General features: G+C 35.8%; 3 protein-coding genes across 3 annotated transcripts in view; all 3 read left to right on the top strand.

Moving 5' to 3' along the window:
* Window positions 1-36,837: 36,837 nt before the first annotated feature.
* LOC120244962 (sulfotransferase 1E1-like) lies at window positions 36,838-60,128 on the top strand. The gene is made up of 8 exons (XM_039251782.1): window positions 36,838-36,939; window positions 43,823-43,984; window positions 47,273-47,398; window positions 48,546-48,643; window positions 52,200-52,326; window positions 54,492-54,586; window positions 57,732-57,912; window positions 59,811-60,128. The coding sequence occupies exons 2-8, from the start codon at window positions 43,837-43,839 to the stop codon at window positions 59,921-59,923; spliced, it is 888 nt and encodes a 295-aa protein (XP_039107713.1). The 5' UTR covers window positions 36,838-36,939; window positions 43,823-43,836; the 3' UTR covers window positions 59,924-60,128.
* An 8,478-nt stretch (window positions 60,129-68,606) lies between these two features.
* Window positions 68,607-106,691, top strand: LOC120244963 (sulfotransferase 1 family member D1-like). Its single transcript, XM_039251783.1, is given in 8 exon segments — window positions 68,607-68,628; window positions 84,613-84,777; window positions 93,092-93,217; window positions 94,032-94,129; window positions 99,899-100,025; window positions 100,909-101,003; window positions 102,569-102,749; window positions 106,579-106,691. Coding segments are annotated over 7 exon segments (888 nt in total). The 5' UTR covers window positions 68,607-68,628; window positions 84,613-84,629.
* Window positions 106,692-129,337: 22,646 nt separating this feature from the next.
* SULT1B1 (sulfotransferase family 1B member 1) overlaps window positions 129,338-144,179 on the top strand; it is a 23,813-nt gene continuing 8,971 nt past the window's right edge. The window contains exons 1-6 of the mRNA XM_039251765.1: window positions 129,338-129,550; window positions 136,273-136,472; window positions 137,194-137,322; window positions 140,762-140,859; window positions 142,782-142,908; window positions 143,507-143,601. Of these exons, the coding sequence (XP_039107696.1) occupies window positions 136,325-136,472; window positions 137,194-137,322; window positions 140,762-140,859; window positions 142,782-142,908; window positions 143,507-143,601 (597 nt within the window). The 5' untranslated portion in view covers window positions 129,338-129,550; window positions 136,273-136,324. The remainder of the gene's footprint in view (window positions 129,551-136,272; window positions 136,473-137,193; window positions 137,323-140,761; window positions 140,860-142,781; window positions 142,909-143,506; window positions 143,602-144,179) is intronic.

Here is a 144,179-nt window from a genome sequence, read left to right as displayed (position 1 = left end):
CTTTGCCAGTGCTGCTCAGTAATGTATCCCAAGTTCTAAAAAAAGTGCCTGACCTACAGTATATAGCCAATAAATAGAATATCAATAGCTATAAGAAGTAAAATATGGTGACCAAATGGTAAGTTAGAGATTCTTAAATAATATACAGGTTATTTTGCATTATAGTGATACATCATACCTTTCAAACCTATTCTTACTCTAAGAAATCAAATTTAGTTTTCTCTTTCTGATTCCTGCTACTGATTTAAGTAGTGTTTAGCATTAGGTGATGTATGGATGTGTTGAATCGCTATATTTTACACCTGAAACTAATATTATACTGTATGTTAACTAAGTGGAATTTAAATGGAAACTTAAAAAATTAAAGTTACTTGTTTAATATGTAAAGTTTCAGGAGTACATGAATTACTTTATGGTCTCAAAATATGCTGTTCATGGATATTTCTTTATAAAATTATATGTTTTATTTTTAAAAGCATTAAAATATAGATAAGTGGTGATGAAAAGAATTTATCATTTATGACTTTGGAATAATAAAAAAATAAAATGAGGCATTAGGAAATGTAGATGTCACAGATAAAGTTCCTAGCAAATAAACAGTGCGTTTCCTAGAAATTGAACTAATCGGTAATTATTTAAATAAAGGTAGGCTTAGAGCCAGGAAATTCTTTGCCAAGCATGACCTGAGGTCTACAGTGTCAGTATCTTTTTTCAGCCAAGATTAATGTGTAAATGTGAATAAGAACACGTTACTCTTTCAAACTATAACATAGACTAAACTGTAATCTAAAGGCAGAATAATCACTTCACATGTGCTCTTTAAATTTGGAATCTGAAAATATTGGAGAGGAAAGGACTAGAAAATTATCTAATAGAATTATATAGTGCAACAGAATTCAATTTTGATACTCATCTGCTAACACAGATATATAGGTTCTGACAGTGAAAAATATAATTTGGCAAACTTTATTTGGCAAATTCAGGATGCTAAGGCAAATTAAGCTCAGAAAAAATTTTTATGTTTAATTCCTTAATATTTGAAAAAGAAATAGAGACACAGAAAAATGTTGATCATAATAGATAACTGATAATACTATTATGTCTCATGATATGAATATGGGCACTGATCAATCGCTTAGGTAATAAGAAAAAAATTTTCCATTTTTAAAATAAAATTCTAAAAGCGATATTTATATTTAATATTCATTAAACAAATCGGGTTGTTAAATATGGTTGAAATTTCTAATTAGCAACCATAGATCATACCTTACCAGTAAATATCTAACAAGTAAATGGCTAGCAAGGAACCAGAGAGCAGCTACGGTGGTCCCTGGCGATCTCAATCAGATATCAAGTTCACTCTGGGTGCCTGGGTGGCTCAGTTGGTTAGGTGTCCCACTTCAGCTAAGGTTATGATCTCACAGTTTGTGAGTTCAAGCCCCGCGTGGGACTCTGTGCTAACAGCTCAGAGCCTGGAAGCTGCTTTGGATTCTGCGTCCCCCTCTCTCTCTCTGCCCCTCCCCAACTCACACTCTGTCTCTCTGTCTCTCTCTCAAAAATAAATAAACATTAAAAAAACTAGAAGAAAAAGAAATCAGTTTCACCAAGCTTTTGCTTTTGGACTCAGTTCTTCTATCTTAAAATGTATTTTTTCCTGATCCCATAGTCCCATGGGGTTAAACCTGTCCTTCCCCCTTTGTACTATGCTTCATCCCCCCAATTCAGCCCCAATTCAGTTGATGATCCCAAATCTTCTTGATCTTTTGAGACTTCATTCTCAAATTCCCTTTTTGTAACCACTTGTTTAAAGATTAGGTATTTGATTTTGTGAATAGTTAAATGGTAATGACATTCCATATGGGTTTACAATGCCTTTGGGCTCAAACTCACAAATCTCACAGAGGGGGAATAGAGGGAAATTTAGTATGGGAGAGGATGTGGGAATTTAGAAGAAAAGAACAGCAGAGATAAGATTTATGAGAGGAAAAGCAGGAGAGGAAATAAGAAAGATAATTTTTGAGACTGGCTTACTTGGCACACTTTACAGTATCTGAGATGTCCAGCTAGTATCCCAAAGGCAGAATATTTTATTTTGCTTGACAGATTTAAATGTTTGCAACATTAAAAAGCTTTTATACATTATTCAGTAATTGTAGCCTCTCCTTGTTATATCAGATTACTTGACAAAACTGGGTCTGCATTCCTACTGGGCTATATTGACAGAGATTGGATTGTATGTGCTTTATACAGGATATGCACTTTGACTTAACACACTTACCATTATCCCCTTTTAACTTATACGTAGCTTGCTTCATTCATTTCCTTTTGCTGCCTAACACCATAGAAATTTGAGTCTGCACAAAGCCCATCCACTAAACTGTTATTTACTCATATATCTATATATTAAAAAATAATTGTTAATGATCCAGAGTGTGCAAAATATTGTACCAGCTAATACATATTATACAAAGACACTTTATGAGTTTTATCTTTATAAATACCAGATTGTAGGAAGGGAGGTAGAAGGGTGTAACATCAGCTGAAATAAAAGTAGAAAAAGATAAGCATTCCAAGAGATGTTATCACTACATAGAAGAGAGAGAGTATATTTCCAGTTAGAATATCCAGGAAATCTTGATGAGCAGAGTAGAATCAGAATAGACACTTGATTGACAGATGGGTAGATAGATATTTATATTATGTTAAGAAGGTAAATCTAACTATCTTTCTGTAAGACTATTAGTGTTAGGCATTAGATTAAACTAATTTAGGCTTATTTATATGTGTATGTGTATGTATATGGATATGCATATAATTTGTATTTCTATGTTGTGTTTATAAAACATATTTGTATGGTCTATTTAGATACAGAGATTATACTGATATTAATCACTTGTGCTTGTGTGTGTGTATATCAGAAATTTTATTAGAAAAATATCTGAGATTTTTATTTTTATTTATTTTTGTTGTTGTTTTTCTTATTTCAATTCTAGTTAGTTAACATATAGTGTAATATTGGTTTAGGAGTAGAATTTAGTGGTTCATGACTTACAACATCCAGTGCTCATCACAAGTGTCCTCAATACCTGTCACTGTTGTAGTCCATTCCCCACCCATATCCTCATCAACCCTCACTTTTTTCCTCTATAATTAAGATTTCTTATACTTTGCCTCCTTCCCTTATTTGCATCTGTTTTGTTCCTTAAATTCCACATATGAGTGAAATCATAGGGTATTTGTCTTTCTCTGATTGACTTATTTCATTTAACATAATATACTCTAGCTCCATCCACATCAATGCAATAGCAAGATTTCATTCTTTTTGATGGCTGAATAATACTCAATTATATATATATATACACACACACACAACACATATATATGTGTATATATAATTGATGATTGTATATAATTATATATTTATATATAATTATACACACACATACACACTATACAATACATCTTATATATCCATTCATCAGTCAATGAAAGTTTGGGATATTTCTTCAATTTAGCTCTTGTTGATAATGCTGTTATAAACACTGGGGTGCATGTGCTCCTTCAAATCTGTATTTTTTTATCCTTTGCTTAAATACCTAGTTGTGCAATTGCTGGGTAGTAGAGTAGTTCTCTTTTTAAGTTTTAGAGGAACCTCCATACTGTTCTCTGGAGTGGCTGTACCAGTTTGCATTTCCACCAACAGTGCAAAATGAATCCCCTTCTCCTCATCCTCATCAACATTTCTTGTTCTCTCTGTTGTTAATTTTAGCTATTCTGACAGGTATGAGGAAGTAGTTCATTGTGGTTTTGATTTGTATTTCCCTGATGATGAATGATGTTGAGCATTTTTTCACATGTCTGTTAGCCATCTGGATGTCCTCTTTGGAAAAAGGTCTATTCATGTCTTCTGCCCATTTCTTCACTGAATTATTTGTTTTGGGATGTTCAGTTTGATAAATTCTGTACAGATTTTGGATACTAATCCTTGATCAGACATGTTATTTGCAAATATCTCCTCCCATTCCAAAGTTTTCGTTTTCGTTTTGTTGACTGTATTCTTCTCTGTGCAGAAGCTTTTTCTCTTGATGAAGTCCCAATAGTTCATTTTTGCTTTTGTCTTCGTTGCCTCCAACAATGTGTCTAGTCAAGTTGCTACACTCTAGTGTCTATTCAGTTGCTCTAGCCAAGGTCTAAAGGTTGCTGCCTGTGTTCTCCTGTAGGATTCTGATGGTTTTCTTTCTTTCTTCTTTTTTTTTAAAAAACAAAAAAAATAATCTTTTTTATTTGGGATTTAATTGGACATCCAAGGCTGTACACCATTATTGGTATTAAAAGTCCACTATTAAAAAACAAGGAATGCACTTCAAATGTCAATCCACTGCCTACCAAATTCTTCCAGGAAAAGGTTGATTGATACTTGTCTATGGTTCCACATCTCAAGTAATAAGGAAGTCATTTCTACAAAGGCACAAATATTAGCATACTTGAGAACCCAAGGATTCTGATGGTTTTCTATCTCACATTTAAGTCTTTCATCCATTTTTGATTTAGTTTTGTATATTTTGTAAGAAAGTGTTCCAATTTCATTCTTCTACATGTTGCTGTCCTATTTTCCCATCACCATTTGTTGAAGAGACTGTCTTTTTTCCATTGGATATTCTTTCCAGCTTTGTCAAAGATTAGTTGACCAAAGAATTCTGGGTCGATTTCTAGCTTCTCTATTCTGCAGCAAAAAGTCCAGGTAGCTATCCTCAGCAGTTTCCTCTGCTCCTATGTTAATGAATGGGGCAGCTCAATGGCACCCACCATCTCCTTTGTCCCTTTCCCAAATGCACTCCAAAAAGGGGAGCAGTCTCTCCCAGTGTGATCCAGGAAACTCTCAGACCATGCTGTATGCTCCCAGGCCTCTGCCCTCCTTCTCCCAAGAAGCACTTCTATGACTGCCAGTCTCCACACCAGCAATTGTGCAGACCTCAACAATTTTAGACTTTGAGCTCTGCTGCTTGTATAACTTGTGATAATCAGCCTCTGTCATTTTCTCCATCAGTGGTTTTGGGGAAATGCTTTTCTTGTGCAATGCCCTGCACCTTGCTTTCTCTCTCTCTCCCTTTCTCTCTGACTCTGTCTCTCTTCTCTCTGCTTAATCAGGGCTCCCTCCCCTCTGCAACAGTGGCAATTCTTTTCTCCCCCAAAGCACATTTCTGCACCTCATACCTTCCACCATGTGGCCACTTTTCTCCTACTAGTTGAACAGTTTGTTCTCTTAGTCTTCAGATCGATTTCCTGGGTGTTCACAGTGATTTTATATTTATCTAGTTGTGTTCAAGGGACAAGACAAGCATAACCCCTCCTACTACTCCAGCATCTTAACTTCCAGAAAGATCTCCAAGATTTGTAATAATTATATTATACTCTCTTCTATGCACCTAAAAAATACCTATTTGATTGCTTATTATAATAATTATACATATTTGTTGAATAATTAATGTTCCAAGTACTGTTCCTAAATTATGCCTTTTAATCCTTAGAACACTTAATGAAATTATGTCTAGGTTATAGATGTGGAGTTTGAGTGTGAGAGAGGTTAAACAACTTGCCCACGACAAGATAGAAAGTGGCAGAGCTAGGATTTGAACCCAGGTACACAGTCTTAGAGCTAACATTACCATGATATATAATAACTGTATGTGCAGTAGCAATTTTTTTTCATCAGTAGAAAGAGAAAATATTCAAACACAAAGCCATTACAACTCACCTACTCAAGAATACATACTTTTCTTATCTGGTTTGTTAATAGACCTTAACCCTTCTTCTTAGAAATGAATAGAACCCCCTCCCAACTCCCCTGAATTATCAGATGACTGTGCTAAAAAGCACACAAGACGTTGAAACATTCTGGGATCTATTTTGCCAAACATAAAACTATTCACTTGAAATAAAAGGAATTACATCTTAATACAACTAATATGGAGTGTTAAAGAAATGGAAATTTAAGGAAGAAATCATGTACTATATTTATCTGTGGGGTTAGCAAAGCTTTATCTTTTATGATACTATTCTTTTATTAAAAATATTATTTATTTTAAGTAATCTCTACACCCAGTGTTGGGTTTGAGTTCATGTCCCTTAGATCAAGAGTTACATGCTACTCCAGCTGAGCCAGTCAGGTTCTCCATTCATGATACTCTTCTTAACAATGAGTGTCCCCAGGTGTCTAGGCCAAAGTGTCTTTGATTCATCACTTTTCAGTATCCCCTACATTCAATTAAATACAAGTTACATCAGAGCTACTCTTTTAGTCTTGCAAATCAGTGTCCTCTCCATTCTCTTCAATGTAATCTTCACACTGGCTCCTTCTCTCTCCATTTACTGTACTAACCTCCTGTTTGGACTTGACTTTTTCATACTGTAGGTATAGTGATGTTTCTAAATCTTAAATATGAAACGTCACTCTCCTGCCTAAACTCCTAAACCATCCATAATCCTTAAGGCTATTTCGGTGCCTGTATTTTGTATTCTTAACCTCTCATGGCTATCTTTATCACAACACTTATCTCACTATATTGGCCATTTACTTATTTTTTCCAGGACTGTAAATTTCTTTGAGAGAAACAACAACAAAGGTTTCTTTATTCCATACTCTACTGCTAGGTCTTCAATGGTTTCTTGAAATAACGTCCTGCACTTACTTGTGTTTACATTCTTACCTCCCACTCGGTTCTTTATGTACTATAATTTGTACTTTGCCTCATTATCCCCAGAAACTGTCTCCTCCAGGGTCACTAAGAAACTCCTTCTGGCTGATTCCCAGTGGATACTCTTAGTCTATCCTATTAATTTTCTGCACAGGATTTAATGTTACTGATTCTCTACTTTTCAAAGAACACTCTCTTCCTATGTTATCCTTAAGAAAACTCCTTTTGGTTTTCCTCTTCTCTCTTTCCTCTTCTCTGGTTTTTTTTTGTTGTTGTTGTTGTTGTTGTTGTTTTTAACTAGGTCCATTTCCTTAACCATCTCTTATATATTGATATTTTCAAGGTCTTTTTCTAAACCATCATAGTAGATATTTCTTGTGTGAGAGTGGTACTCAACTTCTTTGGAATACTACCTCTATATTTTGCTAATTTCTCATATTATGACTCCTCATCTTCTCAAGGTAGAAACCCAAAAATTTACTCTGTGAGCCTCCCTTACTACTACAGTGAGGCATGTGACCTAGGTTCAGCCCATCACATCCACTCTCAAGGTACTACAATTGGAAATCCAGCAAACATGAAGAATAGGTATCTGTGGGGATTAACTTCTTAATATGATGGCTGAGGGCTCTAGCTCTTGGCTGGCTGGAGTGGCAGACCTTCTGGTGTTCATTCTCCAGCATCACGTATATGAACTACTAGTCCTCAGGGGACTGGCGTGATCTGTGTGAGCTTCAGTATTTCCCTAGAAATAGCTCGATTGTAGGTTTTAGCACTGCTCCTGTCTAGTGCTGGCCTGGATATCTAAACCAAATTCTGTATATTACTAAAAATCTTTTGAGGTGCCCGGGTGGCTCAGTCGGTTAAGTGTTGGACTTCAATGCTGTTAATTAATACTCTATTAATCCAAATGAAAGTAGAGAGGAAGAGGGGGGCCTGGGTGTCTCAGTTGGTTAAGTGACTTTGCCTCAGGTCATGATCACACAATTTGTGGGTTCGAGCCCTGCATTGGGCTCTGTGCTGACAGCTCAGAGCCTGGAGGCTGCTTCAGATTCTGTGTCTCCCACTCTCTCTGCACCTCCCCCACTCACACTCTCTCTTAAAAATAAATAAACATTTAAAAAATTAACAAATATCTTTCAATGTATCCCTTTCCTGCTTACACACAGAATAGGTTTTTATGTCAGTAACTGAGAATAGTGATCAATACAACCTTGATTTTCTTTCTTCCTTCTTCCCTCCGTATCTTGCTTTCTTTCTTTTCCACTCTGCATGCATTTCTTAAGTGATTCCGTAACTGCAATTATTATTTTTATGTTAAAGACACCTGAATCATATGACCCATGCAAATTTGTTTCTTAAGCTTGATATCCATAACTAAATTATGTTCTGTACCTTTCTGCTTCATTTGTTCATTAAACAAGTAAGAAGTATGTGTTCACCACATGCCAACATCCTACTAGGTTCTGGAAACCCAAAGTTAAAGTCAGACTCTGTCTTTTCCTCATGAAACCTGACACTTAGTGGGTCAGGAGACATGGTCAGTGTATACATGCAAAAGTGCAATTTTGACAAGTGCTGCAAAGGAGAAGTGCATGGTGCTCTAGGTGCTGTGAAAGAGGTGCTTGATCTAGACAGGCCAGTAAAGGCATCTTTCCTTGAGACACTCGCTTTTAAAGCTGCACTTGATAGAATGGGAGAGTTGAAATGAGTATTGAAGAGCATTTCTGGCAAAAACAGAGCATGACATGCAGAGCCTGTTGAGGAAAGACTACGATGCAGTTGAGGACTGAAATAACCCACTGTTTGTTGAAGTGGCGCAGAAGCAGGGATAAGAAACAGGAAGGTGGTATATGATATCAGAACTTGGCCATTTGGGGATTTGTAGGCCCATTTAAAGATCTGTAGTTAATCCCAGGAACAGCAGGATTATTGAAAGATTTTAAGTAGGATTATGGTGGGAGGTGACAAGATCAGATGTATATACTAAAAAGCTCAGTCTGGCTTCAGAGAAGAAGAAAGAATGCAGTAGCAAAAGAGTGAAAGCAAGTGGATCAGTTTGGAGCCTCTAAAGTTACCCAAACAAGAGATGGTAAGGTTAAATAAGAGGGCTGGTTGGGATGTAAGGAATTGGACAGATTAAAGAGAGCTCATTATGTGTATTGAACTTTGCAGCAAGGATATAGAAAGTAAAGAAAATAACACATGCATGGATGTTAATGCCGTTCACTGACAGCGAACTCTGTAGAAAAGATCAGGAAAGCCTTACAGTTATCTCAAACTCAAAAAGTCTAAAAGGAACATATCGCTTTCCACTTGATACTAGCTCTTGTTTCTCTAGATCATTCCCTCAACTGCTCAGTTCAGACAGCTCTCTTTTCTAACCACCAGTCTAACATTAAATGGTTTCGAGTCTATCTACCAAATGTCTCATTTCTAGGTGAATTGCGATCATCTCACCAGAACGTCATCTCTTCTCTCTTGTCACTGCCTCTAATATTGTTTCTATCTTCTCTGTGTTCCACACTTTAGCCCAACAAGTCTCTCAAAAATGCAAAACTGACCATGGTGTCTGTCTTATTAAAACCCCTTTTTCCAATGGCTCCCCATTGTTTATAGAAAAATCATTAATCATCTAAACTCACCTATAAATCCCTGCACGGTATGAACGTTGTTAACTTCTTTAGCCCCACCTCTCGCCAACCAGCACACTTTGAAGTGTACACTTCTGAAGAATACAACCACTGCAAATTTCTTTTGTTTTCAAGACTGGTTCATGCATCCCTTCCATCCCTATGTATGTTATTTCCTTCACCTGGAATATTTCCATGGTATACTCTTTCAATACATCCCTGCTCTTCCTGGCCTACCCCTGCTTTGTCACCACTTCCCCTCTACTGTTTAAGTGACTCTTCTTTGAGGTCTTTAGAATAGTGTTTAATTTCCACATAATCAGCACTGTATTATATTGGCACCATGTTTTAAATGCCTACTTACATATTTGTCTTCTTTTTTCGATTATGAATTATTGGAGGGCAAGGACAGACATTACTGTTTCATCAGCAACTTACAGCACTTAAAATGTAAACCGAATTGAAATTGAATTAGCTATTCATCCTTAACCCCATAGCTTTGACATAAACTCAAGGAAACAAATAAGGACATGTATGCAGGTAACAAATTTATGTGTGCCTTTTGAGGTCTAGTACCTAATGATTTTAAATATCTACAATCTGATCCATTGATGATAGAAATATCTAGACAAATAAAATTAGTATTGCTTACTTTTCAGCAAAGATAAAATAATTCATATGATGAAGTCATATATTTGATTTTATGTATTCATGTATTTGATTATATGTATTACAATATTTTGTTATGATCTTTATTGTTTGACAGGTTACTTTTCAGAAAGTTTGAACAAGTCTGTTTAATATTATTTCAGTCCAGATACAGAGTCCTTGCTTGCCTAATTAAAGGTAATTTATCGCAGGAAAAAAAACTTTTTAGTTTTTCCTTTTGCATTTATTTAAGCATATTATGTTGCTCTTTGGTGCCACCTAATGATCAAAGGTGATACTTCCTCCTGAAAAGAAAGGAATCAAAATCAAAATAGATCTATTGTCTCTTCTCAAATCTATAGGGTAAAGGGGGATTTAGTCTCCCTTGGTTGTGTGTGTATGTGTGTGTGTACGCGTGTGCGCACGTGCACGCACGTGTGTGACAGAGAGAAAAAGAAGAGAAGGAAGTGGAAGGGAGAAGTGGTAGTACTTTGTAGTTTCCCTGGCCTATTCTTTTTTTTTTTTATTTACTTATTTATTTTGAGAGAGAGAGAGAGTGAGCATGAGCAGAGGAGAGGCAGAGAGAGTAGAGAGACAGAGAGAATCCCCAGCAGGCTCTTCACTGTCAGCACAGAGCCCCATGTGGGGCTCAAACTCACAAACCCTGAGATCATGACCTGAGCCAAAACCAAGAGTCAGATACTTAACCAACTGAGCCACCCGGGTGCCCCAATCCATTCATTTAACTTTGCTTTGCCACCACAACTCTTTCCCAGACACAAAATTCAAGTATTTTCATTTAGAATGGATGGAAGACACCTAACCTAAAAAGCAAAACTTGAAACTTTCTCAAGACTTGGAACATCTTTTTCCACAAAAGTGTGTGGAATTAAAATAAATCATGAAGTCTGGATCTCCTCTTAGCTTTCAATGTTTCTTCTCTGATGCTTCCATTAAGAATCCTTAAGTTTTACCTCTTCCTACTGGAACTAAAGAGAATATCAGTTGTATCATCATCAGAAATCAAAACATCAGGGCACCTGAGTGGCCCAGTCCGTTAAGCCTTGGACTCTTAGTTTTGGCTCAGGTCATGACCTTAGGGTCATTGGATTGAGTCCTGCATCAGGCTCTGTAGAGCCTGCTTGGGATTCTTTCTCACTCTCTCTCTTTCTGTGCCCCTCCTCCACTCTCTCTCTCTCTCTCTCTCTCTATCTCAAAATAAATAGATAAACTGAAAAAAATTAAAACATCAACAATTATTTTTTCTTTGAATATTTAATACACGTCTCCTGTGAAACTGTCAAATCTGATACTTATTTTCTCTAAAGTACTAAATAGCTTATTAAGTTTCTTTAAAGAGTATAGTATAATTTAATTGCTTATTAAATTATTGCATTTCTTAATGTTATAATATAGCATTCAATAATCATTAATGAAACACAATCAAAATCATGTTATTGATGTTTTCTTTTTATTTTTTTATTAGAACCATATTTGTCAGGGGTATCTTCATTTCATGTAGTTTTTAATTTACTGGCAAAAACAAAGGTGTTCATAGATGTCTTCATCACTTTTGTTTTATAAATCAGTTGTTCTCATTTGCAATATTGTTTATACATGTGATATTTTTAGCTTAGTCCATTTTCCTTTGATTTCTTCAATTCTAATCTTAATTTCAAATGAAAAAGTTGCTTGCTTTTGTTTTTCTACCCTGACTACTCTGTCATTTTCTGCTGTTATTTGTAATTGAGTTCTGCATACATGGCGTTTATTCTGATATATTATTCTTTTTCTAACTTCTTTTAAGTTGAATTATTATCTCATTAATTGTTTAAGAGCCTTTTAATCTTAGAACAGAAAATTCATATTTATAGAAAAATTGTGACCATGGATATCTCATATATCCCACACCCAATTTTCTCTTCTATTAACATCTTGTGTTAGAATCATGTGTTTGGTACAGTGAATCAACTAGTATTGATACATTATTATTAACTGAAGTCCATATTTGATTCAGATTTTCTTAGTTTTTACTTAGTGTCTTTTTTTCTATTCCAGGATTCTAAGATATCAGATTATATTTAGTTCTTAAGTCTTATGAAGAGCTATTCTTACAGTTGTAACACTTTTTTTTTTCTTTTTTGATGACCTCGATAATTTTGAGGAGTAACTCTCAGGTATTTTGTAGAATGTCTCTGTTGGCATTTATATGATGTTTCCTCATCATTGGAGTGGAGTCATGAGTTTTGGGGGGGAACAGTACACAGGTCAAGTGCTATTTTCACTTCAGCATATCAAGGATATATACTACTAACATGATTTGTCACTGTCGATGTTACAAATATGACAACCTGCCTTGGATCTCATCCCCTCCTGAGTTTCTGATTCAGAAAAACTAAAGTAGACCAACAAGTTCCCAGGTGACACTGACACTGCTAGTCCAGGGAACCCACTTTGAGAACTTTGTAAAGGAAAAGAATGAATTAAGGGCAGTGACTGACCCATAGAAGATAGTGAATTTTACTCTCTATACATTATCCTCAATCAGCCTGATTTAAACACACAAAATGAAAAAGAACTTTGAAATACTATTTAGAAAGACGACTAGTATGAATTCTGGGACAATCATCATGGCTCTCTTACCTTTTAGGTGAAAGGTGTGTGCATTTCTTATCATTTTTGTGATAAGACTTCCTTATATACCAAATATAGATGATAATTCCATTGACTTTATAGAGTTTTCCAAGCGTTGAGATAGTACTTGGCACATGGTAGCATCCAATCCATGTTAGCTAGTAATATAAGACAGTGGTAATGTCTCATAAAAATGAGAGGGAAAACTACTAAGTGAGTATATTTTCCTAGTAAACCCTAGAAAAAGAATAAATCTGATTTCTTTATATTTTTCAAAGACAACCAGGGCTAGTAAAATGAAAGACTAGATTATTAACAATGGTTCCATTCTTAATAAAATGAGAGGTGAAAAAAATATAAATAAGATTTCTATTTATAACCAAGTTGTATTTATGGAATTGATTATGCCTGAAATTGCAAATGGCTTGTTTTACTTAAGCTTGTCCTTACAGAGCTGCATAACGTCTTACAATCTGACCTAATGTGTGATATGCACATTCACAAATAACTCCAATTGTGACATTACTGAAAACATAGTATAATACTTTGAGTGGATTGATACTAGTCCTTAATTCGTTCCTCTGCTTAACTTGTCTGTTGATGTGATCTTTGGAATGAGTTAGACCCATGGTTTTGAAATTTAACATACTTCAGAAACACCTAGAAGGCTAACTAAAATGCAAGTGCTCCACTTTAGAGTTTTTGATTCATTGAGTTGGTGGTGGGGTCCAAGAATTTGCATTTCTCAAATCTGTAGATGATATCGATGCTGCTGGTCCAGGGATATCAAATTCAGACAACTGTCTGGTTAAAACTGTGTGGAAAGACTATTCAAAACCTATAGTATCTTATAATTGTTTAACAATTTATGATGCCCTTTGAGATATGGGGTCTTCCATTGTCTGAGACTTGTAAGGACTCATCTTCCCAATCACCTACTTCCATTACCCTCTGGGAGAAAAACTGCAAGGTAACCATCCTTATGGGTGCGGCTAGAAGCTTCACGAAGTTAAAAGCTAACCACTTCTATTTTCTTACTTATTCTTCAAGCTTTGTTCTCATCATTGCTCCAAGGAAAGCCCTCTCACAAAAGCAGCCAGTGACCTCATCTCTCTTTCCCTGAGCCCGTAGTTTCATCACAAATTTGTAAAAGTCAGGCCTTTTGCCTCCTTCCTCAAACTTGTCTATTCTATCCTGAAATCGGTGCTAAATAAACAAATAAAAATGTCATTTTTTTAATCTATTTTTTAAAATTTATTTGTTTGTGAGGAGAGAGAGAGAGCATGAGCAGGGGAGAGGCAGAGAGATAAGGAGAGAGAGAATCCCAAGCTGGCTTCATGCTAACAGAATGGCTCAAACCCACAAACCATGAGATCATGACCTGAGCCAAAATCAGGAGCCAGGTGCTTAACTGCTGAGCCACCCAGGTGCCCCTGAATCTATTTTTCAAATCAGTATTTGAATAAGTTCCATTTTTAGTATTTCAATGTCTTTTTTCCTTGAGTCTTTTTTTTTTCTAGAACAGTATCAACTACCTTTGTCATTGTTGTTGAAACATGGAAAAATTATTTTTAATTATTCTAATATTTTTTAAAAATTTTAAATGTTTATTTATTTTTGAGAGAGAGAGAGGGAGAGACACAGAGAAAGGCAGAGAGGAAGCAGGGGAAGAACAGAGAGAGAGGGAGACACAGAATCTGCAGCAGGCTCCAGGCTACATGCTGACAGTAGAGAGCCCGATGCAGGGCTCAAACCCACCAACCCTGAGATCATGACCTGAAGTGAAGTGGGATGCTTAACCGACTGAGCCCTCCCAGAACCCCTATTCTTCATATTTTATTATATAGACATTTTATTATAGAGTACAAATATTTCCTTAAAAATACTCTGAGTTCTCTTTGATAATATGATTGAAATATTTATTTTTTATATTCAATCTTCTTATGATCTGATAATCTTTTGTTATAGTGTTACCTAGAAATTAAAATAAACAAGCCATTTTAGGAAACATGTATTTCCACCCACTAATATAGCACTAATATATTTATACATCATACAAAATACATATCCTCAATGAAACCAATTATACACATTTTTGTTAAGGTAATCCAAGAAATATTTTATGGAAAAATAAAAATTGAAGGGGAAAATTACTTGTAACTTAGATTTCTAATGTCTTCTAAATAACATAAACTCTACAAATCATACTGTTGCCTTTCCAATCAGTCATGCTAATAATAAAACTTAGAACTGGCTCTGAACATGATATTGATTTATTACATTTTAAACCATTTTCTTAAAATAAAGGCTAATTTAAATCCTATTTTACATCTATGGGGCGCCTGGGTGGCTTAGTCGGTTAAGCGTCCGACTTTCGCTTAGGTCATGATCTCGCAGTTCGTGGGTTCGAGCCCCGCGTCGGGCTCTGTGCTGACTGCCAGCTCAGAGCCTGGAGCCTGTTTCAGTCTGTGACTCCCTCTCTCTCTGACCCTCCCCTGCTCATGCTGTCTCTCTCTCTCTCCTAGAAATAAATAAAAATTAAAAAAATTTAAAAAAAATAAATCCTATTTTACATCTTTACATAAGATTATATTGCATTAACGTTGTGGGAAATAAGTTTAGGAATTCCCTGAGCTTGCACTGATTAGACTACCGATGGGCATGGGCTAGGTTGCCCCGTGGAGCTAATTAGCAAAAGAAAGGTGCCTTGTTGACCCTGAGGTGGCATGCTCTGTCTGTCTTTCTTGTCTCCTAGGCCAGTTTATGGAAACAGAGGTGATGCCTAAAGTCTGCTGTAAACAACCTTCCACAGGCCAGATTATGTTTTGTATTAACCCAAACCTCTAACACTCCATATTTTCAAAATCTTCTTTCCCTCACGCTCATGAGTTAATGTTCACAGTTTCATTGTCTCTTTGTGCACATCCACCTGTTACGGAATCTGGTCTGCATCACTGGCAAAATAACCACGTGGCACTTGGAGATCTTGGAAGGGAGGAGATTTATTTTACACCGTGAGCTCAGAGGAGATCATTCTCCAGAGATCTGAGCCCAGAGCATCAGCAGAGGGAATAATTTATAGCCTGCTACTTCTGCATTTCTTACTAATGCATGACAAGCAGAGTGGGAAGGGGAATCCGGAAAGGGGAGTCTTTGATCAGGAACAGGAATTTCCTTATCAGTCCTGTAGGCCATCTTATAACAGATTTTTCCCTATCACATCAAGCTTGGAAGCCTTCTGATCCTAATAAAAATGAAGCAAGGACCCTTAATCAGGGCTCTTGTCTTTTTCTGTACATCAGGCTTTTTAATCCTGCATCCCACTTTCTTGCTGGACAAGAAAGAACTCCAGACCCAGAGTCTATGACATAAAATGACTTTACGTGAAAGGTTTGTTATATCATGGCAGAAAGTCTAAGAAACATTCTTTAACATTCATGTAATATGTTATGGATAGTTCAAAATTCAGTTATGTCTTCTAGTATATACCAAATATCCCAATAACAAGCACAAAATTTTGCAATGTTAATCTCTATTTTGACAGCAAAGATATTTAATATTTGTTGTTATTGCCTTTGGAAAATACATTGACTTTCAAAAACATGTAAATTACTCATAGTAACTGGGGATAAATTTAAGTAGTACAAAAAATTTATCACTTGTGATTGAATCTCTACAAGCTAGTTTTTGTTTGTTTAATAGACAATTTTTTATTTTTTACTTTTTAAATGGTTTTTTAAATTTATTTCTAAGAGAGAGAGAGAGAACGTGAGCAGGGGAGGGTCAGAGAAAGAGAGATACAGAATCTGAAACAGGCTCCAGCCTCTGAGCTGGCTGTTAGCACAGAGCCCAACACGGGGCTTGAACCCACAAACCGTGAGATCATGATCTGAGCTGAAGTTGGACGCTTAACCAACTGAGCCATAGACAATTTTTTAAAGATAATTCCTACGTTTACAGAAAAATTTCACAGAAAGGCACCTGAGTTGCTCAGTTGGTTAAGTCTCCGACTTCAGCTCAGGTCATGATCTCACGGTTCATGGGTTTGAGCCCCATGTCTGGCTCTGTGCTGACAGCTCAGAGCCTGGAGCCTGCTTTGGATTCTGTGTCTCCCTCTCTGCCCTTCCCCTGTTCATGCTCTCTGTCTGTCTCTCAAAAATAAATAAACATTAAAAAGTTAAAAAAAAAAAAGAAAAATTGCACAGAAATTACATAGAGTTCCAAAAAATCCTCATGGAGTTGGAATCACAAGCTTCACTTATTTTAGACTGGTTTCAATTACCAATATGAATTGAAAGTTCCTCCATGTCTTTTCATGGTTTGATAGTGTGTTTCTTCCTACTACTGAATAATGTTTAATGGTATGACTGGGCTGCAGTTTGTTTTTCTGGTCACCTATCGATGGACATCTCGGCTGCTTCCAACTTCTGGCAATTATTAATATAGCTGCTATACATATTCATGTACAAATTTTTGTATAGACCTAAATTTTTAAACTCATTTGGGTAAATACCTAGCATGATTGTTGGCTCAGATGGTAAGATATATATTTTTTATATAGTTTTGTGTGTATATATGTATATTTTTTTTGTAACCTCTCTTCCAAAAGGACCACATTATTTTGCATTCTCATCAGCAATGAATAAGAGTTCCTTATGCTCCACGTCCTCACCAGCATTGGGTGTTTTCAGTGTTTTGGATTTTTGTTACTCTAATAGATGTGTAGTAATATATCTCACAATTGTTGTAATTTGCAATTTACTGTTATGTAACACTGTTTTATGTACATGTTATATAATACTGAACATCTTTTCATAAATTTATTTGCCATCTACATGTCTTGCTTTTTGAGGTGTCTGTTCAAATCTTTTGTCCATTTTTTTAAGGAGGTCATTTTTTAATTTTGAGTTTTGAGAACTTTTTGTACATTTTGAATAAAAATTATTTATATGGCTACTTTTTAAAGCAGTATTTACTTTTGTTAAAAATGTTGAAAGTATATATATTTTTAAAAAGGTGTTCTTTTACCTAGTGGAGTACAATTATGAGAACTTAGAACAGTACTTTATTATTAAACATTAAAATATTAAACATATAAAACATTAAGCTATGTTTTACTGAACTTTGAACTTCAGCTCTCATATTTCTGCTGCAACGTCACCAAGCCTATTTATTTTTTATTAATACACAACATTAGAATATTTTAAAAATCGAAACTGTAGTGGAAATCTTGGAATAACATTATTTGCTAATGGTAACATCTTAAAAATAGTTCTACTTCCAAATACCACTTTAAAACTATTTCTTTCTTTCTTTTTTATTTTAGGGGTGCTGGGTGGCTCAGTCAGTTAAGCATCCAACTCTTGACTTCAACTCAGGTCATGAGCTCATAGTTCATGAGTTCGAATCCTGTATCAGGCTCAGCTCTGTCAATGCAGAGACTGCTTGGAATTCACTCTCTCTCCCTCTCTCTGCCCCTCCCCTTCATGCTCTCTCTCTTTCTCCCTCTGCCTCAAAATAATTAAATAAACTTAAAAACAAAAAAAAATTCTTAAAAAAAAAACCTTAATTATCTGGTACCAGCTTAAGGATTTTTCAATATTCTAACCTTCAACTCTTGGAATCAAAAAGGCATAGGAAGTATTTTTGATTTGTGAGAAACAAAGAAAGGAAGAAAAAAAGAACCAAAATAGCAGTGGTTCCTGAAACCTGGTAAACATGCAACCAAATGTTCATCCGAATATTAAAGCAACATCTTATTTCTCTCTCTGACAGTTTATTAAAAAGGGTGTGGGGTGGGAGCAGGATTTTGTTTTTAGTTTTAGGTGAAAAAAAAACTACTTCATAAGTTCGTATGTTGTAAAAGCTAAGCTTAGGAGGGAACACTATGAATGCAATTAAGAAATAAACCAGGATATCATCTTTCTGGAGTCGCATGGTCTCTGTAAACATAGTTCGTTTGTTTCCCTCATGGTAAAGCACTTGAGATTCTGCCAAGCACTTCCTAACTGCATTCACCCACGTTTATAAATGCATAAAATACTGTCTGCACCATTATTGCTCCAACAAAACCACAGCAAATAATTCCTACTTAGGGGTGTTCTCCTTTCCCCTGGACTACTAGGTACCCCAACCATGGCAAGAAGATAACTGTCATATCTAGGGTGGATCCGGTTATTAATCTGTGCACGTGGTCAGAAACCACCAGCGTTCTAGTAGTTAACATCTTCTAATGATCGACACCATAAACTAATTGAACTATAAGGAAAGATTAGAATCACAATTGCATCATTCCCTTTATAGGATCCCAGGTCCTGGCCTTTGGGGAACCCCACAAAGTGCAGGTAGCATGAGAAATGGCATCGTGGGAGGGGTCAACCATTTCCTAGGCTGCTTCCAACAAGGATCTACAGCTGCCAAGGCACAATACAAGCCTATGGTTGTAGGATGCCTACTGCCTGATCCTCTGTGGCATGGTGTCAACTCACTTACCATTCCAAAATCCCATTTGCCCTTTGGCCACTTCTTGGCAAATCTATCGCTTTAGTTTTTGTCCCAGTAAATGGGCCATTGCCTGGATAGTTGCAAAACATCCAATTATTCTTTCTGCTCTTCTCTCATCCTACCACCAAAGTCACCAGGGTAAGTGTTTTAAAATAGAATTCAGAGGGTTGCCTGGGTGGCTCAGTCAGTTAGATGTCCGACTTCAGCTCAGGTCATGATCTCATGGTTTGTGAGTTCAAGCCCCGCATCAAGCTCTGTGCTAATGTCTCAGAGCCTGGAGCACACCTTGGATTTTGTGTCTCCCTCTCTCTCTCTGCCCCACCCCTGCTCACAATCTGTCTCTCTCTGTGTCTCAAAAATGAATAAATGTTAAAAACAATTTTTTACAAAAAATCGTAAAAAAAAATTAATAAAATAAAACAAAATAAAATGGAATTTGGATCTCTCAGTCCTCTGTTCAGATCCCTGTGATGAGTTCTTTCAGAATAGCCCAAGACGTTGCAGCGGGCTGCAAAACCTTCCATCTGGCTCCCCATCTCTCTTAACTCACCTTCTCCTTGTCCCTTTGTCTCCTGCATCCATACTAACCTCACTGTTCCCTAAAACATACTGGACACATCTTTGACTTGGCACATTTATACTAACTGTGACCTCTTTCCTGGACCGCTATTCTCCAAAATACCTTTAGGGTTCACTCAGCTTACTCAGATCTCCGTTCAAATGCTGCCTCCTCCAAAAGGACCTGGCCACCGTGTTGAAAAGAAACTCCTCACCCTACCTCCTACTATCCTTTTTTAGTTTAAAATTTAATGTTAATTGCTATTTGACTTTCTAAATACTTTCTGGTTTATCTGTCTATTGTCTGCCTCATCCCAACAGATTGTGGGGATTAGGCCTGTTTTTCGGTGCCAACTATGTCCTTAATAGGCACATGTGAAATGAAGCAAGTGAAAATAATGTCTTTCAATCTGTGTACTAAAAATGATAGGATTTTAAAGACCAGCAGGGAGACAGCCACTTTCGACCTTGTCACAGAAGTTATACTCTCAATGGAATGAATATTGGTGCTGTGATAAGCTTTTAATACCTATATTTGTTCGTATTATCTGAAAGTAAATGTGAAATTCCTGTAGCAGAGATCAGGGGTACTATTACTGGTGATAATCTTCCCATTCCCCCTTCTCTCTGTCTTTCTCCTGAAGCAATGTGATACGAGCAAGACAGACTGCAAATGCAAAGGCAGTTTTTGCACTACAGGAGAGGAACCTACAAAAAGTATGCATTTGGGAGTTTATATTCATGTCAACCTTCTCTGGTCTTGAGAGATGAAAAGAAAACTTAATCTCCCCAGTCTAAACAAATTACAACTGGGAAAGGAAGAGGAGGGTTTCAAGGTATTTATCCTTTGGAATGTAAAGGAAAAAGTCCTAGAGCTTTGCAAAAACAGGAAAGTTTCCAGATTCCAGGTTTTGATTCTACTCCCCTTTAAAATGTAAACACATATATCCAAGAGAGAGTTAATCTCAGTTCTCACTATCTATTCAGCCATCGTTTAACTCCCAACCCTTGTTTGTTGACCTACATCCCAGATTTCTTTGTTCAGAAAGCCTTAACCATAGAAAAAAATAAAAATATTTTCTCTAGTGTCCTGCCATCCAGTCATTTTTTTGTCTATTCTGTTTACTTCTACTGAGTATTTTTACTCCTTCTTTTCTACAAGTTCTTTTTAATTTCCCAGGGAATTCACTAATATACACCCACATACACAGATCTATACCATCATATAATATAAATCCAAAGAATTAGATAAAGCAAAGCCACTATTTGATGCCACACAATTTCACATATTTTTTCAGAGGTCCTTGGAGATCAATTCGCAAATATTTGCTTGTATGTGTATATATACTAAGACACATACATATATTAAGAAATATATAATGTTTTTGTTTATTTTCCAGTAAGGAGAACACATTGTTTCCCCCAGTTTTTTCATTTTTGTAACTCAAGAATATCTTGAAGAAAATTTATTTCTATATATATATATATATCATTATTTTTTTAAGTACTAAGTCTTGTATCTGTTCTTCTCCCTCTTTTTTTTAAAGGTGGAAAAGGAGCAGAAAAGGGGAAACTATTTGCAAATAATGTATTGTTTCAGGCAAAGTTGCCTTCCTAAAAGGAAGGGAGGGCCTATGGAGTGGGTAACCGCACTAGTGCTATGAAGGTAATTCCAGGTTGACTGGTTAGTGTTACATTCTGGGGAGGGGTGGAGGTTGAAAGTGCAATTACCTTAGGTAGTAAGTCTTAGTTTGCTGAGGTGGTGTTTAGTACCAGTGACTCCATTCTGAGCCTGATATCTCCTTTTTGACATGAGGAATAACCTGAAATGAGAAAAATAATCAAAACCCTCTTATCCTCTACCAAGTTCTAGCAAGGTTGGCTCAAACACTAGGCGTTGCTGATGGAAATCTTTTATCTGTAAGTGATCAAGGATGAGGAGAGTGAAGATATTTACTACTCTTCTCTGTACTCCCTTGTACTTTGCCATTATGATAAATGACACTTTCTGGTACCGTTATCATAGGGTGGGCTTCTTAAAGGTAACATCTACCTTTGATTACACTATGTGTGTCCAGTGACTAACATGATGTCTGACACTTAGTTGATGCTCAGAAATTGTTTCTTGAATCAATTTTTTAATGTTTTATTTATTTCTGAGAGAGAGAAAGACAGCATGAGCAGGGAAGGGTCAGAGAGAGAGGGAGGTACAGAATCTGAAACAGGATCCAGGCTCTGAGCTAGCTGTCAGCACAGAGCCTGACGCGAGGCTCGAACCCACAAACCATGAGGTCATGACCTGAGCCGAAGTCGGATGCTCAACCGACTGAGCCACCCAGGAACCTCTCTTGAATGAATTTTTAAATAATTGTTTGAACTGCAGCAACAAATGAATCTTAGATTCATATCCTCTCAACAGAACTTTAAATAACTATGGAAATTAATAGAATTGACTACCTTTAATCTTTCTGATCATTTTTGGTTTTTATTGTGCTACAAGTCAGAAATTCAAAAATAAAATGTTGTCTTGTCGATCTAGTAGCAGATACTAATATGTGAGAGCAGCATAATCCTGTACTGCTTGTACCAAAGACTCTCCTTGACCAACTTTAGTCAGGCTCCTCTGAGCCCTCTACTCAACAAGGCCTGGTCTTGGGCTTCATCTCAGTGCTAGTGGCATCTCGTTTTGACAGGAATCCCTCTAAGTCAACTTAGTAAGAAACCCCCATACTTAATATCTAATTACTCTCAATATCTGACCAATCCATCCCCTTCTATCTGCCAGGGTAATATCTGATCACCCTGTTTACCTTCAGCCAGAGCTTTCTTTGGTCAGTTTGGTGAAGAATTGCATTCTACCATCTTAGTAATTTGTCATCCATTGACCCCTTCCCATAGTGCTCCTTATAAATCCTCATCTTTCCTTGCTGTATCAGGAGGAGGGCCCAATCTCTCTCCCCTACTGCAACATCCTAGTGCAATAATCCCTATACCCATTGCAATAGTCCTGAATAAAGACTGTGTCTGCCTTACAGTCTTTAACAAGTTTCATGAATAATTTATTCTTTAAAACTAGCATAGCCTAAAGGCTCAGAAAATTCTGGATTTGATCAGGTAGCACAAAGTTTTCAACAGTAAATTCTTCTTCCTCCCTCCTTCCCTCCCTCCGTTCCTTCCTTCCTTCCTTCCTTCCTTCCTTCCTTCTTTCCTTCCTTCCTTCCTTCCTGGCCCTACACCAAATATGGGGCTTGAACTCATGGCTCTGACATCAAGAGTCACATGCTTTACTGACTGAGCCAGCCAGTCACTCCCTCTACTTCTACATATAGAAATGTACTACATGGATAAGAAAATAATTCAAATAATGAAAAGTTACAGTTTTTACATTCAAAGAGCTGGTATTTACATAACTAATTAACCAGGGACTTTTCTTTTTATAGTGACACTGTATCAATTTTTTCAAAAAGTTCTCAGATAGTAAGGCTTAAGTAAGATCCTAAATACTCAAAGTTTAGGGGCACCTGGGTGGTTAACCGTCTGACTCTTGATTTCAGCTCAGGTTATGATCTCATGGTCATGAGATTGAGCCCCACATCAGGCTCTGTGCTGGGCATGGAGCCTGCTTACTATTCTCTTTCTGCCTCTCCCTCTGTCCCTCTCCTGCTCTCTTTCTCTCTCTCAAAAAAAAAAAAAATCTCAAAGTTTAAAATTTTTATATTTATTCATATGCCTTCTTTTTCTATAATATATCACAAAAGAATAAAATTTAAGAAATAAGAGATTATTTCTAAGATTATTTCTAGATTATTTCATTTCATCTATTAAAATACTTTTGTTTCTATTTTTTATACAACGATTATGTAGGTCTTTTTGAATTAAAATGTAAATGTGGGGAAAATGCTTACAACATTTGGTGCCAACTTGCTTGTTTAAGATTGGCCAACAGTGATAGTGAAGAAGTAAATAGAAGGGCAAGATGAATACTGTTGATGGCTTAGTAGCCACCATCAATGTTCTGCCTTCCAAGATTAAATGCCAGCTTTGAAATGCAACTATCAGTGCAAGAATGCAAATAATTATGGAACCACCTGTTAGAAGAGATAAGGAATTAAAGCAGCTATTCACAAAAGAACAATAATGACAAGAACAACAAAGATGAAATACCCTACCCATACTGCTGGAATCATGTAAGACTTTGTGAAAAAGAAAATCATGAAGCCCACAAAAGGATGCAAATTAAGACTTCAGTAATTGAAAGATTCTATGATTTTACAAAGGAAGACTCAAACTGAGACACGTGACAATTTTTCCTAAGTTAGCTAAAGTTAGCTAATAAGCATTCGGTCTAAAATAATTTAGTCTAAGTGCATAGCTCTTTGATGGCCTGGCTTAATCCAGGGGTAACGTTTTAAATATCCAAAGGAACAGATAGAATCCACTCCCTTCAAACGACTTTCCATAAATATTTCTTTTCATAACCAAGCTTTTGATAAATACTGGGCAGCAGAGAATTCAAAGTTACTATCTTTGACAAGTTAAATTTAATTTATTTTCTACATGAGCAAGATGTGGAGGCAAGCATGGGGCAGAGGAAGCTGTATGTTCTAACTAGAAAAGAGAGAACACGGAGATCTTCCTGTCCCCTTAAGCCCTCACACTCACTTGTTCAGCAAATGTTGTTACTCATATTAAAGTAACCTGTGATGCTTTTCAACTTACAAAAATTTTAATAATAATTGTCCCTTTCCACTTAGTAGGGGAGGTAAATGTTATTGTCTTTTATACCATGAAATACTAGTGAAGATAATTACCTTGCCGCTGAGTTCATAGTAACCAGAGTGGCAGCCTCAGAATCTGGCCTGTTCTCATTCACTGTCCTGTGTTGTACAGTATTCTATGGAGCTCTCTGGACTTTTGAACAGATAACTACATTTCATTCCTTATCTCAGTGTACTTGCAATTTTGTGACATTGCTGACAATATTGAACTTTACCTAAACTCCATGTTCCTGGAAAAGAGGAGAGGTTGAAGGAATTCCTTCACCATGTTGTGTCCTGGAGAAGGGCTTATTGCAAAGAAACACTCTTCCCCATAGGGCTAATTTAAAATGCAAAGATGCCCTCTTGTTTAAGGACAAAGCCAGGCACAAACCCTCCAGTTTCCTGTTCTTTGCCAGGTAAATGATTAAGCTGAACTGGTTGTCCAGCTCATCAGTAGGAACAAAATACTTGTTAACTAAACTTTGGTTAGGATTCCCTCCTTCCTGCAAGACTCTGAACTGCTACCTTTAACCTGAATTGATTAACAACAGCTCACTCTGAGAATAGGCAGGCTGACCTCAGGGTAAACATTCTCTGATCTTTTATTCCCACCCTCTTACCCCACTTCTCCATGCAAGGCTCTTTGCAGCCTCCTTGACTTCTTTGTGTGAAAGAAAAACCCTGTTGTGTGACTTCTCTCCCCATTCTCAGCTTTACTGAGGCATGACTGACAAGTACAAATTTTATATATTTAAGGAGTGCAATGTGATGATTCGATATAGATATACACTGTGAAATAACTAACCACAATCTGACACTTCTATCATCTCACATAATCATCCCTCCTTTTGTGTGTGTGTGGTGAGAACACTGAAGATCTCTTTCAGCAAATTTAAGTATACAATACAGTACTATTTACATTACTATTTACTATTACTATTTATTTACTATTATACATTAGATACCCAGAATTCATTCATTTTATAAACCGGAAGTTTGTATCCTTTGACCAACATCTCCCCATTGGCCCCTACTTTCCAGCCCCCAGTGTAACCACTATTCTATTTTCTGCTTCTATGAGTTCGACTTTTCAATTCCACATGTAAGTGACATCATACAGTATTTACCTTACTTAACTCTTAAATGCTTACTAATCTCATGGTCAGTATGTTCTTCCTATTGCAAAAGTCCCCCCGACCAGATCTCCTAGCACCTTGCAATAATTCTTTCAAATAAATTCCCTTCTTACTAAGTCCAGATTTGTTTTTGGTTTGGGGAATTCTTTTTGACATTATATGATTTCAATTGTGAAAGAACACTCTCCCTGCAACCACCTGACTGAATGCTTTTTTAAAAAATATATTAATATGACCTTAATATTCCCATGCTCTTAGCTTTAAGTATTGGATTAATTGCTATTGCCCAGTCCTCAAAATATCAGCCCTGAACTTTCACAGCCTTTTATAGTTCCCACTTCTAAGGACATATAGAAGTCTTTACAGTTCTTAGGACTGAAAGAAGAAACTTCAATGTATTATAGAAGTACATTTTCTTTCTTAAATCTGCAAAGACAGATAACTACTAGATTATTTTAGTACCTTCTATACTTTACTAAAGTACAATGTTCTTCCCTTAATCTATATCATATACATCATAACCTATGTTGTTGTGACTATTATTTATTTAGCAGATAGGATCATTTGGAAAAATTTTACTTTATTTTTCAAAACTCCTTTTTTAGTTGGCATTTTTTGAACGAATAGACAACTGCAAAACATCAATGACTTATAATGAGAAAAATTAATTTCTTACTCCTGCTGCTTGAGGGCTGCAACTCAATTATGGCATAGCTGTGCTCTGCTGAATTTCACATGTCTTATTAATTGGAGGACTGAAGGTGAAGGAAGAAGGGTTATCCAGGACATTCTGTTCTTATGGTAAGGGATTAGAGCAAGAGTGACAGCCAAAACACATAAAGGTATTCCAAGCTTTTGTTCAGACATAGCCTATGTCATGTCTACTCATATTCACGTGGAATTCAAAGCAAGTTACATGGTCAATTCTAAGATAATTGGAGTAGAGAACAATATTCTACCTGCAAGTAGCAAGGGCAGTACATTAGTTTCCTCGGCTGCCATAGCAAAAGACCAAAAATTGAAAGGGAAATTTATTTTCTCCCAGTTCTGGAGGCTAGAAGTCCAAAATCAAGATGTCAATAGGGCCATGCTTCCTTTGAAACTGTGGGCAGAATCCTTGCTTGCTTCTTCCTACCTTCTGGTGATGTCCATCAAGACTTGGTATTCCTTGGCTTTGAAGTCCATAATTCCAGTCTCTACCTTTGTCTTCACATGGAGTCTTTCCCTCTTTTCTTTATCATTGTATTCTTATAAGGACATTTTCATATTGGATTGAGGGCCCCCTCCCCACTACAATAAAATATTATCTTGACTAGTTGCATTTGTAATGACCCTAAGGTCACATTTTGAGGTACTAGGGTTAGAACTTTAGTGTCTATTTCGGGAGACACAACTGAACCTATAACAAGTAGAGAGGGGAATACTTTCTTATAAACAAATTATAAATCTACCACCATTTTTCTTCCTTCTGCCCTGTCCCTGACCTTTCAAGGGACTTATCAGAAATTGAGAAAGTAGAGAATGGGTTGAGATTCAAGATGGAATCCTTTCCTAAGAAGTGGCTGATGTAGTAGAAAGTGGGCTGACTACAGAGTGCAGAGCAGAGCAGAAACCCACAGTTGCATGAACAAGCATACGTCTAGGATATTTCTATGACTTTAGATTTTCAGGACTTGTCCCTGGAGTGCCAGTCCCCTGATATGGTTGGCTCTAAGAAAGACTCCTAGGGAACAATTCAAACATAGGAATTATACCTAAGTCTCTACACATGGAAGCAAAACCCCCTGGGTAGGTAAGAATGATTCTGATGCTATATCTTGCCCCTCTCAGAACTGACTAATGTCTAACTAAGTGATTCATCAGAGAGAACTAGTGAAGATAAAGAGAGAGGACATGATGCCATAACTCAATTTTTTAAATGTCACCAGGTTGCCACCAGGTTTGAGAATTATTGGACTAGAAAGCAATTGGTAAAAGTCTAAAAAGCAATATCCTCCCACCCCCAAAAGGATTTCTTATGTATGAGCACAGAAATCCCCCCAACAAGAATCTGATACAAGTCCTATAAGGATACAGCTAAATCCCAGCCCAAGTTTTTTTTTTTTAATTTAATATTTTGTTTATTTTTGAGAGATAGGGACAGAGACAGAGTGTGAGCAGGGGAGGGGCAGAGAGAGAGAGAGAGAGAGGCACAATCGGATTGACTAACCTCACTGGGTTTCTTTCTTTCTTTCTTTCTTTCTTTCTTTCTTTCTTTCTTTCTTTCTTTCTTTCTTTCTGCCTTAAAATGAGGAAAATAGTAAGGTTAATGTAAGGATGAAAAGAGAGATTACTTATGTAAAGTTCTTAGCATAGTTTTGAGATGCATTAAGTCTTGTGAAACATTAGATATTATTATCATTAGTTATGATTTACCAGTTAAACAAATCAAGTAAGGGACTTTTTTGCTTATAACCAAAATCCTGCCTTATGACCCAGATTTCTCATGTTTTTCACATATCTGAATCTTCATCTAATTTCCTCTCATATAGAAATTAGACTTGCTTTTTTTTCCTGTCATTCTGGGAATTAGTCCTGCTTCTGAGCTCCAGATGGTAACACCTAACCAACCCCCTTAGATCTTTCTTAACCTGTCTGGTGGCTGTCTATGTACTTACTGCCTGACTCTTAGAATATCCCATTCTCCAATTCCTGACTCCTGACACCCACATATCTATTACTTCTTACACTATGCTCTCCCAATTCCACTGTTCTAGCACCTTCTGCCTATCTCAGGTGTCATTATTATTATTTTATCAAGATTTCAAATTCAAATCTAAATCACTTTAAAACGAGGACTATGCCATCTTAAAAGGGTTCGTGATTAGCCCATATTATCTCTCTCTTTACCCTAAAGCTTCTTCTTATAGCTAGAATCCAGTATCACGGTATCATCATTCTAGTATCCACCTGCTGACTGAGTCTCGGGATGTAGTTCTACACATCCCTCCATATGCTAAATGTGATGAACACAGATAACTCTACATAAACTGAGTGGCATATAGTAGGTATTCAGCAAATTTCACGATTTCTTCTTCTTCTTGTCATTGTTGCTGCCACAGACGCATCAGTAAAGAGCCCAATTACTAGACATAGGTTAACATGGTACTAGTAACAAAGTTGACTTACTACAAAATACATATAACTATTAATAGTTTTTTAAAATATTTTGTAACCTGTCAAGAATTTGGAGTAGAAAGTTCAGCAAGGGTTAAAATGAAAAAGTTTAAACCTACATGTTGGTATCATCTTTGAGAATTAAACCCATTGAGGAGGAAAGGAATCAAAACAATAAAAAAAACAACAATTGTGATTTCACAATCTTTCCACCAGCTGATACTTGCTTGAATTCAAGAGAGAGAAATTCTCACAAAAATAAATGGATCCACAAAAAATTAGGTCATAATATGAGGATTTTCAAAAGTCTTTACAAAATTTTAAGTGCCATTTTTTAAGATATAACTATATTACACTATTTATGTGATGATGACAAAGGAAGTAAAAGAATATGAATTATAGTCTATTTTACACGTGATTTATTATTTTTTAAATGAACAAGATTGTTGGGGCTCCTGGGTGGCTCAGTTAGTTGGGAAGCCAATTCTTGATTTCAGCTCAGGTCATGGTCTCATGGTTTTGAGATCAAACCCTTTGGCAGGGTCCGCACTGAATGTGGAGCCTGTTTGGGAGCCTCTTTACCTCCCCCATGCTCATGTTCTCTCTCTTTCTCTCTCTCAAAATAAATAAATAAATATATATTTTTTTAAATGTCAAAGGTTGTTAATTAACAATGGAATTTATAAACCAAGAACTTTTATTTTTAGCTTTAAAGCTAACTCTAATAATTGGATAGTAAGAATATATCTAATGGGAATGACAATGAAAGGATAAACTAATAAATTTGACATTGACAAAACATAAATTCAAGATTTTCTTTTACCAAAATTAAACAAAGATGTAAATTATTTAAAAATTCCTGACATTCAAGTATCCAGCATTTCAAAGTACCCATATGCTCAAATAAATGCTTCTAAGAAGTTAGTGCTTATGTCTTTCTTTTGTGATAAGATTCGCCAGGACTTTTCATGAGTGAGAGATTATTGTAGTCACTTTTTTAGGCTTGTGGAATATGAAAAAGGGGGTTATATCAATGCATTAAAATAATCATACCCCTGGTTTCAGCTTTGACATAGATGCAGTATCAGTCACACCATTCTTGCAATAATGACAAAAACTGAACTGGAAATCAACAATTCTTCTTAGATTTATTATAGAAAGGAAGTCACAGGGCAGATTGCAGCCCCCAAAACTGAAGAGACAGAATGCATAGAATGAGAGCCAATGAGAGTAGAAACCACTGGAACTCATAACTGAGAGGAACAATCTCATGGTAACTGATGAAATGCTGGAGACTGAGTGTGGATTAATTTAAGAGTTAAAAGCTCTTAGGAGCTCCATCTTAGAATGCCTATATGCCTTTTGGGAGTTTTACTTCTGGGTGTCTCACTAGCTTATTGTGACAAGTGAATGGAGAAAAATCCCCTTGAGCTTCAGGCAGAGGGAGGGGGAAAAATAACCATTTAAAGATAAACCTAGAGTGTTCTCCACCACAAAGTCTTACTCACTATGGAAAATGATACTATCAGAGACTTTTCGAACCTGGAAGAAGAGAAATATTCAACTACAGCTCCTCTGGCCTTCCTGTCTCATAAATGAGGTAAGGGGAAGACAACAGTGGAGATAAAATAAGGATTTTAGAGATAATTGAAGTCTGTGACACTATAGCACACAATATCCAAAACTGAGAACACTGAATGTTGGTGACAATGTGAATCAATGGTAATTTTCGTTCATTGGTGGTGGGAATACAAAATAGTACAGCTATATTGGCAGTTTCTTACAAAGCTAAACCTGATCTCACTATATGATCCACCAACTGAACTCCTAAGTATTTAACCACATGAGGTAAAGACTTACAGCCACACAAATCCTGCACATGAATGTTAATAGCAGCTTTGTTCATAATAGCAAAGTTGGAAGCAGCCAAGATGTCCTTCAATAGGTCGGGAGATAAATAAACTATGGTAACATTCAGACAACTGGGTAATACTGAGCAATAAAGGAAAATTAGCTTTTAAGTCACCAAAAGACATGAAAGAACCTTGAAAGTGTGTTGCTGAATAAGAGAAGCCAGCCTGAAAAGGCTACATAACTGTTTGACTCCAACTACATGGCATTCTGGAAAAGGCAATTATTACAGAGACAGTGAAAAGATCAACGTTGTCAGAAGTTCAGGGGAGGGAACACAGAATTGATAAGTAGAGCACAAGAGTTTTTAGGGGGTTGAAACTATTCCAAATGATACCATAATGGTAGGCACATGACATTATGCATTTGTCAACACCCATGGAAATCTACAATACAAAAAGTAAACCTTAATGTATAACTATGGACTTTATTTACTACTAATGTATCAATATTGGTTAATAAATTCTAATAAACATAGCACACTAATGCAAGATATTAATAATTAGGGGAAACTATACAGGGAAGAAGAGTTATGTCAGATCTCTCTGTACTATCTGCTCAATTTTTTTGTAAAAGCAAAACTTTTCTAAAAAGTAAAGTCTATTAACTATAATACTTTAAAAAACAGTCACACTACCACCTATTTTCTCACAATTAATATTGAAATCTTGTCATTTATGAAACAGACCCTCAAACTCGACCCAGAAGAAATAAATGTGTGATTCAGAAGGAAAACAAAAAGCTCAGTGGTCACAAATAAGGTCACAAACAACTGTTTGGAAACATTTTGTCACACAGATATGCCAACCTCATATTTGTTTTCAGGATTTTGGAGGCGCCAGTGGTATAATATCAATTCTGCCCGAATTCTAGAGGTCGAGATAAACATTAAAAAAATAGATGTTTATCTAGGATTTTTTTTTTCTAGAATGAGTATACAAAGGGGGAAAGCTTAGACCAAGGACTCAATCATTTTGTAACTTTTGTATTCATTGCTCATAGAGAAAGATGAAGGTTAATTAAGGTGGCCATTTTGCCTGTTTTAGTTTGATCAGCAAGTAAATCCTCACCATTTACAAGATTTTCTTTCCCAATTTTTATATAAATTCTATTTAGTTAAGGGGGGGACCCTGGGTTGCTCAGTTGGTTAACCATCTGTCTTTGGCTCAAGTCATGATCTTGCGGTTCATGGGTTTGAGCTCCCCGTCGGACTCTGTTGACAGCTCGGTACCTGGAGCTTGTTTCAGACTCTGTGTGTGTCTCTCTCTCTGCCTCTCCTCCACTCATGCTCTGCCTATCGCTGTCTTTCGAAAATGAATAAATGTTAAAAATTTTAATTCTATTTAGTTAAAAATACAAGGCTATATTGGTTTTAGGAGTAGAATTAGTGATTCATCACTTACATACAACACCCAGTACTCATCACAAGTGCCCTCCTTATTATCCATCACCCTTCTAGCCCATCTTCCACCCACCTCCCTCCATCAACCCTCAGTTTGTTTTCTATCTTTATGAGTCTCTTATGGTTTGTTTCTCTCTCTCTCTCTCTCTCTTTTTGCCTTTACCATATATTCACATGTTTTATTTCTTAAATGCCACATACGATTGAAATCATATGGTATTTGTCTCTCTCCGACTGACTTATTTCACTTAGCACAATACATTCTAGTATCATCCATGTCTATGCAAATGCAAGATTTCACTCTTTTTGTTGGCTGAGTAATATTCCTTTGTGTGTGTGTGTGTGTGTGTGTATCACATAGTCTTTATCCATCCATCAGTCTGTGAACATTTGTGCTCTTTGCATAGTTTGGTTATTGATGATACGCTGCTATAAACGTCGAGGTGTATGTACTCCTTGAAATCTGTATTTTTCGACCCTTTGGGTAAATATCCAGTAGTGCAATTGCTGGATTATAGGTTATCTCTGTTTCAAACCTTTTGAGGAAGCTCCATACTGTTTCCAGAGTGGTGCACCAGTTTACATTCCCAACAATAGTGTAAGAGGATTCCCCTTTCTACACATTCTCACCAACCCCTGCTATTTCCTGAGTTATTTTAGCCATTCTGACAGGTGTGAGGTGATATCTCATTGTAATTTTAATGTGTATTTCCCTGATGATGAGTGATGTTGAGCATCTTTTCAAGTGGCTGTTAGCCATCTGTATACCTTCTTTGAAAAAGTGTCTACTCATGTCTTCTGCACATTTCTTCACAGGATTATTTGTTTTGGGGTGTTGAGTTTGACATATTCTTTATCAATTTTAGACACTAACCCTTTATCAGATATGTCATTTAAAAATATCATCTCTTATTCTATAGGGTGTCTCTTGGCTTTGTCGATTGTTTTGTTCACTGTGCGGAAACATTTTATCTTGAGGAGGTCCCTATAGTTCATTTTTGCTTTTGTCTCCCTTGCCTCTGGCAACGTGTCTAGTAAGAATTGGCTCTGGCTGAGGTCAAAGAGGTTTCTACCTGTTTTCTCTTCTAGGATTTTGATGATTTCCTATCTCACATTTGTGTCTTTCATCCATTTTCAATTAAGTTTTGTGTATGGTTTAAGAAAGTAGTCCAGTTTCATTCTTCTGCGTGTCACTGTTCAGTTTCCCTAACACCATTTGTTGAAAAGACTGTTGTTTTTCCATTGGATATTTTTTCATGCTTTGTCAAAGATTCGTTGACCATTGAGTTTTGAGTCCATTTCTGGGTTTTCTATTTTGTTCCCATGATTATATATCTTTTTTTTGTGCTAGTACCATAGTGTCTTGATCACTATCACTTTGTACTATAGCTTGAAGTCTGGAATTGTGATGTCTCCAGCTTTGCTTTTCTTTTTCAGGATTGCATTGGCTATTCAGGGTCTTTTGTGGTTTCATACAAATTTTTTAAGATTATTTGTTCTAGCTCTGTGAAAAATGCTGGTGTTATTTTGGTAGGGACTGCATTGAATGTGTAGACTGCTTTGGGTAGTACAGACACTTTAACAATGTTCTTTCAATCCATGAGTATGGACTGTTTTTCTATTTCTTTGTATCATCCTCAAATTCTTTTGAAAGTGTTCTATAGTTTTCAGAGTACAGAGTACATATTTTCCTTCTTGGTTAGGTTTATTCCTAAGCATCTTATGGTTTTTAGCGCAATTGTAAATGGGATTGGTTCCTTGATTTCTCTTTCTGCTCCTTCTTTATTGTACAAAAATGCAGCAGATTTCTGTACACTGATGTTATAACCTGCGACTACTGAATTCGTATGTTAGTTCCAGCAATTTTTTGGTGGAGTCTTTTGGGTTTTCTACAAAGAATATCCTGTTGTCAGCAAGTACTGAATGTTTGACCTCTCCCTTGTCGACTTGGATGTCTTTTATTTCTTTTTATTGTCTCATTGCTGAGGCTAGGACTTCCAGTACTATATTAAATAACAGTGGTGAGAGTGGACATCCTTGTCATGTTCCTGATCATAGAAGAAAAGCTCTCAGTTTTTCCCCATTGAGGATGACATTAGCTGTGGATCTTTTATATATGACCATTGTGCTGCTGAGGTATGTTCCCTCTATCCCTATTTTGTTGAAGGGTTTTATCAGGAATCAAAAAGTGTTTTGTCTGATGCTTTTTCTGCATCTATTGAGAGGATCCTATGGTTCTTATATTTTCTTTTATTAATGTGGAATGACATTGATTGATTTGCAAATACTGAACCACTCTTGAAACGCAAGAATAAATCCCACTTGATTGTGGTGAACAATTCTATTACTGTACTGTTGGATTCGATTTGCTAGTACCTTGTTGAAAATTTTTGCATCCATGTTCAGCACAGAGATAGGGCTATAATTCTCCGTTTCTAGTAGGGTCTGTGTCTGGTTTTGGAATCAGATAATGGCCTTGTGGAATGAGTTTGGAAGTTTTCTTTCCATTTCTGTTTTTTGGAAAATTTTCAGAATAATAGGTGTTAACTCTTTTAAATGTTTGGTCGATTTCCCCTGGAAAGTCATCTGGCCTTGGACTTTTGTTTGCTGGGAGATTTTTGATTACTGATTCAATTTCTTTGCTAGTTATGGATCTGCTTAAATGTTCTATTTCTTCCTGTTTTAATTTTAGTAGTTTGCATGTTTCTAGGAATTTGTCCATTTCTTCCAGATTTCCCAATTGGTTGGCATATAATTTTTCATAATATTCTCTTATAATTTTTTATATTTTGTGGTGTTGGTTGTGATCTCTCCTCTTTAATTTGTGATTTTATTTATTTAAGTCCTTTCTGTTCTCTTTTTATTTACAAGATTTTCTAAGACTTCAATCTATTTTGGCCTTTCAAAGTTACCAGCATCACATGAGGAGAAGCATTTGAACATCTTTGCAACCAGCTGTTTACAAGTGAAAGATAAGAGAGATGACCTGAAGGCTAAACCTGTTCTGGTTAGCTTGTACTTGTATCTTGACTTTTTGGGTAAAAGATTATTTTTGGTAAAGAATAATGGAAGTCTCACAGATCCATATCATTAAAAAATAATAGGGGCACCTGGGTGGCTCAGTCGGTTTAGTGTCCAACTCTTTATCTCGATTCAGGTCATGATCTCATGGTTTGTGAGATCAAGCCCTGTGTCAGTCTCTGTGCCGACAACACAGAGCCTGCTTGGGATTCTCTCTCTCCTTCTCTCTCTCTGCCCTTCTGATGTTCATGTGCTCTCTCTCTCTCTCTCTCAAAATAAATAAGTAAACTTAAATAATAGCAATAAAAAATTAACTTAAACTATGCCACAGGGTAAAAAATTATAGTCCAGATTAAATTTGTATATTTAATAATTAAGTGTTCTAACACATGCATTTTGTCTGATTCAAAAAATATAAAAATAAAATGATCAGCTACATAAAGCCAAATAGTATAAAATCTAAATTTGAGTCTGATTACTCCTGTTGTACCTTGATTTTTTTTTTTATCATGAAAAGCCCCGTTTCTCAGAAATCACTCAATTGTTCTTTTTTTGTTTTGGTAGGCCTAGGTATGAGTGCCTTCTATAACCAAGGATTATGATTTTCTTAGCTTTTTACATCCCTTGCACACATTAGCCACTTTTATTCAGTTAATGTGTATTCAATGCATAGCCTGCTGGATGCCAGAAAGAATGTGATTACTGAGTGAAAACATTGTGTCTAAATTTGTTATGTAAGAATAAGGACGTGAGACATCTAAAGTTTAATTTCAGCACGGTGGAGTACGTGTTAAGGAGGATAGTGTAGGGTTTGAAGGTGACTCCAAAAGATACTCAGTTCTGTGAGTCATGGAAGTCCTTTCAGAGGAAATGCCATCTCATTAAAATCAAGAGACAAATGAGAAGTAATCGTGTTCAAAACTAATTGGCTTGTGTATTGATGAGAGTAGAGCAGTAGGAGCATGGAAGAATTTCCTCATCTGAAGACACAGCAGGTGCAGAGAGCTGCAAAGAAGAAAGGTGAAGGTTCTGGGGCTACACAAACTTTGACCTTTTATTTTCCACATTCCCTTATCTAAATTCCATTGGTGTTAATGGTTAACTTTACGTTAAGCATGTGTTTGGGTGCAGAGAAAAGAAATTTTTTAAATAATAATTCAAATGTGAGTAACGTCTACATTCTTTCTTTAGCCGTCATCTGTTTTCAGGGCTGCTTCAGAGTTCAACACAAAGATCTTAAGCAGGAGGTGTTTTCCAATTGACCTTTTAGGACACAACCAGGTACTACAAAGCCTTCCTTGACAGGTCTCAGTAAACTGAGCTAGGTCTCCTGATCCAGGGTCCTCACTGCCCTCCTGTTTTCCCCTCTTTTTCTTCTCTCACTCGTCCAGGAAGTTTATTGTTTTGAAGATCAACCTCATTTTATTATTTGTCAGTGAGTAAATAAAGGACTCCCCCTTCCAAGTTCTCTTATATTTTTCTCCAAACCCCTTCTCTCTCATTTTCGCTGTCACTTCCTCTCCCTCCCCCCCACCCCCCACTGATTGCTATTGGCAAATTTAGGACTTTGATTGTGAGCCAAGAATGAAAAATAACAGCAGAGGCTTTTTAACATCTCTGAATGGGCATGACTCTGGCTAAGTGCATCAGCTGGTATATATATATACATACTTGTGATGCTCCAGTGAATCACAGACTCCAGAAGGCCAAGCCCCTCAAACTAATCTCCGCCTCCTTCTCTGGCACAGAAAATAAAAGCTCCCCAGAAACATTCGAAATGCATAAGTGGTTTTCATCTTTTTTGGCAGCCCAAAACCTGAGTGGAGATTGAATAAAACTAAATTGGACCATCCAGTTTCTTTCCCAGGATCATCTAGACCGGTTTGTATTTTTATTACTATTACTGATATTCGTATTTAAATTTTAGATGAAAGAAGTTTAGGTGCAAATTATATATAACAAAACTGTTGAGAAAGGAAACATAGAGAGAATGAAGTCTATACTAATACTTTAGTTACTTAATAATGTAAATCATTTTAAAGTCTTCTTAAAACATTTGCTTGTCATTAAAAATAAATCTTGCCTTATGTAATGCTTTTCTGTTTAAATAATTTTAACATAAAACTACAGTATCATAGTTACTTTGTAAGTCTTGAATGCTGGGTATGTTCATTTCCTAATGAGGAAACAGAGCAAGCAGAGTAGAAATAGTTAAAATGAAGAGTGACTTCTTGTCTGGTGATCACTTCTGTAAAATACGTCAGAAGCAGTCTCATATTGCCATGGGCCTTGTAGATATTACCATTACATTTAAGTGAGAGCTATCAGAAAAATACAGCAGATATCCAAGTCCTTGGTAAATAATTGACAGGTAGATTTTCAGCAGCATAGTATCTATTTTGTCTAAGAGTCCTTAGCTGAAATCGAAGATCCCAGAGAGATTTGATCTAGCAATTAAATTTAACAAGTGTTTTTGAGTATCTGCTTTGTGACACAGTGCTGGGGCTGGGGTAGATTGATGAAGAAAGGATATTGTGTGCTTTCAGCCATTTTACCCAAATCCAAGTAAGTAGGAGATGATAAAGATTAAGTGAGCCCTATACATCTGCACTCCCTATGGTTTGCTCAACACTTAACACTGTGTCTGGGAATGAGGTAGATACTCACAGAGAGTATTTGCTGAATAAGAGGCAGATTAAGGGATGAAAGAGGGGAGGTTAGAGAAAGGAAGAAATAAAACAGGAAGAAAGGAAGAAAAGGAAGAAAAAAGAAAAATTCTTTCTAAATTCAATTGAATTTTTAAATCACAGTTTTAAGAACTTTTTTTTGTTGGTGTTTCTAAACCACAATAACCTTTATACTGAGTTAGAAAATAAAATTGAGGGTCACCTGGGTGGCTGAGTTGGTTAAGCAGCTGACTTCAGCTCAGGTCATGATCTCTCAGTTCCTGAGTTCGAGTCCCGTGTTAGGCTCTGTGCTGACAGCTCAGAGCCTGGAGCCTGCTTTTGGATTCTGTGTTTCCCTCCCTCTCTGCGCCCCCCATGCTCTGTCTTTCTCTCTCAAAATCAATAAATACTTTTTTTAAAAAAGAAAAGAAAACTGACAATTTCTAACTGAAATAAATCTTTTGAGAAAGAAGAGAGCAGCGAGAGTGTGAATCCATACATTGTGATATGAGATAATTTACCAAGTTAACAAGGAAAGAGATATGATTATATGCTTCTTAGTTGAATGCCGAGACCAAAATTGACAAAGAAGGGGCAGCCAGAAGTCTGCCATGGGCCGCATGATAAATCAGCCACTCGCAATCGACTGTGAGCCAGTTTCTGCAACTTGGCAGAACACCAAGAAAGTTGTTCACCTTAATAAACAAATCAATAGGTTGGGTAAGCAACACCTTTATACACATTTCTTCTGGTGAAAGATTTCTATATTCTGACAGCAAAGAAGGTTTAAGGAACAAGCTGATTTATTAACAAGATTGATTTTTCATCAAATTCTCGCAACCTTGGTGAGATTACATCTATCATACTTGAGACAGAGATCTTAAAAAGAGTTGGGTTTGCCAACAGGGACCGGGATTTTTTTTTTTTCCTCTTTAAGTAAAAACATGCAGGACCAGTGTTATTCTGTGGTTTCCAAAACATACGTTAAGCCATTCTTGAGTCAAAAACAAAGGAAAAACTTTTTTTCCGTGCCTCTCTTCTGCTGTGAAATCTGAGGCCAAAATGAAATAAATACTATATGGGGCTGTCTGAAAGAACTTCAGTGGAGTGAACACAGAGAAGTCACATTGTGTAAAAGTCATATTGGACATTTACAGATTTTACTCTCTCCAATGAGAAAATAGATTACTGATGATCAGTTTTGCCAGATAATTTTATATTTATGAAATATATTCTTGGAGATTTTGACAACACATATTTCTCCTGCTTTGTAAAGATATAACCACGTAATGTGTACTGTTTCTAATTTAGAAGGTCATAAGTGTCTGGCTCCTTGTCATGAGCAGGCTATTAAGGCACACTCGCAAATTATGTCTTTCCACAATGTCAGCTTTATTGAATCCTAAAGCGAGATTAATCTTGATCATAAAGCAAACTCGATGACATTGCACCATGTGATTAAATTTGGCTTCTTACACAGCAGAGAGACGACTGTAGGATACACCACACAGCAAACAAGGTAACAGAAGGGTGTAGGAAGTCAGTTAATGAACCTAATGCGAAGTCAGTCTGTGGGTGTGTAGTTGAGACAAAGCTTCAGGTCCGGGTCAGCTCCCAGCAGTTACCGCTTACTATATTCAAGCAGTAAAGGACCTCAGTTCTCTTCAGAGATCCACTGGGCAGAGCCCATAGTGACAGCTGCCTTTTTTTAAGTGGTCAGAGAAGGAAGGTCATGTCTAAAGAGTCTGACAGTTTGCTGCAAAAATCTTTCCCTTCTGAAAGGGATTTAATCGGTCTTGGGACCCCTGCAGACAGACCTCCTCTGCTTATGCTTGTTATTTGTTCTGGGTGTTCACTGATGCTGGTCCCAGTGATACTTGGTTGCAGTACCCTAAACGCTCCTGCCATCGCAGACACAGGCTCCTATGTGACATGAGAGACTCCATTTTGCTTTCTACAGTCCTCTATTATCATATGGATTTGACATAATAACAATATGGGCTTGTGCTTATTACTTATAATGGGAATTTGTACTTCAGTTGAGATTAAATAATTTGCCAAGATCATACAATTTCATATAGCAAACTAGGACTTAAACAAGGTGGTCTAAGGGCACGTACGTGGCTCAGTCCCTTAAGCATCTGACTCTTGATTTTGGCTCAGGTCATGATCTCACAGTTAGTGAGTTTGAACCCCACATTGGGCTCTCCTCTGACAGCACAGAACCTGCTTGGGATTGTCTCTCTCTCTCCCTCTCTTTCTACTCTTCCCCCCCTCACACTCTCACTCTCTTGCTTAAAAAAAAAGAAGTTTAAAAAAGCAATTAAAAAATAAGGTGGCCTACACTGTTAAAACTATATTCTATTCTCTGTATGTACACATTAATCATCTAAATTAAAATGAACATATAAACTTTTAAAACATGTATTTTTAATTATATGAGCACATGTAAATATTTAGGCAACCATACCAAACATAAGGCAAAATTGGACACATTTGATTTTATGAACAATAAACTTCTATACAATACTATTAAAAGAGTTTAAAGATTACTGGCATAAAATAGAAAAACATGGGGCACCTGGGTGATTCAATTGGTTAAGTGTCCAATCATGATGTCGTGTTCGTGAGCTCGAGCCCACATCGGGCTCTATGTTGACAGCGCAGAGCCTGGAGCCTGCTTCAGATTCTGTGTCTCCCTCTCTCTCTGCTCCTCCACCACTCACACTCTGTCTCTCTCTCTCTCTTTCAAAAATAAATAAATATTTTAAAAATGTTAAAACAGAAAAACAACCCATATTTTCAATATAAAATCAACAATCAATTATGAGCTAAAAAATCAGTTAGTTAGGAAAAAGCAACACCCCTGATAGACAAAATGGATCAAAATAATCAATAAATTCATAAAGGTTGAAAACAAAAAGATGTTTTAAAATACCTCTGAAACTTCTAAAAACATGTATTTTCAATTATGAAAGATTACAACAAATAATTTCCAGTACTGGTGAGGATATGAGAATATAGACAATTTCATAGAGTGTGTAAATTGGTATAATTTTAGCAATTAAAAAATATTTAACAATATTTACTAGATCATACCTTTTATTTTAGCAATATCATTGTCACTGTGAAGATCAGTGTGAGAGACATATACTCAGATACATTCATTACAGTGCCACTTATATATTTAAAAAGTTAGGAAAAACAAGAATTTCCATCATTAAAGAATTATTTTCTATATTACTGCTATGTGTCATTTATAAGAATAAAAACAGAATTTATATATTAACACCAAAATGCTCACATTATATACTGAAAAAATAGAGTACAAAATGAACATAAAATGTAATACAAATTAAATTAGATAAATAAGTGTATAGGTTTTATATATATTTAAATATTTGGAAGCATAAATATAGTGCTATTAAGAGTGATTATGTCTTTGGATAAAGAAGTCACTTTCATTTCCTTTATGTTGTTTAACTTTTTTTCACCAATCGTGTCAAAATAAGGATATTTTTGGCACCTGAGTGGCTCAATCAGTTAAGCATATGACTCTCGATTTTGGCTCAAGTCATGATCTCATGATTCATGGGATAGAGAGCCATGTGGGGCTTCATGTTCACGGTGTGGAGCCTGCTTGGGATTCTCTCTCTCCTCTCTCTGTTTCTCCCCGAGTTTGCTTACTCACTCTCTCTCTCTGACACAAAAGAAAGAAAAAGAAAGAAAGAAAGAAAGAAAGGGAGGGAGGGAGGGAGGGAGGGAGGGAGGGAGGGAGGAAGGAAGGACGAACCTATACATACGCATATTTACATACATATATAAATATGTGCAGACTTGCCCTTCCTTGAGTAAGACAAATATGGTTTCTGTCTTCAAGAAGTCTGATGCAGGACAGGCTTAACCTAATTAATGACATCTGCTTTTTGATGTAATTTTATGACATATAAATAGGATTTTAAAATAAAACTTTTCAAATCTGGCACAAAGAAAGTGCCTAGGAAAGAACATCCATTTCCTTTTTCTGGTGGTTGTAGAAAGAAGAGATTTGCACTTTTTATAGAAAGCCAATTGGAAAGCTACTTTCATATTCAACCAATAGTTGGATAGGTTCTGAAGGAGGGCAGTGAGCACAAAATTTGAAAAATAAGGGAAATGACAGGGACAGAGTCCATGGGATTAGTGCCAGGTGCTAGTGTTGGGGAGTAAGGAGGCAACATTTGAAAGTCTCCATCTGTAAAGTGCAGGCTACAAATATAGTGGGGAAAACATGACTGGAAATAGCCTTTAGAAGTTAATGGTCTATTCACTTGGTTTGGTTTGTAAGATTTCTCTTCCTAAACTTTACCATCAGGTATTTCTTATTTTAGGTTAATCTGTTTGTCATGGTAATTGCAATTTCATTTTCTCTTTGTTTTTTTTAAAGTGTATTTATTTATTTTGAAAGAGACAGAAAAAGAGCAATGGGGGGAACAGAGGGTGCAGAGAGAGAGAATCCCAAGCAGAGTCCGCACTGTCAGCATAGAGACAGATGCAGATGCAGGGCTCGAACTCAGAAATCGTATCATGGACTGCGCCGAAATCAAGAGTCAGACACTTAACAGACTGAGCCACCCAGGTGCACCTCATTTTCTTTTTGTAATGCATTTCTCATGAATTGGGATTCTCTATATTGAAGGAAACACAATGAATGACTAAAATAACTCCTACCTCCAGAAGGTTACTGTTATACCACAAGCTCTCTGAAAAAGACAGTAAAAGCCATAGCAGTTACAAATGTATAAATGTATCAGGCAGCTTTTTAGGCAAGGGTGATTCATCAGAGGGAGGTATATGCAAAATGACCTCCAAAAATCAAAGGAACTATGAAACCAAAGAAAAAGGCCAAGTCCAGCTTGAAAAGAAATGGTTTATTAAAAGGACTTATGGACAGAAGAGTATCTTGGGCCACACAAGATAAGGAGATCTCTTTAACCCCACCTTCCTTAATATTTGCTTTTGTAACCCTAGAGGCTAGGAGCACTGCTAGAGGACCATCCAAAAGGAGGATGTTTAAGAATAGATGTGTGTCATAGTCATGTCTCCAGAGCAGATCAAGGACATTTTGCCCCAAGGGTATACTTTAGGGTGGAGGGTGATGTGCTCAAGAAGGCTTCAGGTCATATTATGGTGGATTTGCATTAGTCTGGTTCACACCAATGAATAAAAAGGAAATCTAGGGAGGCTAATATCAAAGAAGCACAAATTTGTTGAGATAGTGTATCACACACTCAGAATGAAGAAGAAAAGATAGCAGAAGAAGTTGAGTCAATGAAAGAAAGTTTGCTTAATTAAAAATCCTATGACCAACCCTGAACACAAAATGTATTGTCATGGAATCAGGAAGTGAATTATCTGTGATAACCATCTTGTTTACCCTTATAAGTTTCAGACAGGTCATTCAATGGGAATTGACAAATTAGGAATGTGAGAGATATCAGAGGAATCTTCTATTCCCTCAGGAATCCATGTCTTCTGAATATCCATTACAGTTTCATTAACTTTATCTTCTTTTAAAGCATTTGAATTTTTTCATTAAATGAAACATATTCAGGAACTAATGTGGCTATCTGGCAATAGCTATTGAATGCGGCCATCAATCTTTACTGTTATTTAATGTATGCATAATTGAGAGTGAATATCTACCAAAATATCGTTGTATTTTTGAGCATCTTCATCTTTTTACACACCCCATCAATTTGTACAGAGAAACAGAATGCTCTTGTGTTATCATTCATCATGGAATTTTTTATGTCCAACATTATGTGTAAATAGAATATAAATGCATAACATTACTTTTTATGTAGTTTTGAATACTTTATAGTTCCTTGTATTTTCTTACTCTTTTATATATTAGACTTACTTTCTTAATAGGATTAGAGATTCTTAAAGCACCAAGACTATATTATATATTTCTTCAATACGCCTTTTACCTTATATGCTCAATAGCTAAGAAATAGCTAGACGCCCAATAGAACCTCAATGTACAGAGCTATTATTATGTTAAAGTATTTTAAAATACATATAAAGTGGAAAACATACAAATTTTTTTCTTTTAGTGTACCACTCTAAGATGGATTCTTCCAAATCTGAGGACTGTGAGTACTTTGGCAAAATCCATGGAATTCCATTGTATAAAGAGTTTATAAAATATTGGAATGATGTGGAGACATTCCAGGCAAGACCAGATGACATTGTCATTGCCACTTATCCCAGATCTGGTAAGTTTCCTTATATCAATGTCATTCTCTTTTCAACTAAAAATGACAAACCCACCTAGAATAGTAAATATTAACCTGTTCACTTCTTCCACACTCACTTTTCATATTAAAGATACCATAGTTTTGGGGAGCCTGGGTGGCCCAGTCAGTTAAGCGTCCGACTTCAGCTCAGGTCATGATCTCATGGTTGGTGGGTTCCAGCCCCACGCCGGGCTCTGTGCTGACAGCTAGTTCAGAGCCTGGAGCCTGCTTCAGATTCTGTATCTCCCTCACTTCTCTGACCCTCCCCTTCTCATGCTCTCTCTCTCTTTCTCAGAAATAAGTAAAACATTAAAAAAAATAATAAAGATACAGTAGTTTACACATAGAAAAAGTGGAATATCTTAGTTGTATTCTAAGAGGACACCCTGTGCCTATAACCTGAGTAGCACATTGACAGATGAGTATTGTTGGCCACTTTAGAAAATTATGTCATATACTAATGGGCCAAGAAAATGTGGTTTACCTATACAATGGAATACTACCTGGCAGTGAGAAAGAATGAAATCTGTGTAACAGCGTGGATGGAACTTGAGGGTGTTATGCTGAGTGAAATAAGTCAGGCAGAGGACAGATACCATATGTTTGCACGTATAGGAGGATTAGGAAGAACTTAATGGAGGACCATGGGGGAGAAGAAGGGGGGAAATAGTGGAGGAGAGGGAGGGAGGCAAACCATGAGAGTCTTTCGAATGCCAAGAACAAACTGAGGGCTGATGTGGGTGGGGGGGAAGGGAGGTGGGTGATGGGCATGGAGGAGGACACTTGTGGGGATGAGCACTGGATGTTATATGAAAATCAACTTGACAATAAACAATTTTAAAAAAAAGAAAATTATGTCATATACATGGATGAATATAGAATCATAGCTAAAAAGTTAAACTACCAACTGAGTTTATCTAATACCATTACTGTCATTGTATAAATGAAATATAAGGAATTTTTGCAAACTTTTAAAAAATTCTTTTTCAGCTAAATAGCTCTTTTTTTAAGGCTATCCCCCAAACTCTTTTTTTAAGCAACATCTTTTTTTTTTTTTTCTGAAATTAGTTCACAGTTCTGGAGTTTTACAGTCATAAATCTTTAGAAATTTGGAAGATCTGATCCAGATGTCTCTGGTTGTTACATTTAAACATTTACATATGTTAAGCACCAAATATGTCTCACTCCATTGTTATCTTACCCTTCCGCTAGAAGAATTCTTCCAGAACACAATCCTGATAATCTTGCTCTCTTGCACAGTGTACATCATTGCCTTTCCAAAAGTTTTCAAAAGCTCAGACTTTTTAGTATGAACTACAAGGGATTTTATGCTTGCTGTCTGCTTGCCTCGGCAGCCTCCTCCCCACCCCTCTCTTTTCCAATTTAGGCTTTGTAATCTATTTCCAATTCTTTTCCTCACCACCTTACTATGCTTAAGTATCTGACTTTGGATTGGAAAAAGAAAAAAAGACACTTTGGCCTGGTAGAGCCCTTCTCTGCGTCACAAAACTGGTGAACTAATGCCAATAATGTGTTAAGGCTAAATTCAATTCTCATGTTGTCTTGAAGGCATTTCTTATTGGAACTCGCAGCAGCAGCAGCACACTGAGCACAGAACACTGCATTAAATGTTCCTCCTTTGTAGTCCTTTGAATTCCTGTACCCATCTGTATTATAGCATCTTAAGAAAAAAGAAGTGTTGTAATTATAAAGCATTTTTTCCAACCCTCAAAAGCACCTCTGAGCACTAGAAGGCAAGGATTAGATCTAGTCTTCTCTGTATACTCTGAACGGGGATTCAAGTTGAGGCATAAGAAGCTATCAGTAAAGTTTGTGACTAACCCGTGCTTGAGTATATCTTCTGTTAGTCAAGTCTCTCTACTTTTTTTACCTTTTTTTCAAAATTAACATTTTTTTATTTTGGCACAGTATTTACAGATATCTGTTAGACAGAAAAGGTAGTCTAAATCCTCATGAAACACTAGCATAATGACCATATCTTACTTACGTATGTATTCTTGGCATTTAGCATAGTGACAAGCTTATACTCAATATATATGTTGAAAACAAGGAATGAATGAATGAATGAATGAATGAATGAATTACACCTCCTTCCTCACATTATCCCAAAAAATGTAGGGACTATTTATTCTCACAGGGTTGCCTCTTCACTCTTTCTCCGCATGATTCTTCCTTTTCTGTTTTCTCATTTATTCAGTCAGCAAATATTTATCAAGTTCCTGCTATGTGTCAAGTGTAATATTAGCTACTGGGGATATAATGGTGAATGAAACACCTCTAATCTCTACCCTCTTGGGGTTTATAATCCAGTGGGAGATATAAATAAAGTGGCAGATACAATACAGTATGAAACCGCTTTGGGTGAAAGAAGTCCAATAGGCTATTGCAACAACATACAAAATGAGCACCTCACTTGGGGCTCCTAAGAGGTTTCTTAGAGTATACAAAGCAAAGCCATGAGAAGTTTAGCTCATAGAAGAGTGTTCCAGGCTGAAGGAATAGTACATACATGGATGTGGGAGACTCTGAGAGTATGCTTTCTCTCTGACTGCTTCAGCTTTTTCGGTTCTTCCTTCAGCCCATCTGCATGTAGTCCATTTTTCAAGACATACCTGAAAGACATATGAAAGGTTTCCTCCTCCATACTCCAATAGTCATCTTTTCTTTCTTTGAATTAAGCTCAACATTCAATTGTTTATTATCTTCACTTGTATGACTTTAGTTACCTTAAACACATTTATTGTTTACTTGTCCTAGAGGTCAGGAACTATGTCCTATTCTTTGTTTTTCCTGATAATGTTTAAATACAATGCTTTCCCTGCAGGAAGTTACCATAGAGGTACCATTTATTGAGACTATTTTTGGGTCTTATAAGATTAAGTGTTAGAAGAAATATTTCTTCAGTTCTGTGACTATTCTTTTCTTTTAAAGTTTCTTTTTTTAAAATTTTATTATTTTGAGGAGGAGGCAGGGGAGGGGCAGGGAGAGGGAGAGAGAGAATCCCAAGTGCAGAGCCAGACATGGGGCTCAATCTCACAAACCATGAGACCATGACCTGAGCTGAAATCAAGAGTCAGATGCTTAACAGACTGAGCCACCCAGGTTCTCCAAGTTCTGTGGCTGTTCTGACATTTTTCAAATAATATTGCACTGGTACCTTCCTACGTTATCCAGCTATAAATCCACTACTTGCGTCAGCACCCCTGCATTGTCAGTGGGACACTAAGGTTTGTCTAATTTTTACAGGTACAACCTGGGTTAGTGAAATTATATACATGATCTACAAAGATGGTGATGTGGAAAAATGCAAACAAGATGTCATTTTTAACCGGATACCTTTTTTGGAATGCAGAACAGAAGAGTTGATGAATGGTAATACTTAAGTAGATTTTAGAAACTGTGTACATATATTTTAAAGTGTGGATCAAAAAAAGAGAGTGTAAGTAAGAGTGGCAACTAGTATTATGTCTTCTACATGGAGAGTACATAAATTTAAATTTAAATCTTGATAGAGTTTATGATGTAACAGTTGTCTGAAATAGAGTGGATAAGGATAGATATTTTTATGCCTTCACTAGAGCCTAGTAATATGTAAGCATTTGTCCCTATACGGCTGAATGTGATAATACTTTAAACCCTAAAAAAAATATGTAAATATTTCAAGGATATAACCAAAAGGATATTCATCACAGGTTCTTCTCATATTGTGAGAAATTAGAAAAACTTAAGTGTTAATGAAAAAAGGAATAGCTTATTGTGATATAATAACACTGTGAAATCATTAAAAAATTAGGATGACTTATGTTTCTTGTAGTTTCAGTATAATATACTGAGGAAAAAGTCAATTAGAAGATACTGAAAATTCCATCTGTATGTGTGGTATTTAGATGGCTCTGAGTCTGGGCATATAGATATACAGTTGACCCTTGTACAATGCTGGGGTTAGGGATGGTCACCCCTCACACAATAAAAAATCTGCATGTAACTTTTGACTCCCTCCAAATTTAACTACTAATAGCCTATTAGAAGCTTAAATCAGAAGTCTTGCCAATTATATAAACAGTCATTTAACACATATTTGTATGTTATACATGTATTATATACTGTATTTTTACAACATAGTAAGTTAGAGAAAAGCAAATGTTATTAATAAAATCCTAAGAGAAACCACATTTGTAGTACTATACTATAAAAAAATCCATCTATAAATCGACCTAGGCAATTCGAACACACGTAGTTCAAAGGCCAACTGCATTTACATGGAAGGCTGCTCACCAAAATATTAATACTTATTTTTCCAATATGGTGAAATTTTATGTTATCTTGCTTTTTTTCTCTATGATTTCCTCTTTGTGAACTTCTGTCATAGTGGGTATGTATTATTATTACTATGAATGCAATATAGAATCTTAAAGTTACTTCTATTTTAATATCAATAAAAATAAAAATATCGATAAAATCCACATAAATATTTGTAATTTTGGAAGTTGTATATAACCTTTCACTTTTTAAAAATCAGGAGTAAAACAACTAAAAGAGATGGCATCTCCTAGAATCGTGAAGACTCATCTGCCAGCTGACATTCTTCCAGCCTCATTTTGGGAAAATAACTGTAAGGTAACCAGAGTCTAGTATTCTTAAAACTTCATCCACATCTGGGAACCTGGGCAGCTCAAGTTGGTCAAACATCTGACTTTGGCTCAGACCAGGATCTCACAGTTCATGAGTTTGAGTCCCGCACCAGGCTTTCTGTTGTCAGTGCAGAGGCTGCTTCAGATCCTCAGATTACCTCTCTCTGCTCTTCCTCTGCCTTACGCTGGCTTTCTTTGTCTCAAAAATAAACCAGCATTTAAAAAAAGTTATCCACCTCAAAATAATTTTAGAATGATCAAGCCAGGTAACATCTTGTGTCTTGTATACATTTGTTTATTTGTTCTTTCATGGAACCTACAGATATTTAATAAATATGGATTAAGGTCAGTATAGTTAGAGTCTAGATTTCAACTCCAACTCTAGAGGTGATTTGGAAAAAAATAGGTAAACTCCAAGTCACAGTTTCCTTATCTGCAAGAGGATAAAAATAACATCTTCCTCGTGAAGCTATTCTAAGGATTAAATGAAATAATGCTTGTTAAGTGCTTAACACAGTCTCTAGTATATTATAAAAATTTGATAAATGGTAACCACTTTTGTATTTGTTACTACTGATTGTATTGAATGTATTTCTTTTTGCAAACTATTGTACTTGGCATGTTGAGGCATTCAAGTGAACTAGAAAAAGATAAACCAGACAAGTATTATATAATGATTATTTACTGAATGCCTGTTGTGTGCCAGCAATATAACGATTAATAAGACATGTGCAAGCTTTGTCCTCATGATCACATGGTCCACTTGGGGGAAAGGAACAAATAAACAGATAATGCAGGAGGTGTCATCGGTCAAGTAAGAGAATTCTAGCCCAGATATTACAGTAAGAAGGATATTCAAGAGCATCTCAGCTGATGTTGAAAAGATGTATAGGAGTTAGTTGCCCACAGGCAACTCCTGTGGTGATCTGAAACAAGGTCATTTTAGTTGCTAGGTTGACTATACACATTGGCTGGGTAAATGAAGGGAGATAAGCTAGGGCTTGATCACAACAGACACTGAAGTTAAGTCAGGAATCTTGGGCTCTTTCATGGTAACAAGGAGTTACAGACATTTTGAGTGGATGACTGACATGATCAGTTTTGTTTTTTACAAAGAATGATACATGTAACCCTAAAACATTACATCTTGGATCATTGATGTTTCTCAAGACCATTCTAGCTTTCTTTAGGATGTACTACAACCCTGTTTGCTACACATAGGAAATACCAAAGCACTATATGCAGCTGTAATAACAAAATAGGGGGTTTATCACAATCAGGAAACATTTCTATTTTGTACTCTAACATTAGCTGCTGTATTTGACATTTCTCTAGAGATCCATGGTCCAAAATTCCAAAGATTCTAATGTTTATTTGTTCTTTTAATCTTTATCAAAAGCAATTCTAGATGGAGCACGTACATCCTGCTGACATCATTCATTACATAAAGTTTCCCTCATTAGACTGTGTATATATTTTCCAGAGATATGCAATCACCATTTTTTTCCCAAGAGATTTGACTAAGTTACTTCTTTTTCCTTTGGAGAACGGGTTGTAGCCCCTTCAATTCTCAAATGAAAATAGATACAATACATTTACAACAGTCTTAGTCTTCACCAAACTGCTTAGCATTCACAAAACTGACTATCATCTCAGACATCAACCAAACAGTTAGAAGAAATCATGCCCTGAGTATTTCTAGGGTAATTCACTGGGGGACAAGCAGATAGATGGATTGGGACTCTTAGTAAAAGTGTAATTGGAGTGATAAACCAGAAGCTAAAACAGAATTTTAAAAAGTGAGGGGAAAGGGGGTCAAACTAATAGATAAGAGAAACATTGAGGACAGTAAATTTAAGAACTTGGAATTGTTGCAGGACAGGTATATTGAGAAAAACTGATAAAGAAGAAGGAAGGAGTAGGCCTTTCTTGGAAGAAAACATGATACCCCATAATAAAGCTTCAGCAGTGAAACCTTTAGGGTGCTGACAAGATTCAGCATAAAGTGCTCAGCCGTGGTAAACTAAAAGTAATGATCAATGAATACAAGAACCTAGTGAATTAGATGCTTCGTGCATACAGATACTAAAGTTACACTGGATGATGACAAGATTAGGAGTGGAGAATAGTACAATGAGGCAGATGTTCACATTTTCAGTTAAAGTGAGGAAATGAACCTAAACTTTAGCTGAGAGAGGTATGAACTGAGTATCACAGGAACAGGAGTTGTTCAAGGATAGGATTTTAAAATGGATTATCATCCCAAGAGAATTGTGGGTAAACTAGCAACTTTGACTTGACAGTGAGGCAGGCAAAGTTCTATCTTCAAGAAAGCCTAGATTTCCCTCCAAGACAGGAATAGCATGTGTGGCAAAAACTTTGGGGGTATAGAATAGTATCTGTTAACATGAAGATAAGACAAACTACAGAAATTTAGGGGAAGAGGGATTGCTATTGTTACCCCTGTTCCCTACCTGGGAAAATAAAAAGCCTCATGGAGACCTGGAACCAAGCTTCAAATATGGGTAGTATTTTGAAATTTAGAGAATACTCAAGACAGAGAGAACAGCCTGAAGAAATGCAAGGGGTAAAAATGTGAAGTAAATTCATGGATATAGTGGCAATGAGTTCCATTCAACTAATATGCAAAAAGCAAGGAGAGTATTAAATTAGATTGGAAAAGGTCAATATGGCTAATGATAGCTTTCGTAAGAAAAGAAAATTCATTTTTTTTGGTAGTAATTGGATATTTTTTCTAGCAGGGTCTTAAAAACAGGAGCCATATTTCTTAGAATATACTGCAAGAATTCTTTAAAAATTGTTTGCAAATGTAGAAACTTGAAGTTAAGTCAAGTTATTGAGCCCAGTCAAATCCAGTAAACAGTGGAGAGTCATGAACAGCCTTTCCTGATGGCAATGTTCAGGTGCCTGAGGGCAGAAGTGGAGACCAAAGGGATGCTGGAGTTTACTTTTGCAGATCTTTTCCTGCAGCACTGAGTACTGGATCTAGAAGAGACCATAAAAATTGAACACAACTCGCTTGCTTACTGGATAGAAAATTTAGATCCAAAACTGGTGCTTTGCACAAGATGATAGAACTTTTTAGTGCCAGATTGGCAACTAAAACCAAGTCTTCCTGGCTGCTCTTTCCAATTGGTGTTTCTTCTACATGTAATAGAGAAATTCAACATGATGTTGGTGAAGATTACATTTTCACCGAGATCAATGTGCATTTGATCAATTTGATCAATGTATACCCCCATTAAACATGTTTGTTCCCTCCAAGACTGCATGAAAAACTGCATCTGTGACATTAAAATGAGTTATTATATGAGACATTGGCATACAAAATAAAAAGTGAGAAAAGGCATTTAACAACTGTGCAAAAGATGCTTTCACTTCAGGCTATTGAAGAATTTTTCTTCTTTATAATTTTATATACTTTATGATGGTTATGTTCATAGTTGAAAGCGTAAATTCTTCTTGACGAGACTATGTTTGAAAAAATTCAAGTGACTTAATATACAATGTCATCTTTTTAGATGGTCTACGTTTGCCGGAATGCCAAAGATGTGGCTGTTTCTTTTTATTATTTCTTTCAAATGGTAACTTCTCATCCAGATCCTGGATCTTTTGGAGAGTTTGTGGAGAAATTCATGGATGGACAAGGTAAGACACCTCTTTACTTGGAATTCTTTCAAGGTAAATGATACAAGACAAATGACATCTCTGAGAAAACATTTTTGTTGTCTGTTGTGGTCTGCTATCTTCTCTGATCCTTAATTAAAACACAGAAATTCTAGAAGGCTTTGAACTCCAGAGCAAGCATAGGGTTTCCAGATGCGGATGGAAAATTGTAGAATCTGGACACTCCAGTTCAGTGCCTAAAAATAAATATATAAAAGTGTGTTTGGATGGAGGTAGCCATTTTCCTCTCTAAGACTGAGGTTCAGTGCCCAATTCTCTCTCATATCTTTTTATTAGAAAAGTATTTCATAGCATTACAACTCTATTCAATAAGGGGGCAAAGAAATAGAAAAGAGAGAATGCCCATTTGTTTCTAAGGAAAATTTCAAGTGCTTTGTGGGGTGAGAATTTACAAAGAAGTCTAAATATCTACAAAGTTCTTTTTCTTTTCACCCAGGGTATAGTTTGAATGTTTCAACTAGATTTCTCAAGAGTCATTCAGCAGAAATTCTGGGAAATTTTACCTTTTTATTAAATTCCAGACTATGGTAACTATTTAAATTTGATGAATAAAGGATTCAGGAGAGCCTAGTACTATTCAAAGAAGGCCATTCTGATCCTTTAGTAATAATTGCAAAAAAATGATAATAATGTCTTTGTACCCATAGAAGATAATACTGACTCAATAAAACTAGAACATATGTACTTTATGTTTGTTGCTGTATTTTGGAAAAAAGCTAAACCATCACAAATTAAACATATGTCTCAATATGGTCAAAACCCACATTCTAAGTCAGAGAAAAATAATGTTGTACCTCTGCAAATTGGATGAATAAGATCATCCAATATTCCAATTATATTATATATATATATATATATCACATATATATAATTATACAATATTTTCTGTTAAGAACAATTGTCAGTAGAATCAAAGGACAGAAATGGTAGACAATGGCAATGCAAAGCAGAATACTTTGACTCACATAGCATTATATTATTCTGTCAGCTTTTTATTGGGTGAGACACTGGGATATGTATGAGGCAAGAAAAAGGAAGAGATGGAGTCCACTTTTAAGCATATCACATCATTCTCAAAATGTTCTAACTTTTTGGGGGTACCTGAGTGGCTCAGTTGGTTGGGCATCCAACTTTGGCTCAGGTCATAACCTTGTGGTCTGTGAGGTGGAGCCCCTCATTGGGCTCTGTGCAGACGGCTTGGAGTCTGGAACCTGCTTTTTTGTCTCCCTCAATCTCTCTGCCCCTCTCCTGCTTGTTCTCTTTCTCTCTATCTCTCTCTCGAATAAATAAGCATTTAAAAAAGTTAAAAATAATCTTCTAACTTTTTAAAAAATATTTTTATTTATTTCTAGGAGAGAGAGAGAGACAGTGTGAGCAGGGGAGGGTCAGAGAGAGAGGGAGACACAGACTCCGAAATAGACTCCAGGCTCTGAGCTGGCTGTCAGCACAGAGCCTGACGCGGGGCTCTAACCCACGAACCATGAGATCATGACCTAAGCAAAGGTCGGACGGTTAACCGACTAAGCCACCCAGGCGCCCCTAATCTTCTAACTTTTAAAAAGTGAAAATAACACTAAGAGTCCGTAATAAAACACCCTTACCGTATAAATTGCAAAGAATATAATAAAAAATTATATAGTTACAAGCTTTAGTTGTCAAAGCTAGTTTATAAGTGACAAATTTGCAACCTTGACTGAATTCTGATTATAAGGTCATTAATAGTTTCACCAATTCATCTCCCTTCACTGACAACTTGATTCTACACACACACACACACACACACACACACACACACACAGACATACACACTTCAAAAATGCTCGTATAAACTCTGAATCAAGTTAATGGGATAATTAACTGTAATCCATGTCATAAACCATGTCATAAACCATGTCATAATGTTGAAAATTTAGAATGTATTTCTGTACATGGACTATTCAACATACTCTGCCTCTCTTGCTGCAGAGAAATTTGCTCAAGATGTGTGACTGACCTCTAGTTTTCATTCGATGATCATTTATTCATATTTATGTGTGGCTATGAGTATTGAATGAGTTTGAATACTCCTTTTCAAGCTTTATAAAAATGATACTATGCTCTTACATTGCTTTTATGTCTAACTTTAGTGCCGTATGGTTCCTGGTATAAACATGTAAAATCTTGGTGGGAGAAGAGGAATAATCCACATGTGCTTTTTATCTTCTATGAAGACCTGAAGAAGGTGAGAAATTGAAAACATATGGGATATTGTACACCTGAGACTAATATAACACTGTATGTTAACTAACTGGAATTAAACACTTTTTTAAAAAATTTTTAATGCTTTATTTCTGAGAGAGAGAGAGAGAGAACATGAGCAGGGGAGGGTCAGAGAGAGAGGGAGACACAGAATCTGAAACAAGCTCCAGGCTCTGAGCTGGCTGTCAGCACAGAACCCAATGTGGGGCTCTAAACCATGAACCTCGAGATCATGACCTGAGCCGAAGTCGGACTCTCAACTGACTGAGCCACCCAGGTGCCCCTAAACACTTTTTAAAAAAAGAAAACATATGAGCAACTTAGTAGTTTCTAAAATATTAGCATTTGACAAGACTCTAGATACAAAAATATGTCTTTAAATAGATGATGCAAGTACCTCCAAAGGTTATAATAATCCAGATACATTAACACAGATTTGAAGCTATTAAATAAAACTCTTCTATGAATAAATATATTTAAACCAAGTCTCAAAAAATTACCAAAGATAAAATTTGAAAAAACTGGAGTTCACAAAACAAAACAAAACAACAACAAACACACACACGCACAACAGCACATAAGGAATCACAATGGACAAGAAGCGTCAACTGGTCAACTGCCTCCAAATGTATAGGTGTTGAAATTATCAGGTAAACCCTATAAAACATTTATGTTTAATATATTTAAAGAAATAAAAGAAGGAAAATATTTTACAAAGAAAGAAGAGGTTACTAAAATTGACTCAGCAGATTTGAAAAAAAATAGCAAAATAGAATTTCTAAAATAATTTTTAAAAATTATAAGAAATGGTTTATATAACTGATAAAACATGGTTAAATAGTGAGTTAGTGAAATGGAAATGGAGCAGAGGAAATTAGGTAGAATGTACCACAATGAGATGAGTAGAATACTTTAAAAATAGAATAATGGATATATAGGATAGTGATACGGTCCCACATCTATTAACTCAAACCTCCAGAAGAAGAGAATAAACTGAATGTCAGAGGACCAATATGCAAAAGTATGATGATCTCAAATTTCCTCATAATGTCATTCATTTCAACTTCATTAGTAATCAGAATAATGCAAAATAAAAGTCACTATGAGATGTATTTCACACACCAAACTGACTACAATTAACATGTCAGTTAATGTGGATCATTGAGAAGTACCACATTACTGATAGAAGGATAAGAAGATACATAAACTATGGAAACAATTTGTCATTATCTAAGAAGGGCAAACAAACATAATTTAATGCCCCCAAATGCCCGCAGTAGATATATACTCTTGAGAAACTCTGGTTTGTGTATATTAGGTTATAGGTACAAAAATCTTCATAGCAGCATTCTCCCTAACTATAAAAATTAGAAACAACCCCAATATACATAGGCTCAAGAATCATGATGTATCCTATTGTCCTACAATTAAATATGACATTGCAATGAAAAGGAGTAAATATCAACTATGCACATCAATTGGGCAAAACCAAACATATATTGTCTATGGATAATATGTGTATGTTTGAAAACTATGAAGTAAGGTACAGGATTGATTAGATCAGTGCTAGGGCAGTAGGTTTTATGTTGGTGTTTTTTGTTGTTTATGGGAATAGAGAGTGGAAAGAATGAAGCTCAAAGCCTGCAAATGGAAGAACTCCAGAAATTTTGAATATTCTATTCTATAAGTTGAGTAGTAGGTTGACGCACAAATGTATACAAATAATTTTTGTGAAGATAGACAAATCCTGGGTTTCTTTATTAAAAGAAGAGAAATGTCTTTTCTTCTCTCATTCTTTATTAGCACCAAAAAAGCCGTCAATAATCATTTCTTGCTCACACCTTTGCACAATTATTAAACTCTATGTTGCAAAAATTCTAGAGTTATGTTTATTAGAAGAAATTTAAGATAAAGTCATACATAATATTTTAGAAACTGAAGTGTTATTTCTTTATAGAATTTAACACTATAACAAATTTGAATGAGAAACAAGCACGATATGTAGTTTATTATACTAATATTGTGCTCTATAACTAGAATATTAAAGAGAATAAATTTAAAATTCACACAAAAAATATTAGCTAATCTAACCATTTCAATCCCCTCCCATGTCTATGTTCATTTATTCCCTAATTTGGTTGATAACGACCATGTTGAAGTCTCCTCTATATCTGAATCACTAAGAAGCCTAAGAATTAATAAATTAGTTTTCCTTTGTCTCTACAATGTATCAAATAGAAGGAGAATAAGATATATTAACATTACATACAGATATACAAACTTTTTTGGTAGAAGACAGACAAGTAAATAAAATTATGAGAATAAAGAGTTATATGGGAATTTACAGGAGCAAAAATAGGGTCATCTCACTCAAATTGGAATAGTCAAGGAAATCATCCCAAAGAAGGTGATACTTGAACTGAAGTTTGACAGGCAAGCTGTAATTTGTAGGACAGAGAACTTGAAAATTGCATTCTTTGTAAAGGGAACTCTACACCAAAAATAAGCATTATAGCCAGTATTGCAAATAGTTACATTGAATGACTTAGCTGGACAGTAGGGCACGCTGTAAGAGTGACATAGGGATAGGGGTGTTCGTAGCTATGGTTCATATATACATCTGATGTTCCATGTTGAATATGTGAGTTTTTATACTTTTTCTTAATCTTTTTGGTTACTTTGCTTCTCAGTATGTACATCAATAAGTTAGAAGAAAAATGAAACAGTGTACATATTTTCAGCCCCAAACTTAATCTGTCATAGAGGACTATAGTCTTTGAAAGTGTATATTCATATTATTAGATAATAGTTATTGAGCATATGCTAAGTAAGCATCATAGACTACAATAAATATTTTATAAACATCATCTCATTTAGTTGATTCTAACAATCTTTGAAGTATCTTTTATATCTACATTATGGATAAGGAAAATTATGCCTAGAGAAGTTAAAAAAAATTCCACTTCTCCAAGAAGTTTTTTTTTTTTTTTTTTTCATTTGGAGCCTAATTTGAAGCCAATATCAGGAAAGGGGTGCTCTCTCTCTCTTTCTCTCTCTCTCTCTGTCTTAATCCAAATAGTAATGTATTTAACTTTAGTAACTGAAGTTTCAAAATATTTTTTCTCTAGGAAATCAGAAAAGAGGTGATAAAAGTGATACAATTTCTGGGAAGGAAGCCATCAGAGGAGCTTGTGGACAAGATTATACAACATACTTCATTCCAGGAGATGAAGAACAACCCATCTACCAATTATACAGTGCTACCAGATGAAATCATGAACCAAAAAATTTCTCCCTTCATGAGAAAGGGTGAGATAGTCCTGCAATTTGCCTTTATTGCTATAAGAAGTCACAGGTTGAAATAGTTACAGGCAAACACCCGTTGAAGTTATTTCTCCTGTGAACCCAGCTTGTTTTCAAGACTGTTTTACATTTGAGTAATCTTTTTATTATGTTATCAAGTCTAAAGAGCCATTAAAACATTAGTATTTCTGTTGCTACTACTACTACTACTACTACTACTACTAAATTGCTACTACTTGCTGCTTACTTAGTATATGCAGCATATGAAGAATGGCCAGCAGCCACCCCAGCCTTAGTACTGGCACTAATACCACACCCTACTCGCAATCATTTATAAAACCTGTGTTTCTTGGTGCTGCGCCATGTACATTATATAAATGTATATGATTTAAAAATTCTAATTCTCTTTAAATTCAAACCAGACATTCAAAAGGAAACTTCTCTGTTACCTCACTTTGAGATGAGGAAACAAGCCTAGAACAATGAGCCTTGCCTTGACCGAGTGGCAAACATTTTTCAAGACCAAGTGGCAAATATCCAAACTCATCAAATTGTACACAAAAAAATGTATAGTTTTTGTATATCAGTTCACCTCATTAAGATTGTTTTAAAGAGATTAAGTTTCAAAGCACTTGTGGTAAGTACAGCTTTGTTTAACCAAAAACATCAAAATACAATGAGGTGACATTCTATTGAGAGGAGGAATTGTCTGATGAGATATGGTCAGTATATAAACCCAAAGGCATGTAGAGTATGCAGAGTATTGGGACACTGGCCTTACTGATATGTGAAACATAAACAGGATAGAGAAAATCTTGCTCTTTGAACTAAACTTTCAGTGAGAGGGCCGGGTATTTAAAATAATAGGAACAACAAAGCTGCCACTGGCACCAACAGACAGCCCCGGAAAAGAGAGTTAACATATGGATGAAATTTTCATTGTTTAGTTCTCAGATTATCTCAGTCTTTTTAGTCATAGTGTCCATGTGTATTTTTAAGATAAAATAATGGACTTAAAATAGTAGTCATGCTTGTAAATGGCTGCACACTGCTATAACCTCAGACCCTACTCAATTCTCAGGACACATTTTCTATCTTTAGCGGTTATTTAATTGTGAAAGTTTAGACTTCCCTGAGCTAAGGGGACAAGGGAACTACTAATTTAAAATACTCCTTCTGCCAGGGGAGTATAGGATGTAATGGAAAACAAAAGGGCCTGCTAGACTTGCAATAACAGAAGTCTGGGAAATGCTGAGAATAGTAACTATCAGTGGCAGCAAAAATTGAGTGGAAGCAAAGGATATGAAGAAACTCTGAATATGAGTATAGAATTAGACTCGGTTGAGGGACGACTTCTGAATTTATGCCTTGGATACCTGCTGTGGTCATTAATTAGGTTATGAAAAAGTACACAAAACAGTTTTGTGGGGAAGAAAATGAATTTAATTTTGAACTTGTTGAATTTGAGATCCTTGTATGGAATCCAAGTGGCAATATCAGATAGGCAGTTTGATACGGAGACATAAGCCTGTATTTGAGTTTTATTATGAAGATGGTATTTCATATCTTGGGAGTGGATAAAACATAGATTTCATCTAAGGAGCACCAGCATTTCAGAGGAAATTGTAGGAGAAAAAATTAAAGAAGCACAAGAGGGAAGAGTCAGAGAAATGAATTGGGTTTTGTTCATTTGTTTTTTTAACAATCAGGACAAATCTTTCTTTGCTCAAATGTGTGTGCGCACGCGCGTGTGTGTGTACTATTTGTGGTAAAATTTTATTCTTATAATTGAAGATTATAAGAATAAATTTTGATTAGGTGTTAATGAATATCATAAATGTTAGAAAATGGCATGATTCTGGCTGGAAATCATAATATTTACTACGTTTTCTCTTTTGTTATAGGAATTACAGGAGACTGGAAGAATCACTTTACAGTGGCACTGAATGAGAAATTTAATATACATTATGAGCAGCAAATGAAGGGGTCAACACTGAAGTTAAAAATTGAAATCTAAGAAGGGTTTTCTTAATACATCTGAGATTAAAGCCTTCTTCTCATCATTCTTCACTTTTTTCAAATTTTGGATTGGTAGAGAAGGAATCATATGAAGGATCATGATCAGATTCACATGATTATTGAAATGTTCATATCAAAACAAGATTTTTTTCTACGCTATGATCTTTTTTGTTTTCTTTCTTTTTCTTCTTTCTTTACAAATATTACACAAATATATAATCTATAAATTATTACACATCTATGATCTATGTGCATGATGTAGGAAAACACAGCTTAAATTGTTGAATTAAAAATAACCAAACATTTCAAATTCTTTATATTTATGGCTGCTTTTTTTCCATTTAGTAGTATCTTTAGTATATACATATACTTATATACATATATATGCATAAATATATATTAATAACTGTGCATGGACTTTGAAGACCTTGGGAGAAATAAACTAAAGAATAAATAACATTTGGAGGCATAATTATACCTACTATTTCCTTTTTTATTTTCTTTTAGTTTCTGCGAAATGGCTTAATTTGGCATTTATCTTAGTCTTATATAAGTTTTAGGCAGAACTGGACTGATTTCCAAATGTCTATAAATAATCTCAATGAGTGTTTATTTATGCTTGAATGTCTTTAGCTCATTTGAAATATTTATGTTCTAGAGGTCGTTCTGCCCTATATATACGATGCAGTGAATGTAAGCTCTGTACTATAAAGTGTTAAAGAATGTGATATTTGCCAGGAAAACAAAACAAAAACAAAAAGAAGAAAAGAAGAATTATTATTTTCTACTTAAACAATGTTGTCTTGGCTTATATCTCTTATTTTTCCATATGTTATTGATGATTTTTTTCTATACCATGTCTATTATAACACTCAGTGCCTCCTTTCTCTAAATCAGAAAACACACAAGATCATGAAAAATTCACTATATGCCTTTAGTAAAATATTACATCTTTAATTGCTAACTTAAAAGTTCAAATCTAGGGATAAATTGATATGGTTTGTGTTCCTAGTCTTTGGGGGAAAGTCTAGGGATTTCTCACACCCTGTTCAGTAATTATGATTTTTCAGAATCAAAGCTATTCTTTAAAAATGTGTAACATAGTTACACATTATGCAAAAATTGGAGAGTCTCGAAACTATTAAGATTTGGTTGGGGTGGGGTGGGAAGTAGAATTTCAATCTCTGAAGGGAACGATTGTCATTTATTTTTTAAATAGCCATTTTGTCATGATTTTTTTCATTTAACGTTGTTTAGAATAAGTTTTTTAATTTTGTGTTTTGTAAAACTGTTAGTTGGGGCTGCCCACATATAACTAAACAAGGATAAACCCATGTATCTTTCTGACTTCAGTTCTTTAGTGAACCAATGTATTCCAAATTGGCCTGCCTGGAATTTGGAACAATCTCATTTCCCCACAGTTTACCCAGAAATCTTTGTACCTTCCCTGGAGAAAGAAAGAAGAGATGATCTAGCTTAAAATTCAAATAGGATACCCAGTTAAAACATAATAAATAAAATTCCAACTCAGAGGAACCTCAAGTCCTCTGAAATTCTTTGTCATCTTCCCTGAGCTGGACTTAAGTGTGTGAGCTGGAGACAGTAAGAGCCTTGTAGTATCAAGTGATGAGGTCACAGAGGTAGCCACTGTGAGGTAGCCACTGTAGCTTTGCTTCTGTGCTTCCAGAAAAGCTAAAAGTTTCTGGTTACCTTCATGTTAATTAAATTTCTAGAACAATGCTTTCAGGACAAGTACTAGATACTTAGAAACATTTAATGCTTGTTGACTAACTGATGAAATGATGCCAAATTAAGACTAGAAATTGCTTGATAAGCCTTTTCTATGTAAAATGCTTGGTAAATGCTTCATAAGCATTTTCATATGAGGGTTGTAACTACACCTAACTTGTACCGTTCCATAGAGTTCCTTTATATGACTGAAACACCTGAGAATGCAATTTAGGTAATAAAATAAATAAAATAGTACTAGATTATAACCCACTGTATAAAATAAACATGAATACAACATGCTGATATGAGCCAATGACTGAATAAATAATAAAGTATGGGAGCACATATAAATATCCCATACAGAAATATTCCAGCTATGTGTAACTCCCCATTCCATCCCTTAAGGGTAGGATTCAGTAGTACCTTCCTTCAAAATATGGAAAGGAAAAAGGGTAGGGTAGGGTAGGGAGGGAAGGGTAACTTTTTTTTATACATATATTTTTTCATTTATTTCTAGGACAGAGAGAGACAGTGTGAGCAGGGGAGGGTCAGAGAGAGAGAGGGGGTCACAGACTCCGAAACAGGCTCCAGGCTGGCAGTCAGCACAGAGCCCGACGCGGGGCTCGAACCCACAAACCGCGAGATCATGACCTAAGCGAGCCGGATGCTCAACCGACTAAGCCACCCAGGCGCCCCAACTTTTTAGTGTAGGAATCTGGCAAAACTAACTCAGCTACTCAATCAACATTACCATCTTCAATGATAAGACATATTCATAGAAAATTCTCTTAGTTTGTGATGAAAATAGCTCTTAACCTTGCTGATCTTTTTCCCAAAAACCTATAACCATTGTATAACCATGGAGAAAACATCAGATAAACCTAAACTGAAGAAAGGGTATTACAAAAAGTACCTGATCAGTACTCTTGAGTTTTATCAAAAACAGGGAAACTCCAGGGAACCACCACAGTCAAGAGATGTCTAAAAAAAAAATGACTCCTAAGTATAATGTGGTACCCTGGATGTGATCCTGGTACAAGTAAAGGAGTTAGACTACATTTATAAAATTCTAAAAGTATAGACTTTAGTAAATAATAATGTACCAACTTTGATTCAGTAGTATGTAACAAATGTACCAGAGAAGTATATAGAGGTTAATAATAGGGGGAAAATGGATGCTAAACATACAGAAACACTTCGGGGTTCTTTCTTTCCTTCATGTATCTTTGTTTCCATAAAAGTCCTAATAGTAAATATTTGCAGACTATATGGTCTGTGTTGCAACTATTCAATTCTGTCATTGTAGTTTGAAAGCAGCCATGAACAACAACACATAAACGAATGAGTGTGTCACTTCGTTAAAATGAAATTTATTTACAAAAACAAACGGAAATGCAGATTTGGCCTGAAGATCTTTCCTCCATTTTTAGCAATGTAGCGATACCTTCCATTTTTAGGAAGCTTAGGAAAGCACTAAACGGTATATTTTATCCAGAACTTTGTTGCTCTTTGTTGATTGTCTCTCAGAATATCTAGATAGCCATGTTGCCAGAAGCCAAGTGGCTTATAGCTTGTATTAAGTATCTCTTATTGGAGACAAGTGTTAGAAGTTAACATCTTTATCTATGGTTAATCTGTACCCAAATTTGATTAAACATCACAATTTTTAAAATACAGGTATTTGCATTAGAATGAGTACTACAGAGGGATGCCTGAGTGGCTCAGTGGGTTAAGCATCCAATTCTGGCTCAGATCATGATCTCACAGTTCATGAGTTCGAGCCCCATCTCGGTCTCTGTGTTGAAAGTTCAGAGCCTGGAACCTGCTTCAGATTCTGTGTCTCCCTCCTTTCTCTGCCCTTACCCCACTCGCACTCTGTCTCTCTGTCTCTCAAAAATCAATAAAGAGTACTACAGGGATTTTGCTTATTCTCTTTATTGTAAAGAAAAACAGCTCCTCTACCATCAACAACAAATGTGTCTCTTTCCTTAAAATCTGAATTTTCTCTTACTATGGATGAACAGTGCTTGGTATCTGTGCACTGCCACCCTCTCTACGTATGCACTGGATTCTTCAGCTACCGTCCACTTTAGCAATTGATACTTGTCTGTGTCCTCATTGCTTTCTCTTCTTCCATGATCAATTTCCATTGCCAAAATGTTGGAGTTTCTTGCAACTTAAAACAAAACAAATATTTGTGTCAAGTATCCTCCATACAGTCCTACATTTTTTAATGTTTTTCTTTACACTGGAAGCTTTCAAGAATTATCTATATTCACCGTATCCAGTTTTTACTTTACTCTCCTCCTACTGTGAATTTTTTCCAAATGTTTCATTAAATTATTTTATTAAACATTTACACATACAAAAGAATATACATATTCATGCACTCATATGTATATGTATATATGTGTATATATGCATATATATATATATATATATATGGTAAAAAGAATAAAAACAAAAGGAATACCTCTGTACCACCATCAGCCCAAGAAATGGAGCATTATCTATAACAGTGAAGGCTCTCTGTTCTTCTTCCCAATCCCATCCTTTTATAAATTCTGAGATAACCACTATCTTGGTGGTGGTGGTGGTGGTGGTGATGTTGTTGTTTTAAGATTTTATTTTTTAAATTAATCCCTACACTAAATGTGGGTCTTCAACTTAACAACTGTGAGATCAAGAGTTGCATGCTCTACCAACTGAGCCAAACAGGAGCCCCACAAAACCACTGCTTTAAATTTTGTGTTTATCATTCCTTGGATTTCCTTATAGCTTAACACACTTGCGTGTTAACCCATAGTCTTTTGGTAATTGGCATGTTTTAATCATATATAAAGACAATCATATTCAATGTGTTCTTTTGTCACTTGCTTTTATCTTCACTCAAGGTTATGTTACTAAAATTTTACTTATGTTGATATCTGAAGCTATAGAACATTTATTTGCCCTACACATATAGTACTATATTTGTCTATTCATTTTAATATTGATAGGTGTTTGAGTAGTAGAAAATTTCCTTTTATAAGCAACAACATTTTGAATATTCATGTACATGTGTCGTAAACAAAAATGTCCAATAGTTTCTCTACATACAACTCAAATTACTGGATTGTCAGTTCTGTGGATTTTCACTTGACATATTTTTATATTTGCTCCCTTTGGACATAACATTTCATCTCACTGTGGTAGTTATGTTTTATCTTTCCCTAGTTATTAATGATCTACTCCAGAACACAAGTTGAGGGAACAGACTACACATATGATAGATACTTCTAGTGTCATGGCAAAGGGACATGAGATGGCAGAAGATCTTAATGCCTTGGTACAGAGGCAGCATTTAAGCATTTTTATCACATTCTATAGGCCTGGGCTAGTGATACATTCAAGTCTGATATCGATGAAATGGGGAAGTATAATCTTCCATAAGATGAGGCAAAGAATATTTGGGAACAATATTATGGTCACCTCATATTGTCTTGGCTTATGTTTGGTTAGTTTTTACTGTATGTGGGAGATTCTTTTTGAAAATTTATTTATAGATATAATTTAAAACAGTGAGAATGTTGTCTTCCTCCAAAGAAAAGCATTCTTTTAATTCTACCATACTCCTAAGGAAACTAGAAGTTGAAGTCATTTAATTAATTTCCAGGGATTGAGATGTTTCAAACATTTTTAAATGGCTTATTTCTAATTTATCCTTACTTCTTTTTATAATAATTTAATAAATTATATAATGTAATTATTATATAGTTTCAAATTTAGAAAAATTAAAAAAGCAGGGCAAAACATCCTTATCTTCTTCATGCATGTTTCTCAGTTAGTATTTCACCACATTTGTTCTCTCTCTCTCTCTCTCTGTATACACACACACACACACACACACACACACACACATTCATTATCATTATTCTTTTTCTAAACTATCTGAGATGAAGCTGTAGATATAATCACTTTTAAATATACCAACAAGTATTTCCCCCAAATAAGGGCACCTTCCTGCATAATCACAACTATCCAAATCAGGAAATCAACTCGGCCACTCTAGGGAAGTTTTATAAGAAGAGATTGTCTTAATCAGCTTTACTAAGAAATGAAGCAATCTCAAACTTCTTGTTAGCTACAACAAAGGGTTATTCCTTGTTCGTGTTGCTTTTAGGGCACCACATGGTTCCTCGCTTTAGACAGGCTGAGACTTTAACACATGTGTTTTTCATTTTGGGGCCCAAGCTGAAGGAGCAATTGCTTTATGGGACATATTCATTCTCAGGGTAGGGAAAGAAAAAAGAAAAGAAAATAAAACAAAACAAAACAAAAAACAAAAAAACCCCAAAAAAACCCAAGAGATCCATGGTAAAATACGTCTCTTAAAGCACCATTGGTGTGTTCTCACTTCTGTTCCCATGTAATTGGTCAGAGATCATGGCCTCAGTCCAAAGTCATTAGGCAGGAAAGTATATGCCTTTCAAATGCAATATACAGGACAGTGAGTATTTGCCCACATTAATATAATCAACTACCATGGCCTTCTCTCACCTTTTTACAGCCTTTTATTATCAAAACTGTTGGCATTGATTTGATATGCTGCAGGAAAAATTATATTATGAAGAGCTCAAGCGCTTCCCAGTTTTGCTTTTAACCCCCAGCCATAACCTAAAACTCAGTCAGTTATTCATTCTCATCTGGTGAAAATGCCAAATTCATCACATAGTACTCACATGAAGGACTGTGAGAGTCCCAATGTTTGGGCTGAAGTGTCAGAATTGTTGATGACTCCTGGACAGTGACAAAAACATCAAACTGATCTATACCTTAATAATCATTCCGAGTACATATTACATACACATTAACATAGTTATAAGAAAGTAGAGATTTATGTTTCGAGGTCTCTTGCCCTAAGGTTCAGTCTTGTCTGATCAGGGTAGTATTGATGAAAGCCACAGATGTGTTACTGCCATCCCTCAAACACTTATAATCTCATTCTATATATAATTCATCTTCAGACTAAAGCATGTCTCTCTCTATCTTTCTCTCTCATATATGTGTGTGTGGGTGCACTCACAAGGTCATGCAAATTTTTAAAATTTATTTCTAAACAATAGTTATTTATAAAAAGTATCCCTACAGAAAAGAATATTTAAAATACTGTTTCAGAAATGAAATTGACAATGCTTTTCAGACTAATAATAATTAGGGTTTGGGAAAGTAGACCCTTTGAATAATGGGACATGTTTACAATGTTGGATACCTTTAATTTACCCCTCCAGATTCCATCTGTTTTTAGCCTTGGGAGGCTGAAGTGTATGGATTACATTAACAGGATTTTGAAGTGTATGGATTACATTAACAGGATTTGGGGTCCTCTGGGTTCTGTTTGGCAGAAGATCTGAGGGAAGGATGAGAATAAAGTTAAGCTTATTATTTCCCAGGATCTTTTTCATGAGGTCAAATTAAGTGGGCTGCATCCTTCAATCAAACTAACCTAAGGTCTCATCCCTGAATTCCCTTGTTTTCATTAATGACACGTTTTCCACAGCTATATCTAGTAACACTAAATTCTGAATCTATAAATTGCAATTTTTCTGGAACGTAAATCTCCAGTCTCGTCCAAGGGACAGAACTGGAGGCATGAGAAGAGCCCTCTGAGCATCATTTTCTAGCTGCAAGTCCTATGGGGAGGCAAACTAGAAATATTTTCCCCTGTTTTTCAGACTAATCTATAAGTGGTATCTAATTTTCTCCAGATGTGAGCCTTCCTGTAAGTTTGTAGCAGCGTGACCTTCAGGTTATTTCTTAGTTTCTTCCCTGAAACACTACAAGATAAAATCTTAATCAAGATTTTCCCACTGGAGTCCAAGGAACAGTTGTATGTTCACAAAGGAAGATAATATAAAAAATTACATCTTGGGGCACCAGAGTGGCTCTGTCAGGTAAGCATTTGACTCTTGATATCAGCTCAGGTCATGATGTCATGGTTCATGGTTTCAAGTCCCATGTTGGGCTTTGCACTGACAGTGTGGAGCCTGCCTGGGATTCTCTCTCTCACAGTCTCTCTCTGCCCCTTCTTTGCTTGTGCTTCCTCTTCCTCCCTTCCTCTCTCTCTCTCTCTGTCTCTCTCAAAACTAAATAAATATACTTAAAAAACATCTTTATATTTTGTTGAATGAGAGGTTGCAACTTCAAATTCCATTTCTGTACAGCTTGATAAACTCACAGATTTAAATAACTTTGCCTTTGTCAACAACATGATTTCAAGACTAAAAACAAAAAGGAAGCATGTCATATATAATATTGTGATCATATGGAAAATGACAAGAGTTTCAACCCAGTTTTTCCTATTTTGAAACAGAATTTGTTACCACAGTCACCACTATTGCCAGATGATATAGATCAAAAGTGATGTTATAGATCAGGCTCTGGATGGTAAACGTCTCATTTATGGAACAGAATATATTCCAACTTTTCTTGGCTTCATGTTCTTTTCCCTTTGCTCTGACACAGGGAACATGTTCCTGCTGGTCTAATTTGCCCATGCAGTTCTAGAGGTGCGGATAAATCACCTTTAAGTGACAGTTTCTAATAAGAGCACTGGAGCCATGAAACGGCATCTGTTTTTGTTTTTATAGTTGAAATTAAAAGTGAAAGGGCCTCCATTTACTGCACATGATTATTGGACAGTGTTCATTCCAGATCCCATGGATTTCCATGGGCTCTTTGTTTCCACCTATCTACCACCACAGGTAACAACAAAAAACCTTCCCTTCAGCGTTTACTACTTTAATCAATAATACATGGACTTTGTACAGCTAATCGTCAGCCTCATACAGCTCTATAGACTTTATCTTTTGCCTTTGTAATGCATAAGACAGATTATCTTGGTTGACTGAACAATATACAGAGGGAAATTTCCAGTAACTAATTTCTGTAGAAACAAAATCTGGGCCTCCAGATCCTCAAGGCAGGCACCTGGTAAGTGATTTATCAACTCTGTCTTTAAAGTGTCCCTATTTTGTATAAAAACTAAATCTAACAACCAAAAAATTAGAGCATGAGACATGGAAAATTCTAGTATGGATGTTTTGCTATAAAATGGGAACTATCTGTGAATTCTTAGATCCAGATTTTCTGTCATAAATTCACAGGATTCTTTTTTGTACTTAAAATTGTGTTGAGGTAGTCTGCCTTACTAACTTTAGCTCTGTAAAGCTAAAACTAATTTTTTTTAAGCTAAAACTAATTTTAAAGGCTATTTGTCTGCCACCTCAGTATTTCTGTTAAGCTTAAAGAAATATTTTTGCACGGTCCACTACTAGGTTGAATTCTTTAAAAATCTTTGTGTAAGAATATGAAAATCAGATCTCAGTAAAGATACAAGTCTGCTTTTGTGTATTTCTTGAAACTCCCAAAGAATTGTATTGTACAGATGTTAGACAAATGCATTTTCCATTGATGACTGCTTTATTTCCTTTTACAAAAATAATTTGACTATATGGCATGTTTTTCACTACAATACATATATTATCCTTTTTATCTTTAGATTATAGAACCATTTTGGTGATGTGTTCTTCAATTTCTACAATTTTATTACTTTCCTAAAGGTTTTGAAATAAGATTTAAGCTACATTATATATTTTTTCATGTGCATCCTCCTATCATCACTTTAATGAAAAACTACTTCAGAATGGTCTCTTCTGTATCCCTTTGACTTTTACCTTGGATTTATTATTTAAGCAATATTCTAAAAATCCCACATTAGTACAAAAAGTCTTAATAAATGAAGAGTCACTTCATGTCATTAAATGCTTATTGTAGTAATGAGAATATTTAGTATTATAGTTTAACAAAAGATGAAAAGAGTTTAATAACTTTTAAATCCAAATATTTTAAGTTAATAAGTCAGATTAATTTATTTGGGCTAATGCTTATGACCAGTCAATACAGATTTTTTCAATGGATAAATGTTTACAATCACATTTTTAAAAAAGAAAGATACAAAGTTTTTCTTCAACATATGAAAATTAGAAGCCAATATTATGAAAACGTTCCAAAATTATATTTTTATTTTAAACATTGAAATAGCTTTGTTAGCTATCAACATGAATAAAGCTATACAGAGCTTTAAAAATCTCTATATCGCCAACTGAAAATGGGGATAATATAGTTGAAGCCCTGTACGATCATATGATACATAAATTTTCAGATACACTAAAATAGGTGTCTTATGTGTTAAAAAAGAAATTCATTTGGGGCCACATGACTCATTAAGTGTTTCATGATGGCTCAGAGTATGCAGAGGATATTTTCAACAACAATTAGGCCCTTTGTTTTCTCTGGAATATTGGCAAACTTACCTTTCTTCATTGCATCTAAGAACAACTACCTCATGTTCTGAAACTTGACAGAAATAAATTTGAAAGAGTTTGAGACTGATTTCAAAAGCCAATAGAAAGCAGCTTTCCAAAGCCTTTATAAGTTTGCAGAATACTTTTCAAGGGTCTGTGCCCAGGCAGAATCTAAGACGACCCAGGTGATGCACATGTGAGTTAAAGCCACCTACTTGTAGGAAGATTTGAAGGTTTACGAAGCTTCACAGTGGACACATCTCATGCTCACGTTGACAGCACATACAAAACATTGCATCTCATAGCACCACATCCTGAGAATAAATTTTAGAGAGGATGAAGAGTGGAAAAACACTAATCTTTCCTAGAGAAGATAAATTCTTTGTTTTGGAAAATGTTTGGTGATAAGGGATCTGACATTGGCCCGGTAATTTTCTTTAGGTCTGATTCAGCTCACTATGGGCCACTTTGCTCTTGCCAATGTGGAGTTAAGGCTTAATCTAACTCCAGTTTTCTCAAGTTAACAGAAATCAATGTTTTCAGCCTATATAAATGTCATTATTTCTCAAAGACATTGAATTTTGTATCCTATCCTCGGAAGAAAGTTGGGCTTAAAGTTACAGTACCCATAGAAATTGCAGATGGACAAGAAAGAAGGAAACATGTTTTAAAGGAGAATAATGAAATACTTTTGTTAACAAAAGTGTCAGATTGGTTTAAACATTAAAACAGAATAAACCACTCAGGGGTGCCTGAGTGGCTCAGTCAGTTGAACATCTGACTTCGGCTCAGGTCATTATCTTACAGTTAGGGTTAGTGAGTTTGAGCCCCACGTCAGGCTCTGTGCTGACTGACAGCTTGGAGCCTAGGGCCTCCTTCAGATTCTGTGTCTCCCTCTCTCTCTGCCTTCCTCCACTCATGCTCTGTCTCTGTCTCTCTCTCTCAAAAATAAATAAACATAAGAAAAACAGAATAAACATATGTGTGCATACACACACACACACACACACACACATATACACACATATATATGGAATTTTAAAAGGTTGAGTTGAGAAACATAAAAATATAAGCTAAGGAAAAGTAATAATGTTATTGTCCAATAAGATAGCATTCAAAACCAAAAAAGATCAAGTGAGGGAAATATATGATAATAAATATTATATTCCATAATGAACACAATCACAATTTTTTAGTTCAGATAGCATATTTTCAAAGTAAAAAGAAAATTTTATTTACTGTGTATGTTAAAAGTTTTGAAAGAAATTGATAGAAGTACATGTAGAGAGTGAAATCTTACACAATATTAATCTACCTGATAGATTAAAAATTTTTGAAGTTTTAAAAATATATTGATATTGAATATATTTGTACATATGCATATATAAATATACACATTTACATATATACAGATTTATGCATACATATATACACCTATATACACTAAATATGTATACCAGTAAACATATATCTTATACTACCAACAGATAATGCAACTTGCAACAAAATGATCATTTACTGACACAAATATCACAATAATGTAAAATATATCATTTACCATGTTTGCATTCTCTAAACCAGCAAATTAACATAGAGAATCTAATTAAAAATTGTAAAATGAGACTAATTAAATTAGCATATTAAAGCCAAACGAAATACATTTTCTTTATAATAACCTTTTGGGTTAGTAGCTATCATATAATTAAAGACAAATTATTTAGTAGATAGTAAAGACTGGAAATATTTGAGCCTCTGGGATTTGGTCAAAACTGACCAGTGACAAATGCAAAACCTCAAATATTTTGGGGTGCCTGGGTGGCTCAGTCAGTTAAGTTACCAACTCTTGATTTCAGCTCAGGTCATGATCTTTCAGTTTGTGAGATTGAGCCCCACATTGGGCTCTGTGTTGACAGCGTGAAGCCTGCTTGAGATTCTCTCTCTCCCCCTCTCTCTGCCCCTACCCCTCCTCTCTCAAAATGAATAAATAAACATTTAAAAATTATTTAAAAATCCTTGTATGCTTTCATATTAAAGAAAATTAATTATTCAACTGAAAAACAAAACAAACAAAAAAAAAAAAAAGAAGAAGAAGAAGGAACAGGATGGTGTCCAGAATCCATAAACCTGGTTATGATTATTTTGAGTATAGATGACACACAATATTACATTAATTCATACACAGGTGTACAACTCAGTGATTAGACAAATTTATACATTATGCTATGTTCACCGTGTGTAGCTGCCTCTGTCCCATTATATCCCTATTAAAATATCATTGCTTGTTTTCCTTATGCAACACCTCTTACTCCCATGATATATACATTACAAAACTATAAGCCTTTATCTTGCCCACCCCTTCACTGTTTTGTCCAATCGTGCACTTCTCTCCCCTCCAGCAACCATCAGTTTGTTCTCTGTATTTATAGATCTGATTCTGCTTTCTGTTTGTTTCTTCTTTTTTATTTTAGATTCCACTTTTGAGTAGAATCACATGATATTTGTCTTTCTCTGACTTCTTTCACTTAGCACAGAACACTGTAGATCCATCCATATTGTCTTAAATGTCATAATCTCATCCTATTTTATGGCTGAGAAATATTCCATTTTCTTTTTTTTTTATTCTTTAATGTTTATCTTTGAAAGACAGAAAGACACAGCATGAGCAGAGGAGGGGCAGAGAGGAAGAGGGAGGTGCAGAATCCAAAGCAACTCCAGACTCTGAGCTGTCAGCACAGAGCCCGAAAAGGGGCTAGAACTCATGGACTATGAGACCATGACCTGAGCCGAAGTTGGCCACTTAACCAACTGAGACACCCAGGTGCCCCAGTAATATCCCATTTTCTATTGATAGACACAGGTTGCTTCCATATCTTGGCCTTTGTGAATAATGTTGCAATAAACACATGAGGGGTTGAGTAAATGTCTTTTCCAATTAGTGTTTTCATTTTCTTTGGTAAAATATCCAGTAGTGGAATTATTGGATCATTTTTATTTTTTTTTAGGAAACTCCATATGGTTTTCCACAATGGCTGCACTAATTTACATTCCCACCAACAGTGCACAAGGTTCCTTTTTCTCCATATTCTCACCAACGCTTGTTGTTTCTTGTCATTTTGACATTAGCTAGCCATTCTAACTGGTGTAAAGTAATACCTCTTGTGGTTTTGATTTGCATTTCCCTGATGATTAGTGAGGCTGAGCATCTTTTCATGTGTCTGTTGGACATCTGTATGTCTTCTTTGGAAAACATTCAGGTCCTCTGCCCATTTTTTAAATGGCTGGTTTGTTTTTTAGGTATTAAGTTGTATAAATTATATATTTTGGATATTGATCCCTTATTGAATATATCATTTACAAATATCTTCTCCCATTCTGTAGGTTGTCTTTTTGTTTTGTTAATGGTTTCCTTTGCTGAGCAAAAGCTTTTTATTTTGATGTTGTCCCAATAGTTGATATTTGCATTTATTTCCCTTCTCTAAGGAAACATATCCAGAAAAATGTTACTGTGGCTGATGTCAGAGAAATACTTCCTGGGGTTATGATTCTTTATTTCACTATGTACATGTGTTTGACTTTGAGAATTGCTAATAACATCTCCAAGCCTCAGTTTCCTTTTCTGGAAGATAGGAATAAATAATATGTATCTCATATGTTGCTAGAAAGGTATATCATTATTATTATTATTATTATTACTATTATTACGGTTAATATATTATTGATCTTTACTCTGTGTTGAGCATTGTTCCAAGTACTTTACTCATTTAATTCTCACAATTATCCAATGTGATGTGACATAAAATAATTCCCATTTTATAGATGTGGACAACTAGCAAAGAAAATTTACATAAATTATTTAAAATCACACTTGAAACGGCCTTTTGAAAACTGGCTCCAATGCATTGTAAGTGCTCTGTAAAAGTTTATTTCTCCACCTTCTTCCATCTGCCTTTGCCTACTGTTGATCTTACAAAACAGGAAACGTTTACTCAACCTTCTAATCAACTCTGCTGAATATTGCCTATTTCTATGCAGGAGAAATCCAAAGCTCTTCTTTTCAGGTAAAATCATACAGCACCATGGTGACAGAAAAAACAAATTTTAAAGAAAGAAAGACAAAATCCAGTTGAAGAAAAAAGAACCCATATACAAACACACACATACACAATTCTATTTTCAGTGAAGATACATGCTTGTTATTCTATTCCTAAATGCATTTCATTTAGACTTACAAACAAGCAGGCCCTATTAGAAAGCTTCCAAGAACAAAAATGATGATCTCACCAACCTCTTCCATAGCTGTGGTACTAGAGAGCTGTTTTCTGGATTTTATTAGGCCCTGGGGATGCCAAATGAAGAGTATAATTAACTCTTGACCATCAAATACTTACTTTAAAAGACCTTGACAATACAAGAGTGCCTAGTAGCAAATGGCATCCAGTGCTTCTTGACTATGTACAAAGAATTGCTTGAGGGTATCAAATAATAGGGTACATTTAACTTGGGAATATCTGTATGAGATGGAGTAGTCAGGTAATTGCAATTATCTCCACTTACATGCTAAAATTGTTAAACACTTTTAAGGCTAATGTCTTGCTCAAGACAGATTACAGGGGCACCTCAGTCAGTTAACAATCTAACTTTTGGTTTCAGCTCAGGTCACGATCTCACAGTTTGAGTAGGAGCTCCACATCAGGTTCTGTGCTGACAGCATGGAGACTCCTTGGGGTGCTCTCTCTCTCTCTCTCTCTCTTTCTCCCTGCCCCTCCCCAGCTCAAGTGCTCTCTCTCTGTCACTCTCTCAAAATTAAATATATAAACATTTTTTAAAAGATTATATGTGTCTTTATATATTAATCTCTGCTTAGCAGAGAATAAATATAAAAACTGAAACATATTATCTCTTTTTGTGAGACTGAGTCAAAGATGAAGAATAGTTCTCTAGATGAAAGAGGATGTATTTTTTTTTTCTGATTTGAGCCAGTGTTGAAATTTTTAAAAAGCATGAATTGTGAGATTATGATGGTATAAATGGTGACAATATAACACTTTTAGAAATACAGGCCAGACAGTGTGCTACATTTTCTTTTTCTTTTCTTTTGTTCCAAGTTTTTACTTAAATTCAAGTTAGTTTGCCGGTAGTGTAGAATTGGTTTCAGGAGTAGAATTTGGTCATTTATCATTTACATAGAACACCCAGTAGCATGGTGCATTTTCATACACATTAAATTATTTCATTTATGAGATTTTTTTCAAGCTTTTATTTAAATTCCAGTTAATTTCATTTATGAGATTAAAACAATCACAATAACACAATGACAATGATTCTATGAAATGGACACTATCTGGTCAGATGAAGAATTCTATGCTCAAAAAAAGCTCACTTGCTCAAAACTACATATTCGGTAAGTTCTAAATTTTTCTAACAGTGGCCTTTCCAGCAACAAAGCTGAGAGTTTTCACCACTGGATGAGTTAATTCCCAGAATTTGAAATCTGATTTTACCATTTAGAAGTTTTGTGTTACAGGGCACGTTGCATAAACTCTGAAAAGTTCCAATGATAATATCAATTTCAAAGCTATTATTAAGTCAAGTGGAGATACATATTAATATTCTTCATATATTAACATATTATGCCTTGATGTTAATCCATGCTATCTTAGCCAATTAAGTTTGATAATATAAATGAAGATCATTTATAAGATACAGTGTGTGGGAAAAGAACATGGGCTCATTTCTATGTACACAGCAAACAAACAAAAAACAACACTCAAAAAGGCACATAATTTGACATAAACTGTCAAAAGTCATGTAAAAAATGCAGAATACTATTTGTATTATTTTTGAGATTTTATAAATAAGAAGCTTTTATCAATGTATGCTTTGAAGTTTGATAAAAGCAAAGCAGCATTTTAATTAGTAGTATCTTAACAGAATCTTTCAGCAATAGAGGAGTGTTCTGTTAAACATCTTCCTTTTTTGTTTCTATTGTTATGACCTAAAACATATAGTTGGTAGCCAGAGAATATTCATTTTACTTAGAATTGTAGAATGTTAGAGGTGAAACAAACCGGAGTGACCATTTTGTGCATTTCTCATATTTTTTAGACAGTTAAAACCTGGCTCAGAAATAGGAGGTGAGTACCTTTGGGTCATACAGTTGGTTTGTGAAAGAGCTCAACTGCCTCACCTCAGGTTCCCAATGTAGTACTTTGAAAAGCCCCACAGATATGGCATTTCTATTGTGAAAATAGTTTAGTCTTTACACATTTAAAAAGGAGTTCATAAAATCTGTCCCACTTAGGTCTATTGAATATCAGGGTGCCTGGGTGGCTCCGTCAGTTAAGCGTGCAACTCTTGATTTCTGCTCAGGTCATGATCTCACAGTTGCTGAGTTCCAGCCTCATGTTGGGCTCCATGTTGAGCATGGAGCCTGTTTGAGATTCTCTCCCCTGCCCCCTTTCCATCTCTTCTGCTTCCTCTGTCTCAAAATAAGCATTTTTAAAAAAAGAATCTGTTGAATATCAATATATTATCACTTTCTAGGAGAATAATGTATTGATTATTGTGATTTTAATATTAACTTTTTCATGATTAAAGCACGTCATATCCTTAGGTACAATATTTCATTATTTTAATTCATTAATAGACATGAAAGCCAATTGTTTTGTTCAGGTTAACATGGATTAACATTGACTTTTATCAGTGTGAAGAATATTGAGTAGTTTCCTAGGGCTTGCAATTGTCTTTCAGAGGAAGTTATATTTCAAGAGACATTTTGCTTACATCTATTTAATTACTTTTTCTTTTTTTAATGTTTTTTCTTTTTTTTTTTTGAGAGAGAGAGAGAGAGACAGCGTGAGTAGGGGAGGATCAGAGAGAGAGGGAGACACAGAATCTGAAGACAGGCTCCAGGCTCTGAGCTGGCTGTCAGCACAGAGCCTGATGCGGGACTCGAATCCATGAACCCTGAGATCATGACCTAAGCTGAAGTCAGATGCTTAACTGACTGAGCCACCCAGGCACTCCTAATTTACTTTTTCTTAGTAATTATATTTGATTTAAAAAAATTTTTAAAAGAGGGTGACTGGATGGCTCAGTTGGTTAAACGTCCGACTTCAGCTCAGGTCATGATCTCAGGGCTTGTGGGTTCGAGCCCCTAGTAGGGCTCTGTGCTGACGGCTCAGAACCTGGAACCTGCTTCCCATTCTGTTTCCTTGCTCTCTGCCCCTCCCCCACTCATGCTGTGTCTCTCTCTCTCTCTCTCAAAAACAAACATTTAAAAATTAATAATTATATTTGGATTACCTACAAAAACTTCACAAAGTCAGTCATTATTCTAGTCTATTCCTTTTGTGTAGTTGACAGCTTGTAAGAGACAATATGAACTTATTTCACTAGTAAACCCAGGTAGAATGAAAGTTTTATATTTAATGCTGAAACCTCTAGAGGCATGTCTGTTTTAATCAAAACATCAACATTAAACTGACTTTTATATCAAATATTTCACCAGATCATGTGAACTTAAAAAAACATGTAGGTTAGTTTCTATCTTTCTGACAGGGATAGAAGGACAAATCCTTATAAGCACTTGTCTTCATACCAACTAAATAGAACTCTTTCAGAAATTAATTTTAGCAATACCATCCAGAGGTAGAAAAATATCGCATATTTACAACATATACACATGGACATCACCCAAATACACAGACATGTAGACCTTAATTTTTTTTTTTTATTTTCGACATAGTTCACATACAGTGTAGTCTTGGCTTTAGGAGTAGAACCAGTAATCCATGTCTTACATTTGACACCTAGTGCTCATCCTGAAAAGTGCCCTCCTTAATGCTGTTCACCCACTTAGCCCATCCCCACCCCCAGAAACTCTCAGTTTGTATTTCGGAGTCTCTTATGGTTTGCCCCCTCTCTGTTTTTATTTTATTTTTCCTTCCCTTCTTCTATGTTCACCTATTTTGTTTCTTACATTCCACATATCACTGAAATCACATGCTACCTGTCTTTTTCTGACATATCGTTTAGCATAATACACTCTAGTTCCATCCTTGTTGTTTCAAATCACAAGATTTCATTCTTTTTCATTGTCAAGTAGTATTTCATTGTATGCATATACCACATCTTTTTTTTTTAAATTTTTTAAATGTTTTTATTTATTTCTAGGAGAGAGAAAGACAGCGTGAGCAGGGGAGGGTCAGAGAGAGGGAATCACAGACTCTGAAACAGGCTCCAGACTCTGAGCTGGCAGTCAGCACAGAGCCCGACGCGGGGCTCGAACCCATGAACCGCGAGATCATGACCCAAGCGAAAGTCGGATGCATAACCGACTAAGCCACCCAGGCGCCCCATATACCACATCTTCTTAATCTATGCATCAGTTGATGGACATGTGGGTCTTTGTGGAAAAACGTTTTAAGATTTGTATTTGTCCCTAGAATTAATCTTATGGAGATTGTGGTAGAGTTCAGTCACAAAAGCCCTTTAGCAGTCTGGATTTTAAAAATGCCTCTTTCTCTCTCTCTCTCTTTTTTGCTCTTTTAGTCTCAGATGATTTTGGGCTGTTTACATTTTAAATGCATGATAAGATGTATAACTTCAAAAATCAGAGAAAGAACTGAAGTTTTTCCAAGAAGTACTTTAATTTCTTAAGGCCAATACTTTACAAGCCTTTAGAGATAAAAGAGGGAAGCTTTTTGTTCTGTTTCATTTTGTTTTTTTTTTTTTTCTGGGAAACAAGGTTTTTAATCTGTGGCTATAGCCACAACCAGGCACCAGGGGCTGGTGGGAACGTCCGGGCTGGTGAGTCCAGCCAAGCCTCCAAGTCAAATTGTCTCCTACCTTCATCAAGCAGAGTGCAGGGTGCTCAGCGACCAGCCGAGGGCATTGAAAGTAGCAACACTCAACCTCAGGTGAAGTACCTGGAGGGTCATGGAAGGTCCCCGCAGGATGAGGGAGGACTAGAAACCCAGGACTGGGACTCAGAAGCCCTAGGAACAGGGAAAGTTTTCCAATTTTCCAATTTTTCCAATTTTTTGTTAGGCTTTTGTAATCCTTTAACAAAACTATTTTTGAACTTTTGAAGCCTTTTGGAGGCTTTTAATTTTGCCAATTAAAAGAGGTATTCTGTTCTGTTTAATTTGGGAACCCTTACTTTCAAGTGTGCTTCTTAAATCATCATATCTGATTAGAATGATCCTCATATGGCCACTGTATTTCCACGTTGTCCTTCGTAACATTTTTTCCATTTTGCTAGACATCTGGAACATTCTGAGAATATAGTTCTTAGACATAAAGTAAGCAGGTGAACTGAAAGGAAGCACATTCAACTCTCTAGATAGAAGATCCCATTTCTTTTAGCGAGAGTTTTGGGTTTCTTGGGGCCAAACTAATACTTAAGAAGAACTTGCCAAGGGGTTGGGATTTAGTGAGGTGTTTTACAGTGTGCCTCATTGCATGGGAATTTTCTTGAGGTAAGTGGGTGACCTAGTGTCAATCTAACTCATTCTGTGACAAATTTATTCTCACACAGAGTCTTTGAGTTAGGTGGTAGGTGCTCTAACAGCTCTGAAGTGCTCAACCTATGCCCACTAATTTTTGCAGCATTTGCACCTCCGAGATTCCCTGCTAGCAGTAACCTTTATTTACATAAAACAAAACAAAAAAATGTACACTTTAACACACCTGCAGTAACCAAAAGATGTCACTGTGGACTGGCCAACAGACAACCCCATGACACCAGCAAACCCCAATGTGAACTCACCCAGCAGGTGCCATTCAGGGAGACCTTGGACAAGAAATTTGGAAAGGCTTAAACCAGCAAATTCTAGTAAATAAGGACTTTGGACTGGAACTGGGGAAAGCATTATTCCAACATGGACTTGTGGACTGAACCAAGGGCTAAGGATGGGTGTTCTGCTCCTTTAGAGCCTCCTGTCAGAAAGCCAATGAGATCAGTAGCTTGAATGCAAGAAGAACAGAGCCGAAACCAAGACTTACCAAGAGCTCTCAGAAAGGGCCAGAAAAACAGTGGACTCAACGGGTTCCTGGGGCACCGTACCTGTGTTTCTTGTTGCTCCTGAGTGCCATCAGAAGTTCATGTTGGATCCCATGGGGAGCCTGGGTGGCTCAGTCAGTTAAGCATCTATCTGACTCTTGATTTCTGCTTATGTCATGATCTCATGGTTCATGGGTTTGAGCTCCACATCAGGCTCTGCACTAACAGTGTGGAGCCTGCTTTGGATTCTCTCTTTCCCTCTCCCTCTTTTCTCTCGAAATAAATAAATAAACATGGAAAAAAAATAAAAAACTATACCTAAAAGCTAAAAAAAATAAGAAGTTCACTTTGGATCCCAATACTACCACCAGATTGGTTAAGAATCAAAGTTCAATTTAGTAAATTTTAAGATCAAATTTATTGAATTATTTATGAGTTGGGCAGCATCCCATTTAGCAAGTAGAGAGGAGCTTTCTTATGTTGTTACTAGAGAGTTTTCTAAAAAGATTTATAGTTAAGGTAAGGCCTAGATAACACAGTAGGTGAAACATATTTGGGAGGAAAGAAATGGCCCTGGATTTAAATGTTTTGAATTTGTGGAACAGTCAAGACATTCATAGAAATGTTCAGAATATGTAAATCTTTGTCAGGCTGGTAATATTGACACTCATATATGTAGGTTACATATAGAGGGTGTTTACAGAGTAGATAAGAATCCTAACACCACATTTGAGGCTTATCACATTTAAGGTGTGAACACTCACATATCTGTATTTTATGTATGAATTCTAGTTATCATTCTTCTGTTACTACTTAATTCATCATTCCTTATCACTTTACCATGTTCTATTTTTCTTCATGGTACTTATCTCCATATAGCATGTCTATTCTCGTTTTATCTAACTCACATTGACTCCATAAGAGTAGGCATTTCACTGAGAATTTTCCTGTAGTATCCACAATATGCTGAATAGTACAATACAGACTATACTATAGAAAACAAAAACAAAAACAAACAAACAAACCTCACCAAAATATCAATGGCTTAACATAATGAAGAATTCTTTTTCACTGTCATAGTCTGAAGCAGGGGAGGAAGATCACTTCAATCTTGGCAGATCTAAGCATCTGAACACACAGATTAGAAGGGCTCCATGACCCTGGAAGAAAGGACTGGAGGGTCAAAAAAAGGATTTACATCACCCACAGCCCAGTGGCCAAAACTTAGTCACATGCTCCAAATCTTACTGCAAGGGAGACTGAAAAATACTCTCTGTGCTTGGAAAGTGGTAAAGGTATTGTGAATACATAGCATTTTCTCTGCCCTGGCCCTTGCCTACAAATAGCACTTGGTACCCAGTACTTCCCAGCAAATACTAGTTTTTAAAAAATCAGAACTTGTTATTTAGCAATGGTGGTGGGGCAGGGTGGGACAATGACTAATTAGGAACTTTTAAAACTTTACATTTCTAATGCTTTTTTTTCACAGGCATTAAAATTAGCAAATATTGACAGAAAATATGGTAATACCAATACCATCAAATCATTACCCAATGCTGTCATAAATTTACTTTTGAGGTATAGCAAACACAAGAATCAACTTAATAGTATCTATTGTATTGTATTAGAACTTTAGGGTATTTATAAATCCTAAGACTGTTGGTAAAAGCAAAATAATAATAAAGATAATAATAATATGTAGTTACCCTTAGCACAGAGCCTGCTTTGGATCCTCTGTCCCCTCTCTCTTTTCCCCTCCCCAGTTCTTACTCTCTTTCTCTCAAAAATAAACATTTAAAATAATAATAATATTAATCTTTAAATATATACTCTTCCCCTGTGATGCTCAGGAAATCCCAGAACCACTAATATATTACCACCCTTTCACAGTAGGACAGAGCTATTGTTGACACTGTGCATAACGGTGGGTCAGTGGATTCTCCTATTCTGGTGGAGAACAGCCAGAAACCCAGTATATCCCAGACACGCTTAATTACACAGAAAAAATCCTGAAGTCTTTAGTTTCTTACAACATAATTAGGCAAAGTGTTTACACACTCCACCTCATTGGCACTCTAGCCTCACAGGCCTTCTCTCTCCCATTTTAGGGCCTTTGCACCTGTTCTTTCCTGATTGGAAAGTTCTCTTCTCCAAATTGGCCCTTGCTCATTTGTCAGGGGAAACATTTCTAAGCAGCTTGATTCTGTCAGTTTCCCTCTGTTTATGGAATATATCTCTGCTTTGTCATGATGAAAATTTCAATTTACTGGCAACTGTTTCTTTCTTTGGTGTATCATACTTTCCCACTCACTTCTAAGCACCACGAAGATAGCTACAGGTTTTTATAGTCCTTAGATTCTCCAGTCCAGCGTGTGCCAGATATTAAACAATAATAGCCAATCAATATTTTTGAATTGATTAGTTAATTTTGCTTTCACAACACTGTCCTCTATGTTAGTATGCACAAAGTTAGTGAAAATCAAAATAAAACAAGTAACAAAATAATAAAACCTGGTAACTAGCCAAGTGGGAACTTGTACACTTTGTCCGTTTTTCTGTGATACACTTTGTTTTCTTTTTCTTAAATTTTTTTCAATGTTTTTATTTATTTATGAGAGAGAGAGAGAGAGACAGAGACAGAGACAGAGACAGAGACAGAGACAGCAGGAGCATGGGAGGGTCAGAGAGAGAGAGGGAGACACAGAATCCAAAACAGGCTCCAGGCTCTGACCTGGCTGTCAGCACAGAGCCTGATGCGGGGCTCGAACCCACGAACTATGAGATCATGACTTGAGCCGAAGTCGGACTCTCAACCAACTGAGCCACCTAGGTGCCCCTTGATATATTTTGATATAGTGGAGAACATAGCTGGGATTACTCTGGGTAGTATGTTCACTTTAACAGTGTTAACTTTTGCAGTCCATGAGCACAGAATATCTTTCCATGTATTTGTCTTCTTAAATTTATTTCATTAAGTCTTACAGTTTTCAGTGTACAGTTCTTTAGTTCTTTAAACTCTTTGGTTAAATATATTCCTAGATATTGTATTATTTTTGATGCACTTATAAGTGGATTGTCTTCTTAATTTGCTTTTGATAGTTTGTTAGCGTATAGAAACACAAAAGGGTTTGTATATGGATTTTGTATCCTTCAAGTTTATAATCTTTTAAAATCAAAAGTATTTGCATGAGGCAGTGTAGGGGTGGAGCTGGGAGGACTTGAAAAGGAAAAAAAGACAAGAAATTGCACATGAGAAAAGGAACAGGTTAAATTATACCCGTTGGCTCCAGAGACACCTGATTTTAATTCTTGAAGAGAAGTTCAGCAGCTGCCAGAGGGCTCAGGAAGCCTGATAAACACAACAGATAGTCTCTGTTTTTCTAGAACTTTAAACAAAGAAAAATAACCACTTTGGCTCATGGTAAATTGGGAAAAGAACAAGTTTCAAAGTAGGGCTTAGGATGGACTTCAAGCTCTTCCGCTTATATGTGATAGCTGAAGAAAGATAAGACTACCTGTATTAGAGAGTGCTGAGAACATAAAACTATACATGACATCACTGGTGTTAGAAAGTACCTCGGAGCAATGTCTCTCCGATGCTACACCTATTCCAGGCTTGCGTCTTTCACACAGCTTTTTATTGTCATTTCCTTCTTCCCCGCCCTCCCTCTTATACATACTTTCATTCTTGTGGTCTGTTAAATATAACTTAGATGGAATCATTTGCCAGTCTTACCTAGTAATTTAAAGGAGGGCAGTACTACATAAGGCCACTCTTCAGTTTACAGTTAAGAAGGCCCTGGAGCGCTCGGGTGGCTCAGTTAAGCATCGGACTCTTGTTTCCAGTTCAGGTCAGAGTCTCACTGTTGGTGAGAGGGAGCTGTGCATCAGGCTCTGTGCTGACTACTTGGGATTAGGATTCCCTCCTCTCTCTCTCTCTCTCTCTCTCTCTCTCTCTCTCTCTGTCCTTCCCCCACTCGGCCTCTCTCTCCCTCTTTCTCTCTCAAAATACATAAATTAAAGAAGAAGAAGACTCAGTGCAGTTATGGGGCTTGTTTAAATCCCTCCTGCGATGAATTGGCAGCGCTGTGGTTACTGTCCCCTTACTCCGAAGTCCAGCACTTGTATTACCGATCCCAGAAATCTCTGCCTCGGGGCGCCTGGGTGGCTTAGTGGGTTAAGCGTCTGACTTTCGCTCAGGTCATGATCTCGCGGTTCGTGGGTTCGAGCCCCGTGTCGGGCTCTGTGCTGACTGCCGGCTCAGAGCCTGGAGCCTGTTTCGGTCTGTGACTCCTTCTCTCTCTGACCCTCCCCTGCTCACGCTGTCTCTCTCCTAGAAATAAATAAAACATTAAAAAAAAAATAAAGAAATCTTTGCCTCAATACTCCAGTGAACAGTGTTGATGATATATGAAATAAATTGTTCAAGACCTTCTAAGGGTTTATAATACTTCTTCTTCTTTTACTGATTCATAAGGCACAGTAATGTGATCTAATGCTGCTAGATTAATAGTAAAGAAATACTGAATTATCTAATAAAACATCAGCTTATTTTGATTACTGCTATTGAAACAAAGCCTTCTGAACATGCTTCCTCTTGTTTAGAATCTAGTTTCTGAAAAATGGACAAGAAGGTGGACATCTTCAGGAGGGAGTTAGTGGATCATCAGGGTGTCCCCATCTTCTGGGGTACTGCTGAGGAGTGGTGGCAGGTGGAGTCATTTGAGACCCGACCAGATGACCTTCTGATTGCAACCTACCCCAAATCTGGTAAGATCTTTTTATTTATTTGTACTCACTGGTTATCAATCCATATGTGTAAGCCCACCAATCTCATCGCTAGTGAAGGGAACAGAGTAGCAGCTGCTGGGACAGGTTTGTCTGAAATCAGATAAAATCACTTTCGATTCTGAAAGATCTGCCGCTGAGTGAGGGCTAACCTGAGGGAAAATTAATGCCATAGTCTTATTTTCCTTTTTAAAATGAATTGTTTTAATGTTTTTATTTATTTTTGAGAGAGAGAAAGAGTGACAGAGTGTGAGTGGGGTGGGGAGGCAGGGAAAGGGGGAGACACAGAATCCGAAGAAAGTTCCAGGCTCTGAGCTGTCATCAAGGGGCTGGAACTTGTGAACCATGAGATCATGACCTGAGCCGAAGTTGGATGCTTAACTGACAGAGCCACCCAGGGGCCCCCTATTTTAAATATATTTGGTAAAATATTTTATTATTTTAAACACTTTATAAACACATTTAGAAATATTTTGCTATAATGTTAAACAGCTGCTGACCTCAGTGTATGATCTCAGAAAAAAGAATTTAAGATGACTCAATAAGAATCACTAATTTTTATTTTTCCAGATCTCTTTGTGATAGAGTCCAATTCACCCAGTGTTAGATATACAAAGACATATCAGAGAATGAATTTCTGTTGCCTTTTATCCAGCTAATTTACTTGAGCCCACAATGAATCAATGTTCCAATTGCTAAATTCTCTAAAGTCAACTTTCCTTTATATTTCTACTTTATTTCTTTTTTTTTAAGTTTATCTATTTATTTTTTGTGGGGGAGGGACAGAGAGAGAATCCCAAGCAGGCCTTTCACTGACGTCAGCGCAGAGTTGACACAGGGCTTGAACCCACAAACTGTGAGATCATGACCTAAGCCCAAATCAAGAGTTAGTTGCTTAACTGACTGAGCCACCCTGGTGCCCCTTTCTGCTTCATTTCTTAAAGGAATTGAGAAAAAGAAGGTTTTAATAAGGACATTGACTACTAATCCTCTTTTTATTTTATAACTGTTAAAATTACTTCATAGGAGTATGTAACAAAGCCTGGGAGAAACACCTGGGTTTTTGGAGATTCTAATGCCAAAATTATAAACACGGCATGAGAACAAAGAGCTCTTATCAGAAAACAAACAAATATACAATACAGACCTTTGTAGGAATGGAAAACAAGCCTGTTTGGGCAAAAACTTTTTTTTCTTTCTTCCTGCTACTTACATTGCTCTCTGAGCAATTTTCCAAACTCAGACTATTTGGAACCAAAACTACTTTGCGTTTCCTGGTTGAGGCACGAGTTTAGAAAAGATAGGGCAATTACTAAAAATATAAATGATCTTTTGTTTTTGTTATTTAAAAAAATATATTCACCAGCAGGAAACCATTAGGATGATCTTTGGAAGTTACCATGTACAAATGGTTCATTTGTGAAAGTGTTTTTTGAAGCTGAATTCTTTTGACAGTGAAAGCTAGGTGGCTAGCTGGCCACATGTAAAGTAATTGAATACTCTGTGGTCACTTTTTGTCTTTGATTTTTTTTCCCTTTACGAGCTGTTGAAAACTTGTCTTGAAGTTATTAATATATCAATCCCCTGTTAGGAGCCAAGCTAACTTATTCATTATATGAGGCAAATCATGAGCTTTATATTTCAAAAATTATGGAAAATAAACATTTCCAACTTGAGGCATAGCAAAAACAGTACTTCTTTCCATCAGATCTGAGTGGCACAATTTGAACCGTCCGCTGACAGGAAATGGAATGTGTTATATTGTGTTTTGGAACTTAGGTCTCTTTTTTCCCATGAATATTTGCTTAAGCCTTACCCAGATCAGGCAACAAAATTTTCATGGATAGTATGAAACTCCAATTTTTCTTAGCACTGTAATTGTCTTTAGAAGGATGGGAGAGATAGTCTCATATTCATGATTCAGTGACAAGAAGGAAGAAGAATTGTCCACAAAAAAGGACTAAAAAGAAGGCCTAAAGTACTCTCATTTATGGAACTAATTCAAAGGTGCATCCTTGTGCTGTGGTAGGAAAGCAAACAAACTAACAAACAAACAAAACCCAAAAACCTCAAGGCGACCTGACTATACAAGTATGTGACTACATCTCTCACGACCTTGTACTGTGAGACCACTTAATCGGCTGCATGTTACCATATATGGGAAACAAAGAAGAGGTAAAATATATTTTAAAACGATACCACGTGGACTGTGGGGGCTCAGTTCTTTGGGTACGAGCCCAACTGAGCTGTTCTGGCACGAATACATTTGCTTCCTCAGTGAAAGAAAAGCCTCAGTGTCACGACTCTCTGTGTGAGAATCCTGCTACATTTGGGGGTGGGGGGGCTCATGTCTGGGATTCAGAGACAGTGCGTTTCCACCTTCTTTGCCACTGGGGATGCGAACCGCAGAGCATCGGGAGAGGCAGCCTCTCCTGGCGCCTGTGGACCATTTGATTCACACGAGATCAACCTATCCTGGAGCACCAGGTGAAGATACCGTGTGAGCACAAGGGCACGCGTGAGGCCCAGGAACTTACCCATTGGACTTGGTAAGAGTCCGGGCTCGTTTTGGCAGCCTTGCTCCTAAAAGGCAGAAGGGGCTATAAAACACAAATTTAAAAAAAGGAGGTGGGGGGTGCCTGGATGGCTCAGTCAGTTAAGTGGCTGACTTTGGCTCAGGTCAGATCTCATTGTTAGTGGGTTCAAGCCCTGCATCGGGCTCTGTGCTGACAGCTCAGAGCCTGGAGCCTGTTTCAGATTCTGTGTCTCCCTCTCTCTCTGCCCCTCCCCCTCTCATTCTCTGTCTCTGTCTCAAAAATAAATAAACTATAAAAAAAATCTAAAAGGCAGAAGGGGGGCCTGATCACCTCCCAGAGTTGCCCTCGCAGTTCCACAAGGGATGAGAAAGAAGTCACAACTCTAAGGCGCTGAAGGTAGGGCAGTGGATTGGAGTCGCCCTATGACGGGGTGTGGGGGCTCCTCTCTCATTCATTTCCTGGGTCAATGACTAGGATACCCAGAACCAACTGTCTCTGGTTAGTCTACCTCAGATCAAGCACTGTAAGGAGTATTCCCCAGGAGCTGCAGAAACCCCCTTTGTTTCAGGGAAGCTCCCTGTCTTCTCCAGACTGACATGGACTGCCTAATGCCACTAGTGGAGAACAAAACAAAACAAAATAAAAAACTGGAGTTTGCTCCTCTGTCTAAGCTGACAAGATTTTTAACTGGGAATTCTCTTTCTCTGCCTTCTGCCAGCACCTCGCCTCTCCTGCCTTCCCTCCTCGCCCCCACCTTCCTGTTTCTGCACCATCTGGGGTGCAGCCTGCATTCCTGGCTGCTCCTCCTCCCACCCAGAGACATTGTGGAGCAAAGACCACCCTTTTCAGATTTTCCCACCAGTGCTTTCAGTAAAAATTAACCATGGGGAACAAACTGTCTTAAATGGACGCAGGTAAAATGTATTCAGGGTTTAAGCTAATTTAAGTTTGTTGGTTTGATATAGATAATGTTTATCAACATTAAATAAAAAATAAATTATCCTACCTAGATTTACTAAAGGTCTAATAAGCTCATCTTCTCTCGGTTCCAATTTGTTAGCAAAAAGATGACTTAAAGTAATGGTTAACCTTGTCTGTCCCATAGTTTTCATGGGTAATTGTTAAGATAGATTTAACAGTCTTTGGTAACCTAAAACGTTACATTTTTGCTTGCATGACAAATTGGCATTAAGTTCATCGGATATCTAATGAGATAAGAGGCTAAAGTGCTCATTACTAGATGTAGGTTTGTACTTTTGACTTGTTGCAGGAAAACTAAGGATATTTGGATCTGTTGGAAAACATGCTTTGTGCTTAACTGATTCATAAGTTTGCCATCTAAGAAATTCTGATGTAACAGTTCACAATTGGTTACTACTTAGTTTTCACTGGAGACTAAGTTTTCTAAGAGTTAAAATTCTGCTAAATGTAGTTAAGACTGATCAAAATAAGGAAGGCAACTCTGTATGTAAAACAGTAGATGTATTAAAATATATAAGGAATAGAAATACATTTTTTGTTAAAGTAAAAAAAAAGTAATTTTGTCCTAAATGAGATGGGTTGTTTGAGGGAAAAAAAGGCTCAGGTCAGAACTAAAAGCAGGGGAAAGTTGTAAAAGGTTTGTGAAGAAAAATCTTAATTTTTTTTTTTTATTTTTGGTCAGGAGGTCTAAGGTTAAACATTTAAATTACTCTAAATTAGCCACTATCTTACAGACACAAGGTAAATCCCGGTGGCCTTCCTGGAAAGGTTAAGGGAGGCTCTCATTAAATATATAGCTATCTCCCATAACACTCCGGAGACTGAGATGTTTCTGAAAGACAAATCTGTCACTGGATCAGCCCCAGATTTTTGGAAAAAACTGCAAAAACTGGCTATTGGTCTGGAAGGGACCCTGGAGGGGTTCTTAGGAGCTGCCAACTGGGTATATTACAATCAAGATCAAGAGGAGAATAAAAAAAAAACAAAAACAAAAAACAGAAAAGGAGGCTTTAAAAAAATTGGAGGCCTTAGTTGTAGCCTTAGGTACCATGTCAGAACGGACTTCCCAAGGTCCTGGCACCAAGTGCCATTTATATGTCCATTCAGAACACTACAAATGAGAACATCCTCAGGGGACAATCAAAATGAAAACGCCATAAGCCATGCCCCTTATGTGGAGACAATCACTGGTGATCTGAATGTCCTCAGGGACCTCTATCTGTGAGAGCTCAGATAACCAATGTCCCTAGAAGGGATTGACAGGGCCTGGGACCCCTCAAGGTGGCTTTCCTAAACCAACTGTCTAACAGAAACGCGGAGCCTTGAATAACTCTAAATATAGAAGAAAAACTGGTTGATTTCCTTCTTGACACCAAAGCCCACCTTCTCTGTCCTCCTTTCCACGCCAGGGCAACTATCCAAACACAGCACGATGATTAGAGGCATACCCAGAAAACATATCTAAAATTTTCTCTCAGCTTCTGGGACATATATGGGGAAAACTAATTTTTTCTTCTTCTTTCCTGATAATACCAGAGAACCTTACTCCCTTGCTAAGAAGGGACATTATAATTAAAATAGAGACTATAGTATTACTAGCTCTAGAACAAATAAACAATTGTGTGAGTTTTTGGTAATTACTGGATATTGTAGGCTATAGATACCAGGGTTCAGGAATATTGGCTGCCTGCTATATCAATTATTAAAGGAGACTCAATCCCACCTACTCTCCTAAGCAAATAAACTGGGGTCTGAATCATAGACACTGTCTCTAGCCCTTGGAATGGTTACAAACAGAACCGGGCAATTACTATTACCAACCTCATAGAGATCAAAGATCAGTGAAACGCAGCATCAGGCCTTTAATGAGGGAGGGGCAAAACTTATCAAATGGCCCAAAGGATGTTTACTGGAGAAGCTTTGTCAAGGACAGTTCAGCAAATAGTATCAGCCTGTGAAATATGTCTTCCAAATGATCCTCTCCACCACAAACTTGCTCTCTCAGGCAATTAAGGAACTGGAGGCTATCCAGGAAAGACTGACAATTAGGTGTCACTCATATACCAACGTCAAAGGAATTCCAGCATTTGTTGGTATGGGTTGATACTTTTACTAATTGGGTAAGGGCCTTCCTCTGCAGGACAAAATTGGCACAAAAAGTAATAAAAGTCTGCTTTATAAAATAATACTCAGGTTTGGCTTACCTAAAAATTTGCAAATTCATAACGGTAAATGGCTGCCTTGATTCTTTCCCTAGTAGAACTCCTGGCTCTTGGAAATGGTTTACACCTCAAAATAAAGCAAACTACCCGCTTATACTCACCAAAACTCTAAATAACACCTCACAAGCATAGATCCTTTAAAAAAAATATTTTTAATTAAGTTGGGGCCAAACTGTTGGAAATAGAGCCACCATTGATTACTTACTGCTCCTGCTCCCCCATCACCTGGGTTATGAGAGATTCCCTGACATATGTTGTTTACAAAGTCAGGGTCTCTCCTAAATTGTTTGACAGATTTGGGAACTGGGGACATTATCTTAGGTGCTATCTTGTTGGTCAGTATAATCTTTGCTTTGTGTTATAATCTCTTTGTGTCTGCTAATGTTTATGCCACCTCATGCCTGCCAGCCTTCCTGTAGAACCATACTGTGGGCCACTCAACCGACCCTTGGGTAGACTCCAACGGCTGTACCCCCTACACCATCCCTTATCAGCTTGAAAAAGCCAGAATGGCCATCATTCCTTTTCCCTAACAGCAGTTATAGACCCTATTCCAGGGGAGAAATAAATAGGGAAAGGTTAACATTAGGCACGGAGAGATAAGGGACCTTCAGGAGGCAGACTGCAGCTATAGGTGGGAGGCTGAAGAAACAGATAGGGTTCTCCCCTTATAAAATCCTTAATGGGCACCCTCCCCCCATTATCCAGGACATAAGAGGGGATCTAAATGACATAGGCAATTTAACCCAATCTAAGGCAACAGATGCAGGCCTTGGCTCTACCCTAGCCACCTTTCACCATGGGGTTAGGGAGCGATTACCTGTAAATCTGACCACAGATGCTCACCCTTTTAAACCAGGAGATACAATACGGATAAAAGAGTAGAATGTCCAACCCCTATAATCCCTCTGGAGGGGCCTGTTCACTGTCATCTTGTCCACCCCTACTGCAGTCACGGTGGCTGAAGTGGGTCCCTGAATTCATTACATGAGGGTGAAGCCAGCATTTTGAAACTGGGAGCTGACCCATCAGTGCCATGTAAGCTGACCATATGGAAGAAGCAATCTGCAACGCTAGAGGCTCTGGGAGACTGCAGCCCTGCTTGAGTCACTCCTGAAGCCGACTAATCTACACACAGCAGAAGCTTGAGGAATTGACAGTCCGGTGGAACAAAAGACTGCTCTTATTTTCTATATCAAGCAGGCTCCACGCTGTCAACGAAGAGCCTGACACAGGGCTTGAACTCAGTACCTGTCAGATCATGACCTGAGCCAAAATCAAGAGTCCAAAGCTTAACTGACTGAGTCACCCAGGCACTCCATATTTACTTTTTTAGCACATCTTCAACTGATCATTGAACACTTTAGACAATTAAATATCTTTATATACAGACGTATGATGATATTACCTCCCTATAAACTCATCATAAGTTGAAAATGTATTTATTATTTTTAATATAATTTATTGTCAAGCAATTGGCTGACATACATATGTACAGTGTACAGTGTGCTCTTGGTTTAGGGGGTAGATTCCTGTGATTCATTGCTTATATACAACACCCAGTGTTCATCCCAGTAAGTGCCCTCCTCAACCACCAAACATCGGGTTAGCCTAACCTAGCCTATCTTAAATGTGCTCAGAACATTTACATTAGCCTGTAATTGGGCAAAATCATCCAACACAAGACCTATTTTATACTAAAATGCTAAATGTCTCATGTAGTCTATTGAATACTGTACTGGAAGTGAAAAATGGAATGGTTGTATAGGTACAGATGGGTTGTAAGTAAATCCATTGTTGACCCTCGTTATTGCCTGGAGGACTGGAGTTGAAGCTGCACTGCCCAGCATTGTGAGAGAGCATTGTATTACTGATCACTGGCCCGGGAGATCAACATTTTAAATTTAAATTTCCATTTCTACTGAATGCCTATGAGTTTCACACCATCATTAAGTCAAAAAAGAATCATAAGACAAACCACGATAAGTGGGAGAGCATTTGTAGTGATAAAGATCTGAGTGATTTGATCTGCTCTGCTCAGTGAGGATGTATTGTCCTCTGTTTGTGAGTAGCACACTAGTCCCCACAGGCACACTTCACAAAGTTCTCTTTGTGTCCTCTCTTCACACCTCCACCAAATGCTGAACATTTTTACCTCAAGTATGCTTTAGTCCCAAAGCCTAATAATATCTTTTGATATTAATAAGAAATGTACAAATTGAAATTGGCTACTTCCCTCTCCATTCCACTCAGGAGGGTGGGCTACATAACTTACCTCCTGTCTCTTATATTCTCCATGTTTTACTTCCTTTTCATGAATTACTTTATGATTATTTTGGCCAAATTGACTCTCTCTCTCTCTCTCTCTCTCACACATCACACACACACATACACAATACATATGTATATGTTCAAGGTAGATGATGATGTCTCCTATAAAAGAGAGAAGAGAGAAAGGGAATGGAAATGAAAAGCACCTTTCTGTTTACCTATATTGACCTTCTTATACTCTTTTTGACAGAAAAGTTTAAAGTTGTTCCATTTTTTCCCCCTTAGGAACAACCTGGATCAGTGAAATATTGGATTTGATCTATAATAAAGGGGATGTGGAGAAATGTAAGCAGGACACAATATACAAACGAGTGCCGTTCATGGAAATGATAATTCCTGGAGTGGAGAATGGTATTTTCCCTTAATGTTCCTTTTCCCCATAGCAATAAATCCCCCTATCATTTTGTGGTGTCTGAAGGATTCATGATGGACTCGATATAGACAGAACTTGGACAGTTAACTCATAAGTGTCTACAATGGAAGAGTAAGAAAGTAGCTATACTGATAACCATATTATACTCTTCTTGCACCCGAAGATAATATCTGTGTTAGAGGAGATTTTGATGAGAATATTTTTTTTCTTAATAGCACAAGAGGAAGTCTTCAACATTTAAATATTGTAGGATAATTATATAGAAAAATTCAGGGTTTGATCCAATATAAAATTGTGTCTACTGCTTGTTAGCTGATATTTGCAGACTCAAGGAACAGAACAATGGATGGTAATGAATTATTAAAATTGTATTAGTTATGAGCCTCTTGGCTTAACTTGATCTTATAATTTGAAGATAAGAAAGCTGGAAAGGAATTTTGAAATCCTCTAGTTCAATTTCCCCATATTGTAAACAAGAAAAAGAGAAAGATAAATGAAGGAAAATTTGGATGCCTTGACATGGACCTGTTGCTATTTCTGCCTTATTGAGGTATTGTATCTGAGGATACTACAGACAGCTATTGCCTGTAATACATGCAAAATAAAACAGAATAAGTAAACAGAATTTATCAGTTTGGAGCTGACTGTAGATTTTATAAGTATATGAAGCCATATAGCCATATAATCATTTCAAGCTGTATAGTGGGGTTAGTGTTTACAAAGCCTTAGATTACATTCTCATTAACCTTTATGATTCCACGCTTATAACATGTTTAACTTTTGTGCTTGTAGGTGTGGAGTATTTGAAAAAAATGCAGTCTCCTCGATTAGTGAAAACACACCTACCTGTTCAACTTCTCCCTCTTTCGTTTTGGAAGAATAACTGCAAGGTAGCAAATTTTAAAGAAAACAAATCTTTATTTGTGTTGAAATTTCTTTCATCAATCATACAGAATCTATGATGGGAGATTGCAACCATTGGACAAATAATTGCAAAAAATAACAATGTGATCCCCATATCCCAAATATTGAAAAAACACCAGTGAACACCAGTGTCATAGATATATAGACATAGACTTAGTGCCCAAGCACTGAGAATCATTCAGGTTTTCTGTTCTCTAAAATGCATGTTTTTCTGTCTAAATCCCTTCCTTCACTATCTACCTTTAAATATTTAATATTTAAGTACTCTAACAAATTTAAGTACTCTAACAAATATCTAATATTTAAATACTCAAGTAATTATTTAATATTTAAATAACCTTAGAACTGCCTCTTCATAAATTCAATTAATTATAATTTACAAATATGGATTTATAATTATATATACATATATATGGATATGAATTCAGTTAGGCTTCCTTATTTAAATAATCATTTTAATTCAAGTATAACATTTAGAGAATTACATAAATCCTAGACATACAGCTTCATGAATTTTTACAAACTGAGTATGCCCATGAAACCAGCACCCAAATCAAGAAAACATTACTAACACCCCAAAAGCTCTATTTCTTCACTCTCTGGGTAACAACACCTGTATTCAAAGATAACCACTATCCTAAATGTTTTTACCATAAATTATTTGCTTGTTTTGTCTGTAATAGGAAAGTATGTAATCTTGAATGTTAACTTATTTCATTTAACAACATAGTTGTGAGTTCAATTCTTATCATGTTTGTTATCTTGTTTTTGTTTTTGTTTTGTTTTCTTTAATGTAGCCTGCTGTATCATATATCACAAAATGTGGTACCTTGAACAAAAGGAACATGTTAGAGAAGCAAATCTCAGGCCCAATTCATACCTACTGAATCAAAGACTATGGGGATGAGGTCTAGAAATCTGAGTTTTAATAAAACTTCCAGGTGAATTGAGAGCCACTGATATAAGATATTCTATTATTATATCTATGTGAGTATTTCCACACCTACTTACCCACAGTACTATTGGCGGTTGCTAGTTATCAGTAATTAAATAGTACTTCAATGCACATTCTTTTTTGTGTTTGTTTGTTTGTTTGTTTAGAGAGTGAGCAAGTAGGGGAGGTACAGAGAGAGAGAGAGAGAGAGAGAGAGAGAGGGAGAGGGAGAGAAAATCCCAAGCAGACTCCACGCTATCAGCAGAGAGCCTGACTCAGGGCTCAAACCCGGGAGATCGGGACCTGAGCCAAAATCAAGATTCAGTCGCTTAACAGACTGAGCCACCCAAGCCCCCGTTCAAAGTACATTCTTTTTTTTTTTTTTTTAATGTTTACTTATTTTGGGGAGAGACTGAGACAGAGTGCAAACAGGGGAGGGGCAGAGAGAGAGACAGAATCCAAAGCAGGCTCCAGGCTCTGAGCTGTTAGCAGAGAGCTCAACTCAGAGCTCAAACGGGATTGCACCCGAGATCATGACCTGAGCCAAAGTCCAATGCTTAACCTACTATGCCACCTAGGTGCCCCTCAATTCACATTCTTACACAAGTTTTTATTACACATATGTGTATACATTTCTCTTTGGTGTTGTATCTTTGGATGGAATTGCTGGATCTAGTGTATACATTTACCCAACTTTATTAGATAATTTCAAACATCTTTTTGAATCATATGGACCAATCTACACTTTGACCAGTAGTGTGAGAGTTCAAGTTACTCTACATCTTCATCAACACAAAATACAGCTAAATACACTTACTTTTAGCCATACTTATAGATGTATGGTGTCATCTCATTGTGATTTTCATATTTCCCTAATGACTAATTAGGTGAAACACCTTTACATAGCTTAAATATCTTCTTCTCTGAGGTATCTGTGTAAGTTCCTTGGCCTTTTTCCTCCTATAGGTGTTTCTTTCTTTTTTTTTTTTTTTATTACTAAGGTAGAAATTCTCCATATATTCTGGATACAAGTCCTTTGATAAGATAATTGAATATTTTTATATCCCAATTGACTCTACTTTTTTCCTTTTCTTGATAATGTCTTAAAGAAGTTCTTAATTTTGAAGTTTGTCAGTTTTTTTCTTTATTTTTTATTTTTGGTGTGTGCGTTTTCTTTTAAGAAAATACCTTCCCTAAAGTTATGAAGATAGTCTCTCTTCTGTTTACTTCTATTGGCTTTATTGTTTCAGTTATCACATTTAGATCTAAATATCTATTTAATATCTATAAGTAGAGATGTTCTTTTTAAAATTTCCTCATATAATAGTAATTCTCTCTCTCTCTTCCTCTTTCTCTCTATCTTCCTCAACACACATGCATAAACCAACATTATTTTCTGAATGTTTGTTCCTGGTATATGAGCATAAATCTTTTATTCTGAAACCTTGCTAAATTCACTTAATAGATATAATAGATATTTTATATATCCCATTCATTATTCTATACAGATGCTCATGCTGTTAGTAAATAAAAAAACATATTCTTACTTCTTTTTTACCAATCTGAAGCTTTTTACTTATGATGATGATGATGATGATGATGATGCCTTATTAAACTGGATAGAATTTCTAATACAATAGTGAATAGGCGTGATGAGAGCAGATGACCTTCTCTTGCTTTTGATCTTAGAGAAAATTCATTTGTAAGTATGATGATGTCACCTGTATGTTATTTTGTACATGACCTTTACCTGGCTGAGGAAGTTTTGTTCTGTTCTTATTTTGCTGAGTTTTTAACAGGAATGCATGCTGGATTTTATCTAATGATTTATTCTGTACCTATTAAGACCAATCATGGGGGGGGGGGCGCGCCTGAGTGACTCAGTAAGTTAAGCCTCTGACTTCAGCTCAGGTCATGATCTCACACTTTGTGAGTTTGAGCCCCATGTCGGGCTCTTTGCTGACAGCTCAGAGCCTGGAGCTTACTTCAGATTCTTACTTCAGATTCTCCCTCTTTCTCTGCCCCTCCCCTGCTAGCACTGTGTCTCTATCTCTCTCTCAAAAATAAACATTAAAAAAAAGACCAATCATATACTTTTCCATTATTTTAGTCTGTTACTATGATTAATTAATTACATCAATTGATTTTAAATATTAAAACAACCTTGGATACTTTATATTTAATTATTGATTGTATTTGTTTAAGATATGTATTAATCTGGTGCTGTCATATTACTGAGTCCAATTTGCTAATTTTAAAAATAATTTGTATCTTTAGGAGATATTGAACTCTAGTTTATTTTTCATTATAATGTGTTTATCATTAGGGAATAATTCCTTTGGTATTATAGGGAGTAATAAGATGAATTGGAAGGTATTTACTCTTTTCCAACTTACTGGGAGTGTTTGGTTGAAATTGGTACTATTTCATTCTTAATATTTTGTACAATTCACCATTGAAGCAATCTAGGCCTGGAATTTTCTTCTTCTGGAAGGATTTTTAACTGCAAATTCAATATATTTCATAGAAATAGTATTATTCAGGTTATACACTTTTCCTTGCATGATCTTTGGTAGTTTATGCATTGTAAGGAATTGGTCCATCTCATTTAAACTGTTAAATTTTGGGGGGCACCTGGATGACTCAGTTGGTTAAGTGTCTGACTCTTGGTTTTGGCTCAGATCATGATCTCACAGTTCACAGGTTCAAACCTTGTGCTGGGCTCTGCACTGACAGTGCAGACCCTGCTTGGGATTCTCTCTCTCCCTCTCACTGCCCCTCCCCATCTGGCTCTCTTTATCTCTCAAAATAAATAAATAAACTTCAAGAAAATTTAAAAAATAATCTGTCACATTTTTGTAATAAAGTTGCTCATGATATGCCTTTAACATTCTTTTAATATATATAGAATCTGTACTGATGTCACATTTCTCATTTTTTCATATTTTTCTATCAATTATAGAGAGAAGGATGTTGAAATATATTAATTTTTAACTTCTCCTTGTAGTTCTGATTCAGCTACCTGTAAGCAAAATTCTTCAATAAGTGTATAATCAGTAAACATTTATAGAAGTGCTACTGTGTATGTACCAATATTGTAATTGTCATTATAAATGCAAACACAAATAAGACATTCTCTGCCATCTAAGAGCATGCTACTTTATTCATTTTTATGAATACTATTGATCTTTGCCTGCTTGCCACTTTATTATGCCCATATTATGCAATGATAGTAAGTCACTGACCTCTGCACTGTATAGCATATGGTCCTGTAAAATATGTCAAGGAGTGGAGAAAAAGACAAATACATATGAAAAATAGTTACATATCAGTAAGATAAGTACTAATACACGAGATCAAAAGGTTTCTATGGTACAAAGATGTCTCATAAATGACAAAAGCCCTGATCAGTATCCTGAAGAAAGAGTGAGAGTTTTTTTGGATGTACAAGGACATTTTACACAGGGAAAACTACATGTACAGAGGCTGAGCAAAGCTGCTGTTGTTTTCCCTTTGGAAATTGATTATACATATTTTCAACCTTGTTATACAAATAAGTCTGTACGTGCATTTATGTATGACTTTCTTTTTTATTCAAACTCTAATTAAAACCAAAAAATGAGAAGGAAGTAAGGATATAGTTTATCATCTTAATTCCGAAGGTGAAAATCTTTAGATGTTCCCAGAAACACATGGCCTTGCCATTAAGAGAATTGAGGGATATCTTCAGGATGGCCTTCTATCTACACTGAGGGAAATGAACCAGTCCTCACTAAAGAACTTACACGATGATAGAAGAAAACAGCTGGTTCGTTCACAGACTCCTGCTATTGAAATAGGAAGTTATTGGAAATGTTTATCTCAAGAAATGACATAGCAACAGTCTCAACTCTTAGAACTCTACACTCAGTCTTTTGAAAAACCTCTTTTTCCCACTTCCTTTTTGTCCCAGTATATGAAAACAACTATCAGTGACTTGGGAATATAAAACTTCCCATTTCTTTTTCCCATCAATTGGAAGAAAAGAAGGAAGCTGACTCTAATTATAGAGACTGAGATTTCTTCCTGAATGAATTTTCCCTTAGAGATATGTTTACTGCAAGGGTGGCTGGGACCTTAGTATTATTAGACATACTTCAGAGGAAAAGTAGGCCAGTGGATTTCAGTGGACTTCCCTGAAAACTTAGTTAACACTGAGACATAACTGTGATTTCTATTGGAGAATATGCTCAAAATATCTTTAGGGCTCTATACATAAAATAAATTTTAATCTCATACCAAGTCACTGTAAACAGCAATGATTGTTATGTAGCCATGTTCATGAACAAAATGAAGAATGTTTAATCATTATTGATTAAAAGTACCCAAATAAAAATTTATTTTCAATTAAAAATAGGACATTTTTTTCAGCTTTAAAATTTTTACTTTATCTTTCTATAAGTTTTATATTTTCTATGTTTCTTTTTATATGTTTTAATAAGTGATATAGAATAATATTTTAAATTTTAAAACAATATTAACTCATTTTTGTTAACTTAATATTTACTATAATTCTTATTATATTTGGTTTCCTGTGTTTTAAGAGATGTTCTTTTCAAAAGCTAAGGAGAAACAGAGTGTGAAAGCCCAAATCTTTGTGTTAAAATAATACATAGTTGTGAATATTTCAAGTATATATGTAGCATATATAAATGCTAAGATCAGGAAATTGATATGAGAAAATAAGCATTGTTGCAAGATAAGCAAAATTTTACTTTTAAATAATATAAATGAAAATATGATTTGCTGTATCTCCCCACAGATGGTCTACATGGCACGAAATGCTAAAGATGTGGCTGTGTCTTACTATTATTTCTACCAGATGGCAAAAATACACCCAGAGCCTGGCACCTGGGAAGAGTTCCTGGATAAATTCATGACTGGGAAGGGTGGGTTCAACTCTTACTTTACTCAAGGAGTTCTACAGTGAAAAGTCCTTTTGCAAGAAGACAGAAAGTTCAGATATAAATCTGTGTTTATTATAAACCCATATGTACCCAGCACTCCACTAATGTATTAGGAAGACTATAGAACAAGCAGAATACATAGTCTGTATCTTCACTTTACGAACTTTTGGGGACTATATAACAGATTTTTCAGTTATTAGTCTAGTTGTTTCATTAGAGCTTAGTGACGATTAAGGGTTTTCATCCCTGTGCAGCCAATTGTATTGCTTCAATTTCATACATATTTCTTGGGCTCTTTTTTCCCTACCATTCCCTGATTTTTATTACACAGACTGAAAATTCTTGAGTGAAGATTTTATCCTTAAGGCTCTGTTTCTCTACCTGTAAATTCTCTGTTTCAGGGAAACACATTTATGCCAATGGTTGTAGCTCTACATAGAGTTCTCACATAAACACCCTTCTATTAAAAACTCTCTTTTCAAGGCAAGTACATCTCAATGGTATCTTGCAATTTTTTACTCCTGCTGCTGCTTGGATTATTCTCTATCCATAAAATGTCTCCTAATTCTTACCATTATCAAAACCCAATTCTTCTTCTTAGATCCAATAAATTTTTCTTCCTCCAGAGTCCTTTCTTAACCTCTCCACCCCGATCATTTTCTCTCCCTCTCTTCTTCTTCTATGAACTTTTGTGCCACTCCTTTCAAGTAAGTGTAAATTTAGTAAGGACAGAGGTAATTATCCTATCACCCCAGTTTCTTGAACTGGTAAGTGCTTTTATATTGATAATGATTACTTGGATAATATGTAACAGTTCTTCATGCAAATGGTTTTAACTTTCCAAACATTGTACCTTTCAATTTAGTGGCTTTTGGTTCTTGGTATGATCATGTGAAAGGCTGGTGGGAGAAGAGGAATGATTATCGTATTCTTTACCTATTCTATGAAGACATGAAAGAGGTAAGAGGCAATTACAATACAATTCCTCTTTTTCGTTTTAAGGAAAACTAAGATTCATCTTTTTTATATATCACATTTTCCTTCCTTCTTGATCTCTAAATATGACTGATCCACTATCCTATTAACTCCACCTTGAAAATTGGTCTTTTACTCAATCCCCTATTTTTCCACCACTACTGCTTCCTGCTCTAGTTCTAGCAACTATCTTGAATTATTTCAAGCACCTCATGCTTCTATTGTCCACTCAGAGAAAATAATCCTCTTGAAAACTCAGAGTATGCCCTTCTTTAAATCTCTCAGTGGTTTCTGTCGCTACATGAAATACAAAATTATTAAAATAATTTCAAGTTCAGTATTATATAGTCCCTATCTCTCCAATTTCTTCAGGTATCACCTTTCTTTTTCTGACTAAGTGAGCTTGCTTGAAATATTTGCCCTCACTATTTTCAAGTTAACTTTTTTTTCATCCTTCATATCTTAATTTAAATGTTAACTCTCCACAGAGTCTTTCATGTCCATAATGTCAAATAATTCACCTTGGCTTATCTGTTAGTCTTTTTTGCGGGGCTTCTGGATGGTTCAGTTGGTTAAGCATCTGACTCTTGATTTCAGCTAGGTCATGATCTCATGGTTCGTGGAATTGAGCCCTGTGTCAGGCTCTGTGCTGACATGAGAGCATGTGGGATTCTGTCTCTCCCTCTCTTTCTGCCTTGCATGCTTGCTCTCTCTCTCTCTCTCTCTCTCTCTCTTTGTCTTTTCCTCTCTTTCAAAATACATAAATAAACTGGAAAAAAGTCTCTTTTGCTATTGTTCTTTTTATAGCATCTACCAGCATATCTTTTGAAACGATCATATGATTTTTATCTTTCATTTTGTTAATGTGATGTATCACATTGATTGACTTGCTGATGTTAAACTATTTTTGTATCCCTGGAATAAATCCCACTTGGTCATGATATTCAAATCTTTCAATGTGCTTTTGAATTTTGGTTGCTAGTATATTGTCCAGGACTTTGGCACTGATATTCATCAGAGATGTTAGTACATTATTTTCCTGTGCTGTTCTTATCTGTTTTTTGTCATTTGGGTAATGCTTGCCTTATAAAACTGGTTTGGAAGTGTTACCTCTTTTCTACTCTTTTGGAAGAATTTGAGGTATTAATTAATGCTTCTCTAAATGTTTGATAGATAGTCATTTCTTGATGTTAGATATGCTGTAAAAAAGGAGATCCAAGATTTTGAAAATTATACCTTATGATAATAGTAGCTTGCTTTATTACCATTTGTTATTCTACAGGTTAATTTTATTTTTGAATGTAAAAGTTTGAATATTAACCCAATTTGTTTGCATATTTTGAAACAGAATTTAATCTTCCTTTTAGCAGATGGTTGCCTGGCATAACCAAGAATAGGACATGTACTTTGCAAAGAAAAATAAAGCATGCACATAAAAATATAAAATCATTTCCTCTGTCACATTGACATATGTAGAACCTTATTAAATGCATTGCCCATTTCATGACTAAGTCTACCTGAAATAATTCTTTTACTTTATAATTTTCTAGGATCCAAAGCATGGAATTCAGAAGTTGTTAAAGTTTCTAGAAAAAGATATGCCATAAGAAACTGTGGATAAAATCCTCTACCATAGCTCTTTTGATGTGATGAAACAGAATCCATGTACAAATTATACCACTATGTCAAGTGCTCGTATGGATCATTCCATATCTCCCTTCATGAGAAAAGGTAAGAAATCATATACTAGTTTGCTAATTACATATACTAGTTTACTAATAGGTAGGGGGGAAGCTAAGTGCAATACTGTAGGAAATGGAAAGAGATTAAGTACGCTGACAAGAATAAAATTAGGAACAACAACAACAAAACCTTAGGAGAAAATGTTGCAAATAAACTCTATAATTCCTATAACCCTAACATGTAAGACAGACCTTCTAATGAGAAATGTTTACTCAAGAGCCTATGCATTGATAAAGACAAGACTTGGCATCCATCGTTATATCAGAAGAATGTCTTTCATTTGTCTGAACTGTCTAGATATTCTTCATATGTCTTAAAAATTTTGCTGCAGTCGGTAACCAGCTTAAATGATGTTAGATATATCAGATTAATGAGTAAAAGTGTCAACTCCTTGAGGTTGTTGCAATGATACGGTAAATTATTGTATCCTCAGCATTGATTTCAAGGTATAGCTAACATCTTGCAAGATATAAGCCCTTAATAAATATGTGTTGAATTGAATTGTGTATGTGAATGTGTGTGTGTGTGTGTGAGAGAGAGAGAGAGAGACAGAGAGAGAGAAAAAGATTCTATTAGTTGTGTATGTATCAGCTTTGTTGTAAAACAATTAACTCCAAAAATCTCAGTGACTTAAAACCAAAAGCTCTTTTTAATGTTTATTTATTTTGAGAGAGAGAGAGAGAGAGAGAGAGAAAGAGAGACAGACAGACAGAGAGAGGAGTGGTGAGGGGCAGAGAGAGACTGAAAATCCCAAGCAGGCTCCATGCTGTCAGCACACAACCTGATGTGGTGCTCAAACTCACCAACCATGAGATCATGACCTGAGTCAAAATCAACTGAGCCACTCAGGTGCCCCTAAAACCACAAGTTTTACATTTTACTTAATGTTGGTAAATCTTGGCCTCCAGTGGCTAATACAGTTTTACTTACTCTTTTTGATTCTGATCATTTTGTTTGGTTCTCATGGTCTCAGCCTCTTAAGTTTTCTCTTTCTGAAACACATACTGAAAAAGCTATCCATTTGTGGGATATGTCCAATATCCTGGTAGAGAGGAAGAGCAAGATGCTGTCAGAAGCTTTCAATGCCTTTAAAGTTTCTGTTTAAATGTGGATTATATTACACATACCAAATTCCATTAGCCAAGACATATCAAAAATTCAAGCCCAAAGTTAATGAGGCAAAGAGGAATCACACAATGCATGTCAATGGAGAGGAGTGTAAAAATCTTACAGCAGAGAGTTAATAATTATTAATAAAAATTAAGACAGTTTTGGAGAAAAAGGTATTTTGGTGAGAGCTTATCTAGGGACTATTAAGGGTAATTTTTTAAAGTTTATTTATTTATTTTAAGAGGGAGAGAGAGAACATGTGCACAGGCTGGGGAGGGGCAGAGAGAGAAGAAGAAAAAGAATCCCAAGCAGTCTCCACACTGCCAGTGTAAAGCCCAACATGAGGGTCGATCCCACAGAACTATGAGATCATGACCTGAGCCTAGATCATTAATCTGACACTTAACTGACTGAGCCACCCAGGTATCTGTATTGAGGAAAAATTTTAATTATAATGTGTCTTCATGCATGCCAGAGATATTTTTTAGAATGTTAGAAAGTGTGCCATGGATAAGTCTTTCTAGGAATATCTGAATCTCAACCAGGTATGATTATGCCTCCCAGGGAATGTCTGGAAACATCTGAAGACATTTTTGATAGTCATGACTAAAGGTATGCTATAGGCATCAAATGTGTACAGGCCAAGGATGCTGCTAAACATGCTATAAAGCACAAGCCAGTCCCCACAGCCACCCAGCAAGTTGGCTTCAAATGTTAACAGTGAGAATATAAATAAATAAAATGTCAAAGTTGAGAAATCCTAGGACAGATTAACAAAGTTATTTTGACATGTTATCTTTCCTTTTTTCTCCTCTAAAACTGGGCTTGCATATGACTTATGGGTTACCTATGAGATATTCTATGAAAAAGGCATTGTTTTTTTATCAGATATTCAGCAAAGCCTCAAGGCATAAAATTAACATATGGAAATCTGTTGCATTTCTATAGACAAATAGTGAAGCAGCAGAAAGAGAAATCAAGGAATCAATCCCATTTATAATTGCACAAAAAAAAAAAGAAAGAAAGAAAGAAAAAAAACCCCATGAGATACCTAGGAATAAACCTAACCAAAGAGGTAAAAGTTCTATATGCTGAAAACTATAGATAGCTTATGAAAGAAATTGAAGAGGACACAAAGAAACGGAAAAACATTCCATGCCCTGGGATCAGAAGAACAAATATTGTTAAAATGTTGATACTACCCAAAGCAATCTATACGTTCAATGCAATGCTTGTGAAAATAACGACAACATTCCTCACAGAGCTAGAACAAACAATTCTAAAATTTGTATGGCACCAGGAAAGACCCTGAATGCTAGGGACATCACAATTCTGAACTTTAAACTATATTACAAAATTGTAATCATCAAGACAGTTTGATATTGGCACAAAAACATAGATCAATGGAACAGATAGAGAACCCAAAACTGGACCCACAAATATATGGCCAACTAATCTTCATCAAAGCAGGAAATATCCAATGGAAAAAAGACATTCTCTTCAACAAATGGTTCTTGGAATACATGACAGTGACATGAAGAAGAATTAGCCTGGACCACTTTCTTACACCATACACAAAACTTAATTAAAAATGTATGAAAGACCTATATGTGAGACAGGAAACCATCAAAATCCTAGAGAAGAAAACAGGCAGAAACCTCTTTCACCTTAGCTAGAGCCACTTCTAGCTAAGGTCACCAGAGGCATGGGAAACAAAAGCAAAAATTAACTGATGGGACTTCGTCAAGATAAAAAACTTCTACACAGCAATGGACTAGATCAACAAAACTACAAGGCAACCCACAGAATGTGAGAAGATATTTGCAAATGACATATCTGCAAATGACATAAAGTATTAATATCCAAAATCCATAAGTAACTTCTCAAACTCAACACCCAAAAAAGAAATAATCCAGTGAAAAAATAGGCAGAAGACATGAATAGACACTTTTCCAAAGAAGACATCCAGATGGCTAACAGAGACATGAAAAGATGCTCAACATCACTCACCATCAGAGAAATACAAATCAAAAGCCATTTGTCAGAATGGCAAAAATGAACAACCCAAGAAACAACAGATATTGACAAGAATGTGGAGAAGGGGAACACTCCTACACTGTTGACTGGGATGTAAGCTGGTGCAGTCACAAAGCACTATGGAGGTTCCTCAAAAATAAAAATAGAACTACCTTATGACCCAGGTATTTATCCAAAGGGTAGAAAAGAGTGTAATAAGTGAAATAAGTCAGTCAGAGAAAGACAAATGTCATATTATTTCACTGATATTTGGAATTTAAGAAACAAAACAGATGAACATAAGGGAAGGGAATGAAAAATAAAATAAGTACTGAGAGGGAGGCAAACCATAAGAGACACTTAAATACAGAAAATAAACTGATGGTGGCTGGAGTGGAGGTGAGGGGGTCATCTAAATGAGTGATGGACATTGCAGAAGGAGGGTTCTTGTTGGAACTAGCACTGAGTGTTACATGAAAGTGACAAATCACTAAAATTTACTCCTGAAACCAGTACTACACTACATGTTAATGAACTTGAATTTAAATTTTAAAAAAATATATATACATACATATATACATACATATATATATATATATGTATATATATATGCGTGGTAATTCAGACTAAGACTGATCTAACAGGAAATTTTATAGCTGTCTCAAATTTATCATTTTATCTTTCTTTTCAGGTATTTTGGGAGATTGGAAAAATCACTTCACTGTAGCCCAGTATGAGAGATTTGAAAAAGATTATGAAAAGAAAATGAAAGGGTCTACACTGTCGTTTCGTTCAGAGATTTAAGAAATAATGCTCTTTCTCTAACTCCTTTAGCTGACTCTTAAATTTTAAAAAATCCCTCCAAACATATAGTGAAAGAAATTTTGCATATAATATTTCTTTTACTTACTAATATTAGTGCTTTGTAATAGAATATTCAAAGAATTTTTAAGTCTACATATAAAAAATCAATACTGTCTCTATGATTTTAATTACCTTCCACAATGTTCTTACATACTCTCAAAGACAAGATAATAAAATGAAGTTTAAAATCGATAAACATACATGGTTTATTTTTTTAAGTTTATTTATTTGTTTTGAGAGAGAGAAATAGAGAACAAGCAGGGAGGGGCAGAGAGAAGGGGAGACAGAGAATCCCAAGCAGGCTCCTACTGCCAGCACAGAGCCTGATGGAAAGCTTGAACTCATGAACTGTGCAATTATGACTTGAGCACAGTCAAGAGTCAGATGCTTAACTGACTGCACCACCCAGGTGCCCCACTGCTTATTTTTTTTTAAATTCAAGTTCTGGGTCATTGGACTTGCAAAGAAGATATTAAGGGAGTCTTCAAGATGGACGCATTAGAACCAAAATATTCCCTTAATAAAGCCTTTAATTTCTCTTTGCTATATGCTTAGAATGATACCAGTGTAATGTAAGCTTAATGACATTTTTGTGAAAAAAGTTCACTGAAATTATTACCCTAGAATGGTTTACTATAGATTAAATTTTGGCTAGTGTTTCAATAAATAGTAGTCCCCTGTTATAGTTTATATGTATTCAAAGAAATTTAAGCCAGATTAGTAATAAGAAGAAAATACACAATGAGATAAGACCTCACACCAGTCAGAATGGCTAATATTAACAACTTAGGCAACAACAGATGTTGGCAAGGACGCAGAGAAAGGGGAACCCTTTTGCACTGCTGGTGGCAATGCAAACTGTTGTGGCCACTCTGGAAAACAGTATGAAACTTCTTCAAAAAATTAAAAATAAAACTATCCTATGACTCAACAATTGCACTACCAAGTATTTATCCAAAGGATACAGATGTGCTGTTTCAAAGAGGCACATGCACCCCAATGTTTATAGCAGCACTATCAACAATAGTCAAAGTATGGAAAGAGTCCAAATGTCCATCAACTGATGAATGGATAAAGAAGATGTGGCATATTTATACAATGAAGTATTACTGGACAATCAAAAAGAATGAAATCTTGCCATTTGCAACAATGTGGATGGAACTAGAGAGTATTATGCTAAATGAAATTAGTCAAAGACAAATTATCATATGTAGAATTTAAAATGCAAAACAGATGAACATAGGGGAAGGGAAGTAAAAATAATATAAGAAGAGGGAGGGGGACAAAACATAAGAGACTCTTAAATACAGAGAACAAACTAAGGGTTGCTGGAGGGGTTGTAGGTGGGGGGATGGGCTAAATGGGCAAGGGACCATAAGGAAGACACTTGTTGGGATGAACAGTGGGTGTTATATGTAGAGGATGAATCATTGGATTCTATTCCTGAAATCATTATTGCACTATATGCTAACTTTGATGTAAATTATAAATAAATAAATAATACAACTAACATAAAAAAAGAAATACATGGAAATAATTGTAAGAAGAACATAATAAATAGCTACAGAATCAATAGTTGATATTTATTGACATTTTACAATGTACCAAACACTGCTATACAATTTACATGGCTGTACTTTAAGTGATCTTCATTCAATTCTTTATTTTTTATTACTATTTAATTTATTTTTTTGTTTCAAGTTTTTATTTAAATTACAGTTAGATAACATATATGTAATATTAGTTTCAGGAATAGAATTTAGTGATTCATCACTTACATACTGATTTTCATTCAATTCTTTAAAATAGGTATTCTATACTACCTGGCAATGAGAAAGAATGAAATCTGGCCAGTTGCAGCAACGTGGATGGAACTGGAGGGTGTTATGCGAAATGAAATAAGTCAGTCAGAGGAAGACAGATATCATATGTTTTCACTCATATGTGGATCTCGAGAAATTTAACAGAAGACTATGGGGGAGGGGAAGGAGAAAAAAAGTTATAAACCAAGAAGGAGGGAGGCAAACCATAAGAGACTCTTAAATACGGAAAACAAACTGAGGGTTGAGGCTGGGGGAAAGGGGAAAATAGGTGATGGGCATTGAGGATGGCACTTGTTGAGATGAGCACTAGGTGCTGTATAGAAACCAACTTGACACTAAATTATATACAAATAAACTCCTAGGAAATATAAAAATAAATTAATTAAATAAAATAAGTGTTCTAATTTTGCCCAATTTTCATAATCAATAAACTGTCAGTACAAATAATATACATATCAAATATTCTGTAAAGGCATAAAGAAAGGTCAATTTGGTTTCTGATCTTTTTTTTTTTTAACATTTATTAACTCTTATCCCCACGTTCCTCACTTACTTATCCTGTATTCTCCCTCTTTCACCTCCTCTAATCCCTGCCATTGTATGTTAACCACACTTCATGACTGCAAGCTATTTCAGATGTAGTTAACTTTACAAAGATCACTGAAAATCTTCTCCCAAGGGGAAAATAACAGAAGTTCTCAAATTTCATGCATTTTGAAACAATAAGAGGAACTGCTTTGTTTCAAAAACTTTCAAGTTAGAATAAATAGTAGCTAATTTTGGATTTTATTTTTAATTTTTTTACAATGCATAATAAATACACATAGTATATATACACATAGTAGAGATTTAATAATAAAATAATAGATATTAGATAATAAAGTATTAGATGTTACAAACTGAGTTTTCAAACTTCTTTTAATCCATATTTATTTCCTATTTTGACTTACTTCAGATCTTTAAGTGTCTTCACATTATAAATACTCTTAATAATTATGACCATTTTAAAGATAGAGAAAATCACAAAGAATTTAAATGATTTTCGCCAAATCATACATTTTGAAAGTAATGAGATTTGTTCTATAATACAAATAACCAACACTGGCTTTCTAATACATGTCATTGAAATGAACCAGTGGTCATTTTAAATTTCTGCCAATATCCTCTATGCTCTGTGCTCCCTTTTTCAATGAAGATTTTAAAATTGTATTTTGAATATGTAGAGACATTCTTTTTGGCTTAAAATATGTTAGCATCCAGGGGTGTGATTGGGTGGCTCAGTCAGTTAAGAGTCCAACTTGGGCTCAGGTCATGATCTCACAGTGCTGACAGCATGAAGCCCAGAGCCTCCTTCAGATTCTGTATCCCCCTCTTTCTCTGCCCCTCCCTGCTCACTCTCTGTCTGTCTTTCTCTAAAATAAATAAAATATTTAAAAAAATAAAAATATGTTAGCATCCAGGGAATTTTTTGTTTCATTTTGTTTTTGAAGAACAACAGTGGAGAATTGAACATGCTTCAGATTTCTAAAAAATATAGCCAATATGCAAATGTGAACAAAATATAATTCCTATTCAATACAATACTGCAACTATAAACATGGCATGCATATTCTGATGAGGAAACCATATCATGAATTACAGTAACCACATATGCTCAAATTTCATAATGGCTCTCATTTCAGATACCTTGCCTTCTTTTTCTCATGTACATAGAGGTAATTTTCAGACTATGTTCCCAGTATTTTGATTCAGAAAACATTAGCACTGCATTTGTAATTCTTAGTATAAAAATAACACATTTGGCATAAAATAGTAAAGATTGTCTCTTTATAGCACTCAGTTGAAATGGGAGAGTTCAAATGGACTTACCTAAAATCTACATTTGGTGTAAGCCATTTTATCTGCAAATGACGTGAAGGATTTTCTTGTTGATAAATACTTACACTATAATTTCATCAACCAGGTTCGTTTCAACTCTCAACAATTCTAATATTATAATAACCATCAAGAGCTCTAATCTGAAGAGAGGAGATCTCAATTTATTAAAATTGGGAGTTGAGTAATTGATCTTGGCATGCATGGTCCTAATATTTATTTAAAAAGAGGGGCTCAGTTTGTTAAGTGTCTGACTCTTGACTTCAGGTCAGAGCATGACCTCACAGTTCACGGTTTGAGCCCTGCCTTGGGCTCTGAGCCTGCTTGGGATTCTCTCTCTCCCTCCCTCTCTGCCATGCTCCCTGCTCATGTTTGCACTCTTTCTCTCTCTTTCTCAAAATAAGTGAATAATTTTTTAATATGGTAATTATATGTTGAGTATTTTACATACACCTAAAACAAAAAGACAGTTGTCTCAATACTATCCTAGACACACTCACATGATACCTTTAAAAGTAAAATGAGACAGAATAGATATTCAAGATTGACTGTAGGTGGCTGCTTTTATGTTGCAGTGAATGATGTAGTCACTTTTCTTGTGATATTAATTTAGCAAACTACTAACCTCCTGATACATAATTATAAAAAGACCTATTCTATTTAATTAAATAATTTTATAAATTGTGAAGTGTTTCATAAATTCAGTAACCATACAATATATATTATATTATAATATAATAATGTTAATAATTATATTAATTATAAAATTATGTCATATTATTATATTATGCAATATTATAATAATGTGTGTGTGTGTATACTATACTAGGTAATATTTTGGGATGTTTATCATTTATACAGAGCCCGAAGAAATAAAGGAAAAATTGGAGAAGCTCCTATGGAAGGAGAATAAGAATAAAAATAAATATGATTTAAATTCATACATATTCTATTCAGAATGCAATATTCAGAAAAACAAAAACCACATAAATAAATAGAACTTTAAAGAATCATTAAACAGGATGCTATCTTTAAGTCACATTTTCATATACTTGGTTATCACTAATTTCCATCAACCAATGAACACATGGGTCTATGTTTCTATCACTACACTATTCAATGTTAGAAACAAACAAACAAATGCTGAACACATGGCTCTTGTCTTTGGGGAAGCTTATAACTGAATAAATCAAAGAGAGTATGGGGCTACATATTAAGTGTTACATTGTCTTGTTCAGACATTAAATATCTCAGAAATTTTGGTATGGTATTTCATTCAGCTGTGAGAGACAGAGTACATATTGCCTGTTAGCACTGTTTTTATCTCTAGAAGGAAAGAGGGGCTTTTTCTTTTTTTTTAAATATTTTTAATGGTTATTTATTTTTGAGAGAGGCAGAGACAAAGCCTAAGCGGGGGAGGGGCAGAGAGTGAGGGAGACACAGAAACTGAAGCAGGCTCCAGGCTCTGAGCTGTCAGTCAGAGCTGGACACGGGGCTCCAACTCACAAATCGAGAGCCAAAGTTGGAGGCTTGACGGACAGAGCCACCCAGGTGCCCCGAGAGGGTCATTTTTCTTTAGAATTGTATAGATTATAACTTTCTAAACAATTAGCTATCACTGGTCTATACATCAAAAGATATGGACCAGAAAGATGTGGTGAGAATTATTAGAATCTAAATAATAATAGCTGTAGATCAGAATTTCCATATTAAATGTTAATAAGACAAAGAAAGAAATGGTTAAAATAGTTTTTAAAAATTAGTAAGCTGAGAAGAGAAGGAGAGAGTGAAAGAGGAAGAGAGAGAGAGAATGAGAGAGAGTTAAAATTCCATTTCATATATGTGGTATCTCTCCTACAGGACTACGGCATCCAAAGAGGGAAATGGAAACTTATCTTCCATTGCTTCCAATTCTATTTTTTATAATTTATTTTTAGTTTATGTATATTTGAAACAGAGAGAGACAGAACACGAGTGGGGGATGGGCACACAGAGAAGAAGACACAGAATCTGAAACCGGCTCCAGGCTCTGAGCTGTCAGCACAGAACCGGATGTGGGACTTGAACCCACGAACCGTGAGATCATAACCTGAGACGAAGTCGGCCGCTTAACCAACTGAGCCACACAGGTGCCCTGCTTCCAATTCTTTAGGGGGATTGAATTTTTCAGTATAAATAATTAGTATTTTTCTCTGTAAATCTTTTTAGCAAGCATAGAATTATATGTGATTCTTTGAACAGTTGAAACTAAAAATAAACTATCTTTGTGAATCCTGTTCATTAGTATGTCCTGTATTTCGATTTTTCAAATTGGAAAAAAAAATCCACAAGTACTATGCTGAAAAAGTGGAAAAATATTAATTTTTTTATCTCAATCAAGGACTTTAAGAAAGACCCCATATATGAAATAAAAGGATTTATAACTTCAACCAAAATGTATGAGGGAATCCCTGAAAACTTTTCACCAATATAATCACAGCCAGATTTATTTTTTTTACGATAAGAAAAAAATGGACTGTATTTTACATACAAACTTAGTATAATATTTATATATAAAATATATAAAACACATACATAATTTATATATATGGTTATATGTAAACACCTATGAATGTATCCATTATCACAGCATAGTTTTACTGCCCTAAGTATCCTGTTTTGCTTATTAAGCCCCTCTTCCCCATAACCTCTGCCAACCACTGATCTTTTCACTGTCTCAATAATTTTGCCATTTTCAGAATGTCATATAATTAGAACTATATAGTATACAGCCTTTTCTGATTATCTCCCTTCACTTAATAATAAGGATTTAGTTTTCCTCTATTTATTTCTGTGGCTTGGTAGCCCATCTCTTGTGAGTGATGCAGAATATTCTATTGTTTGGAGTTTAATTATCCACTCACCTACCAAAGGATATCTTAGTTGTTTCCAACTTTTGGTCATTATGAATAAAGCTGCTATAAACAGCCTTGTATAAGTTTTTTCTGTAGGCATAAACATTCAACTTTTTTGGGAAAATGGCACGGAGTGTGGATTGTGGATCATATGATAAGAGTATGTTTAGTTTTCTAAGTAACTGCCAAATTGTCTTCCACAGTGGCTGTTCCATTTTACATTCTCACCAGAAATGAATGAGAGTTCTTGTTGTCAGGATTTGATGTTTTAATGTTCCAGATTTGGGTTATTCTAATAGTTTTTAGTGGTATCGCACTGATGTTTTAAATTGCATTTCCCTGATGACATATGAGGTGAAGCGTCTTTTCATATACTTATTTGCTACTTGTACAATTTCTTTGGTGAGGTGTATGCTAAGCCTTTGGCCCATTTTTTTATTGTGTTGTTTGTTTACTTATTTTTTAGTTTTAAGAGGTTTTTTTTGGTATATTTTGGAGAATAGTCCTTTATTAGATGTATCTTTTGCAAATACTTTCTGCCAGTCTGTGGCTTGTCTTTTCATTCTTTAGACAGTGCATTTCAAAGACCAAAAGCTTTTAAATTTTTTAAATATAATTTATTATCAAATTGGGTAACATATAGTGTATAAGTGTGTTCTTGGTTTGGGGGGTAGATTCCCATGATTCATCGCTTACATACCACACCCATTGCTCACCCCAACAAGTGCCCTCCTCAATGCCCATCACCCATTTTCCACTCTCTTCCCCATCCCCCCATCAACCCTCAGTTTGTTCTCTATATTTAAGAGTCTCTTATGTTTTGCCTCCCTCCCCCTTGGCTTGTAACTATTTTACCCCCTTCCGTTCCCCCATGGTCTTCTGTTAAGTTTCTCAAGTTCCACATATGAGTGAAAACATATGATATCTGTCTTTTCTCTGACTGACTTACTTCACTTGGCATAATATCCTCCAGTTCTGCTGCAAATGGCATGATTTCATTCTTTCTCATTGCCATGTAGTATTCCATTGTATAAAGGAAACCATATCTTCTTGATCCATTCATCAGTTGATGGACATTTAGGCTCTTTCCATAATTTGGCTCTTGTTGAAAGTGCTGCTATAAACATTGGGGTACATGTGCCCCTATGAATTAGCACTCCTATATCCTTTGGATAAATTCTTAGTAGTGCTATTGCTCTTCGTAGGGTAGTTCTCCTTTTAATTTTAATAAATTTTAGTTTATCAGTTCTTTCTTTCATGGACTGTGCTTTGGCGTCATACTTAAAAAATTGTCACCATGCCTAAGATCATCTAGATTTACTCCCATGCTATATTATAGGAGTTTTATCCTTTTGCCTTTTACATTTAGATCTGTGATCCATCTTGAGTTAATTTGTATAAAGGAGTGAGTTCTGTGTCCAGTAACTTCCAATTTTGAAATGAAATGTACATCACTATTCAATTTTTCCTTAGAAATTTCAATATTTTCCTTAGAAATGATAGGTGCCTTAAAGTCTGTTTTAGCTGATCTTAAGGTGCCTAAAAAATTTTGTCTGATTAGCATTTTGCAGATACATCTTTAAGTTCCTTTTACTTTTGGTCTTGCTCTTTCTTTATACTTTGGGCATTTTCTTGTAAAAAAACTTTTATTGAATCTTTTTTCCTGATCTAGTAATCTGTATTTTTTTTTTTTACTATTTTTTATTACTTGTTATTTTTTCTTATTCAAAGTTTTATTTAAATTCTAGATAGTTAACATATAGTGTAATATTGCTTTCAGGACTAGAATTTAGTGATTCATTACTTACATATAACCCCCAGTGCTCAATACGACAAGGGTCATCTGCATTTTGATGGTAAATTTAATCCTTTTTTTACTACAGTTGCAGATACATTTGAATTTATTTCTACTATTTTATTTTATACTTTATATTTATCCTCTTTCCCTCCTCTTTCTCAGTCTCCTTTCTCTTCTTTCCTCATTTTTTTGCTCCTTTTCGGTTGATTTTTCCCTAGTCTTCCTTTCACTTCTACCGGTTTAGAAGCTATATACTTTATTATCATTATTGTCATTTTGATAACTTCTCACAAAATTTTTTCATGTATAATTAACAAGATTTAAAAATAGTCAAAACCTTGAACTCTAATTAATAGAAGGAACTTAGAATACTATATAACAATCTACTCATCTCTTCAAGTAATATGCTAACTTTGTCTTGTGTCTAAGTTTTGCCATATATTATTATTCCTATAATTCACAAGTTGTTTTTAGTTTATACAGTTAGAATTTGTTTATATTCACCATCATGCTTTCTCAACATTCCTTCTTGAACCTCAGAACTTTCTACCAGGCTGCTTTCTTTCTTCTCAAATTTTATTCTATAATTCTTTTTATTATATATGTATATATGTTTATTTTTTCTTTTATTCCTTTCTTGTAGTGAAGTTCCACTGGTGGTAAAGTCTTAGCTTTTACTTAAGAACATAAAATGCCTTAAATTTAGCCTTGCTCTTAAAGAATTATTTTGCCACGCAAAACTCAAATTGCACAGATAATTTCTCATAGTGCTCCAGTATGTTCTACAGCCTCGAGTTTTTATTGTTGCTCATGAATTCGACTAAAAGTCCAATTGTTATTTTTTTTACACATCATCTTTTTTCTTGCTTTTAAGATATGTTCTTCCAAGCCCCTGCATGGCTCAGTCACTTAAACATCCCACTTACACTCAGGTCATGATCTCAGGGTCCATGGGTTAGAGCCTCACATGACGCTCAGTGCCAACAGCTCAGAGCCTGGAGTCTGCTCAAGATTCTCTGTCTCCTCACTCTGCCCTCCCTCACTCACACTCTGTCTCTGTCTCTTACTCAAAAATAAATAAACAATTGTTTAAGAATTGTTTAAGATATTTTCTTTATTTTGATATTTGCAGCTTCACAACTGGAATTTTTTTTAAAAAATGCATCTTGTTTGCAATATTCTGTGTATCTGGAGCCTGGGAAGTCACGTATTTCATCATTTCTGGAAATTCTCATCCATAATTTCTTTAAAGAACTGACATCCCCTATTCTTTTCGTTTCTTACTTCTTGAACTTTTATTACACATATGTTAGAATTTCCCATTTTATCTTATTTTCTACATGTCTGTTCTCTTAGTCTTTCACATTGCCTCTTGCTTTGATTCTTTTTTAGGACTGTTCAGTTTTTTAGCGTTCAGTTTTACTCTTTTGTTACTTGCCCATCTATTGATTTTTTTATTTCTATGATTTTAATTTTTAAAATTTTGTTTGAATGTTTTCTTATAGCTGCATAGTCATTTTGATAGTTTAATTTGCAATGATATTTTATTTCTTAAAATATTTTATCATAGTTAATTTAAACTCTCTGTGTGATAAAACCAACCCTTAACAAATTAAAAAACTTATATCCCATTAACTCTGTTTCCACATTCTCTATTTCTGTAGTGGATTATTTCCTCCTGTGGTGTGGAATTTTATTGGGAGGTAATAATTGTGTGAACTTTATATATTGAAATCCTGAAAGACCCATGTTTAAGATAGTATTCTCTGGAGAATATTTACGTTTGCATTTCTCAGGCATCAGTGGCCACTAGTAACTTGAGATAATGTTATTGCAGCTTTAACACAGACTTCAACTTGCAGGGCTATGTAGATCACACACATTGGATCACAGACCCACATGGTGAAGGCTTATGGTAACAAATTCTAATGCGGTATTATTAATATTATCAGCTCACAGTCTTACCATAGAGAAGCATCTTTCATTGTGGAGTTTCCCTGACTTCATTAGCTCTGTAATACTTGTTGCAATAAATTCTCTTTTATCACAGAGAGAGCTCTTTGGACATTCCTTTGCCACAGTTAAAAATCCTGTTTTGTGTTTGCATTTTTTCCTTCTGATTTCAAACGGCTGCTGGTGACTGGAGAGTACTACAAAATGGCACAAAGTAAAAGATTTTATGCATTCTTTGCCAAAAAATATTGAAAAACAGGGACCACACAAAACTTTAGAAGTGCAATGTGATGCAGCAGTGGCTTCAGCACCGTGGAGTTTGGTGGTGATTGTGGTGGTTCTTTTACTGCAAACAGCACTCCCAAAAATGTGCGCATGAAACTGGACTCCATTAGTATGCAGCGGGAGTGAAACTGGGGGAAAAAAGAAATGGTTTTATATTAAACCCAAGCTATAGGGGCTCCTGGGTGGCTCTAGGGACACCTGGGTGGCTCAGTTGGTTAAGTGTCCGACTTCAGCTCAAGTCATGATCTCACAGTTCGTGGGTTCAAGTCCCTCATCAGGCTCTGTGCTAACAGGTCAGAGTTTGGAGCCTGCTTCAGCTTCTGTGTCTCCCTCTTTCATCCCCCACCCTCAGTACTGGAGCACTAGCACTCTGTCTCTCTCTCTCTCTGTGTCTCAAAAATAAATAAACATTTAAAAAAATTTTTTAAACCCCAAGCTCTAATGATTATGAATTATTGCTATTAATTATGAAGCCATAAGCTTTATTTCACTCTCAGACCACAAACACGCCTCATTAAAGACAACGTCCAAAAAAGAATAACATCTGTGCCTGTATGGTTCTGACAGTCAAAGCATTTGCACTGATGATCATGTTTCACTTACATCACCTTGTCCGAGATCTGCGAAAGGTTTTAAGAGGAGACCCAATAAATCAAGACCATATTTTAACTCAGCAATCCACAGTAGACTTTTCTTTGAGGACCAAATGAATTCTCAATAAAACAGAACTTACAATATTTATACCAGTGTCTCTAGTAAGAGTTTCTATGTCCCAAGCACTATAGGTATTTCAAAATTCCTAAAAACAAATTTGGTAAGAGCAAATGTGAACAGCCTAGGGAGCAATGGTACCTGTGGGAAACAGCGGATGCCTATTGTGTATGAGTTTTGGGGTAGGACTGAGAAAAGAAGACAGTAAGAAAACCAGAGAAGTGGAAGAATGCAAACATACACTAATACTTTAATTGCAAATATAGGTACATAGTACCAATACTGGGTTTCCCCATGGAGCTTTCTGAGACAACAGAATGGAAAACTTAAAACATAATTTCTAGAAACTTTCCTCTAAAGCAGAGGAGATTTAGCACTGTTGAGGGGGAAGCCAGCTATGGATGGCAGTTCCATGGGATAAAGCTATTCCTGTTGTGGACAAAACTGAGCATAACTGCATCTGGTTTATTAAAAATTCAGTAAAATAGCTCATTTCTGTCTAGGCACTGCTTAGAGGCCACATCCATTGTTCCAGCCCATCCTGCTATTGAATTAGAAAGTGAAAGCTGGAAGAAGAGTAAGTTCACACTTGCATAGTGCTGACTCCACTGGAGCATGGTACTAAGTGCTTCATGAAACTTTTTTGAAATTTGTGCATTGTCTATATTAATTTAGCTCAGTAATATCTCCTTTTAACATAAGACGTGACTGAAATACGGAGATTTTATGTAGCTTCCCTAATGTCCAATAGAACTGTTATTTGAATCTAGTCAGTTCTGCTTCACTACACAATCTTACCTCATGCTGATCCAAGTTAGTACTTCATAAATTAGAAAACTGACACTGGAGAAATTAAAGACTATTTCCTAGGCTATCCTGATAGCAAATGGGCAGAGACCAGGTTAGAAAGGATCTTCAGTTCTGATTTTCAGCCCTAAATCTCTAACATAATTGGCTGAAAATGTTGCAGACCAAATAGTGAAGGGGATTTAAAACTAAAGTCATGATACAACAAGCAGAGTTAATTACATCCTGGACAAAGGACACACAGACAATGTACATAAGGTAAGGGTCTCAGCTGTAATTCACCAATCTACACTTTCTATACTTCTCTTCTTTACAGATTTCCAAGGTAGTCAGAATGTCTCAGAGAGTTACAGTTCTTCAGAAAAAAGTTAAAAGTGATACCAAGAATAGCAAATACGTGAGCCACCTATATTTACAGATGCTTGAATCACCATTCTGTATTTGCTTCTTGATTGAATTTCTTTATTATTTTCTGAGTACATTCAGATATTTATAGGGTGTATATTCAACTTGTGATGTCAATTAAAATAGTGCGTAGCCAAGTGACATGACATTAAGCTCTTTATTTCTTTAGATATAGACAAAACCAAAAAGGTCTCAAGGATCTCAAGTTAATTTGGACTTTGGTAAGTTCGATAACTACAACGTATAGGATCACTTTAATTTTATCAAAAGCAAAATGAAAATGTGATTGTTATACCCTTTAAGAGAAAAAAATATATTTTTTATTTCATGAAGGTAAAATAAAAGCAACCATTAGTTTTGCATTTCAAATAGTAGTAAAACAAATGTCTGAAACTAGTCGCTCTTGGATATGTTTACCTCACCCAGTTATGAAAGTTAAGACTCCTAAAAGTATTAAGAATACAACTTCCTTGAAAGCAGTAAATGATAGCAGTCATTTGCAAGAGCAATTTGAGTAAAAATCTAGACGGTAGGTGGTTAAGAGGCAGCAGAAAACTTTTCTAAGAACTTATTCAGTTATGAAATTATAATTGCTAAAGATATTTTAAAAACTTGGTCATGTAGTATTTTTGACTCAGGTATTGATGCATATCCAAAGAACTACTTCTCAATCTAAAATACAAATTATTAAACATTGATTTTTGTTTTAAAACTTGTACCAAGAGATGTATTCAACCGGGACTCTCGTCCAGCCACACACTTCCTCAAGCTGAGAGTGAACAGGGGTCTCATGTGGGGTGATGTCCCCAAAGCTGAAGAGATTAGAGAGGGAGAAGTGATAGGGCAAAGGCCAAGATATTAAAGTGCAGGTTACATGTTAACAAAAACATTTCTGTGTTTTGCTGAGACAGCTGTCAGGTCTCAGGCCAAAGGCTCATTTCCTTAAGAGAGCTTTTGTTGTTTCTTGTTCAGGAAACGGAAACCACAGGCAAAACAGTGGAGACAGCTGTTCACCTTTCCCAGGGTTGAAAGAGGGAAGAGCCAATCTGTGTTTCGACTGGCTTCTTCCCCCCGCTTGGAATAAGAGAAGGCACTGCCTTCAACTCAAGACCTTACCATTATGACGTTAATCCCAAGAGCAGGATTACCCACTTTGTATTTTTGTGAGTCAGACTGTATGTGCCTTGGGCTGGTTTTTCTTTTCTTCCCAGCTCTCTTTTCTTCCCTTTCTTCCTGGAAAGGGAGTGTGTGTGTATGTGTGTGTGTGTTGAAGTTGGGTGGGGTGTGGCTAAATGGGAAGGAGACTGGAAATCAGGTAACAGGTTTTATTTCCTTCTCCAGGGGCAAGAGAAAGCCAGGGTCATGTACGAAAACCACAGCTGTCAAACAGGGCTTTTCTCTCTGGCAGCTAAGAAACTAAACACTCCTGTAACACCCAAGATTTCAACTTTTGGTGCTGAGACATTCACTTTCTATTGCTCTGTAACATCACTTTTACTAACAATGAGAAACAAAAAAACAATAATATCCATATACACAGCACCCAAAACCTTGTCTTGCTTAACTAAACAAACCTCCCTTTTTTGAGGAAGAAGAGAAATTATTTGATTGGTGGCAGTTACAGATGAGAATATACTTTTGTGCTCACTTTGGTTTCAGGAGAGTATACCCAACAAGCAACAAGTAAGTGGAAGAGTTTGAACTCGTTCATCTTCAAGATACTTCAAGAAGTTCATGATCTCATTGCTGTACTATGTTATCATTGAAGGATGATTACTTGGACTTTGGACCAAATTAACAAACAGCAGTAAAATGAGTGTGAAGTTAATTACATGCTTGTATTTACCAAACACAATTGTTTAAATAAAATTTATCTACTTCTTATATCCAGGACCAAAAACTCATATTAAAATATCATATAATTGTGATTATTAGCATAAATATAAAAGCCTTTCATTCATCAAAACATTTATCAAGTGCATTCAAAGAGTCAAGGTGCTAGCCTATAGCACCAGCAAGTACAATTGTTCATGTTGTTCACTCTAAAATTCCAGGTCATTCATATTGCAGTGCACAGCCTGGTGTACTTGAAAGACAAATAGTTTATGAAGAGGAATAAGCTCTAGGTTTTGCCATGAAAGGAATTTGAACTAGGGTTGAACAAGTAAACTCTTGCTTTTGAAGACATCTAAAGAAAGAAGATCCAGATTCTGCCAGCCCACTTTTGGATATTTTCATTTCGTTTCCAATGTCAATAATTGTTATTTCTTGTAGACATTTCTTTCTTTGTTTTTTTCTTTTTAATTTTTAATTTTTTTTATTTTGAGAGACAGAGCAAGAGCAGGGAAAAGGGGCGGGGGGGGGATCTTAAGTAGGCTCCATGCCCAACATAGACCTCACACAAGGCTTGATCTCAGGACCCTGAGATAATGACCTGAGCTGAGATCAAGAGTCTTATGCTTAACCGACTGAGCTACCTAAGCACCCCATATTTCTTGTGGATATTTCTCTACCTAATAATGACCCTTCATTACTATCATCTTCTTTCTCATTAAAGATGACTAAGGCATACAAGGATGTCAATATTCAGATGAGGGACTTCTACAGTTCTGAGGAGGGAAGTGAGGAGAAAGCATTTTGGTGACACATGTCAGTGTAACTTGCCTTCACAGAGAAGAGTAGATTCATTTCCATCCTAATCCCTGCCTTCTTAGGTAGATGAGCTATGATGACACAAGGAATTTCAAGGAAATGACTCTTACCATTATTTCTAGCACATAAGGAGAAAGAATTTGTGCAAGAATTTGTAGGGAAGCAATAGTTGTGAAAAGGATTGGCTTCTCCTTTAGACTCGCACATTCATAAGTAGTGTAACTGAGAAAAATATGGATGCAGAAACCACTGGTATAAAAATAAAGACATTTGGGAAACATAGATAGATATTAGGATATTAAATTGCACACTCATATAAGGAAGGTAAAAATAAATGTCCTCAAAGTGTAGAAGGGAACTAGAAAAACATCATAATGTGAGAAAAACTGTCATCTCTTTTGCCTTGAGTTAAATATCACAAAAATATCTTTTCCAGCTCCAACATTTGTTCTCACTTCCCATTTTTGAACTTGCTCTTTAAAAAAATTAGAGCAGGGGCACCTGGGTGGCTCAGTCAGTAAAACATCTGACTTCAGCTCAGGTCATGATCTCACTCACGGTCCTTGAGTTCGAGCCCCTTGTTGGGCCCTGTGTGACAGCTTGGAGTTGGGAGCCTGCTTCAGATTCTGTGTCTCCCTCTCTGTCCCAACTCTGCTCGTGCTCTCTCTCTGTCTCAAAAATAAATAAACATTAAAACTTGTTTAAATTAGAGCATTTATTCAGTATTACTAGGTTCATAACTTGAGGATATTGTTTTTTATAAACATGCAGTAAAAATATCATGCACTGTGGTCATTAAAAGCCTGTGTGGCTAAAATTTAGAGACCCTTTTCCATACCAATGCAAATATAAAAGGAAAGTATGTATTCAGCATTTCTTTGTATTTGCCTTGCATATGCAACTTTTAAAATCATAAGACACATTCTCTGTCTTCATGGAACTTATTTACTTATAAGATAAATAATAAAAAACTAAAATGTATTAATAAGTACCCGGCTATTATGCAAAGATAAATTGCATGTCACAAAAATGTCAACTTTGGGAAATATTTGTTCTATTTGTGGAAGAAAGATGGTTCCTGTCCTTAACATATAAAGGGTTTTAAAATGATAAGAACACAAATATTTTAATAGAAAAATAGGAAATGATTAATAACAGTTTATCCACCCCATTAAAAGCAACATGGAATCAGGATAGCATAAAAAATTCAAGCTCTCATATAATTTTTAAAATGTCAATTAAAACAATGAGATACCTGATAATCTTTTACTGTAAGATTATAAAATACCATAAAGTTTTGCCAGATAAAATGTTGATAACTAGAATGGCTAAAAGGTGCACTGGTATTCTGCTGATGAGAATTTAAATTGGTACAAACTTTATAAAGTACATACTTCTGATTAGCAATTCTGCTTCTAAAATTTTTTCTGAAGAAACAATTTTACTTTATAGTAAAATTCAGCATAAAACTGCTATATATAATATAATTTCATTTCAGGTGTAAAATGTACAAAATTTTTAGAATATTCTTTAAATACCAAATATTAATAGTGGTTGTTTCTGTTGGTGAAATTTAGAGCAAATTAAACTCATATTTTTTATATCTTCCAGAATTATTTTGCAATATGCATATATTATTTTTATAACTAGAAGAAAGCAAATATTTTATTTATTATCTTATTAGCACTTCTAAAAGAGAGAAACTGTGAGCAGGGGGACACAAAGGGAGAGAGGGAGAGACAGACAGAGAGACAGTGAGAGAGAGAGAGAGAGAGAGAGAATCTTAAGCAAGCTCCATGCCCACTGTGGAGCTCGACCTGGAACCCAACACCAGACATGATCTCACGACTGAGGTCATGACCTGAGCTGCAATCAAGAGTCAGATGCTTAACCAACTTATCCACCCAGGTACCTAGCAAAAAGCAAATTTTTTTAAATGTTAACTACCTCTCAAATTTTTTCTTTCCCATTTGCTAATTTCACTAATTTTCTAATTTCTATAACACCTCATAGAATTTATTTATTTATTTATTTATTTATTTATTTATTTATTTTATTGGACAGTAACAATGAAGGAATCTAAACTTCTTAAATACTTTTGTTTACATTGGTTGATGTACACAAAGAACCAATTTCAAAGAAAAAGGAATACATTAACTGTGAATCTTTTCTGTAAGTCTTTTTTTATTAATGTTTTTTTTTTTTATTTGGGCAGGGACAGAGAGAGAGTGAGACAGAGAATCCAAAGCCAGCTCCATGTCTCCAGTTTCTGACAACAGAAAGCCTCATGTGGGGCTGGAACTCACCAACCATGAGATCATGACCTGAGACGAAGTCAGGTGCTTAACTGACTGAGCCACACAAGCACCCCTGTAAGTCTTTCTTCATTTCTCTTCCATCTCTATTATTTTATGTGTTAAGCTTACATGACTTGGAAGTCATAAGTTGTTTTCTGAAGCTGATTTGTTACCCAGTACTGATAAGCCCTTAGCCAAATCATTTAGCATCTCTGAATCTCATAGGTAAAATTTGAGTTATTGACAGATTAAACATGCCCTAAATCAACAATGGTTTATAAATCAGCAAGACAAACACAATGCCATTCTTTTTTCCCTGGTGTAGTATCTGGAACATGGTTGTTTGGAAACTAAATAAAAAATGAATGGATACATGGATTAATGAATGAATTAGCCCTAGAATATTGGTGTCTCCTTGAAAGCAAGAGCACATTTTTATTCATGGTTCTCAAGCATGCTTTTCAAACCAGCAGCCTCAGCATTATCCTGAAGTTTGTTTGAATTACGAATTCTCAGGCTCCACCCTGGAGACTGGGAGTTAAGGCCCAGGAATCTTGTTTTATGAAACCCTCCAATATTTGATTCTGATTTAAGAATCTCTAACATAGGTTGCTTTTCAAAAAAGCACTGATTTTTTAAAAATCACTGATACTTAGCTTCAAAAAAGCACTGATACTTAGTAAATACTGATTAGAGTTTGAGGAGCTCATTGATAATGTAGTTGCTGGGCAGTCTATGCACATTTGAGGAGAGTTTTTCTGAAATTAACACCTAATGCCAAGTTTGCAAATTGCACTCTTTGCCATGTGTCATACAAAGTGTTGATGTTTATTTTAATTGGTGCATGTGATTGGTTGTCCGTACTTGAACAGTTAGCCTTTGCATATCTTTACAAAAAGAACATAGATCTCTAACAATTTTGCCCTCATTTCTGCATGGCAAGATATGCTGGATGCTGCACCATCACCACATTACTCACCCACTACAGAGACTAAGTATTAGTTTATTATCTTGCTTAAATTGTTGTTTTTCTTAATCCCAAGCTGTTTCATAAATTGTCTATGAGGGGTGCCAGGGTGGTTCAGTTGATTGAGCGTCTGACTCTTGATTTTGGCTCAGGTCATGATCTCACAGTCGGGGGATAGAGCCCTCTGTTGGGCTCTGCACTGAGCATGGAGCCTGCTTATGATTCTCTCTCTCTCTCTCTCTCTCTCTCTCTCTCTCTCTCCGCCCATTGCCCCTCTCCTCCACTTGCACTCTCTCTCTCTTTTTAAAATAATAAACTGTGTATTAATGTATGGGTGATCCATTTTTCCAGTTGTCTAGGACAAACTCAGTTTATACCTTTGTCCCACATAATTATTCATAGCCTTACCTTTATCTTCAAAGTGTCTTGGTTTGGATGATAAATTATAGATCACCCTATTCAGAGGCATTTGCTTTTGCAACTCCAGACTCGTCATTCCTTCTCAAAGTTAACATTGAAGATTCTTTAACAAAAGACAAAGGTAAATGTGACACTAAGTGTGGGGAGGGAAAAGAAGACAGACTTAGAAACAGAACCCAAATCAAGAAGACAATTTCTTTAAAATATTATATTTTGCTTTAAAACCTATACAAAATTTTATTTCTACATCATAATATATTTTAAAATTAAAATAAATGACATTAAAGTGACAAATATAAGGACAAACCTGTCTGCAATCTATTTCAACCAGTTGAAACCCCATTATATTGGGAGATGACTCAGCACGTTGAGTCTATTTCAGAAATTCGGCTGAATATCAACCTGGAAAACAATGCATATCAGATTAAATCTTCCAACCAACTTAACTTCCATTTTGAGAATTCCAGCTTTTATAAAATTATTTGTAAAAATTTAAATTTTAATTTCTACTGGTTCGGTGATCATGACTAGACCTAAACATCAATGTCCAGAATTTGCCAAAGGTGTTGCATAATTGTTAGGTGGAGACAGCTCAAGGCATACTTTGATGTTACTGAAAAGTTATTCATGGGTCAGTTTTTACTTACTTTAGAAATATTCATAAAATTTTTATTCAGGACGGAGAGATTGTTGATGATAGCATTCTTTATTTTACATGACACTAAGTTGACTCTCCAGCTTCTCATATAGCTTCCACCATCAGTTTTCTTCCAAACTTCTAATTTAATTTGTTTTGCAGGAGTTTTCCCACACAAAACAAACAGAAATATTTAGGTTTGCATGATAGCAATGGATTGAGATTTTATTGTAAAAGAATAAAAGTTCAGGGGCACCTGGGTGGCTCAGTCATTTAGCATCTGACTTCAGCTCAGCTCACGATCTCACAGTTCGTGAGTTCGAGCCCTTCATCAGGCTCTGTGCTGACAGCTCAGAGCCTGGATCTTGCCTCAGATTCTGTGTCTCTCTCTCTCTCAAAATAATAAATAAACATTTTTTAAAAATTAAATAAAAAGCATGCTTTGTAAAGACGAATTAACTTATTATTTTGGAAAATTGTCCTTTCTTGAAATACTATTTTTGTGTGTGAAAATAAAAAACCAACAACTGATGATTCAACCCAAATAAACAGGCCTTACCAAATGAACATCAGTGTAGTATAGGATGTGCCAATGTTTTTGTCATTTATAGATCATATTGAGAAGCAGGACACACCATGGATATTGACGTGGTATGCATGTGGTTTTGATGAAAAGCTCCAACTCAGAGTTTGGTTCCAATACAAAATCTTCTCAATACTTCAGTCCATATGTACACACACACGTATTCACGTATACATTTTCATGAAAACAAACAAATAAGAATAACAAAAGCCTAATTATTATAGGGGAAGTTTATTCACCAGTACTCTTTTCTTTTCACTTGTCTGACACGACCAACTTAGCAAATTGACACACTTCTCTCTGCTGCCCCAACAGCATGGCGCCCGTCTATAGCATGGATCCTCACCATTCCTTATAATCCTATGGTGCATGAACTCATCTTATAAGATCATTTGAAAGTGGAATTCAAATAATACCTGAGCAACTTTCAATTTGTTCATTTAGAATTTGCTTTTTTTGTATTGATTCTACACCTGCGTTCTTTCTTTTAAGTTACAAAATATACAGGTGATGTTTTTCCCTTTAAGCTTCTTATGATTGCATTTTTATATGCTGCTGCTAGTATGGTTATATTAGGTGTTATTTACAGATTTTTCACAGAACAGATCCCAAGCTTTCAGCTCATCTGTATCTCTATAATAACTAACACTGAATTTTTAAGAAGCATGTTAATAATAATAAAGTTTTTGAAAAGATGCAGTCAATGGCTAGGATATATTTTAAGCATATTGTTTGTGCTAAGTAATTTAATAATAAGAACAGTGTGTACAGAAATTGGAACCCCTGTGCACTGTTGGTCGGAATGTAAAAAGGTGCAGGTGCTATTGAAAATAGCCTGGTAGCTCCTCAAAAAACTTTGAAATATGTATTACCATATGATACAGCAATTCTACTTCTGGGTATATATCAAAAAGAGTTGAAAGCAGAATCTCAAAGAAAAGTTTACACACCCATGTTCATACCAGCATTTTTCATAGTAAGCAAAGGACAAAAGCAGACTAAGTATCCATCAATGGATAACTTGATAAACAGTATGTGATATATACATACGATGGAATATTATTCAACACTAACAGGGAAGAGAATTATGACACATGCTATAATATAAATGAATTTTGAGTCAAGCCAATCACAAAAAGACAAATATTGTATGATTTCACTTTCATGAAGTGTCTATAGTAGTCAAATTCATAGAAATAGAATGAGTGATATCCTATCACTCAATTGTGATAGGCTGAAAATTACTGTGTCTAGATTGGTTTTTTTAAAGATCAATAGGGACTCCTGGGTGGCTCAGATGGTTGAAGTCCAACTTCGGCTCAGGTCATGATCTCACAGTCTGAGTTCGAGCCCCATATCAGGCTCTGTGTAGACAGCTCAGAGCCTGGAGCCTGCTTCAAATTCTGTGTCAGCCTCCTCTCTCTGCCCCTCTTCCCCTCACACTCTGTCTCTCTCTGTCTCTCAAAAATGAATAAACATAAATAAATAAATAAATAAATAAATAAATAAATAAATAAATATAAATAAATAAAAGATCAATCTTGGGGATCCTGAGTGGCTCAGTCGGTTGAGGTTCTTCTGACTTTTGATTTCATCTCAGGTCATGATCCCAGGCTCGTAGAATTGAGCCCCATGTCAGGGGCTCAGCATGGAGCCTGCTTAAAATTTTCTCCCTCTCTCCCGTTGTCCCTCCTCTGCTCTATCTATCTAAAAGAAAAAAATTGTAAAAAATTATAAAATGTCCTTAACAATCTGTAAGTAAAATGGAGGGTCTTAAAGAATGTGCTAGTTTCCTTCTAGGCTGTTTGATTTCCCAGACCTACATAGGTATAATCTCCAGGACAAGGGGTTGGCAGTTATAGCTGGATCTGTCTTGTTAAGCGCCTTTAGCTAAAGGATTGATTACAACAAGCAGACCATAAGCAAATCTTACAAGGTGATTGAGATAACAGGGGTAGAGAACAGGAGCCTATTTCTGGGGCAAAGTTTCTTCCCCTCCACACATAAGCTTCTTGTTTACTCTTTCTTTGTGTATAGTGACTCAGCATATAAATATAAAATGCTGAGAAGTTGTGGAAATGATTAGAGTGACAGCAATCATCAGTTCTACCCTGTTTCTGCTTCCTAAAATTATTTCATGTTTAGTAAATGTTTGTATATGTTTGCCCTTTCCGTGATATTGGAAACTTATGTTTCTTCTGGATGAAGCACACATGCACACACTCACACACACACACACACACACACACACACACACACACAACTTTTCATCATAACCAAAATTATTAGAAGACATTCTTAAAAGAGAAGCAACTGATGCTTCATATTTGCCCCGAGGCATTTCTCTCAGACCCTGTTAAACCCTTCACATCCAGGCAGTGTCGCCGTGCTAACTTCTGGTCACCACCCTGATCCATTTCCTTGTCCGCACTTCCTGGCTTTGCCAGCTGTTGAAACAGCAGTGCCTGCCTCTGTGTGTATCTGCGTGTAGTTCAGACTTTTTATATCTTAACTGCCTGTAAAGTCACTGACTACTACACGCAGATCCCATCCTGAACTTGCTGTTGTCCTGGCTTCAGAGGTGAGCCTCCCGCACCCGCCGTCCTCGGAGTGCCACCAACTCTCAGGGTTCTTTTCGGTCCCAGCACCACTGACTGAAAATAAACACTGCAAAAGGAGATTAAATTGTGAGGTAAAATTTGCTTTTTAAAATTTCTTTTCTTGACGTTTTTGTCCCGCAGCCACAGAGCATTGGGCTTCTTCAGTGATTTCAGCTTGGAACACATGTTTCCAATTTACATGCTTTTGCCTAATTCCAGTTTTCCCACGGGAAACTCAGTATTGTTGATGCTGTGCACAGTCTCTCGGGCTTTCCGTTATTCCATTTCTTTTTCTAGGTTCAGATGGACTTTTCTGAAGCATGCCAGGATCGGGGGTCTTCTTGTGAAACTGCACGCCTCATAAGGGAGTAAAGCTGGACTTTATTAAGTGAAACAAATGGAAGAAATATTGTTTTCTCATTAAAAGAACCGTTCAGTTTTAATGTCATATATTTCAGTTAGTTTCTCCTAAGAGGGGAGTTGTTTTTCATTTTTCTCTTTTTTACCATTGGTCTCTTTTTTTGAGAGAGAGAGGACACATGTGCGAGGAGGGGAGAAGGGCAGACGGGGAGAGAGAGAGAAAGATATGGAGGGGGGAATGTTAAGCAGGCTCCATGCTCAGCGCAGAGCCGGAGGCAGGGCTCTATCCCACGACCTTGGGATAGTGCCCTGAGCCGAAATCAACATTTGGCAGTTCAACCAGCCGAGCCCCCCCCCCCCCTCCCCGGGAGCCCCTACCATTGATCTTTATAAAAGCGAATCTAGACACTGTAATTTTCAGCCTGTTGCTCAAGTAGGGAGACCTGCCATGTCATGTAGACTATCGTATATAACCACATAAAATTGTTTGTCACTTTTTGGTAGGATTTAAAAGATTTTTATAAACTAATTTTTATAATTTTAAATATCATTCATAAACCATCTTCCAGGGAATCAGGCTCAGTGACATTAGTTATGTCTTGCCACCTTACCCCACTGCACCCATCTCCCTTTATAATTCTGAATTCATCATCCATGGGTCACAAAAAGGCAGTACAATTCAGGACTACTGCTCCTAGATTCCTCAACTGGTTACACCCACTTCCCAGATGTGACTAGTACCTATTCAGAATCAGCTGCTTTATGTCCTGTTACTCATATACATGCATCTCTGACATTTTTGCAGCATGAAAAGCTTAAGGTTTTGGTCAGAGACAAGTTTGCTCTGTTAAAGAAAAATTTCCTTACAAATGGTGAACACCCTTATTTGGATGAGATAACTCAAAGTCTGTTTCTCATTGCCACTAACCTGTGGTGTATCTTTGAACAGACTCTCTGAACCTGTTCCTGAATCTCATCCACCGAATGAAAGTAGGACTTATCATCGGGGTGGGTAGCACAGTCAATAAAATTTGCTTTCTACGAGACATGAATTCGTTTTGATAAAGCATTTATATCCATCCTATATTGTTAGAGAGTAGATTAAAAGTGGTTTAAAGTCATGCTTTCCACATTTTCTCGTGCATACAAATTACCTGGGGACGTTGTTAAATTAAAATTCTGATTCTAGATTGAGGCCCGAGATGCTACAGTTCTAATAAGCTCTTTGGTGATGCCAATAGTACATGGTGCTTGTATATGTACTGTATTTGAATAGTAATTGTGAATTAATTATATAAACATTTTTAAAAATAGTACAAATAAATCAAAATTAATAAATAAATGAAAAAGAATGAGTGAAGACATGAATGGACCCAGAAATGATGTTATAAATGTATAAAATAACATTAACCACCTATCAAGAAGGGAACAAATTTGTCCATATGATTTGTAGCAGACAGTAGAAAAAGGGAACTGTGTCCTCAATATTTGTTTGCTTTCCCACAATAATCTATATGCATAATAAGAGTTGGTAGTGGAGTTGTATTGCTACTAAATTTTAAGAAGTAAAAGAGAGCCTTACTTACTTTCCTCAATTAATTCAGAATATATAAGCATTCGAGTGGTATTTGGGATCAATATTTACCTTTATATAATCTGGGGAGAAACAATTGGCTAAGAACAAAATGCTTCAGGGAAAACTATTTTTTTATTATGTGAAACTCAGTTCTAATATCCAAATATACTATGTTGACTTCTGCTGTCACTCCTTCCTGTTTATCCAAATTAGGAAGTAACACAACCCCCAATATCTTAGAAGATTCTAAATGGGAAATGCAGATTTAATCATTTGCTCATTCAGTTCACTCAATATCTACTTCACTCCAAGTACAGAGCTTATACACTCAATTTCAGTTCTTTCCACTTCCTGCTTCTGCTGGGTTTTTGACCAACCACATTATTTGTTCCCTTCTTGGTGCTGCTGACATATTCCACAGTAATTCATTTTGGAGAATTTCTTCTATTAGACTCTGTTCCTACACTAACAAGCGACTGCTAAGGTAACCAGATAGTTACCACAAAATAGAAGATAATTGATAAGCATACAGAGGACAATGATTTAATATGGAATATTTAATATAATTTTCCTGAAATGCCCTGATCACTCAGCTTTTATCAGCATCTCATCTTAGGATCTTGTCTGCTCTAAATTTTTTTAGAAAATTTTTAAGTGTTTTTTTATTTATTTTTGAGAGAGAGAAACAGCACAAGTGGGAGACAGGCAGAGAGAGAGGGAGACACAGAATCTGAAGCAGGCTCCAGGCTCTGAGCTGTCAGCACACAGAGCCCACCACGGGGCTCAATGCCACTAACTGTAAGATCATGACCTGAGCTGAAGTCGGTGCTCAACCGACTGAGCCACCCAGGCGCCCCTTGTCTACTCTAAATATATATGTGTCTATCTACTGAACCTCTGCTTTTCCAGCAGTATACGGTTCTTCAGGCCTCTGAAGGACCCAGCTCCTCTATGAGCAGTAATAAACATGCAAAATCCTAATTATTTTTGCTGTTTTTCTAGCATAAAATGTTATGTATTTAAAGGCAAACCCATGAATTAGTAACAACTTCCACTGGGGAGACAAAAAGACACACTATTTTTGTGTGCATACCTATTAATTATAAGATATAAAATTATGAGATATAATGCATGTCTTACAATGTAAAATGAAAAAGCCTTTGTCCAGATTTCTCCCTTCTGGACTATTTTTAGGGGGTATGTAGAAGTTACCTCTAAAATGCCAGGCTTTTGTATTAACAAGTTTTTCCTAATCAAAAAACATACCTCTTTGTATACAAATTAATCTTAGGCATAACAGTTTAAGCAGCAGGTAGCTTTTAAATTAGTGATTTGTTTGTAGCTCCTATTATACAGGTAAATATTGAAAGCTTAATAGGTATAGTCACTGTTTAAAGTAGCTTCAAGGAATTTTGGGATCACCAAATTACTTACAAAATATTTACATGATAAAAATTATATATATCAATCCATTTAAGAACCTCTAGCTGGCAATCTTTGAAGTCTAGTTATAGTTATTTTACTAAAGGCGATAGGAGTTCATCTAAGATATTATGTAATTCAGATTGTTATTAACTCCAAGTCTATTCATATGTAATATATATTGTGTGCTATTGTTGATTGACAGATTCTCAGAAATAAATGGAACAATAGGGTTCTGAGGGTCCTATAACTTCTACATTTTGTATTTCCTTCCATTTCTAGTATGTTTACATTCTGTGGGGAGTGAGGGTGAGAGGGTTGTAAAATGAGAAACAGTAGTAAAAGCAAAGCTAGAGTTTCATTTACAAAGTTCAGTGAATAGGGGCACCTGGAAGGTTCAGTCAGTTAAGCATCCAACTTTGGCTCAGGTCATGATCTCACGGATCCTGAGTTCCAGCCCTGCATCAGGCTCTGCACTGACAGTGTGGAGCCTGCTTGGGATTCTCTCTCTCTCCCTCTCTTTACCCGTCCCTGCATGCACATACTCGCACTCTCTCAAAATAAATAAATATACTTTAAAAATCACCTACAACAAAGTTCAGTGAGTAACTCTCTGTGATGGTCATTTTTATGTGTCAACTTGATTGGGCCATAGAGAGCCCAGGTATTTGGGCAAATATTATACTAGACCCGTGAGGGTATTTCTGGATGGGACTAACATTTAAACTGGTAGACTGAATAAAGCAGATTGCCCTTTCTAATGTGAATGTGCCTTATCCAATTAATTGAAACCCTAAATAGAAAAAAAAGGCTGACCTTCCTGGGAGTGAGGGACAATTCATTCAGCCTGACTGCCTTGGAGCTGAGACATCATTTTTTTTCTGCCTTCTCACTCAAACTGAAGCATTGGTTGTTCTTTGGTCTCAAGCTTGCTGGCCTTCAAACCATTGAGTGTCCTAGGTCTCCAGTTTGCCATCTACAATGCCCTGGGACTTGTCAACCTTTATAATTGCATGACACAATTCTTCATAATAATTTCTCTCTCTCTCCAAATATATATAAATAAATACTATATACTTACATATAAATTACGTTTCTATATTTTATATTAATTATATATAATGTGTATATACATTTATATATTATATTATACATATAATATGTCATATTATCCATATATGTATATATCATATACATGTATAATTTATACATTATATATAATTTAATATATATTAAAATATATATTATATATAAAATATCGGTTCTATTTCTCCAGAGAAGAGAGAATAATAATATAATCTCCACCCAGTATTTAAAATTTTTTGAAGACTTACCAGAGCAATGAGATTCTAATTTAGAATTAATATTATTAGTATGATTAGGATTAGGATAGTTAAATCAAACAGTTTACAAAGAATTTTTTATATATACATATGTACTATACACACACGTACATACATATATACATATAAAGAGATTTATTATACCTAATTGACTTATGACGTTTTACAGACAGACAAGTCCCGAGATCTGCAGGATAAGTTGGCAAATTGGAGATCCAGCATAGCTGATGACTTACTCCAGTCTGAGACTGGAGAAGGCCTAAAAGCCAGGAGAGCTAATAGTGTTTTAGTTTTAAAGCTGTCAGGTACCAGACTCAGGAAAAGTCAATGTTTTAGTTCCAGTGTGATGACAGGAAAAAAGCTGATGTCACAGTTCAAAGATTGTCAGGCAAGAAGTATTCTCTCTTAGTTGGAGGAGGGTCAGTCTTTTTGTTTTATTCAGGTTTTCAACTTTAGGAAGGGCAATCTGTTTTATTCAATATACCAATTTAAATATTAACGTCATCCAAAAACACCCTCAAAGAAATACTCAGAATGATATTTAAGCAAATATTTGGGCATCTCATGGTCCACTCAAGATGATCCATAAAGTTAACCATCATGGCTCTAGGCAAAATGGAGTAAAAGGAAAAAAAAAATGAGCCTTATGATTTCCCCAGATAATTGCCTTGAAGGAGTTCCCTGGCCACAAGGAGACAATATCAGACATAAAAAATATATATATAATGCATGCAAAGAATCAGACAAAAGAAACCATAATAAAAAAAACATTCAATTGAAAACTACCTAGAACTAACATGATGTAAGAATTAGCAAATTAGCCTCAAATTAGAATTAGCCTTAAACCAGTATTCAATATGCTTGAAAAATTGAGGTAACAAAAATATAATCATTTCTGAAATGATATTCTGGAGATGAAAACTATAATGTCTGAGATAAAAATGCAATAGGTGGGATTAACATTGACTCTACATTGTGGAAGAAAAGGTTAATGACCATAAAGGCATAGCAATAGATGTTATTTAAAATGAAACACAGGGGTGCCTGGGTGGCTCAGTCAGTTAATCATCAGACTGTTGATTTCAGCTCAAGTCATGATCTCATGGTCTGTGAGATGGAGCCTTGTGTGGGACTCTGTGATGAAGGCATGGGATTCTCTCTCACCCTTACTCCCTGCCCTTCTCATGCTCTCTGTTTCTCAAAATAAATAAATAAACAAAATAAATAAATAAAATGAAACACAAAGAGAGAAAAAGATTTTTAAAGATTTTTAAAAGCATCAGTGAGCTTTGAATAACTTTATGTGGACTGAGGTTTCAGAAGGAAGAGGGAGAGAAATAATGACTGTAAACCCACAATTCCAAAAAGCTCAATAAATCTAAAACGTGCACATACACACACACACACACACACACACACACCCTGTGAAAATAACGACACCAAAACATACCATAATTCAGTTGCTCAAAATCAGTGATAAAAAAAAAAAATCATAGTCACAGGAATATAAGGGCCAGCATAGAGAATACAGTCCATGATATTGTAATAACATTGTGGTGATAGCTGGTAGCAGCTACATTTATGGGGAGCATAGATCTGTAGGGAGAAGCTGAATCATTACATTGTATACCTGAAAATAATGTAACATTGTGTGTCAACTATACTTAAATAAAAGAAAATTTTTAAAAGAAAATCTTAGAAGCAGACCGAGAAAGCAGACGTGTTATGTACAGAAGAACAAAGGTAAGAAAGGCAATAGATTTCCTACAAAGAAAACTGATGTACAACTGAAGTGTAATGGTGAGTGCTAGATTTATTTTGCCCTAAGTCCAGATAATTCTCAGTGTATTTCTGTAAAATCTGATTTCCAATTCTAAGATGTGTTGTTTCATTTCTGTCCAAAGCTTCCAGTAAAGACCTTTGTGCTGCTTGTCACTGAGCCAGTTGCTGTTCTTGCAATCTACAGCTTTATATCCACAAAAATGCCCTTTGTATTTAGATCTCTGCACACTGAGTGTGTTAAAGGCCAAGTTCACTCTGTATCAACTAACAGTGTCTTAAGAATAACATTAGTTACCCAACTTCTAATTTTTGTCTTCTTTATTTTTCCAAGATTGGATTGTCAGAAAATAATCTCTTAGGTGTTTGTACAACCTGGGATAAAAATGACTTCCCCAAAAGACGTCCTGAGAAAAAATCTGAAGATGATCCATGGCTGTCCCATGGTCTATGCATTTGCAAACAACTGGGAAAGGATTGAACAGTTCCACAGCAGGCAAGATGACATCGTGATAGCCACTTACCCAAAGTCAGGTGAGTTTTGGGGCCTGACAAATACATATCTGACTTTAGCCTTTGTTTCCTGAAAATCAGCTTCTCTACAAAATCATTATCATCCTAGGGGCACCTGGGTGGTTCTGTAGGTGAAGTCTTGACTCTTGGTTTTGACTCAGGTCATGATCTCGGGGTTTGTGGGTTTGAACCCTGCATCAGGCTCCATGCTGACAGTGCAGAGCCTGCTTGGGATTCTCTCTCTCCCTCTCTCTCTCTGTTCCTCCCCTGCTTGTACTCTCTCTCTCAAAATAAAGAAATAAAATGATTATCATCCTAAGTAAAATTAACATTCCTATGAGTCAGTCTGGCCATCTACTTTGAGTATATTTTGGATGAGCATTTGGGACACAGAAAGAAGAATTAAGTTTCTAATAGAATGTATTAAAATGGGAAGCTCTCTGTAGGTACTTTTTCTCTCCAGAATCAATAATTATTTTTAAAATGTTGCCTTTCGGGGCGCCCGGGTGGCTTAGTCGGTTAAGCGTCCGACTTTCGCTCAGGTCATGATCTCGCGGATCGTGGGTTCGAGCCCCGCGTCGGGCTCTGTGCTGACTGCCAGCTCAGAGCCTGGAGCCTGTTTCAGTCTGTGACTCCCTCTCTCTCTGACCCTCCCCTGCTCACACTGTCTCTCTCTCTCTCTCTCCTAGAAATAAATAAAACGTTAAAAAAAATTTATTAATAAAATGTTGCCTTTCAACAGGTACCACTTGGGCTAGTGAAATTGTGGACATGGTTGTAAATAATGGAGATATTGAAAAATGTAAGCGGGATTTTATAACAGTTAAAGTTCCAATGTTGGAAATGGTTGTCCCTGGACTAAGAACTTCAGGTAATTTTAAACCAACTGGGAATTATAATTTTGTAGTATTATTCATATAGCATATTAATTATTATATTTGCATTTTCCATTCAAAGAAAGTGGAGTCAATTTGGTAACATAAAATGGAAGTTTGCAGGCAGTACAATCACCAAGACCTATAGAGAAACTGTAGTTTAATTCATTGCATATCCAGGTATGACAACCTATGATGAAAGAATTTTGTTGTAGAAAATAACTAAAAATTTGGGTGATAACATAAAAAATGTTCTTTATATTTTATTGACTTTTGTTGTATAGAATCTGATAGATTGGATTAAAAGCTCCTTATGACATTGCTGTATTTAAATAAGTAAAGTACCAATTCTTCTCAAACATAAAATTTACTATTCATACAATTCATTTTCATTCCACAAATATTTATTGAGTGCTTCTAAAGAATTATGTACTGTGCTATGGGCTGGATATAAAATGATTAGTAAATTCAATGCCCTATCCTCACTGAGTTTGTAGTAATATTGTGTCATTAAATAAGTGAATAATAATATTTGAATATTATTAGGCTTATGTATCCAAAGAATAGGGCTCTATGAAAGAGAACAATAAGAGAGTTTATTTTAGATCAGATATTTAGGGATCTCTACTCTGAAATGAGACATAATATAAAGCCATGCACATAATTGGAAAAAACATATTTAAGGATGAAATATTAGGTATGAAGACCTAGATGCAGAAAAGACCTTGGTACAGTACAGGGATTAAACAACAACAATGAAAGAGGAGAGTAGGGCTTGTAGTTTTCAAGAAGTGCTCAGTGATCTGAAAGAATCAGGAGTATGATGTCCCATGGGCATGTGAGAAGGCCTTAAGGAGTGAGGTCTAGCTCGCTAGTGCTGCTGGAAACCTGGGGTAGGAAGACAGAAGTATGGTAGTGAATGTTCATATCAACTTAAAACTAGCTCTCTCTGGTTACTGGTTACTTCCAGAAGCAGAGAAGAACCAACAGAAAAGGTTTCATTCCTTCTGTGTGGTTGCCTGAAGTCAGAGCAAATGTTGACCCTTGATGCTAAAAGAGCTATTCTGGGATAGGCAAACAAAGTGAGTCCAAGAGTGAGATCAGACTCCAAAGCCATAAAGAAGTATAAAGTGTAAAAGTGATAGAATCAGAGTAATCCAGGTGAGGGAGTCAGGCATGACTAGTGGAAGATGGGGGTTAGGAGTGGGAGTGAGGCCTTGTAACATCACCAGAGAGAGAGTAAGTGAGGTTCAACAGGTAACAGAGGGCAAGTTGACACTAAGATTGACTCCGGAGCCTGAATATGAATATGTGTAATATCATTACGTATTCCCCGCATTAACATTTGTGCAATAAAGGACTCATTTAAAGGACATTATGTGGTAAAATAGTTACAACCTAGAGGTTGAGAAATCTTTTAATGACGTTAGGGAGTGAAGAGGAACAACAGATGGGAAAAACTTCATAAGAGAAACAAATGTAAGAGTTCATGTCATGGGCATTGAGAAATAATGAGTTATGGAAAATTATGATTTCTCATTTCCATATGCTGCGTAAAGTGACTGTAACTACCCGGTCAGTATTAACTGGGTATAATAAAATACGTGGTGAATTTTATAGGCATATAACTAGTGTTTCCAGATAAAATTCAAGATACCATGTTTAATTTGAGATTCAGATAAATAGCTCTTTTATTTAGCATAAGTATATCCCAAATATTGCATGGAAGATATTTATACTAAAAGGTGTCTGTTGTTTACCTGAAATTCAAATTTAACTAAGATTCTTGATCTATGATTCCTAAGTTGGCCAACCGTAACCACATTAAAATTAAGACATTCTTCCTAATACAACTATGTGCTATGCATTTTTCTCTACAGAACATTTATTGGTAAACAAAGCAAGCTATACTTCTGCTCTTGTGGGATTTCCATTCAAGTGTGTTTGAGGTGGGGTGAGGAAGAGGCATGGGGACAGACAATAAATAAATAAACAAGTAAATAAACGATGAAACAAAAATAAACCATATACAGAACATTTTAAAAGGATATTTTAATAGAGATTCAGTGGCTTTTTAATGTATGTAATAACTTTTTGTAAACAACTGAAGCATAAGATTGTTTTGAATGAGTAAGTCAGATGCAATTTTGAGCAGGTGTGCCTTGTATGCAAAAGGTGGGAAGATAATGTAGGATTAACAGGTAATCTAGAGGTTAGACTGGATATAAGTAATATTGTGAAGAATATGCATAGGACTTTAAGATTTATTGAATATGATACCTGAAGGAGAAGACAACAATAATTGAGATTTTAGGTGTTGGTGACTGTCCAGGAAATAGCATCATTAACAGACATATCTAGGATATGATAAGGTCACTGAGTGCATTAAAAGAATCGTAAGTTAAAAGAGTTGGACCAGCTTTTCTTAGCTATGTCAGGAATTCTCTGAGTATGCCTTTACCCCAGAAGTGACTTCAGACTGGACAAGTCACTTATGTAGTGAGATGCAGGTACTGGGATTTTCCTAGCTCTGAATATACAAAATAAATGGATATTTTCCATCTCGGGGAAGTTCACACATCCCTTATACAAAGACCTGAAATGAGGTTTTCTACAATTACTTGTATAACTTTAATGAGGTCAGCTAATACCTAAAAATTACACAACATTTTCATTTTGCATATATAAACATATGACACATAAAGGAAATTAAAAATGCAGATGCAACAGCTGACGCTGTACAGAAATAACATTGTCTATGTCATAATAGCGTATGCAAAACAGTAGTTGATGTGAGAATTACTAGTTATTGATATCTCTTTGAGATACAGAAAATATTTTTGTAATTATTTATAATAATGCAAGGTATGATAAAACTCCAAACTACTAAAGCTGATAACTATTACCCCTCATTTTGGAGGTGGGGAAAGTGAAACACAGAGACTAGCATACTTTTCTTTCTATTTTCTTTTAATTTGTATTATTTTTTAATAGTTTACTGTCAAGTTGGTTTCCATATAATACCCAGTGCTCATCCCCACAAGTGCCCTCCTCCATGCCCATCCCCCCTTCCCCTCCCCTCCACCCCCATCAGACCTCAGTTTGTTCTCAGCATTCAAGAGTCTCTCATGGTTTGCCTCCCTCCCTCTCCCCCACTATTTCCTCCCTTCTTGTCCCCCATGGTCCTCCGTTAAGTTATGTCTCATGATGCGTTAAGTGACAGACTTAGGATTCAAACCCGAGGAGGCTAACCTCAGAACTATGCCCTTAACCATTATGCAATATTGCCTCTTAGAATCCAGGTAAATATCTGTGATGGGTTCAAAATCTAGCACCATTATATACTGCTCAAAAATATTTTAGCAGGTGAAAATCAGGAAATGCAGGCTCCTTTAAGACTTTAATGTGTCTCTATACTAAACTAAATCTTCCCAGGAGTAGAACAATTAGAGAAGAATCCTTCCCCCCGGCTTGTGAAGACACATCTACCAATTGATCTCCTTCCTAAGTCTTTCTGGGAGAACAACTGCAAGGTATATTCTACACTGCAAGTCAATCATTTTCAAGTTATTTCTTTATTTTTGAGAGAGACAGAGACAGTGTGAGTGGAGGAGAGGAAGAGCGAGAGGGAGAGAGAGAATTCCAAGGAGGCTTTGCACTATCAGCACAGAGCCTGATGCAGGGTTCAAACCTGTGAAACTGTTCATGAAACTGTGAGATCATGACTTGAGTTGAAACCAAGAGCTGGTCACTTAACTGACTCAGCCACCCAGGCTCCCCGTAATTCAATTTTTCAATGTGGCCTTATCCCTTTAATCACACGAATGGTAAGCGATTGCTCAAATGTTTTGTTTACTTGTTACTCTGAGAACTGAGCTACATAAGAAAATGGCTAAATTAAAAATATACATAGTTCAGTCTAAACCTACATAGTCAAGTTTGCCGCACACATGTAGCAACAGGATCCCCATCTCAGGACAGTATTGCTACTGATATTCCCCAACGGTCTCTAGATAGTCTGACCTTCCCCCAAAACTCAACATAAGGGTGTCAGTTCTTATTTGATTATTTGGTAAAATTCTCCAGTAAAACCTTTGTGCCTGAATATTGATTCTGGGGAATTTTAAATTTGAAATTCAGTTTCTTTAATAATTGTGGGGCTATTTTGATTATCCTCTCTTTCAACCTAACTGATTTTTACCAGTTTGTGATGTATGAGGAATCCTTAGTTGTTGAATTTTGTAATGAAAAGTGTTTTATAATTCTCTTCTTATTCTTTCTTTGAACAGTAGACTGTAGTTTTACAGCAACTTTATTTTTAGACCAGTTCTAGGTTCACAGCAAAATTGAGTAGAAGGTAAAGAGATTCTCCATATATCCCCTGCCCCTACACATGCATAGCTACCTATTATCAACATCCCCCACCAGAGTGGTACATTTTTTACAACCGATGAACCTACACTGACACATCATTATCACCGAAAGATTATAGTTTACATTAGGATTCACTCTTGGCGATGTACATTCTATGGATTTGGACAAATATATAATGACATATTATATATATATATATACTATAATATATATATATTATATATATTATATAATATATATACATACACACACACAATAATATACCATTATAGTATCATACAGGGTAGCTTCACTGCCTTTTCTAGAATGTCATATAGTTAGAATCATACAGTTTGTAGCTTTTCCAAATTGTATTCTTTCACTTAGTAATATGCATTTAAGGTTCTTCCATGTCTTTTCATGGCTTAATAGCTCATTTCACTTTAGTGCTAAATAATATTCCATTGTCTGGATGTATATCAGTTTACTCATTCACCTACAGAAAGACATCTTGGTTCCTTCCACATTTTGGCAATTATGAACAGAGCTCCTGTGTACATACACTTGCAGGTTTTTGTGTGGTCTTTATATTTCAACTTTGGGTAGATGCCAAGTAATGCAATTGCTGGATTGTAGGTAAGAGTATTGCTTAGCTTTGTAAGAAACTGCCCAAGTGTCTTTCAAAGTAGCAGTACTGTTTTTTTCAGTCCCACCAACAATGAATGAAAGTTCCTGTCACTCTACATCCTCACCAGGATTTAGTGTCAGTTTTCTGGCTATTGGTCATTCTAATAAGTATGGAGTGATGTCTCATTGTTGCTTCAATTTTCATTTCTCTGATGACATATGATGTGTAACATCTTTTCATACTCTTATTATAGTTTTAATGGCTGTACTATTTATTGTGATACTGCCTGGTTTTTTTCTTGATATTAGTTGTGTCTTCTCTTTTTTATTAGTCTTGCTAGATGTTTATTAATTTTGTGATTTTTAAAAAGAACCAGCTTTCTGCTTCATTAATTTACCCTAATGTTTTCCTGTTACTAATTTCATGGATTTCAAATCCATGTGATTTTCTTCCTTCTCCTCCACCCCCCCATAGATGATTTATCTGGCTCGAAATGCCAAGGATGTTGCAGTTTCATATTACCATTTTGACTTAATGAATAATTTACAACCTGTTCCTGGCCCCTGGGAAGAATATCTGGAGAAGTTCATGACTGGAAATGGTAGGTAGGGTTGGCTTGAAATTAATATTTTCTTTTTAATAATACTAAAAACCATTATTGTTATGACTCTTATCAAAACACTTTTCCACATCAGTAACAAGTATTAGCATTTTAAAAACTTAGATCAACTATATTTTATATTTTACATGACATCAATAAATAAATTTAGTGTTTAACTGTGGCTTGATAAAAATATTCTCAAATATCTTCTTAGGTGTTAGAAATCAATTCTCAGTTCCTGCTTACAATGGAAATTGTTTAACTTGCCCAAATCTTTAGTTATATCTGTTAAACATAAATAGTACTTAAATAAATAATTAATATGAGTACTTAGTAGAATAGTTTCCTTCTATGAAAGGCTAAGTAACACCCATTGGAGGTCAGTGTATTTTCATTTGAAATGTACATTTCCTTTGTACTTTCTATTTTTAAAATCTGATGGTACATTCATAATTATTTATTTTTTAATTAGCCTTATATATTCAGTTCCCTTGATTACTAAATTCCACAAAATATTTGTACAATTTGCCTTATTGTTTAGAAACAAATCTTTAGTTTGATGAAAACTTATGATAATAGACTGTTTTTCTGGTATTAGTGGCCTATGGCTCCTGGTTTGATCATGTTAAGAGCTGGTGGAAGAAAAAGGAAGAACACCCAATACTTTTCTTGTACTATGAAGATATGAAAGAGGTAAAATGGTATAAATTCATTCTGGATAATTCCCCCATTACATCCAAAAGGTTGGGGCCAAGGGTTAACACATATTTTTAACTTATCTATGGAGTAAAAAATGATATGATTATTTTGCTTCTTCTCCATGCCTGCTTACTCAGATCTTTCTAAGATCATTAGTGACTTCTACTGGTAAAATCCATGACATTTTATCATACTTTTTATCCATTGTGTTTATTTTGGGCAACTTTTCTTTTTGAAAGTCTTTCCTACATTTAACAAGTTATCATTCTGTCCTGGTTTTCCTAGAATCTCTATCTATCACTTAATTTTTTCAAGCTCTTTGCCACATTTTGGTGATCATACCCATGCCTACTATTGTCAAAACTATTTATGTGCTAGTGCCCCCCCAAAACTCCATTTTAACTTCCATGCTTTTATTAAAATGACCCTCAAATTTAACACATTCAAAACTAAACTCAGTTTCCTTCTCTCTCACTCCAACATGTAATCCTTTTCTCCTTTTATTTTTGCTTTGGTTAATGATGTGATTTGTCCATTAATTTTCAAAGTTTGAAAATACATTGTCTTCATTG

The sequence above is a fragment of the Hyaena hyaena genome, unplaced genomic scaffold, assembly GCF_003009895.1.
Source record: "Hyaena hyaena isolate Hyena2069 unplaced genomic scaffold, ASM300989v1 scaffold_395, whole genome shotgun sequence".
In the NCBI taxonomy this organism is placed as follows: domain Eukaryota; kingdom Metazoa; phylum Chordata; class Mammalia; order Carnivora; family Hyaenidae; genus Hyaena; species Hyaena hyaena.
This window is presented reverse-complemented; position numbering and strand designations above follow the sequence as displayed.

What these genes read in the sequence shown, in the direction of transcription:
- LOC120244962 (XM_039251782.1), top strand. Translation starts at nt 43,837, where the DNA reads ATGGATTCTTCCAAATCTGAGGACTGTGAGTACTTTGGCAAAATCCAT. An exon ending in GAAATTCATGGATGGACAAG is followed by an intron (nt 52,327 to 54,491) that starts GTAAGACACCTC and finishes GTCTAACTTTAG; the next exon opens with TGCCGTATGGTTCCTGGTAT. An exon ending in TTCTCCCTTCATGAGAAAGG is followed by an intron (nt 57,913 to 59,810) that starts GTGAGATAGTCC and finishes CTTTTGTTATAG; the next exon opens with GAATTACAGGAGACTGGAAG.